Source organism: Stegastes partitus, unplaced genomic scaffold (assembly GCF_000690725.1).
Source record: "Stegastes partitus isolate 25-593 unplaced genomic scaffold, Stegastes_partitus-1.0.2 Scaffold139, whole genome shotgun sequence".
NCBI lineage: Eukaryota > Metazoa > Chordata > Actinopteri > Pomacentridae > Stegastes > Stegastes partitus.
In genome coordinates this window covers 120,727-236,952 of record NW_007577870.1, presented here as the reverse complement: position 1 = coordinate 236,952, position 116,226 = coordinate 120,727, and the positions used below count along the sequence as shown (strand labels likewise).

The 116,226-nt window shown below is 39.1% G+C and overlaps 3 protein-coding genes across 3 annotated transcripts; 1 reads left to right on the top strand and 2 right to left on the bottom strand.

The window, feature by feature from the left end:
• Positions 1-2,330: 2,330 nt before the first annotated feature.
• On the top strand, positions 2,331-8,524 carry emx1 (empty spiracles homeobox 1). Its single transcript, XM_008278956.1, has 3 exons — positions 2,331-2,708; positions 4,315-4,499; positions 7,513-8,524. The coding sequence occupies exons 1-3, from the start codon at positions 2,360-2,362 to the stop codon at positions 7,678-7,680; spliced, it is 702 nt and encodes a 233-aa protein (XP_008277178.1). The 5' UTR covers positions 2,331-2,359; the 3' UTR covers positions 7,681-8,524.
• A 1,673-nt stretch (positions 8,525-10,197) lies between these two features.
• Positions 10,198-37,295, bottom strand: sfxn5a (sideroflexin 5a). The gene is made up of 14 exons (XM_008278955.1): positions 37,133-37,295; positions 34,180-34,248; positions 31,854-31,931; positions 30,314-30,340; positions 25,923-25,977; positions 25,307-25,332; positions 25,110-25,163; positions 24,314-24,370; positions 24,149-24,214; positions 21,990-22,080; positions 18,646-18,761; positions 18,097-18,182; positions 14,281-14,398; positions 10,198-11,857 (listed from the first exon to the last, which is right to left on the bottom strand). The coding sequence occupies exons 1-14, from the start codon at positions 37,178-37,180 to the stop codon at positions 11,780-11,782; spliced, it is 969 nt and encodes a 322-aa protein (XP_008277177.1). The 5' UTR covers positions 37,181-37,295; the 3' UTR covers positions 10,198-11,779.
• Positions 37,296-39,315: 2,020 nt separating this feature from the next.
• Positions 39,316-80,047, bottom strand: rab11fip5a (RAB11 family interacting protein 5a (class I)). The gene is made up of 6 exons (XM_008278954.1): positions 79,390-80,047; positions 56,654-57,165; positions 54,102-54,666; positions 47,922-50,030; positions 44,803-44,947; positions 39,316-43,046 (listed from the first exon to the last, which is right to left on the bottom strand). The coding sequence occupies exons 1-6, from the start codon at positions 79,767-79,769 to the stop codon at positions 42,789-42,791; spliced, it is 3,969 nt and encodes a 1,322-aa protein (XP_008277176.1). The 5' UTR covers positions 79,770-80,047; the 3' UTR covers positions 39,316-42,788.
• Positions 80,048-116,226: the final 36,179 nt, after the last annotated feature.

Here is a 116,226-nt window from a genome sequence, read left to right as displayed (position 1 = left end):
TTTACTGGACAATACACATTAACTAACGCATCGCTCTCCACTAGTTGCACAAGAGTTGAAAGCCTCTAAAAAATAAAAGTTACCACAGAAACTACTCTTTAGCTGAAGATCACTTTGACTCTGAGAAACTCTGGGAGTTACAAAAAAACAAAAAACAACCCACGGGAGGTTTAGAACAAGCAGGAGGCTGCTTGGCTTTTGTTTTTGTTGAAGCGGAGCGATTTGATCATCTATTAACCAGCAGCGATCAGGGTCAGCGCGTAAAAAGGCCCGCAGGGTTTCATCATTAAACTCCACCGGCTCGCTCAGCCGCCAAGTTCCTGCTGCTGCAAAAGGACGGTTTAAATATAAAATCCGCCCTTTAAGATCCGTGCGTCCAGCGTGATATTATGGGATGTCGTATAAATAGCGCCACAGTCGAGGCACGAGCAGGTTGATGTGAGCGAGTCCTCAAGTGTTTTTGCGCACAGAGGCAGCAGGTGTCAGACATCCTGTGATGTCTTTAATATTTCTTGTAATCATTCATTTTGAAGCGACTGATTTATGACCTGATGATAAAACATGATTCTAAAGCCAGTGAGACGATTTTAACACAAGCAGCAGTTATTTCTCGGCAGTCCTTTCAATTTAGCAGCTAAGCATTTAATAAATAACTGAAATTATTCACATGTTCAACAGTTATTATTCAGGATGAAGGAACTCAGGAATCCCCCAGAACATAAACGTCCATGTGTGTCTGTGCGCGCTGTGTTGAAAACAAATGAAAAACGCAGAATGGTTTTTGGACAGCGACTCTTCCACAGAACCCGCTGCCGTCTTTAGGAGCCTTTAGCTCTAAACGCCTAATCAACAACTTGTTTTAGCTCATAATTTCCATCGGTAATGATTTTCTAATGCAACCTGCACGCAAACGAGCGCATTAGGAGCTTAATTATTAACTCGGTTAGCGCGCAAAGGAAGCGGAGCGCCGAGGGACCGTGCAGCTCAAACAGGATTTCTCCTGCAGGGCTGCAATAAAAGCGACCGTAGGGAGGACAAACTGAACGACATGTGCTTCAAAACCTCATAATTCCCGAGTTTTATTGACTCCAATTTCCAAAATGATGTGTGCGTAAACGCTGGAATTATTTATTTGAAAACAAATCAAGTTCTGTCTAGTGGAACTCGTGTTTTGTTTTTGTTTTTTGCTCCATTTGTGGAGGTAAAAACTAATTCTGTTGGATGTTTCGATGCATGCTGAAGTTGGTGAAATCCAACAGCAAAAGGTCTCCTACACTTTGCTATTTAACCTACTTTTCTTTACTAAAAACGCATAACAATGGCGCTACTTCTACTCATAATTGCAACAATAAGCTCCCAATAATCCAGTGTTTAAAAGTAAAAGTTCTAAATGATAAAAACATGTTTCCAATCAATGAGAGCTGCTCAGTCCAATCTGTAACATTGCACAAGTAAAATAAAATACTTTAAATGCAAAACAGTACATTTAAAATCAAAACCGTGCAGCTCAAACTGAGAGGCGACACTGTTTGGACTGCAGGTTTCACCAAGATGTAAATATGATTCAGCAGAAGCAAGAGATTTCTAAAATAAGTCTGAATTACATGTGTGTGTTTAACATGTCTCAGAAGATGTGGGCAGTGTAACTGGAAAACATGAGTTGGAATCAAAACGGAGAATGAGTTGACCTTTACGCACAGCTGTACCTCGCACTTATTAAGCTCGTGTCAGGTGTCCTTTGCAGCGTTTTATGGCTGCATAATGAGGTTGAAAGGAGCCTAAATGTCACAAAAACAGCCTCCACGAGTCACCTTCTTTACTTTTTTTTTTGACATTCGAGCTTCAAATATTGACGCTGAGAATTCCTGAGCCGCCTGAATCTACCGACAACTTTCTCACCCCTGCCGGCAGCCTGCTTTTTTCCCCAAAGAAAAACGAGATATTAAGGCTGAACGCGACACACAATGAGCCATTAATTGGAGCACACATGTTTTCTCAGCGTGCCTCTGTAACTAAGCCGCCTCGCTCTATGTGTGATCTGTGAAGCAGGTACTTGAGGAGAACCTATTGGCAGGTTGTGCTCCAATCAGCGCTCTCGGTGCGCAGCGGAAAAAGACTGAAGGGGGGGTTTGGCTCGGTTCGCACTTGTGCACAGAAACCCTCCGAGTGCGCACAGTATCAGGGCAATTTGCAGGCGCTGTTGAGTTTTGTAGCAGCATCTTCAGCTCGTTGTAGGCAAACCTACCCCCCGCCCTCCGCCGTCGTTTGGCCGCGATGCATCTCTGAGAGGAGCTTTTCCAGCGACAAAACACGCACAAGACTTGATTTTTTGGGGGGGAGTTTGTGGTTCTATCAAGAGATGATGTTTTCGTCTGCGGGCAAGCGCTGCTTCACGATAGAGTCTCTGGTGGCCAAAGAGAACCCGCTAACGGCCGAGGAGCCCATCCGCCCGACGGCTTTGAGCTACTCCAACCCGACGACAGATGCCTTAATGAACAGCTACCAGGCTCCCCCGGCCCGCTCCCTCTACCAGAGCCCGGAGCTGGTGTTCCCGGAGACGGTGAACCACCCGTCCCTCACCGTGGCTCCTCACCAGCTCGGAGGCTCCCACCTACAGCATCCGCACTTCTTCGGGACGCAGCACAGAGACCCGCTCAACTTCTACCCCTGGGTGTTACGGAACAGGTTTTTTGGACACAGATTCCAAGGTGCGTAAAGATGCGAAATACGGATGCGCACTATTAGTCCACATTATTCTGGATGCTCAGCAGGAAATTCAAGTAAATTAAACGGTTTAGTGCACAGAAAATTACGCATTTGCACACAAGTGGCTCAGTCTTTGCTTTTGACAGATACTGACTTTTAAACATGATCTGACCAAATTTCCTACTTGAACGATAAACTGGAAGCACAGACAGAATAAACTACTAGATTGTTTCCAGCAGGCTGCCGGGCTGCTCTCACATTTCCACTCTCATTCGCCCTGCAGCTACTCTCAGGGAGGAAAAAAAAAACCTCAGCAGGAGAAGATAAGCACTGATGTAGATTTTTTTCTCCCTCCACACAGTCAAACTGGCCCTAGGTGAGGCTGTGTATTTTCATTTAATTAAAAACAAAATCTTGCACGGAAATAAAACAGATAAAATCAACGATAATAAGAGAAACCAGAGTAAAATCAAAGGCAGATAGCGCAGCAGCAGAGGACTGAACACAGCCTGCAGTGATTTATTCACCTGACAAACCTCAGCTCCAACAAACACACCTCTAAACCTGGAACATAGATCCATGTTCAGGCCGTTTTTATTACATAAAAAAATAAAAAATAAAAAATCTGCACAGAAAATGTAATTTATTATAAAGACAGAATGACGCAAATTAGTAAATTGCCCTAAAATGTTCATTTTAATTACAATAAGCTGATTCATTAACACCCCACATGAAGCTATTGTGGATTTTGTTGTGGCGTGCAAGAGGACAAAACAAAATGATTTAATAATTAGCACATAATTAAAATATAAGAAACAAATAGAGAAAGAAAATAATTTTGTTCTATTCCAACATTATAGTGGTAAAATTCACAACGCAGTGTGCGCATGTGCAACTGCTTCCTCAAATATTTATACAAAAAAAAGTTATTTAATTTTTTAATTTCCACATTTGTTTTCAGTATCATCTCCTACATTTTTTAACCAAGTTTTGCAAAACTAAAAATACTTTTTTAATATATATTTTTATAGTAATAAAAATTAATAATAATGATGATGATGATGATGTGGTGCACAAAACGCACGCAACACCGAAACTTTCCGCCTAATTCTCTTAACTCTCAGGTGCATTCATGTAGCAACGATCTGCTCTTTAACCCGACTATTATAATACAGTATAATATAGAGAATGTGTCATATTTATTTAACTGGAAATGTCCATTTTGTGGAGAACCATTTTTTTTCGCGCATGTGCCGTTCAGTTAATTATTTGTCAAATTTAAATTAGTTTAAATGTCAACTTTCATCCATTATTCTTAGAATTAATTATTAGCTGGGTATTGATTCAAGCGTGTGCACAGTTTTCATCTCCAAAACGCCCTGGTGAAATAATGATGATAATAATAATACAAATTACAATTAAAATCATGCTTCTGCAAAAAGCAGATTAAATTCCAGTAGAAAACAGTGTTTGGGGGTAGTTTTACGCAGCCTTCATATTTGTTTTAATTTATTTTATTGCAATAATAATTATAATAAGAACCTCTTGTGGTTTTTCTTCCTTGTAACCTGCGGTATTAATGCTACCTTGTCGTTGCGGTGCGTTCAGGTAACGACGTGTCCCAGGACAGCCTGCTGCTCCACGGCCCCTTCGCCAGGAAACCCAAACGCATCCGGACGGCCTTCTCTCCGTCGCAGCTGCTCCGCCTGGAAAGAGCCTTCGAGAAGAACCACTATGTGGTCGGAGCCGAGAGGAAGCAGCTGGCCAACAGTCTGAGTCTATCTGAAACACAGGCGAGTGGAGGAGATTTTATCATCATAATCATAATAAAACAGAGTTTGTGGCTCCTTAATACAAAGATAAACAACAACAGCGATGCCAGTAATTAGAATAATAACAAAAAACATGATCATAAACTGTATTAAATCAAGAACTCAGAGGCAAGTGGTGGAGATGTGCTGCTTTGAACGATTTGATAATAATAATAATAATGCTGAGTTTATGGTGTTAACACAGAGATAAACAACAGCAATGCCAATAATCACAATTACCACACTCATAAACTATATTAAATCAAAGGTTAGTGGTGTAGATTAGCTGGTTTTAGTGATTTAACAATAATAAAGCAGAGTTTGTGGCTCCTTAATAAAGAGATAAACAACAACAGCGATGCCAGTAATTAGAATAATAACAAAAAACATAATAATAAACTACATTAAATCAAGAATTTAAAGGCTAGTGGTGGAGATTTGTTGGTTTTAGTCATATAACAATCATAATAATTCAGAGTTTCAGGTCCTAAATACAGAGATAAACAACAACAGAGATGCCAGTAATTAGAATAACACCAGTTACCATATTCATCAATTAGATTAAATTCAGAAATCACAGGGAAGTTGTAGATATTAATGATTTAATAATAATTATAATGCAGAGATCTGGGCTCCTAAATTAAGAGGCTACAGCAATGCTAATAAATACAACAACAACATAATATTAACCTGCATTAAATCAAGAACAATAACAGACTGCAAATATTCTTTTTATTTTTTGCTGCATGTTTAGAAATTCGGTTTAAATTATTGTAGGTTAGTTATTTACATTTATATTGCCTGCAATGTCAATTCTAAATTACCGGTGTGAATGTATGCATTAAATATTAATAATGACTCTCAGAGGTGTTAAATTCACACGAGCTCCCCAATAAAGACGAGTAAATATTATTGATGCTTAAGTTTAATGAGTCCACATCACTGTGGTGTCAATTAGGCCTAATGGGTGATATAAAGACACATGTCCTGAGTCAGTGATATGAAGAAATGCTGCTTGCAAGTTTGAGTTTGCTCACAATTGAATTATGCAAATTGTAAAGGCAGTGAATGTTAATGAGGGTAAAGTTTATCAGCAATGACAAGTTAAACGGGCGGTTTTGCGAAGAGTTATCGATTCCTGCAGAAACAGCGGCGTTATTTAAAAAGATCCTCCTCAGCAGGTGAGCTGGAGATCAAACCGTGAAGGAAAAGGTCAAAGTAAAAGGCTGCATTAACACTTCTACACCTTTCCTGTGGCTGGAAATGAGCCCACTCGCCTTTTTCTTTCACCCTCTGCTGTAGATAAATGAACAAAGCCATGCTGCCATCCAATCTTTAAGAGAGTTTGGGGTTTTGTTTTTGTACGATGCAGAATCAGAAAGTCAAGAAGGAAACTAATGTGAGGGCGAGCGCTGCTATTTAAAAAATGCATGTTGTCCACATATAGGTTAGTCAGGCGAGGCTCATGTTCCAAGGTCAGTGAGTGAGTCAGGAAGCCTCCTGATGGCTCCCAGGCATTAATGCCAAACTTCAAGAGGAGATTCTGTTTGCAGATACAGAGCAAAGGCAGGTATTATTAGTTTTACATGTGTTCAACAGAATACACACTGTGGTGAAGACTGCAGGCTGCAGGTGGTGATGATTCCCACATTCACACTTCTGATTATTCGTACAGTTAATTGAGCCTATAAATGTCAGAAATGTAGTTTATTAAAGTCCAAGGAGTTGGATGAAAGTCTAAACATAATTAACAGTGATATAAAAAAAAGAAAAGAAAAGGAGAGAAAGGAGCAAATGTTCACACCCAAGGAGCTGCAATGACACCGTGTTTGGAAGTTGTGCTTGTGACATGATTAGAATATGATTATGAAAATAGATGGTGATTAATTTTCAGATTGACGAATTATCTGACAATGGCTCAGTTTCCCAGACGTGGATTAAGAACTCACTGAATAAGGACTTCACCTGAATATGAGCTATAAGATGACATGTGTTGTAAACTGGTGCCATATAAATAACATTTTTAATAGTTTTTAAATGCAGCTTAGGGTTTTGTTTTGGCTTTCTTACAGATTTTTACTTGTTTTGTTAAATCACAGAGAAAAGGGATATTTATTTACACGTTAACCCTAAAAACAAAAAAGGCTACAGCTGGAAGAAATCTGGGTTTTTACAAGTCGCAATTTGTTCTTCTACAACATTTGAACGTAAAATAATTTTTACTACACTGAAATCAGAAAAAATAGTATTATTTCACAGATTTTTGCAATTATTTGACAGAAAAATTACATATATCAAGGACTGAACGATGGAAAATCTTTCCCACAAGTAAATACCACTGCTAACTTAATTAAAAAGTATATTTTAATAGCCACACTGTGCAATCAAAAGAAAAAAAAGTAAGTTGTTAACGGATATTTTTCATTATGTTAAAGAATTAAAACATATTAAGGGCTGAAAAATGATAATAATAATTTTTCCAAACTGTTATTTTACAGGTTTTCCTTGTTTTGTTAAGTTACACATAATATCCAGTAAAATCAATACAAGGAAAATATTGAATTTCATTATTAGAAATGATAGATTATTATATTATATACAGAAATGAGAAATATTATTATTAAATTTTGATTTTAAAAAGAAATTATTTCCACATTAAAAAAAATGTGACCATAAAATCACCCTGTATATAAATCAGCTAAAAAATATCAACATTTTACAGATATTTCCACAGTTTTTAAATGCTTTCCATCCTCTTTAAACATATTTTTGTGGGCCCTTTGCTTCCAGACTCTCATACATATATATTTACAGTGTAGTGGAGCATTAAAGCCACTTCAGCTCTAAATCACAGCTGCTGCATCGTTACCATTCATTACTGCTGGTTTCTGTTAACCTGTGTTTGACGAGTCCACACATCCTCCTGCTTGTGCTTTTACTCTGAGGTCATGTGCTAAATGTTTTTTGTGTCTTGTTGTGTTTTTTTCTCCTGCAGGTGAAGGTGTGGTTCCAGAACAGGAGGACCAAGTACAAGCGGCAGAAGCTGGAGGAGGAGGGACCAGAGAGCCAGCAGAAGAAGAAGGGAAACCACCACATCAACAGATGGCGCATCGCCACCAAGCAGGCCAGCTCCGAGGACATTGACGTGACCTCAGAGGACTAAAATAAAATTTAAAAAAAGAGAAAAAAAAAGAAAAAAAAACGCCGTCCGACCTCCGACAATGCTGCCCTGAACCCTGCGTCGACCTTCCGACGCATCAGAGGACCAATACTATTTATTATGTAATATTATTAAGTATAATTAGACACATTAGAGGAAGGCTCAAGGACTTCTGATCGCCACACGTCTCCTCACAACCGGAAATAAATAAACCATCTTATTTAATGGCATCCATCCTGAAGGTGTGTGGATGAAGGGATCATTCAAAGAGAAACGACCTCTATCAGTTTAACATTGTACATACAGGCCAGTGATAAAGGTTGTTTCTGAAACAGGCTATTTGTTTCATTAAAGCTGTTTGTTTTTTTATTTAATCACATGCTTAGGTCATTAACACCTCACCGCGCCACCTGTGCTCCAGGTTTCATTTGAAATTTCTCCTCAAGAAACGTGTCGACGCACACCTTGGTTTTTTTTTTTTTTTTTAAATCCACCCGAGCCAGAAGAAGAAGGCAGGAGATGAAGAATATTTTATTCCTGCTTTTTGTGGCTCCAGAGCCCATCCATCCATCCCAGCACTTTGTTCCACTTCCTAATGAAGATTTAAAAAAAGAGGCGATTCGCGTCCAGCTGTGCGCGACATCTGGGACAGGACGAGACGCTGCAGAGACCCCTGGCGTTGGGGCCGAGTTGAGCCGAGAACGCAGCTTTTGTTCCGCATTTGTCACGCGTGGATCTTGACGGGTGACATCTCCACTTGCAGATTTCATTGTGTGTAGTATAAAACGTATATACTTTTCGAGCAGAACATGTAAGTACAAGAAGATGTTTTAGAAATAAAAGCGGGGAAAAACATGTTACTTTCTGTGTGATTGAGCTGCAGGTTTCACTCCAGACTTCCTGAAGCTGGAGGTGCAAATAGGTGTTTGATAGGGAGGAGAGGCCTGCAGATGCACGGAGGAGGAGGAGGAGGAGTTTGCATTATTAGCTTATGTGAGTATTTTAACAGTATAACTATGACACATGACAGCTCAGGACATCTCACAGCACCTCAGGAGGTTCTTCTTGGGTTGGGAGCTGTTGCTGAAGACTGATGTGTCAGGAATGCTGCAGGACAGCTGCACAGGTGTCAGGTGTGCTACCTGTCGGCCGGCATTTCCTCCGAATTCCAGCAGAGAGGGAACACAGAAATAATTCCCAACCAGAAGGTGCAACCTCTGAAAGAAAAAAAAAAAAAAGAGGGAAAGTAGTTGTGCGGCGGCCCTTTCAGCGCCCGCCTCAGTAATCACCTGTGAAAAGAAACGGAAGGAATCTGTGCGTAATGACCCCGAGGCTCCAGAGGTGAAGCCCTGACGTCTGACCCCCATGTCTTGTTTTGTAAGAGGGGAGATGTGGGAGTCAAATACGCCGCAATAGCCTCACCTTTATACAAAAGGTACATCTGGAGGTGCAGAGGAGGGAGGGAGGGGCCGCGTGTCTTGTTTTGAGTTCCCAGGACATCCTATACTCACTGCAGGTGCAAACAGGCGGTAAAAAAAAGGGGGTTCAGCGTTTCCTGGTTGTCCAAATAAACAGCATCACATGTGAAGCAGCTCTCCAAGCTCCCCATGAGCTGCTCGATCGAGGTCAAAAGGTCATTAATCAGAGCTCTCAGGCCCGTCTGTTAGGAAAACAATTAAAAAGGAGAGAAACTCACACTGGTGTCTCCCTGAACGCTGCGTCTCCTGTCGCCTGAGTCAGCAGACAGTCCGGAGCAGGAATCCATCGTGAAAAACACACGAGTCTCTGCGGAGGAGCTGCCAGGAGGGAGGGGAAGGAGCCGACGGATCCCCGCCGCTGCTGCAGAGGTGTCAGAGAACTACCGCTTTAATCATGATTATTACTGGATTACTAGGCGGCTCAAAGCCTCCATTGTCGCAGCACAAATGACATGTTGGCTGCAAAAACTCCCTGTTGGGTGATAAATCATGCAGCGCAGTAAACAGGCTGAATTACAAATCACACCTTAAACCAATCTGCTCAATATGCACTGCTACTCAAATTAACACACACTTCTTAAACTTCACCTGCATGCTGACAGCTCAAATGCAACAACATTTATTTACCTAAAATGTGAAGCGATTTAGCATTTAGAAACCCCATTAGAAATAACAGACAAATGAGCTAAAATCATCTTAAAATTGCTGCTATTTATTTGTAAAAAAAAAAATCAAACTCACTGTGGATTAATATTGAAGTTGATGCAATGTACCATCATTTCAGGTCTCCAAGCAGAAGAAGCGGATGTGCTGCTAATATCTGATGTGAGCAGATAAAGCTGACCCGGGTGCATTTAGTGTCTGTGTGTTGTGTATTTGATTTGTCTCACCCTGCTTGCGCGCCACATCTCATACCCAGCATCCTCCGCTCATCCTGCATGCGGCGTCTTGTCGGATTGCGCCGCATCGCAGCCCTACTTGTGCCCGCGTTCCCTCGGCAACCGCGCAAACACCCACTAATCACACAGATCGAGACAAAAGATAGCGCCGTGAGGCAGAGCGTTTATATAAATCAAGCAGACGATACAAAGGCAGCAGTGGCAGAATTTACAAAGTACTCGCAATAAACAGGAGCGATCGTGTCAACAAAAATACTTCAAGGTGACATTTAGTTACAAAAAAAATCTTTAATTTTGTGCATTTACATAATTTTTGCTTGATCACAAAAATATTAGACAATGAAAATCATGTTTTTTGCGCAATTCTTTCTCTATATTGGGACTTTTATTGCAGTTAGAGAGTCAAAGAAAATGATGGGATATGAAATGACTTCATAATGCAGGGCTTTAAAATTCACTTTAGCTCACAGCAGAAGTCACCTGAGGACACCTGACAGTAAAATTAAGACCAGACAATTTCATACTACAGAGAGAAACTTCAGGAGGATTTGTTTTATTTAAGGGAACAAGTGTTGATTCAGAAGCTCTTTAACTCTACAACAGACAGCCAAGCAGTGCTTAAATCACTGGCTGTCTTCTGATCATTTGCACAAGTACATATTTAAGCAAACTGGCTTTTCTATTTAGGGTGAATTAATTCAGTTCGTTCTAAGAGCTGCAGTAGAACCTACTGGACTTCTAAGCTTCCCTTCATCTGAGGGTCTTCTGGTAGGAACTCAGGATCTCAACAAGTAAATAAGAAAAACTATAATACTGATGCACAAAATGTCTGATTTCTTCTCATCTTTGCTTCTGTCTAAAGCAATACTGTTAATTTTTTAAATCATATTTGACCTCCAAAAAAACTAAATCATTCTTTGACTGAACTGCTCACAGATCTTAAACTTATGGACTTGTAAAGAGATGCAGTTTCATAATGAGGGCTCAAAGTAAAAAGTTTTGGAAGCCCTTACATTTAAGTATAAACATTAAGAAAAAAAAAAATGTTGATTTCATTCACAGTGTTTTATACACAGAACAAGTACAATCAGCTACAACATGTCTGATTTCTTCTCCTCTTTGCTTCTGTCTAAAGCGACATTGTTGTTTAATCCCTCTAAAAAATCTAAAACCTTCTTTGATTGAACTGCTCACAGATCATAAAAGTGCAACCTATGAATTTAGGTTGCGAGGATTTTCACAATAAGGGCTCAAAAGCTTAAAGAGTTGGAATCTCTTGCACTTAACTCTAAACAATAACAACAACAAAAAATTGTACTTTGATTTCATTCACAGTATTTCACGCATACAATCAAGACAACGATGATCATAAAGTGAACGTCCTCCTTGTATTTAAATCCACCCATTTTGGTTTAAATCAATTTTAAGTTACTGCATGTTGATGTGAAAGAGGGAGGAAGAGAAGAATCTAAGTTTGTAGATCTAAGCGTCTTCCTGCTGAGTATTTCTGGCATCATCTCTGTCGTATTTGTTCATGCTGTAGCAGTGATAACACCTTGAGAAGTGTTGTGATGTATATGTTGATCACTGTTTTTTTTTCTTATGAATGTAAACGTATGTTCAGTCCTCACTGACTGCCGCAGCCAAATTTTACCACAATCCATCCTTCATCCGGCGGCTCTGAATCGCGATGAGCAGCGGGTTTGATCTCCAGGTCGGGATCTCTCACAGCCCTTTATTGTACGTCACGATCTTACAATCTGTTGCCATGGCGATCTCCGGCTCCAGCTGATTCACGCTGATCTGTGGGAAGCCAAAAAAGAGAAAAGGTCAATAGGTCAAATATTTGCCATGAGCTGTCAGATATAACGAGTGTACATATCCTGTGTGTATGCCGTACATGCAGCTACATGGACCGCCGCTTAAAGATCTGAAACGCCTTTGTGTGTAACTAAATAATTCTTAAAGCCTGTAAATGTTCTGTATTTACCGCTAATGTGCAAAAAGAGCCAATTTGGCAGATTAAAGTCTAATTTGAGGTTCGCATCTCCTAATATTTGAACCAGAGACAGATGGCTGCTGGAGTTGGAGGCAGAATCCTAATCAGACATCTCGGTAGGTGTGAAATGGGGAAGTAGGACAAATTGAGTAGGCGGGGGGTCCAGGGGAGCGGGGCATTCGTGTTGCTTTTTGGGGAGATCTTTTTTTTTTTTTTCTTCTTCTTCTCTTTTTCATCTGCTATCCTTGCGAAAGTGCAAAAAAGGGACTTGTGAGAGAAAAACAGGCCCCTCCTTGGAACTGGGAGGCAGCTTTTCACAGGACTGTTGGCGGCACATATGTCTGAAGTTTTTTGCCATATGGCTGTCTGAGCTATTTCCAGTGGTAATTAAATCCTAAATATTTTAAAGCCAGAGCTGCTTGGCTTGTGTCAGCAAGTCATTTGGCAGAGAGGAGACAAAGAGAGAGAGAGAGAGAGAGTGTAAAACAAAATCACACCACAGTCGTTTAATGAGCATGACAGATAGGAAGGCTACGAGGCTAAAGTTAGATCTCAGCCTGCTAGCCTGGATGGTGGCGGCGGCGAATAAAAGCAACGGAGGCGGATCACAACAGAGCAGGTTAAGTCTCAGAGGGCTACGCCTCATTAGGAGAGAGCTTCTGCACAGCTCAATGGGAAACACTGAGGAGGTCAGGAGACTTCGGTCACCAACATCAGTCACTGAAACTGAGCTCTGGCAGACCTGAGCTGAGCAGACATTTCAGTACGGACAGGGCTTAAAGAAGGAAAACAAAAAGATAACACACTTTGTACCACTATAAGTTATGACAATGACGAGCATTGGATTGGTTAAATCACTCTTTACCACTTCTATTCTGCTAACAAACAGCGTTTTGGTATCTGGCAGCTCATTTGAAGAAAAAATACCAACAGTGTGTTTGTTTGCAATCAAGAAAATGTCAGAACTTAGCATGAACACCGGCAGAAAGAACAACGAAAGAAGAATAAAAGTGCCGCCACAGAAACTCAAACTTCAACAACACAAAAATACTAGAAAAGTAGAAAATCCTATCTCGTATCAGCTTGACCAACTCTGATTTGTTTGAAACTTAATCATCATAAAGTACAGATATTTAAAATAGTAGCTTAAGCCTGACATATCAAATACTTTCTAAAATACATGTATATATAATTTGAAGAGCTCATTTGCAAAATCAGATAACTCCACTTTTGTAGATTATCAGAAAACTTGTTTTTTTGTTGTTTGCTTGAGATAATATCAATCAAACTGAAGTTGAGTGGATCTGACTCAGCAGAAATGACAAAAATAGAGATAAGTTTGATTGATGTTGTCTCAGGTAGATGATAGGAAAATGGGTTTTCTGAAGGTTTGTGAAGATGGAGTTTCCTGCTTTTGCAAATAAACTCTTCATTTTGTTAACATGTGCTCAAAAATGCAACTTTTAAGAGCAGCTCTACTTTTTGTTCCATGTCAGCTCACTCATAACCACAGATTACTTCATCTACTTGCCCAATATTTGGATAATTATAGATTCTGAATCAGTGATGCAGAACAACAGTGAAGAATTTAGGCTTTGATCTTTAAAAGTTCCTGAGATATTGTTTTTTAAACATAGATTGAAAATTGAATGCCCAAAAAACATGTTGACTTGTTGAGGTTGGTCGACAGTTTTTAAAAAGTATACATCTAGGAAAGTGCATGATATATCAAGGTAAAATTTACCAAATATCTGTATACACATCCATAGTTTGATTAAAAAAAACAAAACAAAAAAAACAACAACATTTCAGGCAAATCTGAGATGGTCATGCAGAAATTATTCTAAAAAAAGTTCTGATTTAAGATGGAGTGGGCCTGCTACTGTATGAGCAAAATACACAAAGAAGTTTTTAAAGTCCCAGTTTAATCTATCAATGCATCACTATCAGTCCATCATGGACTTTAACAAGGAGGCTGGAGTCTATCCCTGCTGATACTGGGAGAGATGTGGGACACAACCAGGAATGGGTAACGCAAAAAGACAGACAACTATGCACGCTTACGCTCACCACGACTGCCAATTTAGATTCACCCATTAACCTACATGCATGTTTGTGGACTGTGGGAGGAAGTTGGTGCATTTGGAAAAAAAACTCACAAAACCCAGAACCTTCTTGTCTTGAGGCAACAGCAGTAAACTGGGAGAATGTTTTTGTGATGAAGTACCTGCGACATCTGTGGGAAGAGGCTGATGGCGAGCGGCAGAGCCAGGCTGAAGGCAGCGAGACACACCAGGCTGTGGACCGGCAGGACGAGCCTCCGCTGTCTCTGCAGGAGAGGAAGTCTGGTGGGACACAAGAGAACAAAAAACAGTCAGTTCTCTACCATTACAGTAAATTAAGTTAGAGTAGGTGTTCATTAGGTGATGCATGTTCCACAAACTTACAGCACAGTGAGACTTTTACACACAGCACAGTTCAGTACAGTCAACACATGAACATTAAGGGGATTCTAATTTCCTCCATCAATCACTGAGGCAGAAAAACGTTGCAGAAAGTTTTTTAACATCAGAATTCAATCCAGTTGAGATGAGAAATACCTGGAAATGCATTCAAAGGATGACCTTCATTTTAGCCAAAATACAACAAAGTAAAACCACACATTCACAAAAACAACATTAAGAAATTATTTAAGCGTCTCTCTGCAGGGCGACGCTTTGTAGAGATTAAAAAAGAAAACATGATATCAGACATGTCAGCATACACAAGCATTAATGTCTTAACTGGACAGAAACACAGTACAAACATTCATGTGGATCAGTCGTAGGGTCGATCGGTACAGTTTATTTCAGGGCTGATTCCGATTATTACTGATCAAGAACATCGATGACTGAGGAACTGATGTACATTTGCAGTAAAAATGGAAAAAAAATGGTGTCAAAATTAAAATAAAACAAACTCGAACACAAAACTTTGTTGAAATGCCTTTATTTATTTGTGCTTTACATAAGTTGAATTAAAAGAGAACCTTTCAACATTTATCCTTTGGTGTTGATCGGAAAGTGACAAAAACAGAAAATAAATAAATAAGGATAGTGATAATGGAAAAATGATAAAAACTTGATTATAGGCCTGGCCAATAATTGATCAATCCCTCATAAGTGGGTGAAAAGGTCAAAGGTTTTAAGACTTTTCACTTGCAGACTCACTTTCATCAATCATATTTAGCTACAGACTTTTAATAAAGTGCCTTATTAATACCAAACTCTAATTAAAAAAGAACTACATATGAAGTGCTTTCACTGTTCAACAGGTTTTTGTACAAATTTAAAACCCATTCAGATTCATTCAAATTCCTTCTACAGTTTAATCGCTGCTTTCATTGTCCTTGCTGGAGATTTTGGCTTGTTTAATTAAACAACTCTTAAGTGTATAATCCCTCATAAATGTCTTGTAACAGTTTCCAAAAACACACAGCCATCAACACCAGAAGCTGTACTTTCTCCAAATAAACCAAACTTCTTAAAAGGACATCTCATTGATCCGTCTCCAGAAATATATTTTCCTGGTCTCGCTGCCCTCCGCAGGATAATCCCCTCTTCAGCGTGTGGGACAGCGAACTCAGCAGGAAGCTTGAGAAAGAGCCGCTCTGCCTCTCCTCCACCAGCGACGCCTCTCCCCCTAACGAGGAGAGCTAATGCCTAATGAGGGAGCTCATTAACACATATGGCTGCCATGGTTTAATTAGGCGACACACACACACACAAACGTGCAGATCTCAGAGAGCAGCATCACAAAGAGGAACGTCAATGGGAGAAAAAGTTGCGAGGTGTGTGAGATGCGAGCGACGAGGGAATGTAGGTTTGGGGATTTTAAAAGCCTCTGAATCAGGTGGAATATTTGACATTATCCAAATTCTTTTTAGTGCAGCTCTGGCTTCAATCAGATGCTCTGACTAATCTGGCTAGTGGCCATCATCTGGACGAGGTCTTACTCAGGTTCAGTTGTTGACATGAACTTGTGTCTCATGAACCTCCTGAATTGTTTTATGCCACTGATTGATAATAGAAAAAACACCATCATGATTTACTTGTAGTAGTGGCTGCAGCTCTTCTTGTTCCAATAATTCTTCTGACCACAAAACACACACGCCTGTGTTTACATGCAAATAAAGGTTTTGGAGGTGAAGATACAATCAAACATGGTGCCTTTTGTTTAACCGCTTTGTTGAGCTATTTTCTAGTCTTGTGAAACCTGCTGTACAGTATACACAGAGAAAACAGCTTCACACAAAGCTTTGTGTTGAAGATTTAAATTGTCAGACAAGTCAGCTGTGTTGCCTCATGTGGTGGCAATAATTTTAAATCACTGCTGACAGAGTAGCAGCGTTTGATCAACATCATCCTTTCTGTCGCCTAAATACTTCCATACACTTTTTTTATTGTGCAACCAAATCTTCCTGTTTCATGCTAATTTTGCTGTGCACATGTGGAGCATGATTGTGTCTTTTCCATACAGTTAGAAAGAAACTCAGTGTATCCAAGAACCCTGCGGTAGACGCTTCAGGTCCATCAAATCACTGACAAACGGACTGACGAACAGCTTCTACCCCAGAGCCACAAGAGAGCTGTCCAACACTCACAGTAGCTGTCTAGACCTGAGTACCTACGAACCAACTATGCATGTTGTGTTTATTTATTATGACAATGACAATAAAGAAAATCTATTCTGTTCCAACCCTTACATTTAAGTAGTTGAGATTTCTCCTGTCTATTAATCATGCAAGATGAGAACCATGTGAGTTTTCCTTTTGTATAAAGCAGTAAAACCAGTTGTTGCATGACGTGTTTGAGTTCATTTGTCTTACTTCCAATGCCAAAGCCATACATTGTGCAGCTCTACTTAAGATACACAATAAAACAAAATAAATCTCCAGACTACACTCTGCAAGCTCTCACAGCTACTGAAGCACACCAAGGACAGAACCTGCTGTCATGGCTTTAAATCTGCTCTCAGCAGTGTAATCCATCATCGAGGGGCCGCCCAGGGACCCGTCTCTCTCCCCTTGTTCTCGCTCCATTGAGAGCCAGTGAAGGCGAGCTGACATGGAGGATAGCTGAGCACTACTCACCTGCAACCGCAGTCATCTGCACAGTGTAACCCTCACACTCACTCCCTCCTCTTCCTCCGCGCTCAGTCATTCAGCCGCCAGGAATCCCAAACACACCTGGGCAGCGGTCGGGACAAGTGCTGTCAAGGGGTTTACGGAGACGGCCGCATTCCTCGGCGCACCGCAGGCGCAGTCACGCCGTTGATCACAAGGACGTCCGCATAAACACGTTGCATCATTAGGACATCGTTACAATCGTATCACACAACACACAATGTGAGCGGTGGAGAGGGTTCATCGGAGCGTGTGGGCTGATTAAACAGCGCTCATCACCAGTGACTCTGAACATCTGAAATACTCAGAAGATTTGGGGCAGTTTTAAAATTCATTATCATATAATTAGGAGACAGCTGCAGTTTCTTTTAATTACACCATAAACCTTCACCCCTATTATGACTGCCATCTCACTAACAGTTAACAATACAAACAACGATGAGTGAGTGAGTGAGTGAGTGAATGAACACTGCTTGTTTGGTTTCTCTTCCTACACAAAAAAAACTCCACTTGAAGTTTTCAAGTGATGCATTGAACGTGTCCAGCAGCATCAGAAACAGACAGAAGAGAAGGCTGACTTGAGCAGCGTGACAAAGAAAGAGTGCCACCTACAGAAACTCCATCAGCAGAAACTCGAGCGGATTTTTTTTTTTTTCAAGAGCGAGAAAGAAGACTGTTGCCCTGCTGAAAAAATAAGAGACGTCATCTTTTCCTTTTCTAAGAAGTTACTCGAGCACACTTTCATAAAAGGTGACACAACATCAAGAGAACCAAACATCTAAAATACAGCATTTCTACAGTTTTCAGCTTTGTTTCTGTTACTGGATGACTCATATACAGTAAATGCTGTTTCTGAGCAAAAAATGAAGAGTTTCTTACTTTTCCAGTGCAGCCATGATCAAGGGAGGAAGCACCAGGATTGGCATCGGCATGACCACTCTCGTCAGGGCCGTCTCCATAAGTGCCTGTCAAATAAATCAGAAAATGTTAAAAAAAGAAAAACATTTTCCTTGCCTCCATGTGGCAAAAACACTCAATTATTTCAATGATGTCTAAAGACTGATGTGTCAACTTAATCCACTATGTTGCATGTACAAACATCACAGTGTTAATTGCAGAGTTTTGTTTGCACAGAGGAAGAGATGAGACAATCAAGAATTTAAAAAAAGCAATTTTTTAAACCAGTTTTGTTGGTTGGAGTTTCATTTACTCAAACACAAGACATTTTTGTGCATCAAATGGTAAGGAAATGAGAGAAAAATGCAGAATTTCTTTCAAAAAGGTAACCGATTCATTGCCTTTAACGAACACTAAACGCTGTTCATCGTCACTCCCATGTCAAGCCAGAAAACAACCCCATTAATGATCCATTACACCTAAACAATATGGTAAATTTACATCAGCTACCACATTTGCAGGGTTACGTACATGCCTGGCAGCCACTTTGGAAGTCCCCACCACTCTGCCGTTGTCGTCGAGCACGCTGATGCCTTCTGAAAGCTCCGAGTGTCTCATGAGCACCACGTTGCAGACGTTTGCACTCGCTGTGAAGAGGTGAGAATATTTGTAAAGACGGAAGCAAAGAGCCTCACCGCCTGGAATATAACATCTGGTAGTATCTCACAAATCAGCAAATTGTCTTTTCGCCTTGTGGCTTAGGTGCAAGATCAGGCAGCAGCGCGGTGCTGCTGGAGCAGGAAGGCGCTGAGTTCCTTGCTCAAAGGCACTATGGTAGGTACTTGCAGAAATGACATTTTGCTGGAGTTTTATTTTCCGTGAGACAACAATTAAGAATAACACAATGTTAGCCAAGACAGGAGGGAGAGTTGGCAAAAATATGTATATATGTTTTTATAAGTAGCAGAATAAACAGTTTCCTCATAAAAAAATACTTTATGACTCAAAGCATACAAATCTACGATACAGATTATGTTTTTTTTAGCATCAACCACTTTGTTCAAGCTGGACTGAAATACTTTCTGACTTCGACAAATTGACATCTTAGTTTGTTTCCTTCAAAATGCCTCAAAAATTAGACAGATTTCTATAAAATTTGCTCCACGTTTCCCTCAGCATGAGCTGCTGGGCAAGTTGACTCTCTGCTTGTTGAGCTTTAACCCCTAAAATCTCCTCTCTTTGTATGAAAGTCACATATTTAGAAGTTTTTTTTTTACAAACTGATGGCAGCTGGCGCTCTCTAGCCTACTCTGCTTTAACACCATAAAACTACTCTGCAGGTTGTAGCACCTGAGTAATTAATCCATTCATGATCAAGCCAGAAACTGATTCTGAAGAAGAATAAAAATGCAGAAGGCTCCACCTTGCCAGCTGTCAGAATGGGTTCTTTAGGTTTGTTACGTAAGCAACCCCAGAGGTCTGAATCCATGTTTTCTGAGCTCGTCATCGGTACACTACAGTTTCAAGGTGGAAATGTTCAACCGTGGCATCCACTGCTTATTTCACTCATGATGTGTCCTTCCAGCATATAAATATAAATATATGAATATATATGAATATAAATATCAATATCCATAAATTATGCTGTAGAAATATCAGACAAATCAAAGATGGTTGAGCAAAAAGTGTTCTAAAAATCAGCGCTGCTGTGTCATTCATGTTGTAATTCACAAAACTGAAGCCCGTGTGTATGACTTACAATGTCGTCAAATGTATTCATACCCTCCTATTAAAGAAGGAAAAAAACAGGTGTCACTGAAATAAGTTGAAATTGACAAAAGTAATAATAAATAAATATTTTATGAAAATCATGACATTGATTTTGAATTTTGGTTGAACAGAAATATGAAAATAAACCCAACAAAAACCCAGAAAAACAAGCATGATGCGACCTGTACACTAACATTTAGTTGAACAACCCTTTGAGCCAATCACTGCAATCAGGTGTTTTCTGTAACTCTCAGTCAGACTTCTGCACCTGTTGACAGGGATTTGGATTTCACTGCTCACCAGCGAAGTGCTCTAATTTGTCCGGGACCGTTTTGTTTTTTAAATTATTGTTTTCAACCACAATCCAAAAGCAATGTCTTGTTTCACTAAATTCTAATTTAGCAAATTTTTATTTATTATTACTTTTTTCAGTTTCTAGTTATTTGAGTGACTATTGTGAATTTTGCCTTTTCTTTAATGGAAGGGGATGAATACATTTGAGGACGACTGTAGACACAAACAGCGAACTGACGACAAAGTCAAGACGGGCGGCACGTTGGAAAAAAGCGGTGTTGTTCCCCTGTGATGTATTCACGAAAGCCAAAATGAACACAAATGTATGTTAATACAGATGAACCTTTCTTCTTGACTCTAATAGGAATAAGAAAAACTCATTTTAGAGAGTTTAGTGGTGGCGCCTGGAGCCTTTTTAATTTAAGACAACAGCGTTCAGAGTTATCTCTACTGAGGGCCGCAGGGCTGCAGGTCGCTTTGTGAGGGGAATTCAATTGACTGAGCAAATAGCTCTTTTTACCTACGAGGGATTTTTTAAAATGCGGACCAATTAATAAAAAAGGACAGATAGTACCGTTTTGGCAAGGAATGACAAAAACTACAGCAAACAGATCAAATTCTCAAACACCTGCTTGTAATTACATTAATAAAAGGCATCGAGGTAATTATAAAATTTAATTGATAATTGTAATATCTGCACAGCTAAATGCTGAAATAGCTGGCCGTAATTTGTAATTATTTAAAACAATAACATTTGTGTTCATCTAATAACTGGCGGCACGTTCGCAGAAATGACATCCAAGATTTTTTTTTTTTACATAATTACTTCCTAAATATGACAAATAACGATAAATATTTTTCAAAAGACAACAAATTAGCTATACCCACACATTTCTGCCAGCGTGGCTTTCCCTCCAGTGAAGGTTTTCATAATCTAATTGAATGACAGGCCGCCGCTTGATTAGGTTATTACACATAAATCTAGCCTTAAGTAAGCAAACAAAATCAAACGGGTGAAAATTCAAACAGCATTTTGCTTTCGCTCGCTTCAATTAGACATTTTAATTACCTTTTATACGGGCCTTCCAAAACAACAACAGCAACAACAATGGAACAAACAGAAATCAGGTAAATGAGGCCTTGACATAGACGCCACTTTAGGGGTAATTATCCAATTTGTTTGCGGCAGCAGAGTTCTAACGAGCAGCCAATTACCAGGCAAAGGCTGCGCTGTAGAAACCTGTTGATTTAATTAGAAGAACCGCTACGGTAAGGAAGGGGGGAGGAGGCAAACAATTTAATTATGAGCCAGCAGCCCGAGGCATTCTGGGACACGGGTCTATACCCCTGGGTGTGATTGTGTTTGGGGGGGGAGAGAGAGAGTGGCACGAAAATCAGCTTTGTGGTTCGTCTAAAAGAAAAAAAAAAGAAAAAAAAAGAGAGAGAGAGCACTCGACACGTCTCTAACCCTGCAGAGAGAAAAGTGGACCGCAAGGAGCCGGATGAAACTAAATCACTCTGTTGTGCTTAGTTTAACATGATCATAGGAGAATATAAAAAGGCAGATTTATCATCATTAAAGAAAAGGAAAACTACAATATGTTTTTAAACATTGTAAGGGCTCAAAATGATGATGATCTTCTTTTCAATTAAACCAAAAAAATAACGAGGTTAACCCGAGTAAGTTGGTCCAAGACTTGAACAACTCTGTGGACTCAGATTTGAGCTAATTTAGCTTAAAAGACCATCATAATGAAGAACTAATCCCCGTCCGTCCCCATGAAGAGTTTCACTGATTTCACTGAGCTCACCCACTGCTGGGAAGGGGATGAACCTCTGCACCAAAAGCCTGGTGGTTGGGTTGAAGCGGTTTGCTTTCTGGATTAAAACATTCAGGCCAACCTGAAGGGAAAAAAAAAAAAAAACACAAGATGCACATGACATGATGAGAAAACAAGGTACACCTGATTATTTAGAATTGACAAGAGTTTTTGGTCTTTCAAACTAACAAAGTCAAACAAAAAGCTTGTAAACTTAGGTTAGTGGGCTACAAGGGACAACAACTCCTGCCACTCCTGAGCATAAACAGTTGAATAATGTAATTTGCTGTGTTGTAGCATACTAGAGGCTTGTAGTCGAACGCGCGCTCTGATAACACACCACCACGCCACTGCAGCCTCCAGCTCCCTCCAGCCCGGCGGGGGGTCGTCACCAGAGCCAGCGTTTAATTGGAGAGCTCCTGCCCCCCTCCCGGCCTGTCGTTCCGCCCTCCAGACACCCCGTGATTTTTTTTTTTCTCCCTGAGCTTTGCTGCCATTGTCAAGCCCGAGGGTATCAGCCGGATGAGCACCCAGCAGGACCAGTAATTGGCTCGGTTTGAGCTGCTTGTCCACGCTAAGGGCTGTGTCAGGCAGGTGTGTGAACGTGCATTATACTCTTTTGACATTTGAGTCTTTGATGGAAAAAAAAAAAAAGGTTCAAGTAATAAGCGTATTTTGAAAGGCTGCTACTGAATGGTTTAGGCTGATATTAAGCTTTGGAACATTTAGCCATTTTCCTGTCTAACCCAATAAATGGTAGGTTTATTTGTCCCAAACGGTTTGGTACACAGTGTTCAATTTGATGTGATTTCTTCTCACAAGTCCATTTATATTGACGTACAAATTATCCTCCAGGAACATTTTGGCAGTGCAACAGTTGCTGTTAGCATGCTAACGGGGTTAGCGTTGAAAGTAGGGCAGGCACTTTGGCAGTTCAATCTAACATAAAATCTGCAACTTCTCTGCTCACACTGCACAGGTCGATCCACCTGCCGCCATGGGAAACTCACATTGTTTTTTGTGCATAGAGAATTGCAATAAAGTTGGTTCAAACAAATAAAAAAAATAAAACAACAAAAGTCAGTGTTACTTTGTGCAATTTGGAAATTTGAAGTTGGTCTGCTGGCTTTAATGGTTAAGTTGAGTCTTAAAGTGTTGCCCTCGCCTTAATGGACTTTTTTTATCTTAATGAATTTATACTTCACAGTGAACTACCAAGACTCTTTTCTAATTGACAACAAGCAGCACTGGAGGACTTGAACAGCTACAACAAGAAGTTGTTTCATTTAAAAAAAAAAATGAAACTACAGAAAACATTACGCATTTTGTTGTTTTGAACCATGAATGGTGCGCCACTACACCCCAAAGAACACCTGAGGTTGCACCTAACATAAAAAAAGGCATCTGAAACAACAGTTAGAACTTTAAAGTCCCTCTCCGATCATTGATTCAGCACCTAAAACAAATCTCTATGTATCAAAAGTACATATTTAGGAGACTTTTTCTTGTGAAACTCGTCTTTTCCTGCCTTTCACCGACACTGCAACATCCCTCTGCACTATAAAATGGCAAGTTGTAAAATATGTTCAAACTAATTTTGAAGAAAAACAATAATTTAAAAAAAGTTTCACTGTGCAGGATTGGTTCTGCGGGTTTGTTACGTCTGAATCTGTGTTATTTAGACCATCAACGGTGCACTGCAGCTTCAAGGTTGAAATACTCAAGAATGGCTCTGACTACTTATTTTATGCATAATGCATCTTGTGGCATGAAATAAAAACTCTACGGACAGGAAACGCTCTTTAGACTCTGTACTGAAGCCCATTTATTGACATTTTGTATTGGCAAGCTTTAGCAGAGTGACTGGTGGAAACTTTATCTGATATTGTGTAACAGAAAAATGAAGCCTGCCAAAAAACCACACAATAGGAATTTCACTGACATTATGTAGTCTGCAAAATGAAGCAACAAAGCTCCAGTTTTATTTGCAGCAGACTAAAGTCTATTGAGATATCCTGCAGCTGCTGCTTCCACTTCAAAAGACTTAATAATTGACATAATAGATTAGTAGATGACGCAACTATTTCTAACTGATGATATCAAATCATCAGGCCTTTTATTGTCACAGTAGAAGAATGATGGAAACTCACAGCAATGGACACGGCGCTGGTCACCGCTCCGAGGTATCCCTGAACGAATTTGGAAACTGGAGCAGGCTAAAGTGAGAGCACAACAAAAAAAGAAGACAATAAAAGGCACTTCTGCTGAGCAACAACAAGCAGCTGTAAATACTCATTAACACACACACACAGTACCTTGGAGGCGTTGCGGTTGCAGTAGTTAACACATGCGTTGTGACTTTGGTTTAACCACTGTAAAAAAAAAAAAGAAAAAAAAAAGAGGAAAACGTGAAGCCTGATAGTAAATGTGCTGCTACACTTGTCTTCAATCTATCTGTCTGTGGTTGCATCCAGCATTTGAATTCATTGTTATGTCTTTGTCTGATTAAACGTGATCCCTTTGTGTATTTAGCATAAATAATACACGTCCATTCTAGACTCCTGAAGCAAACATCTTAGACAAAACACTCTAAACTCAAGGTCTGCTCACTAGCTCATTGTCTTCTGGACCAGATAAAAAAAGTTAAAAGCTCAGGAAAAAGGCATAAGTAAGCCTGGACTGTAGTTTTGTTTAATATTTCTAACACAGAAAAGAATCCATGATTTGAACAATGGCAGGCTTTGTCTCGCATCAGCAGTTTTTATATTAGTTTCAGATGTTTCATGACTCAAACTGTTTGAAAATTAATTCCGTTCAAAGTTTTCCACAGACAAAAATTGCAATTATGTCAACATATGAGGCATAGATGCATTTATAAACAAAATGTTGAATATAAAACTGTAAAGTGAATGCTATTATACTGTTGTCTAAATGCTCTGTTGTTGTCACTTTGGCTTTTCTTGTTTCTTATGTTCATATTTCTCAACGTGTCATTTCAGTGGTTTTAGAACGTCTCGCCACGACTGCCGGCAAATGATCACGTGCTTCGTGCATGTAAATTAAAATAACTGAAACTTCTATTATCCTAACTGAGTGCAGTTCAAGAAGTACCTGCCAGAAGATCGTTGACACCAGTGTTTGATTAGGGAGCAGAAGTCCAACAACCTGCAGAGAGAGATTAAAAAAATAAACTTTAACAGCCACGACACACTAATAAATACATTTCTATGTAATCTTGGCCCTCATTTTGGTTGAATACGATGAAAAGTTTTGACTTTTTTACTAAAAAGTGTATGAAAAAGTCTTACCACTGGTGTGCCAAATGGAATAAAACCTGTTAAAAAAAAAAAGTTAGTATTAACACTCTCACCATCTTTTGCTCATGAATGTTTACATTTAAGGTAATTTGCTGCCAGATTTACTTCTAATGTCTCATTTTCTAATTGTTCTACTATAATATTTCTGACTTTTTGTGGAGATTTTTCTCTAAATCACTTCACATTTATCCTGTTTCTGTGTTCGCCTGTAAAGGTTAAAGAGAGGATTGGATTTTTGCAGCCGGCACATATAAAACATGCTGGTCCTAACAGGTTAATGGCTGCCGTCCTTCCCTCCTCTCTTGTTCGTTCTCGCTCACACCTCTCTCCGACACTTCAAAGTCGCCTTACAAAAAAGGTGCTTTGAAACTGGACCAAAACACTAGAGTTCGCCTTCTTCAGAAACCCAGAGAAGTCCTCCGTCACCATAGGAGAGAGGTTTTAATCAGCGCCCAGCTGAGTGTGACCTTTTCGGGGCCTGAGACAACCTGAAGAGCCCCGTTGAGCCGTGACAGTTCCCAGGGTGAACGACGCCTCCATGTTGGACCACATAACAAGCCCCCAGATCCCACTTTCCCCCCGAGGTTTCCACACCGAGCCGCCGTACCTGACATCCGAAAGGGCATGAGGATCTTCTCCCCTGTGTCAGGGTGGATGATGGCCTGTAATAAGAGCATAATGACGGGAATCAGATGATAATGAGAACAGAATGATAGGGGTTAGTTCAGTTCACATGGAACAGGAAGCGAGTGGTGCTGTGAGATGAAAAACTAAAGGAAAGTTTACAAAAGTGGGATTATAGGAATTAATTTCACCTTAAATGTGATGAAACTACTAAGAACAAGGTGTCAGCTACACCAGAAACAGTCAGGCAGCAGCATGAAGCAACATATGATTATTACTGAACTTACTTTAAAGGTGTAATGTGCAATATTTTGAACATCAGTAAACCTATATCTGCTGTAATGGCGCTTTTAGCAAAGAATAAAGGCAGTTAAGTCAAGCTGGGACCCCCTCAGCTGGGAGTCCACACATTTTTAAAGGTAGTGTGAGCTCTGGTATCATCTAGTAGAGCTGAATGTTGAATGAAACTTTTTCAGGTCTTGAAATATGTGCACATCCCCCTTTGAGAATGTGTACTTTTAGTTGGAGTTGTGTTGAACGCATTGACATCTGTAACAAACAAAAAAACAAACAAACAAAAAAAAAACAACTGGACTTCTCTTTCAGGTTTTTCAAGATCCTAAACAAGAAATGTAGTTGCTTTTTACAAAAGCTCAGAGGTTTGCTTAGACCTGGATGACAGAGAATCTACACAAACATGCTCAGAGTGCCAATGCTAACATGCTAATGTTTAGCAAAAATAATGTTTACTCTGTTCAAAATCTGCAATATATGTTTGTTGTCCTCACTCTGATTTTATTGTTCTCATTTATTTCTTATACAGAGAGCTAGATTCACCAATTCTTTGTTTGCAAACTTGGCCAATAAAGTTGATTTTGATTTAATATGTTAGCTAACATTTGCTAGAAAAGCATTAAACACAGAGCACAGTTGAAGTTTGGCATCATACGGGCAGTTCAGGGATGACTAATTCATTCCTGTGAGATTTCACGACATAATTAAATGCCAAGAAACACAATCAACTGTAAAAGCAGTGATGAAGATCTGAGGAGCTGAATAATTTGGTATTCGTACTCATTCTACTCACTCCTCATACATTTTCTAGGTTCTTATGCACCATGTTACAGAATCAGGGAGAACTTTGATCAATCCCAAATTCATTGTGTAATACAGTCATAAAAAAATCATAAGTAAACAACTGCAGCAACAAAAACCTGAGTCCTGTGGCAGATGAAGCCCACAGAGCTCTGATCTTAGCACTACGGAGTCAATCTGAGAATCCATTAGAAGACAGAAACAACTGAAAGGGCGACAGTGTGTAAGCAAGTTTTCCTGTGCGTACACACCAAAGACAACAGACAGCGGTAGTTCCTCGTCATAAGATAAGACGGATGGAAATCTCTTCCCGTACTGCTTCAGTGGTGATGGGAACTGCTGATTAGAGAAGAATGGAAGGCATCTCACAGCTTATGGAGCTCATGGGCACTATAACGTCTAAATATGAGTGCCCCGTGGAGTATATCTTCACCTCAACCTGAAGCTACAAAGACTGTTTGCTACAGTTTTTTCAGTCTTTGACAGACAGCATAGAGCAGAAATCTTTAAAATAAAATACTAGACAACATGCAGGAGGATTGCTTAGTAACAACTGGAGTTCTGGCAGTAAAAAAAACCTGCAAATCCTGAGAGAGCACCAACTGTTGCATGTTCTTGCAGCAAAACAAACACGAACAGCAACCAGCAGCTCTCACTCTATGTATGCAGTGTAATCTGCACCGAGTTTGGTTGTGATGCTGGATTGAGCGACATGGGTCGTGTGGATTCTGTATTCCACACAGGCAAACTGCAAGAAATGCCAGTCTCCTTCTCATTTTGTCTATTCATCGGTATGTTTCCTTTGCGTGACACAAAAGTGATGTAAATAGTCGCTGATATCAGCTACAAATAACATGTTAAAAAGTGTGAAAATAACTGTAGGGCTGGGCCGTGTCATACCGTGTAATGTTAGGAGATGATGTGAAATTGAAATATCGTGACAAAATTTGAGTAAAACGTGCATATGCAGTGCTGTTGTTTTCGTCCAGTCTAATGCACATGGAGCAAGAAGCACGGCGGCGACCGAGGAGGAGGGCGAATGCCGTGCATCGACCGACACAGTAGGGCTGGACCTGCATATCGGAATATTTGGTCGTTGTGGTGGTGTATTATGAAGACTTAAAATCAGATCAGGATTAGAATAATTTCTTATCACAGATTACATCTACAGCAGACCCAGACTGGGACAAACCAGGTCCAAATTTGCCTTAACGGCCGTTATGTCTCTGCCTTCAAATGCCGTCATGTTACAGGGCCTGTATCAGGGTTCTTAAAGGACCAAACAGGACATCGATCCAAACCTGAAACATACCTTGGGTTCTGTAAACAGGTATCAAAGAAGGGCGGAAGAATTACCACCAAATAAAAATGGAATATTAATCCAGGTCCAGGCACTCAAGGTGGTTTTGTGAAGTAAAACACCTTTACCGGCTAGAGATGTTAAAAACACACAAATGTGTGTCGGCTTGTGCCTTTTTTCAGAGTGGAATAACACAAAGAAACAGACAGAGTAATTACATTTGCAATCACCACAGGTGTGCAGCAAAGAGTACCTGCCGCATTTTCTCTGTCTGGCACGCAAAATTCAACACAAGATATTTAAGAAAGTGTTAAAAGCACTCTCCCAGTCAAGGATGGTGCTGACAACATGCAAAATAGGAAACAAACATCTAGTCCAACACTAGTCAGTTCGACAAAACCACCAAGACAGAAGCACTCGAACAACAGCAATATCAACATATAGTTCCTTCAATCAGGAAACTGGGTTGAGCTCACGTAAGAGCCCTTCAAAGAAAAAAGGTTTGTAGAATATCCACCAAAGTAAGTATTAGTTAGTAGTAGTTACAGTTAGTCACTTAGCTAGTCACCCCTGATGAATGTGGTTTTATTGTGTCTTATTTCTTTATCATTAACATCGATGTCATGCAGATGTTAACTGCTGGAATAATCGCTGTGTGTCGCTGCTTCAAAATTCCCACATTAACCAGATAACGCCACGAGCTCCTAAACTGCTCTATTTTGTTCATTTTCTCTACTACACAATTTCTGCATCTAGTGTAAATGTAAGAATGTCTAATTAGGAAATAAATAAGGACAAACTGTCAGCTCCATGCCGATCCAATCACAACAGATGTAAAGTTTGTGGCGTACTGACCGTCTTGAACTTAAAACTAAGTATGTTCATTAAATGTTATTTTGCTATTACTATTCGTCCCAGACCTCTGACCCCATGAATTAAAAAGCAGATCTTTGGTTAACAAGGTCGAGAACCCCTGGTCGATACAGTACAGCCATGGTGCATATAATACCAAAGACAAACCAACATTTTTAACAGTTGGCAGCTGATTAAAGCCTCATTCTAACCTTTTGTATCCAGATACTGGATGTCTAGATTGTGTGTTCATCTGTTAGAGTACAGTTCACACTGGGTAAAAAATAAAAGTGTCTCAAATACATCAAGTGATGAAAACAAATAAACATCTTTCCTGAGTGAAATAGGCACAGAAAATAAGTGTTTTGTATTTTTGCCATGCTACATTTATAAACTCTAAATTAACTGTTCCTTCTTAGAAGAGTTCTTATACCGGTACACACCTAACGACACTTTTTGCAGTCAAGGACGTGTTTATGTTACTTCAATATACAGTCTGAGATTTAATAGGTTTAAAATGAGTTCAGACGTAAAACCACATTTTAAATAAAATGAGGATAAAAGAAGCATCCTTAAGGAGTTGATACATTTATGGAATTTCTCTGTAAGGGATCAATAAAGTAGTATTATTATTATTATTATTATTATTATTTCATAAAAGCTTATCAAGTACAGAACATAACTGCATAGCATTGACATTTCGCATAAAGACACTGATTAATTAAATAATAATCAATTCATTACAACAATTAAGTTTTATTGAGATGACTCGTGAATACCAGATTTATACAACTCTAGTGTTTCTTTGACCAACTGCACCTGCAGCTCAGCCATGTTTGGTGGCTGGCACTGGCAGCTAGTCATCACTGGAGGTGAAACCAGCTCGCCCGCTTCACTGTCTAACTTTAACGCGGTTACTTGACCATTAAAGTCTCTTTTTATTGTTGCATTTTCATGTTTTTGTCCACTCTGTCGCATGTTTGTCATGTAAACAGGGAAGTGTTGAGCTGAGCGGTGTCAGTTTTGTTTGCCATTTCACTGACGCCGTGTCACAACAATCAGACGATGAAGATAACGATCACGGTTTGTGTGTGTGACTAAGAGGAAGGGTCGATGAGAATTCTTACCTGCTTTATCTTCTGGGCTTGCCAAAGCTGTTAAAAAAAAAAAAAAAAAAAAATGAATAATAACTTTCATTTGTAAGGACTGAACAGTTACTCAAAACTAGCTACAGTTCAGCTGAATTGTAGACATGCGTAAAGAGAAACACATGAATGGTAAAAGTGACGGCATTCGTCTAAGGAACAGCTTCATTGTGGACATCTCAAATGTTCTTTTTGAAAAGGAAGATCTGAATTATCGATATCTGTGACACAGGAAATGTATGGCAAGCCCTTTTAACATTTAATAGCTTGTCTGGATATGTAATACAGACATCTCCAATTCAATTCTTCCCAGTCAAAATGAACATTTCAGATATCCACGACGACATTATTCCTATCCACTACTGTACTTTCATATCTCCACAACTTAATTCCTCCTCGAATGAATCATGTCTCTTTCCCCATTGATGTGTACAGGGTTTGTCATTAACAGATACCTTTAATTCAATTATGGATATCCACAATGTGAGATGTGGATATCTGCAGCTAAATTATGACTATCTGTAATTCCATTGTGAGATATCTACAATTTCATTCTGACTAGTCACAATTCCAAAATAAAGATACCTTCAACTCCTCTCCATCAAAGATATCTATAATGGCATTTGTGGATATCTTTAATTAGGTTTTACCTAGACAAAATGACCTTACAGATATCTTGAACTGGAATTATGTCTAGTCAGAATGAAACTGTAGATATCTCAAACTACATTTATGGATCGTCATGATTTAGTTGCAGACATCTATTACCAAGTTATAGATATCTTTAAATGGATTGTGGTTAAAGATATCTCAAATTTGAGATATCGCTAACAGTCAAAATGTTACTACAGATATCTTGAAACAGACTTTTGACTAGGAGAATTGATGTTGCAGATATCTGTAATTATGGCAGAAGTTGTGACAGGTGCTTCTTCTGCCATTTCTTCTGCTAAGAAACCGATAAAATTATGTTTCAATTCCATTTGTATAGCGCAGTTTACAACATATGACATCATATAACGCTGAACATAGTAAGGTATAGACCTTACAAATTTAAACAGAGAACCCAACAATCCAAAGCAGCCTTTGGAGTCCCTCTGAGCAAGCGGTTGGCAATGATGGGAAGGAACAGATATCTGCAAGTGGCGTTTAGGATGCGTGACGAGGTGAAGCACGGTTTTCTTGAGGTCATTGCAGATATCTGTAACTCAGTTTTGACCAGTCGACACTGAGTTACAGATATCTCTAACTGTCATTGTGACTGGTCAGAATGGAATTGCAGATATCTCCAACTGTATTTTTGAATAGTCAAAATTGAATTTTGACTAGTCATAACTGTATTGCTGATATCTATAGTGTTAATTCCAGAGAGTCAAATGCAGCTATTAAATGTTAAATGAGCTCGCGATAGAAATGGGTTGTCATACTGTTTTCACTGACACTCTTAAAAGAAAAACACTTTGCTCTGTCACCATAAAGACTTGATCCTAAATGAGTTTGTGTCTGCCTTAGTTTGCTTTACCTGAGCATCTGTCACTCCTGGAGGCAGAGTTCCTTGTTTGAAACGGTCGAGCAGCTCGACGCTCTCCTGCAGCCGTTTCTGATGTGACAGGAGATGAAAGTCAACAACATGTAAAACTCAGTCTGAGCAGTGATCCCTGGAGAGCTCCAGTCAGCTTAGATGTGATTTTTTTTTTTCTTTCCTCTTTCGCTACGTCAGCCGCACGGCTCAATGTGTGATAATTGTGCTTCACTGAAACTTTCATGCTGATTTTCAGTTGACAAATGAGTTTCCTAAAAGGTAATGAGCAGCTTTCTGTGGTGTGATCACTGTCTAATGCTGAGCAAAATACGAGGTCGCGTCGACCAATTTGTTCTAATGAGCGTGCCGTCTATGTGTGCGAGCGTGTGCGCCGGTGTGAGCTGTGCACTTATTACTGTGATCGTATGCAAATGCCCCTGTTCCGCTCTCATCACTGGGGGCAAGTCGAGGCTTCTCCTGGCCCAGCAAGGTGCAAGATATGTGTGTGTGAGCAAACACACTTCCCAGCCCTCACAGCTGCCCCATATGTCCACACCTCATCACATCCCAGGAGTTACTGCCGCTATTACTGTCACCAAAGAGCCCACTAACAGCTTCATTACCCACAGCAGCAGAGCTCTGATGGCTCCATGAACAGAATTACCACAACACAGCTAAGACCTGTGTGACGACGAGCAGAGCAGCGCGGCGTTTAGACAGAACAGCCGGTTAACCCAAAAGTCACACGTGTGTTTACAGTAACTGAGACTCCCTATTTATGTTCATAAATTAGACTTGTTAAATGAATAACAACACGGACATTTTAAGAATGCAAACTCAGTGCCTGAGATATCTGCTTCCTTTCCTCTCTTTTCTTTGGTAATTAAATGATTCATCTGCGTTGTTTCGTGTCCTGGCCTAGTCAGGAAGGTGTTGTCGTGACAGAAAAGGTTAAATGAAACTTTAAAAATGAGACACCCGCCTCACCGACATCAAGCTTGATGCCACCAAAACCCGACATCCTCGCTGCCATTAGCCATCGACAGCTACTCAGATTTTTACGTTTTCATGCTTCTCAAGTAACAGTTGCATTTCATTAAGAGCAGTTCTACCTGACGGGGGAAAAACAGGAGGGAAGCTGACTACAGACCCCTTAATCTGTGCAGGTATCAAAACAATGTTTGGAAAAAGTCAGAGGGCAACGGCTGATGTAACACATGGTCAGTACAATGTCCGGCAATTTTAGGGAAGGTTAATGGGTTCTTCCTTTGGCTCTGCTCCACCTCCAAACCATTTATGTGAAATCTGTCCTGGGAGTTTTTATATTACTTTGCTGACAGACAAAAAACAAGACTGAAAACATACCTTCCCTTAAGCTCCTGCCTTAGTGGAGGAAAGTTAAACTCATGAACAGTCACTGCCTCTCAAAATGTGAAAAACCTTGTTTTTTCTTTTGACTATATCCTACATACTGATTTTTATTTTTTATTTTTTTGGTTTTGGCTCATGCAAGTGCTTCATCAGTTTGACTCTGGTCTGGGTCTATGGACACTATCCTGGATCTAGTGCCTGCTACGTTTTATTTGGCACTTGTTCTCTCTTTCTTTGTGTACATGTGAAGCTCTATCCTTTCTCATGCCACGAGCTGGTTTTACAGTCGATCCACTTCATACACTTTTAAAGGGCTCAACAAATACATGAAATGTGATCAAAATCGTAATATGGCCAAGCATAATATTATATTTGAAGCACTGTGGTGTTACTGCTCTCTAAATTATATCCCCAGAAATGAGGAAAAATGCTCGTTTGGTAGCAAAAATCACATTATAATCTTTACAATTGGAAAGAAAAAAATTACCACTCCAACTAAAAACCACTATTCATCACGATATCTTTCAAAACAATCATTTTCTGCATATTGTTCAGTCCTACAGTTTAACATTCTGATTGCATTTGTGCAGCTCCGTAACACTAAAAGCTGCTTTATGTCACATTTCTTCTGTGTACGAAACGATTTGTAGATTTTAGTATTTCTGTAGTTCTGGTATTTTGTAGTTGGTGGTTGGTTGCATTGCTATTTCTGCCTATTCTGTTCTCCAGACACCAGCTGTACATCCATCCTGAAGTTTCTCCCATTTCTCTCCCTTATTGTCTTTTCATGATCTTTATTGTGGGTCAGCAGGCTGCAGATGTCACATGATATACAGACTGTAAAGTCCTCTGGGTATGACAGTATGAGACCAGGAGAGTTAATCTGGGTAGCATGAGTGAATAAGTAACTCTAGTCTCACACCTGACGATGTAATAAATTAATTAATTCCTGTACCTCTGTTACGAAGAGTGTGCTGGGGTCAATCACATCCAAGAAGTGCCTGAACCGACCAAAGAACGTTTTCTGAAAGAAGAAAACATTAAACACACATTAACTGAAGAAAAGTCCATTAAAACATGTGCTTTGTTTCCATGGCTATTTCTCACACTAAAGAAGAATGACTTTATATTCAAACATCATTAACAGCGAGACCTACAAATTAGATTTTTAGTTTTTCGATATGTAATAACTGGAATACTTAAGTGGGGATGAATAAATTAAGAAAATCTAACTTTCCACCAACTCTACAGGTGAAATAAGTCTCATTTTTGCTCAAATACAGGCAGTCAGATCACATTCTGGATTGTTTCTTTGAGCAGAGAAGAAGAGCGATTCCAGCTGTCACCCAGTAAACAGCAGTGTTACAGCCCGCCAGCTGTTTTAACACACCAGGTGGAGGCTCCTCATTAATGCCTCCGACAAACTGTTTCGTATCTGCATCTTTTAGGGAAACCGAACCCACTCACACCACTTGCAATTAATTCCTATAATGACTGTGCCAGAAATACCTTGCGATCATTTATTCATAACTGAGCATAAGGAATAATTTGGGAGCTACAGAAACACACCACGCAGCCTTGAGAGCCGCCCGTCCCTCCCTGACTCGAGCTTAATTACACTAACTGCTAATTTGGATGAAAATCTGGTATCTGACTCACTGCTAGGCCTTGTGACTTCCTGAGCATATGGAAGGTTGATAAAAACATGGTTAGAGGGAATAGCTTTTTAAAATCTGTTAAATTCAATTATTCACCAGTGCCAGACCAACTTGACTGGTGTGAGGCGACACTGGTGAACAGTGGAAGGCAGGGGGAGTAACCCTAACACTTACCCAAAGGCGAGAAGCAACTTCATTTGTGCTACAGTGTGTTTTGTGACCTGACTGATTCTTTAAAATGTGATATTGATCATAACTACCTCGTGTGCTGGAAGTTTTGTTCTCTTGTTTCAAATTCACTGTCTGGCATATAATTTGGGCTTTAATTAATTATCATATCCTGGCTGAACATATTGCCCATGTCTATGCCTTGAACACATCTAAGCACGACCACATTTTTAGCTTAAATCCACATTCACAGAGGCAAATTTAACCACAACAATTCCATGTTTTTTTAAAAAAAAAACTATATATGCAAACACTTCTCACTTTAAATATGCAAAAGCTGGTAATCTTGCAAAGGTATCCAACATATTTTTTGAAGGAGCGTATTTATTATTTCTGCATTGACCATCAGTGATTAGTGAAAGGGGTCATTAAAGGGAAGAAACAATATTCCATTTTAACATAATAATAGTAAAATATGTTATTTGTATAGCACCTTTTTAAACAAGAGTGGAACAGGCTTCAAAACAGGAGATAATAGCATTACCAGAATATAACAATAGGAAAAAGGTTACGCACATGATAAGCAATAAATACGACTTTTAAAATTTGAATGAAAAGAGGACAGTGATTTGGTGAGCCTCAGCTCTACAGATAGAAATCGGTCGGGGCAATAAAGCAATAGTGATGTGCCCAAGCAGTTGACACTTCATGAATTGCAAAAGGAAAAACTGCTGATACAGTGTTCGATAGTTAAGTGCATTAGATGCAAACCACCGTGAAAGCCCATATCAAAAGTTTGGTTGCTTGAACTCCAGCATGCTCCTTCATCCATATTTATTGTTACTGCTGACAGCCGTCCTCTGTCATATATTCCTCCTCCATTGAAGAAAAATTCAAATAAATAGATGGTTTCAATGGCTTTTGCCTGCGTGTAGTGTTTCTAATATTTATTCTGTTTTTGAAATTGATCTCACAAGTTGCTATCTTCTTTTGCCTGTTTTAGTATCTTATACTGTTTCATTTTGTTTAACTCGTTTAATTTCCTCGTTTTACATTGTGTTAACATTTATATTGGTATATTGTCTGTCTACATTTTTTTTTGCTGCCTATGTGTGAACATGGTCAGCACTTCAGTTAACTTAAGCTGTTTTAAAAGTGCTATATAGATAAAATTGATTGATAAATTTGTGGTTTTTGATTGTTATGCTAATTCTACTACCTGTCCACCTTGACAGACAAGCAAAAGTTGCTCAGTTCAAATAAACCTTTGTAGTACTGGTCTTTATATATATATATATATACCAATAAAAATTATCAAGAAGTATCTATAAAGATGATATATATATATATATGGTGATATATATATATATTTGTCTCTACAGCTAAGCCCTAGCTACAAATTGTTAGCTGCTAGCACAAACTAGCAATCAGATTAGCGAGCTACACCTGCGCACCTATCAACATTATTCATCACCCAATTAAACTTTTTTTTTTTCACGAGTGACAGTTGACGGCTTTTTTCTTTATAAATAAATAAATAAATAAATAAATAAGTAAGTAAATTGTACGGTTAGCAACATTTATTACCTGTAATATATCAGTTTCAGCGACAGTTTTATTGTATTTGGAGGAAGAAACGACCGTTGTGAGACTGTTCCTCTCGCGCTCCATTTAAACTCGAACTTTGTCTGCTAAACTTTAATTTTTCAAAATCACATTACTGTTCAGCAGGAAGCTTTCAAACGGAGAAAATGCCATTCATCAAACTTGCAACGTTAGTTTAGTTTTAAAAAAGTAAATACATTTTGTGTTTTTCTCGGGCATGCTGACGGACACAACTGCTGACCGAGGAGACATCTAATGCTAATATAATATGCTAATACGTTAGCGGGATGCAGCTTGTTTAGCGGGCAAACTACCTCCAAAAATAACCTTTTATTGCCTGTACTGGAGCTAAATATGCAAACATGCATGAGCAGATGCAGACAAGTATCGAGCTGATGTGTCTACAGCTGCCTGATGTTGACATGTGAAGTTGCAGTTGTTGTTTCTAGACTTTGGTTGAGTTAAAAATGGAAGTACCTGGTCGAAACGAGACGTGCCGGACTGGAAGGTCGGATATTCAGACATGCTGCTGCCGCTAACTTGCACATACACCCGTCTGCTCCTTCTCTGTGGTTATTAAACGCCTTTTTCCACAAACACTTGCTGCACCAGAAAAGCTGTGTGGTGGTCAACATTCAGCTGTCACCGGCCACGTTGCATTCTGGGTAATGTAGTTTTCCCGGCCCGCTGTTTCTCTGACAGGAAGTGGCTCGTTAAGAGTGACTACATTTCCCAGGAGGACGTGCTTTGTTTTTATTGTTTTAAAAGGGAAGTTAGCGGTGAAAGAGGTGCACTAGTTTGGAAAACAATACATCAAAATCAGACATTTATTTTTAACATAATGCTCTCGGTGGCTGCACTGGTAGAAGTTTGAGCTTATAGAGGATAACATAGCCCCCTAGTGGTGGCTTTAAAACAAAGTCAGGAGTAGTTTATAATAAAAATATGCAACAGTGCAGCAGAAATGACATCCTTGAATGTTAAATCAATATTAGATTTACTACACTTAGTAGATTTTTTTTTTGGGCAAACACTGATTGCATGTGTCTGTGTAACATAAAATAAGATTGAACTTTTTATTACATATAATACTGAAATTTTTTTTTTTTTTTTTGGGGGGGGGTTCTGCTGGTATATGCTCAAAAAACAAAATTAAGTGAGAATAAATGCACTGCCTAATAGAAAAGCAATATGATACATAAGTGCGATACATTACTAATATATTAAATAAATAAGATCAAATAAGACTAGAGTAGGAAAGCGAGAAGTAATACTGGCAACGGTTCTGGGGTACATTAATATTTTACATGATAATGAAATATTGCACCTGAAATTGTAATGTTGCACAGGATACTGATGTTGCACAAACTACTGAGAAAAGTGATATTGCAAATGAAATTGTTCAGATTCTATGTGATGTTTCAGCTGTTGTTTCTTTAGAAATGGGAGGAGTTATAGAGTTTATTGCTAGTTTCAATATATATTTATATATATATGTCCCTTTGGTCATATTTTTTCTATTTGTAAGATTAACATACGATTAAAACCTTTTAGTGCACATTGTGGGATGTTTAGAGGCAGATTCCAGTAGTTTTAGACTTAACTTAAGCATGTGACCATTAGTCCTGTCATTATATATGTGATTAACAAACAGTACAGCTTTGTACAAAAAAAAAAAAAGAAAGAAAAAAGAAATGTCTGTATATAAAGAATGCAGTGGAATATTAGTCCTGGGTTTGTGAAACAGCATTTTAAACCTTCATGGTGGAAAACAAAACTGACAGAAAACACAATTTAGGAATCAAACTCGGTATATAAAATGTTAAATTATTGTCAGTATTGTGGAGGCTGAACTCACTACCTCAGTGTGTCCTATAATGAAGTTTGTGCTACTTCTTTACCAAGAAGTTATATGAAGAAGAGGTTTATATTTTATTTAGCATGCTTAGCCATACACAAAGTGCTCACAAGCTCAGTATATGTTCTCCAGTCACAATATACCAGCTGGTTTGAACTTCCTCACTAAAGAACTGATGAAGACGAAGCAGAAAAGGTGTAATCACAGCATTAGTGAGGCCAGTCATCGTCAGCAACAGCTCTGTCTAACAAAGGAAAAGATTCACTCGATAAATACTGAGTTCAACACTATTGTCAAGTTAATTATATGGAACATAAAGGTTAAGACTCTACAGTATTGTTTATGATGGGAATTTACCCAAATACTTTAAATATTACAATTAAAACTCTACAAAATTATGTAAATTACAAAATTATCTACATCCTTCATATAGGTACCTAAATCCAATTATTGAGTAACAAGATATGTTTTTTTTTTTTTGTATAATTGAATGTATTTGTGATATTATCAGACAGAAATAATGGCTCCTTACATGTTTTTCAACAGAGCTATATGTGGGTTACAAAACATAACCCCCATATTTTATTAAATCTGTCCATGTCCTGCTTTATAGTGTAAAAATGCAGCAAATAACTTTAACAAGCAGAAGAAAAAAGAAGAACAAACACAAGTAGTTGGTTTAATGATGGCCTGAATGCTTTGTGGAAAAAAATAAGAAATGAAAGTTGGACGTTATCGGAAACCAACCTCGAATGCAAACAGGACATCTCGCTGCAAACAAAGAAAGAATCACCACCAAACATACGGTGAGCAAGAAACACAAAATATTCTTTATTAAATATACAAAATTTGTGAAACAGAATTGCATCACGGATTGTAAACGTTCCAATCTCACATACTACCTTTAAGCACATTCCACCAGCTACACAATCGAGGACAAAATACAATCAGTTTAAACTTAAATAAGAACTTTGTAAAATGGAAGACATGAACGAGGATGTTTATTTCTTGCACTGCGGAAAGTGCCGAGTCACATTTAAAATGTCTCTACAGTCATCTATGCACTTGATATTGCGATCGCACAGCAGAACCGAGATGACGAGATGTTTTTTAGATGTGTTTTTGTATGCTTTGAGCTCACTGGCTAATCATCGTTGTGGTGTCAAAAATAGGCCGAGTGCTTAAATCACAGAGCGATTAGAAAGTGCAGTACGGTGTAAAGTACATCTAACTATACCGAGATCAGACAGACGGGTACAGTAGAGTTTTCTTCTGACGATTAAGTAGTGCAAGAACATCCACAAATGCTGTTAAAAGTGGCATCATATCAGAATACTTTATGGTGTATCAATCTGCTCCATAGATTAAGTTTCAAGGCTTTGTGTTTTTTGTTTTTTTTTATTTAGATTTTTTTTTTTTTAAGTTTTTTATTTTTTTGGCATTTCACAGGAAATCACTGTAACTACTCAGTTTCTATTGGTATGCATACAATTTATTTTTGTGCAGTGACCTAAACAATATCATAACAAAGCTTTAGAAGAATAAAAAAAGAAGAAGAAAAAAAAAAACTTTCAGTGAACAGATGGCTTTTCTCTTTTTTGTTTTCAAGACCTGCCCCCCGAGCCCCGACAAGTAAAATGAAGTGCGAGATTCTCAATGAACGGAACAAAAATAAGGCAGCATTTGGCATTTCAATACGGCATATATGCTGTAAAATGCGGTATATATCCCTTTGTAACACCTGAAAGCAGTAGAAGCGATTATGCGTGCTCGTGTAGAAGCAGATGTGACACACGGACACTGAAAGGAGGGAAGTCGAGTACCAGCATGTCGCAGGCATCTTCTCAACGCCGTGGCGATAACGCACATGTGGGAAGGCAGAAGCATGAGATCAGAGAAGCTGTGATGGCTGATCTTGATACTGACTGGATACTGAGTGATACTGTCTTCACCTGATAACACCGTGACCCCTACGAGAATCAAGTTAGCTTATGTGGCTGAGCATTATGGGTAAATTTCAAGACATGCCCGTGGAACAGAAAGAAGAGGAGGAGGAGGAGGGAAAAAGGAAGGAACAAGCAAAAGATAAACAGCACTTATCGTGCGTTGAAAGTAAAACCATTCGCTTGCTGGCTAAGAACACTTTTGAACATTCAGAAGCTACAATCGGTTCCCAGTGTTGTGCACGTGACGAAGCTCAACTCTCACACAGCTCATTTGGTTTGTAGTTTCAAAAACTAGTCGGAGCACTCGGTCGTTAATCGTCAGGGAACGTTTGTGGGGTGTCAATCCAAAAAGAGCACGTATGTCATCTGGAAAAAGTAAAGAAGCACACCGGTGGTTCTGCACGTTTTACACATGAACTAGGTTTTGTGTGTACCTGACATGAATTCTGTTAATTTTCCAATTTCACTTAAAGTTCCTTACTCCCATTTCTCCAGAGATTTTGGATAATCTTTGGCGAAATGCCTCAACTTGCAGAGAATTAAAACTTTAAATCCTGTACAGGGAACACTTTATTGCCTTTGTTATGATATTGACTGATGTATATCACAGTCGTGGTAAGCGTGGCTTCACCAGATGTCGACTTTGGGGAAAATTTTTGCCATTTCCACACACCTGTATCCTCCTACTCCGCTATCTGCATGTCACCATTTTTAAAATTCTCTTTACTACAGGAAAAACACAAAAAAACTAAACAGCCACCTACAGCCTGAAAATGACCTGATTTGGATGATCAAATAACACAGCGCTGCTTGGTTTATTCAGTGAATTACCAATTTAAATGCATGCAAATGTGGCAAAACAATTCCCGTCGTCATTATTTTGCAGGGGCAACATTCATTGCATCCTGGGCTTAGATTGGCCCAAAACACTGGTAACTGGTGAGCGATTTTACAGGAAATTACAGGAAAAGCCTTCAAGCAGCAACCTACACCCTTAAAATGGTAAGTTTTAATGATCTGGGTTATCAAATAAGGCAGGAATTAGCCATTTTAATGACAGTGTTTGTGTCCCTGCATAAAAATGTTCCACCAAAACTACTCCCCTTGTTATTATTTTGCAGGGGCACCATCACTGCATCCCGGGCTTAGCTTTGCCCCAAACAGCTGCGGTTGGTTTAAAGAGGTACAGGTGTGTTTTTTCCCTCCATAGCAGAATGGTCATTCCATTCTCCATCGATGAAACAGCACTGTGGACCTTCGTCTGGCTATGTGAGACTAATTTGATGGCTCCTCTGTGTTTTAAATACCAAAGCCAACATAACAGAGCCAAAAAATTAGTCAGCTTATCAATTAGTGAGCTAATAGGAAATTAACTGTTTTGAGAATCTGTTATTTTCAAACAATGATGCCAAACTTTGACGTTTTCCAGCTTCTCAAATTTAAATATTTGTTGCTTTCCTTTGTCATGTACATTAAATTCAATATTTTGGGGGTTTGAACTTGTCGTTGGACAAAGAGGGAATCTGAAGATGTTACTTAAAGGAAACTGTGACATTTATCACTATTTTCTGACATTTTCTAGACTTAGCGATTCATCTCCATCCATCAGCAGCCTTCTCCTGAGGAGGGCTGTGGGCGGCTGGAGTTCATCCCAGCTGACACTTGGATGAAAAGCGCAGTACGTCCTGGACAGGTTGCCAGTCTATGAATAATCTATTAACCATAAAGTAATAACTGCATTGCTAAGACATAAAAAAGGCAACAGAATGATCACTGCCATGGATTCTTATCTTGAGCAGCCTCTTTCACTGAAACCTACAGTTGAGGGAAATCGTTCTAAACCCTGTAGTTCATGGACGAACACATGCAGAACCACCAGAGTGGGTCATCATCGTTCCTCTCACTACAAAGCTGTAGCGCTGGTGAACACCCGCCGTTGTGGACTGAAACCCGACAGTTTTCTCTCTTTTGTGACACGGTGACAGAAGTGACAGGTGAGGTGAAAAGGAGGAGTCAATGTTTCTACAATCAGGATCCCAAAAAATGGAAGCATCTGGGTCGTGAAACCCGCCACCTGGCTTTGTGAACCTGAAAACAACCTGAGGACGCGCTACATTCAAAACCCACTCGGAACCCGAACCTTTTCTCGACGTGTTTCAGTACAGTAAAGCATGCCGGCCGGAAAAAACGTCGCCTCGACATCTCTCAGTGCCTAAATATTTGTATCAAAAAGGACAGCATAGCAGTGAAAAGACTAAAGAGCTGTTGTGGAGGTTAAGAGTGAACAGATGCGGACTGAACTGCAAACCCTTGGAACCCCCCGACGTCGTCACTTGAACTTGGAGCGCACTTGCAGGAGGGTGGGCTTCTGCTCCATGATGCGCACCAGCAGCGTGTCAATGTAGTCCTCCAGATCTCTGACCTGCGGCTTCAGCCTCCTCAGCTCCACCTCCCGCTTGGCCAGCAACAGTTTCTGACGGTCATACTCGGCCTTCTGCCTCTCCAGCTCGGCCTCGCGCTGCACCAGCAGGGCCACCAGTTCGCTGTGGGTCAGGTGGTAGTACGAGCCCGCCCCCTCCGTCAGCGACTGGAGGTGAACAGAAGCAAAGGTAAATGAAAGGAATAACAACAATCTGATGTCCTTTTAGAGCATTTCTATTTGATGCAAGAGAACAGTAAACACACTGACTGATGAACTGGATATAAGCTGAATGAGGCTGCAATCAATTACAGTCATTTAGTCAACAACTAAATCTCATTACTCTTTCATTAATTACAGCATCATCTGCCTGAAATCAAACCTGACTGAAATACATTAACTTAAATTAAAAGCAGCACATTATGAAGGTATGTTTTTTTTGTTGTTTTGTTTTTTTTAAAGATCATAAAAATACTGTTGGTTGTTGCTCATATTAGCTTCTATTAGTAATTACATTTCACTTTTTAATTACCTCTTTACTTATTCTGTCATTGCTGCCCATTTGTTGTATGTTGTACAATAACGATGGTAACTTTACAACTTGACTATCCAACTGGTTACTTTTCGCCTTTCTTTGTCATTCTTTATTCTTATTCTTCTCCTTCTTCTTCCTATTATTGTTTCAGTCTGGAACAGGTAAATAATACATTTCACTGTACAGTCGTGACTCAATAATCCGACACTAAATGTAAAACCTTCTTAGCAGGGCTGTCGGATTGTCCAGACGGAGGTCGAGATACAAGGAGGGCTTGATGTTTGAGGGGTCATTTGTTGTTAATATTCATTGTTTATAGTTGTTATAATAACTAGTGTATTGTTAGAACACTACGCATCGCTGGATTTCACGCCTAATTGACAAGTGCGCTTGTGCACGTTCTGGCCACTTCCACTCGGTGCGCTCCAATGTGGTGGAAGTGTCCAGAACGCAAAGGCAGTACTTTGGCTGCTGATGCCAGTTTAGTTAGCGGTCACAGTTCTGCCTCCACCATCGGCGGTGGGTGAGTGGCAGATATGCTCCACCGCTACCATCCATGTTTACTTCCGTAAACACTGAGCACGCTCACTGCGTGTGACGTCGTCGTGTCCTCTTCTGCGCATGCGGGACACTTTTGGGTCGTATGAAGTTCACACAGCAGATCACATACAAGTCGTGTTTAATTGGAAATGTGAACGAACTCACAAAAAAATCTGAATTGAGCATCAAGTCCTGCAGTGTGAACGTAGCCAATCTGTGGGATTGTTTAGTCAGATAATACGCTGTTATCCTGATTGGTGATATAAGATGTCATGTCGGAATCAGAATCCAAGGCTGTCGCTATGTTAAGGCTGTTTTTTTATGGGTTCCATCTGTTTTTCCTAAAAACCTGTCGGAGGATTGTTATGGGTTGGATTATCGAGTCACGACTGTATACGTATAATTATGTTTGTGACCAATAAAGGCCTTGAATCGTTTACTCATGAGTTTATGTAAGATAAGACAAGATAAAACTTTACTAAGTCCTGGCACAAGAATTTCCTTCAGGATTAATCAAGTTTTATCTTATCTCTCATCTTGTCTTATATAAAGTCACAAAGTTATCATCATTACTATGTGCTTTCAGAACTCAAAAAGCAGCAGTAGTATGAACAAAAAGTGTAAAATCTAACACAAATTTAACACAAGTTGTGGTCATTAACCCATAAACTGCACACACACACACACACACACACACACACACACACACACACACTGCTGTTGTTGTTTGCCTCTGCAGGGCAGTATTGCAGTGTCATTCTTCTTCTCTGAGGTCTATTCTTGGGTGGAAACCAGCCTTTAGGAGCGCTGCCAGCCTTTGTAGTATTACACAGTACTATCAAAATGTACCTTCTTTCTCTCTGTCTCGTGCTCGCTGAGCTGGCTGCTCCTCCCCGGGTGGATGGTGGACTTGAGCTTCTCCAGGCCGGTGGCCAGCACTGACCGCTTCTCCTCCGTCTGCATGGCAGTGGTCAGGGGCTTCACTGGGTGGGGGCTGCACGGGACGACAACCACAGGTACACACAGCACACACTGTCAGGTGTTACACTTCACACAACACCTGTCCAGCTGTCTGGCTTCACACAGAGGACTCTCAGTGATATAAAATCTGTCATGTCATGCTGGAGGTCCCTGAGTTTTTTGACATTTCAGGCTAAAAACAAAAGCCAATTACATTTCAGTAAAGTACATTTTGGTCAATCCTGTCTGCATTTCAGATAAAGTGAAACTGATGGAGAGGAATTCAATTAACTTGATTTAGACTTTTGCTTCCTCTGTCCTTATTTAAAATAGAAAAAACGAGGGATGTGAGCGTAGCTAGAGGTAAAACTCAAGATTTTTTGTAGTTAATGTGGAATATGTATGTTTTAATATCTGATTTAAAAAAAAACTCAAAACACTAGCAATGTTTAAAAGTATATTTTTTAGATCTGATCAAGAATTGATATATAAGAGCAAAGCTGCTATTAGCCCATTTTTAAAACCATCTAAATTTGTACTAATACTTATTATTGTTGTTTATTTATATATATATATGTATGTAGGTGAACTTATAGATTTGTGCATAATTTTGTTGTGAGATGGTCCTCCCTTTGCCAAGTGGTATTGTCCTAATATGTTTCTGTTCCTAAAATTAAACCCAATAAAAAATAAATGATTTATTTTTTTTAAACTAAATCAAGACTCACTTTCAGAGATTTTTATGGATTTGTTACCACATTTCATTACCTTCTTGAGCAAACAGAGCCTGTTCAGGTCACACTGGAAGTCACTGCTTATATATAATATTTATATTTTAGTCAGGAGATCAAAACGGAGCAAGAAAAGCTGTGAGATATGGTCGAAAGCTCCTGAAAACGCTGGTGACATAAGCATGAACTCTAAACATTTTGTCACAGACTTCTGTGTCCAAGGTTAAGATTAATCTGTTTAAATACGCTGTAATAAATGATTGCTAAAAAGTTCTAACAGGTATTGTTCTATCTTTTATTCAAAATACAGCTAAAAACTGTAAAATGTGATGCTTTTTATTTTGAGTCAAAAACAAGAACCATCTTTAATAGCAAGCTGCTGTTAAACAGACGTTTGAACTGACAAAAATGTTCAAAACCTATTTAGAGTTTATTTAGACCTCTAAGAATATAATTGCTAACTTCACACTGACGCCCTGAGATTGTTTCCTGTTTTTACATGAAGTTAAAACATTTTCCTTGATTACTAAAATATATTTATAATCTTAATTTGTTCCACATTGCTGCTTTTAAATAAATGTTCCCAATCCATTATAATGCAACTTGCCTCGTCTTTTGTCCTTGTTTCACTGCATTTTTAAATGTTAAATCATAAAGAGTAAAAACACAGAGTTACTTATTGTGTTTGTCTGCAATTCAAGAAGAAAAGTATGGTAAATATGGTATACTATATGAAAGTCTAGTTGCAATATTAAACAATAAACCTCATTTTACTGCAGATTACTGTGATCAACTAGTTATTAACTGTTCAGTAAGTTACAACAGTAACACCATTAAAGTACAGTTAAATACTGGCAGCTGTAGTCACCAGTGTCTTAGTGTAAGTTTTGCAGTAAACTAGAAAGTTTAGTTTTAAAGTTACTGAATATCAGAGATTATTAGCATTTACATTTTACTTACAAAATGCATCACCTACAGTTAACCACCAAACAACAAGCATTTTTATTGCCTTCGGGGATCACTAGACGAATCTGATGAGTTTTAGCGTGATTAAAAAGGATAAGAAATACAGAGAAAATGTTACTGCAACAGAGGATGGCAAAAAAAAAATAAATAAAAAAAAATTTGTTACAATAATTTCCTTTTTTTTTAAATTTTAAGTTTACAAAATTAGCCTAAAATTCTTCAAAATCGCATTTTTCTGGCGAAATAGAGTTTTCCTTCCCTTCAGGTTTAACTGTGCTTCAAATGAAACAGGAATTGAAGGAGTCATAATGTCCACACTGAGATCTCAAAAGTGTATTTTACAGCGGTCACGTGTCAAAAAGGAAATTTCCATACTGAAAATCTTGCTTTGATTAGAGGCGCAACATTTAAAAAACCTGTTTTCCACACAGACTTGCTGAATGAGTGTCTCACTGTTTGATCAAATGACCTTTCATGCGAGTCAGTCAGCTAATAAACAGCCACAAAGCTGCTCTGTTGCGGCCAGACCTGAGACAAAAGCTCGACAATAACACAGGAAAGAGAATTTCCTGTGTCAGTGGCCTACATTTATGAGGAAATCTTACAAGGCTCGCTGCAGTCACGCATATCTTTCCTGTAGGTTGCAGGTTCAGATAAAGAAACTGTCCTGTGGACCTCCAGGACGACACCACACATTAAACATGTCTTCACTTCACGACCGAAGGAGGCTGTGCAGGTGTAAGAACCCTCATTAGAAGAAACACTGGTGAAAATTGAAATTGAAATGATCTTAACCCCCCAGGAGACCCTAGTGCATGCATTGGTGCAATCAAACATGTTTAAAATGTGTCATTACCCTGAGGTGAAAAGGAAATGCCCTCGGCGACAAAACAACACCTTTTCTGTCTCGTGGAAAAACCAGGTTTCTGGTTGAGATTTTGGCAAACGGTTGCGTGAGAGAGGGGGAGGTGTGTGTGTGTGTGTGTGTGTGTGTTTGCTGGGTGGGAGGATGTGTGTGTGGAGGGGATCGGGGGCAGAATAATAGCTGCTAATTGGCCCGAGGCTTTGTTTCCCACAGCCAGGACACACACAAGACACCTGCAGAAGAGTCCTGTTAGCACCAGTCGGCATCGTTTCCACAAAGTGTTGAAGGAAGAGAGGGTCACACCGCAGAGGAGAAACCCCCACAGAACAAAAAGCAGGCGGAAGCATGAGCGGCAGGAGGAGACCGAAGAGGCGACAGGACAGAAGATGTCTCAGGGGGGGAAAAAAAGTGCTTCCTTTTTCCTCACCGAGCACGTGCAACCTCACCTGTGCTGCTGATTGGCTGCCTGCTGCTGCTGCTGCTGCTGCTGCTGCTGCTGCTCGGCCTCCTGTGGCATTGGCCCGTCGGCCAGCGTTGGCGGCGGCGGCGACCTCGCAGAAGCAAAGGGAGGGAGGATAGAGAGCGCTACAGGGGAGCTTTCAGGAGTTAGAGAGGGAGCAGAGATCAGAGAGGAGGAGGAGGACTTTGGTATCGCACCCGGGTCGCTGCCGAAAGAGGGCAGGAGGAGTTGGTTAAAGACGGGCGCTAGTGTGCCCTCAGAGTGGGAGCGGTGCAGCGTAGGGCATTTAGGGTCACCTAACACGTCACGTTTGTTTTCCACACCGCCTTCGCTGAGCTTCTTTGGATCGAAGTCTTCTCCTATCGTGAAGCTCGGCTGAAGAGACGCCTCCTCGGTTCGGTTGGTTTCTCCGTTAAGTGATTCATTTGTGGAATCTACCAGGCCTGAAGTTTTAATCGGCTCACCGCAGAGCGTCGAGCTCGCAGAGTGAAGCGTCTCTTTCGGTTCTTTGGAGGCCGGTCGAGACTCGCAGGTTTGGTAACCCTGCGAGTCGGTGCTGACGTACAGGCTCTGGAGGAGGCTGCTGGAGCCCTGGTCAGACGTCAGAGTGATGTCTTGGCTAGAAGCGTTGGCGATGTCGCTGATGTTCAGGAAATCGCTAAAAAATGGTGAATCCTGCTGCTTGGCGCCAGGGGAGGAGGTTGTGGTGTATAACGGGGGTGGTGTAGAGGAGAGTTCATCATCTGCCACATCGGGGCTGGAATCCTCAGCAAAAGCCACATCTTCTCTACTTTCATCGGATTTCGGTCGTGTTTCGGAGAGTTTCGGCAAAAGATCAGGGTACGAAACATCAGAAGTGTTTAGCGTCTGAGTTTCTGCGGCTTCGGTTTCTGTCTCCTCAGGCGGCGGATGTGAAATCTCTGAGGATCGTGGTGCCGAAGACCCCTCAGAACCGCTTAGATCTGCCTTCTCAACAGTCTTCTGAGCATTATCAACTAAAGTCAGATCATTCGACCTGTCAGCGGCGTCGTCTTCGGGTCTTTCATTTTTCGCCACAGCTGACTCGCAGGATTTCTCAAAGCCCAGGATGTTGCTTTCAGCTTCCTCCGAGGAAGAGGATGCGGAGAATTTGTCAGAATGAGAGGAGAGACACGAGAGGAAGTCGTCTTCTGCTGAACTGCCGAGACCCGAGGAAGTGGGATCCGGAGAGCTGCTGCTGATCTGAGCAGACGAGGGGCTTTGATGCATGTTAGTGTCGGCTAAATCATTAGTGGCGTCTTGTTTAGTTTCGGTGCGAGCGAGAGAGTTAGTGGAAGTATTTAAAGCAGTTTCAATGCTTCTGTGCTCTGGGATTGTTTCGAGGAATTGTGGGAAAGCGTCAAGGTGATGCGCGCTCTTCACCTGGCTGGTCAATTTATGCGCTTCGAATAAATCACTCGTCCAATCCTGGTGGTGCGGCGCGTCGTTCACGTTGGAGTTTTGATTTATTACGGGCAGTAATGCTCCTTTATTATTGCAGCGTTCCAGCGGATGGTCACTGGCTGTGTTTTGCTGTGTTTTGCACTCTGTGGTGAGATCCTCGGGAGACTGCAGCCTGCCAGCTGCAAACGCTTCAAAGGATTCGTCCCACTCTGAATTCAGTCCCAGCTCCTCCACAGACATAAAAGGGTTGGACGACTTCTTGACTAGAGGTTTCTTGCCCTCCGTGGGAGCTGGAGGAAGGGGTCTTTCCCTGACTTTAGCCATCGCTTGGCTGTTTGCGGCAGTGACGGGGTCGCCTGCGGTCGGGTCGGGGTTCCTCGGAAAGAGCTGAGCTATGGGGGGCCGGGAGCTGGAAAGAAAGGGAAGAGGAGGCAGCGGAGGTTTGAGCTGCGGAGTGGTTAGCATGTCCTCGTAGAAAGGGTTGTGCTGCAGGAGAGAGAAGAAAGGGTTGCAGGGGGAGATGGGAGGCGGCGAGGGCTGTGAGGGGCAGAAGGGGTTAGTGTGGTGCAGAGAGGAGGCAGCCTCTACAGGGGGACCCGAGGGGAGGTGAGTGGGAGGAAGAGGAGGTGGGTGAGGGTCAGTGCTGGGCTCTAGTTTAGGTGAGACCACCAGGCTGTGAAAGGAAGGAACACAGTCCTCACGATTAGTCAGGATTGTCCACACAGATTAATTAAAGCCTGTAGAAGCATTTTCTGTCTCAGATCATACCTTGAACATACCTTTTGACGGACTGCTGTTTTTACATTATTACACATCGTTTACATGCTTGAAATGCTATTTTTATCAACCCTGGGCACATTTGTTGCTCACCATCTCTCTTAAATGTTGATTAATTGTCCTGAAACACTCTTAACGCTGCAGACTCTGAATTTTTGGACACTTATACACTGTAAAAAAAATATTTTAAATACAAATCTGGCAGCAAGGGTGCCAGAAAAAGTCTGTTAGGAGGCTTAACGTTCCTGTAAAAATAACTGCAAATATCTGTAAATAATGATAGTTTTTGCAGATTTAAAGGCAGTAAAACGGTATTTTTTTAAGGCTGATATATCAGGTACAGGATTTTCTCCATTTTTCTTTTTTATATTTATGTATTTATTTGTTTGTTTATTTAGACGGGACAGTGCGTATTAATGAACATACAATCTCAGGCTACAGTAAATACGCCGGATTTAGCGCAAGGCTACTTTCCATCCGGTGTCCCACACACATAAAAGAAAAACACATGTGGACACAAACGTATATAAGAGCAGAGAAAAAAAGAAAAGAGAAATTTCTGACAACCACACTTAAATTCCAGAACTCTGCTCTATTCGGGTCGGGCTTTCATGCAATATTTTTGCCTCTGTGTCACACCTGCTCAATTGGTAATAAAAGCTAAATAAAAATTATTTTCTTTTCATTTTTGTGACCAAGTATTGCATGTGAGAAAGTATTCTATATATTTTTTTCTTTGTATTATTGTGCCATGCAACTACATTCACTATTTGACTTCTGCATTATCAGCTTTTTGTTATTTTGTGCTCAAAGATGGGACTTTCTATGACGGCTTCAACTGTTTTTTTTTTAAATATTTCAACTCACCCTTAATCAGAGACTATTTGATCTATATGTCCAATATTTCAGATTCTGAATCATTGACATGATGAGAAATAACAGGAGAAATTTCAGGCTATCATCTTTAAGAGTTCCTGAGATATTATTGTTTAATCTGCCTCAAATTTCAGCGTAAGTAAAAACGTGCTGAAAGTGGGTCAAAGGGCAATTACTTAAACATGTTTTATCTGGGAAAGTATTTCAGACATAACGTTACATTTTTACAAATATCTTTATCAATATCTATATTTAATGCAATAAAAAAATTACACAAACCAGAGATGGCTGAGCAATGACTGGAAATGAAATGACTGGTACACAAAATCCAAACCCTCCATTTTACACGTCCGCACAGATTAACAAAACCTGGAGTTTTTAAAAATCTGTACTTTTTACAAATGTGCATCTCATTGTGGATGAGAGGCCTGACTGTTGAGAAACTATTCATGTGAGTGTGGACGAGGCCCTGGATTTACTGGAAAACACAACACGCATGTTTTCACGTCTTCCAAACCACCGTGCCTCTAAAACTTCGACGTCTGTGTGTTCATAGCCCACCGTATAATATTTTGCAAGAAAAGTTGATGCAGCTGAGCGTAGTGATTACTTTGTGCTACCGGCGCCAACTTGGCACTTTTCCCCCACGTTTCTAAAAGCATGTGGGTGTGTGTAGGCCGCGAGAACGTATAGTTACCGAGCTGGCACAAAGGCATTGTGTGTACTATGGTCCAGAATAGCTGACCTCGCTGCAATCAGCAGGTGCTTATCAGTCCAACGTTTTGTTTACACTCCGAGTATGAAAATATAATGACCCTGACTCCTTTCTTTTTCATATCTTGGTTGAGTAAATTGCCTAAAAACTAAAAATTAAAAGTTGTTGTTTAAGGGATTTTTTTTGGAGACCTGAATCTAAGATTAATTATACATCAGGCTGAGGAGTAATTCACCACCACAGGGAGCAGTGCAGGAGGAAGTACAGTGCAGCAGGTGACACCTCAAAAATAAATTACCCACTTAACCATGTGCTTGTGTTAGAAGTGGAAATAAAATTAGATGGAGCTTTCTTCTCTCCTGCCCACACACACACACACACACACACACACACACACAATACAAATACTCACACAAAGCAAACACACAACCTGGAAGAGAACAGTGGTGTTTCCTCAGCTCACGTCGTTATCCGTGCAATGAAATCGACATTATTGCTGAACCGTGTTACGACGCGCACGAGGCTTCGGGTTTGACGGAGCTGATTTCACACGAGCGGCTCCCCTCCTCCATCTGCATTGCAGATACCTGCTGTAACCAGAGACTGAGACCAGGAGGGACGCGAACAGAGCCGGAAGCAACTTCTGGATGTGATGCTGCTGCACAGGAGCTAAACAAATGTAATCCTCTTGTAAAATGGGTAAGTTCCAAGCGTTTACTCCCACTGTAGGCTAAGGATTCTGGTATTATGTAATGTAAACACTATCCTCCAAAGGAATTGTTCGAGTTTTATTGGAAATAAGCTCATCCTCCCTTAAAAACTTCAACAGTGCTCTCATGTCTGTTAATTATCTGAAGCCAGGAGGTGATTAGCTTTGTGGAAACAGTTAGCTTGGCTCTGTCCTGAATTCAAAAATATACCCACCCAACTTGTTTGTTTGATATGTATACAAACAGACACGTAAGAAGGCAATTTTTAGTTTTAGGGGAAATTAGGAGGTTGCCAGGTTTGGTAGCGCCTCCGTGCCTGCGCCAAAAACCTGTGCTCAGTGGCTTTATCTGGCAACCTGCTTTAGATATGAACAGAAGAACAGGGCAAACTGATGAACGGTTGTTATTTAAAAATAAGGCAAAGAAAAGAACAGCATGTAGCTCACTCTAAAAAAAAACAAACTGCCCTATTTACATTTCTAATACAACTACATTATCTCAAAAAGAGATTTAACTTTTTTTTTTTTTAGTGGGTTAGTCTGACATTTTCTCCAACAGGTGAAATCCTAAAGTGTCAATAATTTAAGACACAATTGCATTCTGCTCAAACTCTGCTACCAAAACCTACACTAGGGCTGCATAACATACTGTTTCAGTACCAGAGATGCAAACTGAGCATGTGCAATAGTCACATTGCAGGAAGTGCAAAGCAAAGTAAGAAAAAATAGCAGTCAAGTTTTTTTTTTTTTTTCTTTTTGCTGCTTGATACAAAAAGAAAACTGCAAAATTCTCATTTTCCGTCACTAATTTACAAACGAGAACATAACTTACTTTGATTTACGGGTTCTTAGATCCACTTATTTCTTGACTTCTTTATTTATTTATTTTTTTTGTACAAGAGATGGAGTTTGTTGACGTGTCGGCTCCACATATGTGCAGCAAAATGAGCAAGAACTGGAGAAAAATCAGCTGTGTGGAAATCGCAGCTACAGAACAGATCTGTCGGCTGTGTTTCCTGCACCACACGAGGCAACATGGGTGATTTGTTTGACTATTTAAATCTGCAGCACAAAGCTCTGTGTGACACGTACAAAGCCAGATCTGAAGCAAAGGACTGTTTTGGAGGTTTTTGTCAGTGTGAGAAAAGTTACAATCCTCTTTTTCAGCTTCTTTAACATCATTTTTTCTTGTCAATGCAGATACACTTCCCTAAATAATCATTGTTTTGATATTCAGAAAAGCCCAATTTTGCATTTGCATTTTTTTCCTAAAACAATTTTACTTTCAAAACTAAAAAATCTGCATAATTTTCTGACATTTTTGTGCTGAAGGGATATAAATACAGTCAGATTGTAATAATACTGTAGTAGTACTTTGTCTGCATTGATGTGTCTTAATATAAAAGATAAACTCTCATGCGGCCCCAACCTACACTTCAAAAACATTCTTTCATGCCATTATTTGTTCCAAAACAAAACAAAAGCGTGCGGGTCGGATGCAATTAGACGCCCGAGTCTGTGACTAATGATACGGGGAATCTAAACAGCGCCGATACCAACTCTCAGCAGGCTCCTGCACACGTTTGACCTTCCCCATTCAAATTGTATTCAAACGAAGCCGTCGGCGTGTGATTAGTCTCCCGCGTGATCAACGGTGTGCGTCTCACCTGAGTTTGCTGTGCGAGTCCTTTGATCCGAACCATCCCTTGTGTTTCTCCTCGGCGGCGGCGGGGGCCTGTTCAGACTCATCCTTGGACTGAGCTTTCCCCGCAGACTCACTCCTCCCGTGGGAGAGCAAGTTCCTCCTCTGCTTTTTCCCCTGAATCTCCAGCTCCACCGCGGAAGCCGCCTCTCCCGAACGCTCGTCTTCGTCTTCGGCCAGCATCGGGCCGCTTTTCTCCAGCGCCGCCGCTATGGCAGCTTTCTCCTCCTCGCCGGGTTTGTCGAAAGACCAGCGGCGCCCGTCTCCCGCCAGGCCTATGGGGAGGTCCGTGGAGGGCCGCGGGCTGAGGTTCTGCAGAGACATGGACAGAGGCAAAGACTTCTGCAACAGTCCCAAGCCTAAAGAACCCGCAGGTTTTCCTGAGCCTGGGTCCAGCGGCTGGACGTCGTATTCATGGCTTCCGTTAACGCAAACAGTGGGCTGAGGCACTGCGATGGTGATCTCACCGGCCTCATCACCGAACTCACATTTGAGAGACGACGACTTGGGCGACGTGTTGGCTGTGTGCTCTGCAAGAAAAAGAAAAAACGAAGCAAGAAGAGGACATGAAAAAGAAATCAAGAGGAAAACAGAGAGAAGTGAGCGGGAAAAAAACTAAACAGAAGCAATCAGGGGCTTCACTAAATTAAATTTGCAGGCAGTTTAATCAGGTGATAAAACCTCCGAATGGCTTTGACTGACAATGTTTTTCACGACAGGGACTGATCGGTGTCTCCGGCAGACACGGCCGTAAGAGCGAATGGAAATGGAGTAATTTAGCTCTCTGTGATTGCTCAATCTTTTCCAGAATAATGAGAACTGTTGCTCAGTGCTTGACAGTGCGACTTGGCTTTAATGCTGCTCTCCAGTCAGGTGATTTAACACCGTGGACGGCTCTCAGGGGGGCGAACGCCTCCATAAAGTCTGCACGGCTGTCAAGATACGGCTCATCCACGTGTAGCGTTTTCACCAACAGTTCAATGACTCTTTCAGGGCACGTTATCGGCTCGCTTTTCAACAGGTTTTACCTTCAAACAAAGAAAATCTGCTACAGTTTTACTGACAAGAGAGATACCACGGACAAAGTAAAAGTGTAATAATTGCTGCAGTATTTTGTTTGCATCAATGTGTCTTCATATTAACTGAATATTCAAAATCAAATGGTGCCACAGATGCATTTATGGACTTTTGTTTTGCTTTTCATTTGATTTTTTTTTACAATTTACAAAAACAGACTCATATAGTTTTCTCACAAAGTCTTCAAAAGTCTCCACGATGTCCCTCTGTGCCATTTGTGGTGCAATATTACCATCATTTGTTTAGTTTGTGAAGATTCTCAGTCATCCAGGTCGTGGTTATCCTCGTAGTTTAATCCTAACAACTGGCTTCACGACTAGTTCCCAACTCGTCAGTCAGAACTGATGAAGCCTCTTGGATGAGAGGTGGAATGTCTTCAAGCAAGTCCAGCTGCTACGATTAAACTACCAGAATTATTTGCTTAGATGCAAGAACTGTGGACAATATCTCAACATGATGTTAATTTTATATGAGAACAAAATTCGCACCAGTATTGAATTTAACATTGTGACATTAGGACTGTTTAGTTTTTTATTTTTATTGAATTAATGTGTCTTCATCTGTTTCTATAGAGGTGCAGGACTTTATGTTGCTGTAAAAATGAGCCTACAGTGAATGAAAATGTGACCATGTAGAAACTATTTGAGGTTCAGAGGGTTAAGATACAACAATTGAAGGAGAAACTGTGGAGCACACAGACACCTGAAGGTCTGAAAGTGCATCAGCTGATTTAAAATACTTTAAGGCATCACCTTGAACTCTACAGTCGTCCTCAGATGTATTTATACCCCCCATGAAAGAAGGGAAAAAACAGCTGTCACTGAAATGAGTTGAAATTGACAAAAGTCATAATAAATAAAAATTTAATGAAAATCATGACGTTGCTTTTGAATTATGGTTCAACAGAAATATAATAAATAAATAAAAAACAAGCAACCAACCATGATAGGACCCATAAACTAACATTTGTTTATATTTTGCTCATCAGCAAAGTGCTCTAATTTGTCCGGGACAGTTTTTTTGTTTTGTTTTTTTTTAATTATTCTTTCTAACTACAATTCAAAAGCAATGTCTTATTCCACTAGATTATAATTTGGCAAATTTTTATTTATTATTACTTTTTTCAGTTTCTAGTTATTTGAGTGACTGTTGTGAATTTTGCCTTTTCTTTAATAAAAGGGTCTGAATAAATGTGAGGACGACTGTATGAGTTTGCAATTTACATAATTTCACAACAATTTGAAATTATTTGGCCTAAAGATGAATTCATTCATCTGAAAACACTGACAGATTAACTGCTTTTGACGGTAATCTGCTGCTGTAAGAGATTACAGTTTTGTCCCACAAGAGGGAAACCTGAAGCTGTGTGTTTCTGCTGCGTAGGAAGCGACACCAGACGGCTGTGAAACCGAGAACTGTAGGTGTGTGAGCGGTTCTCACCTGGGCTGTTATCTGCAGTCAGGTTGCTGCTGTTGCTGGGGGAGTTGGAGAGGTCAGAGACCACCACGCTGATGCCGGCTGTGGGACTGAGGCTCCCTCCCCGGGACGACGACTCGCTGCTCTCCGAGCCTAAGGAAGTGCTGGAGCGAGTGTCGGACGATTTCCTCAACTTGCCCCTCAGGAAGAAGGTCCTCATCTTGCTCCGCCGGGCCTCGCCGCCCTCGTCGTCCTCGTAATCCTCCTCCCCGCCTCCGTCGCTGGGCAGTCTTTGGCGCAACCGGGACAGAGAGCCGTAGCCTCCGGGCAGGATGGCCGACGAGGAGTCCTCCTCGCTGGATCTCCTCTTCCCCCTCATGCGCTCCTTGAGCTTGCTGAAGGTGGAGCCGCCTTTGTCCTTCATGACCAGGTCGTACATGCTGGCGGTCAGGTTGTTTCGGGTGAACTGGACGGTGACTTGAATGTCTCCCCGCTCCTTCTCCTTCTTCCCTGTCTTAGAGTTGAGTCTGTACCACCTGCAAGAGACACAAGAGCATTTGCATGAGACACACTGTGCACCATTTAGTCGTAACATGTTGGTTATTCAATCATAGAATTCAGAGAATGTGCAGCTTTCCTCTGCTTGATATCATTGTAAATTTAAATCTGTGGGTTCTGAATCAAATCAAGCGGTTCTAAGTTGCGACTTCAGGCTCTGTGATGGACATTTATTTGACTTTTCTGACATTTCGCAGCCTCAGTGATTATCAACTTAATCAAACACAGCAACAGTTTGAGTGCTCAGTAGAACAAACATTAGTTTAATACCATTGGACGCGAAGTTATTTCTACTCCAACTGCAGCCACAAGATCATATTTAGAATAAAAATGAACAAATGCTGATGAACCCAAGCTTTCTAAACGCCCAAAAAAATACAAAACACAGACCAACTTTTACACACTGAATGAGAGAAATGATGTGAAATGTTCCACTAGAAGAAAAACAAAACTTATATACCCTTTATGAACTGTATAAAAAAACAACAACTTGGATTTAACAGAAAATAATAAAATAGGACTGTTTGCTGTAAACCATGCAGACTTTGGATGACAATCTGTTAGTTAAGAGGTACAATTCACTATTTATTTCTGTATTCTGCATCTTTTTAGATCTAAATAGGGCTTATTTATGTCACAGAAACGTTTTCTCATAGACTTTGTTTAGTGACAGACAGCTGGAGCAAAGAATCCGACCAAAAGATGAACATGTGCAGAAGAAAACGTCTCATTCTTTGATATAAAGTCAGACGTTCGGGGCCGGAGCACATAAAGCTGTTGGAATTTTGGTATTTTGTTCAAAAACATCCGATAGCTGAGCTCTCACGAGTGCTACTAAAACACAACGCATTCATTTCTCAAGTCTTGTCTCGTTTAAATCAATTAAACAACTAAGCAACAGCGTTTTACCCTCAACTACAATAAAAAAGCATCCTAAATGCACTCCCATTCACGCTTTTGACTGTCTTTTCTCAATTATGGCTGAGCTCTGTGAGGCAACATGAGAATCTGCAGCTTTTCTCTTTTTACAGATGAGCCTCTGTGGGTTCAGACTGACGCTCAAACAAATAAAGCTCTTTTTTAAATCAATGCACTTTTCAAATCTGATCACTTTTAGATCAATTAGAACAACTACGAAGCAGAGTTTTGCCCTCAGCTATGACAAAAAACAAGCACTTTGATTCACGCCTGTGTGAAATTCTCAGAACCAAAGCTTCAATATATATAGTTTTAAGTAGAAACGGGAATCATAAATGGAGGAAAACATTCGCATACAGTCCCACATTGCTGCTCTGTTATAACACAATGGAGTGACATTAATTGTTTAAATGTAATATTGGTTGAATAATAACTTGCGTGCATTAGAAATGTACTTTTTTTTTTTTTTTTTTGCAATTCAAATTGCACACATTTTGTAATAAATCATCAATTAGCGCAGCAACAAGTGTGCTCCTGCAGTAATGTGAATGACTGTATTGTTGTCATGAATGGGGCTAATCTGTCCTCACACAGGGTGAGAGTGTGTTGGAGTGTCCTACTAACACCTCACAGCTGTGTGTGGCCAGACATCCCACAATGCCTTGGGGACGCCCTGGTTTTTTTTTTTTTTCCACCACCAGACTCCGGTAAGCAAGAACAATGACGTGAAACAATGCTGATTTAACAGCAAGTGCCCTACATGCATATGACAGGAAAGAAATCTGCCCTAACCGACGGGCAAGTTCTTAGAAACGCTGTGCACAGGTTGGCCCCACCGTGACTCATGGGAAACTCTCATCTGGTTGGTCTAAAAAAAATACACACAAAAAAAAAGATATGACTGAGAAAAATTCCCCCGGTTAACATGTGTGTCTGCTGCCAACGGGAAGTCGTCAGCGTAGCGAGGAAGACAGAAAAATAGGCTTGAAACCAATATGTCATTTTAGATTTTTCACTTCCTGAGCTGTTGGGCTGCTGGGCTACTTTCACCTCACACCTCAACCACATCGCCTGCTTCACATGTGAGCATTGTGTGAAGAACACCTGCCCAAATTTCATATCAGTAGTTCACCCATTTCCTGACTGAGTTTTCTATTGTTCCACACGAGGCTAATATAAATATCCAGACTGCACATGTCAGGATGAGCTGGCTCCAATCGTAGCCAAAACCAGACAACTACACCACAGCCAGTGTCACTAAGTAATGTGAGAATTTGCGCACAAATCATTCCTGAAAATTCAAATTAAAAGGTTAAATAAGTGTATTTAACTAAATTAAGCGAAATTACATGTAATTACAATATGTGGTTGTGAAACTCAGGCAAATATAAATAAAAACAGGATGCTGAGAAGGCTAACTCAGATGCTTCTTCATCAGCAGCTTCAGTGTCGCGTTGTGTTGAGTCAACTGGAAAACCTAAAATGTCACGCTCTGAAAAACGCAAAGAACGTTACAACAACGGCCGTTTAAACATCAAAGCGGAGACATGAAAGCTCCCGACATGAAAGAAAACAAAGACTACAGCAAACACACTTATGCATATATGATCTGAGGAAAGGAACCCCGCACTTGAGCTATCTTAGAAACCAGACAGCTTTTTATTTCCCCCCACAATGACGACGCAGAAACACTGCGAGGCAGAAAATTCAACGCTACGGCGCAAGTAGTCGTTTAATAAAGGCTGTAGCTCGTATGTTCCTTGGATTCAGAGGTCAACTTGTGTTGTAGCGTCTATGAAACCAAACTAGAATTCTAATAATTAGTACAGCAAATTAATATTGTGTAGTAACAATATTTTTAGATTAATTCTAAAACAAATATTAAACGTTTTCCATGTATTCTCCTCTGTTTTATTATCAGGATGAACATCATTTGGGCAATAAAGCATGCTAATGTAAACGTCATGCTAATGCAATTGGCATGCTAGCATGCTATTATGAAATGTTCAGCAGTATAGTAGGGTTGGGTGAGCTCATTATCATGATATCAATATGCTATAATATTGTCAATGTATTCAAAATTCACTTCAATTAATCAAAATGTTTTTTAAAGCATGAGCTGTACATCAGACCCAGCTGTAATGCTTTTATTTACTTATTTAATATGGAATAACACAATAATGTTATATTGCTAGATGATTTTGTTAATATTTCTTACTCAATTTAAGTAGAGCATTAGCTAAACATTATAAGCTAAAGTTGCAAAATTAGCATTCAGCTAATGTTCCAAACTAGCGAAAGTTAGCTATACTGTTTTTTATTTTGAAAACAAAAAAATCTTAACTGATAACATAAGATTCTAAAACTACGATGATGAGGAATTCGTTCAAATTTACAACTAAATCACTGCCAAGGCTGAACATTAGCATGTCAAACACAAAGCATCAAACATTTAGCCTGTTAGCTCATGCTAATATACCAAACCAGCCATTGTTAGCTAACACACATGCTAACATTACAATGTTGCTGTGCTGCAATGCTTTTTTAATTTCTAAAAAACAGAAATTTAAAACAACATGATAATTAGTGCAATATGATTTTTGCTCAAATTTACAACTGAATCACTGCCAAGGCCGCAAATTAGCATTTGTTATCAAACGCACGGGCTAATATGATAATGTCAGCATGCAACACAACAAAGCATCAAACACTGAACTTATTAGCTAAACCTTTTATAAATCTGTGATGTAAAACTCCAGTTTTGATTGGTGTGTTATAAATGTTAAAAAACTGAAGCACCACATAAAAATTTAAGAGGTCATTAAGATTTATTTTGTGCCGGCAGCTGCTGAGAAAAATACGAAAATGATGATGTGATCTTTGGGCCGGTCTGCACCAAACAAGCATGTTCACTTCTGTTTGGAGACTATAATTTGCAGGCTGGGGCCCTGTAGTGCCAGAAGCCTTCATTTGCAGTGGTATTTTGTTTTTACCTTTATTTTACCTTTATCACATGAATTGCAGTTGCTGGGATTTGGACATTGCACTCGTTCATACTGCGATTTGATAATATTTTGATTAATACTTCAGCCCTTAGCTGCCAGTATGAATAAAATATCAAATTAACTTAAAAATGTGTGAACAAAAAAAACCCATTAAAACTATTTTTTTTAAACTGCGATCTGAGAGAAAAGTTTAATATGCTGGCGACTACAGAACAGGACAGGCTGCCTGATAAAATATAACAGCCCTCCAATCATATAAACCTCAACATTTTTCCAGGTCCCGCTTGGTTTAAACTATCAAGCTGTTTGATTACAGAGAGGAAAAGAGACAGGAAAGTTCCCTGCTCCAGCAAAAACACTGGCGTAATTGCAGGCTGCAAAAAAAAAAAAACACAAGTCATATAATTCACTGCACAGCCTCTTATGCAATCACCATCATCCTGCCGCTGACCTCAAGTTCAGCCCTGAAAACACGGTAACACCCAAGACGAACGAAAACAATTAGCAAACAAACTGCCTCCAGCGCTGCTCTGAGAATCACAGCTAACGAGCAGGTGGAGCCTGAAGAGGGAGGAATGCTTTTAATAGCTGCACAGGAACAACAAACACCTCACTTCAGTGCTCGACAATAGAAATGTGCCACAAGAGCATGTTGTTTTCACTTACTAATCCACATATCTGTGACATGCATAAAAAGACACATAGGAAGGCGTGACACTCCCCCCGAGGCGAGGACATACAGTCTACAAGCTGCCGTATAATGTTTTTGGATTTGCATGAAAATCAACTTGACATCGGGTGAATTATTCTAATCCAGATTTGGTATTAACATCAGAGCATTTAATTAAATCATATCCTGTCACCAGATTATCAAGCCACGTGTAAACTCCTCAGCTCCCAGCCTGTCTTTTCCGGGTTGTTTTTTTTTTTTTTATGTATGGAGGCATCCGAGCAACACAGATTTTTCTTTCTCCTGCCGCTAAAATTGTAAACCAGCGCTGCTACCTCAGATGCCTGCTAGGTGTGGACTCGAGTTTCACATCGATGCTCCAACAATAGTATCACGCCAGCCAACTCCCTGTAGCCGAGGTGGGGTTCACATTCCAAACACAGAAGCAGGGAGGAGACCTACAAGAGAAAATCCTTCCTACTACCATCATCACACCACCGGCCACGCAGGGATTCTCCTTACGCTTCAGTCATCAATTTACAAGAAGATTAAGGAGAAAAAATGAGCTGTATATTAGCCCAAGCTGTAATATTTGACTTACTTTATTACTTTTCCGAGCTTACACAAAATCATTCCATCAAAAATGAATAAAAATTGAATTTGATATAACATGATATTATTCTGTTGCTGCAATATGATTTTGATAAAATGTATTACACGCCTTAAGCCCTGCCTATGTCTAACTACATGTTGATTAACATGTTAACGAGCACACGGCTCACATCAATTCTTTAGCCTATTAGCTAAACACTATAAGCTGAGCTGTTCCAAACTAGCATTAAGCTAATGTTCAAAATTAACACTAGTTAGCTAAACAATGTTTCTTGTTTTGGAGAAACTGAAATGTGTAAAATGCCAAAACGATCAGAATACAATGCTATTATTATTATTTTTGTTTAGACTTACAATCTAATTACTGCAAAAGTCCCAAAATTTGCGAGTCAACAAACACACAGTGAGCATGTAACATTTAGCACAATAGCTAATTACTACGCCCTACTGTCCCAAATTAGCATTTTGCTAATGTTCAATATGTACACCAGTTAGCTAGGCTGTTTTCTCATTTTGGAGAAACAGAAATGCTTAGAATGCTAACATGGTAACAATATATTACTATTATTATTATGTAATTAAAATTTACAATCTAATTACTGCAAAAGTCCTAAAAATGAGCATGTTAACAAACACACAGTGAGCATCAAACATTTAGCACAACAGCTAATTACTACGTCCTACTGTTTCAAATTAGCTTTTTGCTAATGTTCAATATGTACACCAGTTAGCTAAGCTGTTTTCTCATTTTGGAGAAACAGAAATGCTTAGAATGCTAAGATGACAATATTATATTACTATTGATATCATTATTTTGTTCAAATTTACAACCTAGTTATTGAAAACACCTGACATTGTTTAAACAAGCACGCAGTGAGCATCAAACATCTTCCCTATTAGCTTAACATTATAAGCTAATGTTCCAACATTTAGCTAAAGTCCAAAATTACCACGTCTGCTGCACTGCTCCCTAAACCTTAAATTTTGCATGACAACATGATAAAATAGACGTAGTACGTTATAAATCTGTTAAAATCGACAACTACTAGCAAGGCCTAACATTAACATGCTACTAGGGCACAGTGAGCATCAAACATGTAGCCTTTTAGCTAGTTATTGCATCCTAACATATTGAATTAGCATTTGTTAGCATACAGGTATTGGGATGCTGTTCTGAAAACAAGAATTGAGAACGACAACATAATATCACATATGTTCTATATGATTTTGTTAAAATTACTTACTGATTACTACCACTGTTAAAAATCATTTTTACTCACATCAAGGACAAAAAACTTGTGATTTATTTGCATTTCTGTTGTTAGATCTTAGCTTTTACTCGACTACGGCCGACTGGATTTACGATGCAGCTGTGCATACAAAAATACAGAGACAGAAAAAAAAATGCTACTGCTGACTAAAAATATCCACAAAAGCTATTCTTGCGAGACACAAACCATCTTCTGCTTTTGAAGACGATGCAAAGAAGTTCAAGTCCTTCCTCTGTACGTGCACCTGTGCTCGTGGGTCATGTGACGCGTGACTAAGCCTGACAATAACAAATGTGAACGCAAGTAAACAGACAAGAGGCCTAAATACAGAAACTGCAACACAGACAAAAGCAGCAGCCCACATTTGGGAGCCCACGTACTCAGGCAGAGCACAGCTTGTTACCGAAGAGGACCCAGTTTCCCAAAAGCATCGTCCCACACACAAACCCAACAGTTCAGCGAGGCCACAGCGAGGCTGATCCGCTAAAGCACTTTTGGGTTACAAGCATCCGATGCACCGCAGCAATCTTTACAACCCAAATGTTCTGCCTGTTCGTTGGAATTTGTGGGAGTCTGCGCTCGTTTTTATTGTCATAAACAATCCCATTCCAGAGCTGCAGAGCATAACTGCATATCTGCTTCCCCATCTTGCCAAAACAGGAAATCACAACACTCCACCCCATCCCAGCGTGACACCATCACCTCATCTCCCCCTCAGCCCGACCCACCCAGGAGCAGGCCTTCTCCGTCTTATTGCAGACTGCAGCTCACAAAGTGTACGTCAATCCCTAGAAACCGCCCTGCGAGGCAGAGCAGAGCTGAAATTACTACACAAGTAGGCTATCAACCTATTTTATCCTGTAGGTCTCTGGTGGGACTCCGAGCCTCGGCGGCATCAGGACCAGACAGAAGACTGAAATGGAACTGGTGCCAACGGCGCAGGAGCTGTGTGAATATAGCAGCTCACTTTATTCAGCAAACGTGTTGGTATTTAAGCCTGTATCACTCTGAGCTACACTTCTGTTTTTATCTACCAGAGGAGGCCCGGGGTCTCCAGGGGCTCAGGGAGCTTCTTGCACTGAAACTTCAGAAAACACAAGCACCTGAAGATAAACTCTGGAACACATGTTGTTTGAGAAGCGGCTTCAGAAGGCTGCGCTCATGCTAACATGCTCACAATGACATGGCAGCGTTTCAGCAGATACAATGCTTTCTGCATTTGCTATCGTAGCTTAGCATGGTTAGCATGCTAACACTTGCTACCAGACACGAGGAACCCATGAGGCTGATGGGAATCCTGGTGATTTAAAGGGATTTGGTCACAATCTAAAACGTTGGAAAAACTGAACTGCAGTAGAATAGAATAGAATGGAATAGAACTTTATGATCCCCTTGGTGGAAACCTCAGGGGGATCAATAAAGTAATGCACCAGACAACATTTTCTGTTAGCAATTCTCCCTTTTGAGTAATTTTTAAAGCGGTTTGACTATTTTTCTAAGAAAAAAAGGGAACTTTTTCTGATTCTAGCTTCTCACATTTGAATATTTTCTGTTTTCTTTTTGCGCCTACGACAAGATGTGTTTGATATACGCGAGTTGTGGACAAAAACAAGACATCCCAGAACATCTGATTGTCATTTCTCACCATTTTCTGACGAAACAACTGATCAGTCAAAGCAGAAAACAGTGCACAGACTAGTCAACTAAGTAAATATTCATTAGCTGCAGCCCGTCTTATCTGGTTCTGGTGTTGTTTAGTCTCCTAACCAACACTGACATTGAATTTTCCCATTTTATTTAATTTATCATTCATCGATTTCCTTCATCATCCATTAAGCCTGAGATTGTTGTTGTTGATGCAATTATTCGGTTGTTGTTTTTCATGAACGTAGGTTTGCAGGTATCCATCTATAAGGGCTGAACAACTGATAGAGATATTCTCCAAACTGCAATATCCAAAGAGCAGGACCTGTAACCTTTGGTTAATATAAAACATGTGACAAACAGGGAATATAAATGAAGCATTGTGGCTACAGCGTACAAATCATTTTCTCTACACATAATAAACTCCTGAGATGTATATTAAGTCACTTCCATCACAACAGGAGTGGAAACATGCACATCGCTGAGCTTCACTTTCAGTTAAAACACTTTTCTACTTTGCAGTAACAGTAGATTTTTGAGAATTTTCTTTGTTTTGGGGGGTTTCTTTGACTGGATCACATGCAAATGTTTGACTTTTGGTGAATTTTTGATGGTAGAATAATGTAATTTTCATTAAATATCTCAATTTCAAGCTAAATTTGTTTATTTTTTCCCCACATGATTCTTCTGAGGACCATCTGGTAGGTAAAAATCAGATTACTCTCTCTGTGTTTACAGTTATATGTATTTTTTTAAGTGGAAAAGAAATGAAAAGCTGCCATTCCTACATAAATTGTGACAAAATCGCAATAACTGTCAAAATAATGACAATATGACTGTTTAACCTTTTGTATTTATGCATTAAAATGACAGCTTAATTACCAATTCTGCACAGAAGGCTCTGTCAGGTAAACTAAAAGTCAACAGAAAAGCCACCAACGCGGGGTCCACCTAAAGCCAAAAGCTGCAGGACTTAAAACGCTGGACAATGATTCGCCAAAGATGAACAACAACGACTGCAGACTCTCTCGCTGAAGAAAATCCAAGAGATGCCGCTTCATTTGAGAAACCAAGAGGACGTTTCCCATAACAGCAGTTTTCAAGGCCAGCAGACCCTTTCAGAGGCATTCTGGGTAACGCCGGTAATGTGACCTGGATTCCTGCCTCGTCAGCAGAAAGCAGAAGACAAGGCCGCGAGACCGAGACCACATTCCACATCTGGATGCGATGAGCTCTAACCTCACCACCGACTTCCCTCGTCAGACTTTCTCACAGCAGAGCTTGAAAACCGCCCATCAGATCGGAGATAAATAAACGTGGAAACTGCGGCTTGTTGTGGAGTGAGTACAAAAACTAGATACTACAGTCCTGGTAAAGAGCTACTTATGAAACCTGTTGTTCAGGTTTGTATGGAGCTTTGAAAAAGATCATCGTGGACATCATGTAAACAAACAGAGAAAAAACACTGGAGACACACTGCTTATGTCGCAAAGGCAAAAAAAGTGACAGACTGAAGATTAGGCTTAAAAAAAACGTCTTTCTCGTGATCACAGAATAAATATGTCAAAGAGACACCTGTAGCTGTAGTTCAGACTGCAGACTAACGATAGGATGTTCAAAATCCACTGAAACTGCGTGCAAAGGTTAAAAAGCAAAAACAATGAGATTACGGTGCACAAACTCAAGCGTCCTTTTAGCCTGTTTGTCTGCAGGGGCGGCTCCAAATAATACATCGTAATCAGCTTTCAAATGACTTCTGAGCCGGTGTCGTACGAGCAAGGCCATCTTGTGAGAAGTTCAAGGACAGTTTCCGCATTACAAACTCAAATTCTTGCTAACTTTGTGTCCATATACGTAGAAATAACGGTCGAGTTGTCTGCCCGTTGGAGATTAATGTACAACAAGCAACAAGCTGAATAAGTGAGATTCCTGCAGGAAGCTAGATCAAATATTTAATGACTGAATCATGACAAGCAAGATAAAACGACAAAAGTCAGGACTGGAATGCTTGTTGAGCCATTCATTCATGTACATCTTAATAAACAAATACCTCCTGTGCTGATACTGAGTGAAGAGCAGGCAATCAAGCTAACATTCTACAAATATGATGTATTTGATTCCCTACAGAATCACTCCCATGATTTTATCCCCTAAAAGTCCCAGTTTCATCCCATTAGCATCATTTATTAGCATCATAAAACCTTCAGGGATCGGGAGGGACTCATACATGGTTATATGTGTGTTGTTATTGTGATTTAAAGTCCATCCATCCATTATCTGTACACCGCTTCATCCTCACTGGGGTGGTGGGGGGCTGGAGTCTATCCCAGCTGACTCAGGGTGAAGGCAGATTCACCTGGACAGGTCACCAGTCTATCACAGGGCTACACTTAGAGACAGACAACCAAGCACACTCACATTCACACCTACGGACAATTTAGAATCACCAATTAACCTCAACATGTTTTTGGACTGTGGGAGGAAGCCGGAGAACCCGCAAATGCAAACTCCATGCAGAAAGATCCCGGGTGTCCTCACTGGGACGCAAACCAGCGATCTTCTTGCTGAGGCAACGATGCTAACCACCGCTCCACCTTGCCACCCTGGCAAATGAGCCGCTGGCTGGACTCGAACCGCGGTCGCTGCGTCATGGATTATAGCCCTGTACAAGGGTCGCCGTCTTATCCAGTTGAACTACTGGGGCGCCCCTGATTTACAGTCAATTATATTAATTAAAAGTTATTTATTTTTGCTCTTTATTGAAAAAAAAACAACAAGAACGCATATTTCTCATTAAGTTTCATCATGAATGAAACTAAGAAATTGTGGAGATTATTCTAAATTCTGATTCTGTGATCTGGCAACAACTACGTAATCATCAATACTGATTAATTATTTCACAATTTAATTTTGGGGGGGGGCCAGAAGTCGAGTCCAAAACTCCCAATATCTACAATCTACAGGAATATAAAAGCCCAAATAAGCATGATGTGATTTAAAGTCCAATTAATTAAAAGGTCCCACTAAGCTTCATCATGTATGAAACTGAGAAACAAGGGGTCTGTAGATTGTTATCATTTACATGTATAAAACATACCATTAAAAATATGGGTATGAATGCACTTTTCACAGCAGGGTAACAACTATTTATTTGTCATCATTGGTGAATCATTTCCCAGACTCCTATAGCTGACATCTTAAAATAGATTTATTTAGGCCAGAATAGGAGTCTAAAACTCCCAATATTTACAATTTACAGGAATTTAAAAACCCAAATAAGCAGGCTGATATGTGAGTGCACCAGAAACTGAAGGGATTTAGGCTTATGAGTGGGCTGTTAATGTGACTTAAAGTCAATTAAATGAATTAAAGGCCCCACTAAGTTTTATCATGTATGAAAGTGAGAAAGAAGGGCAGTGGAGATGAAAAGCAAACATTAAAAACTACAGGATACCATCCGTATCCTCAGCTTCTGTTGATGCAACTCGAGCAATAATGATCTTTTTTTTCAGAGGCTGTGGGATGAATCCAGGACAAACAGCTGGGTCTTTTAAGGTCTAAGCAGCACCTTACAGTCTTGTACTTGCTCACTGTTACAGATGCTCGCTGCTTAGTTTTCTAGTTAAATGCGCTCCGAGTACAAAAAGAGCAAAAACAACAGTGTTTAGGCTCCTGTGTCACAGTGACCTAGATTCAGAAACAAATCTACCTCTCTGGATTTCTACAATAAAGCCAGATGGACAGATGAGAGATCTGTGACGCAACAGCAGCACAGCCTCTACATGACTCAGGAGCACAGCCATGAGTTAAATGCGGCCTGCTGCTGCACATCCTGTGTTCTATACGATGCTTAATCTGATGCATCTCCACAGAGGACGGTTTCAAAAAGCCTTTATGCCATCCAGCACGGGCCTGTCGGAACACACTGTTACGTAACCTATAAGGTCCATTAGACTATATTCTCTCCAGGCTGCAGCTACTGAAAGTCTGCTGGCTCTTAGCAGAGGATTTTTCTGGATGTACATCTCACACACACACACACACACACACACACACAGTGTTTCTGCTTCACTCAGCAGATGGAGGTTCACTTCTCAGGCCTGAAACAACATCACAGGTTTGCCTCCTACAGATACAAAACAGGACAGGGCACGAGAAACAGCAAAACGACAGAACCCAATCCACACCTCGACCTGCTCAGTAAAGACTCCCGTACCTGCAGCAAGTTCAAAAAAAAAAAAAAGCTGAAATTTAAGATTATCCTCTCGGGAAGAAACCTGATTATGAAGGAAAACTGTGCTTGACGTTCAGCAATAAAAGCACTGCAAAGTTAATTCAGAGTTATTAACGCGGGCTGCCTGCTACGTCGGCTGATCTGGAGGTGTTGACGTAGCTTCCTCTTCGCAGGGGAATTCACCCAACGCCCACCTTTCCAGTAATCTGCTTCACACCAACATCACAACCACCCGTTTGAGGGCTTCGTTAAATAAAGAAGTTGCTGATTACGATAGCATGTAATGGGACGAGTTGATGGTTGTGTGACTTCCCTCAATGCTAACGTGGGAAGAATACTCGAGAAAACCACTCATCTATTGGGGATTTTATATGCAAAATAATCCAGATTGCTAATTTGGTCCGACAACCCCAATGCTTTCACAGGAACATAACAACCCACGTAAGCAGTAAAATCCTACTTCTATTATTATCCAATAATCAAAACTGTCTGTGATCCAAATACTGCAGGATTAGCCAGAGGGTTCAAGTTTTGACGATGAAACGTAATCAAAACAGTTCAAAGCTAAGCCCAAATGCTAAACTCTGCACAGTGTGTCGCTTCAGCACTGAAATGTGCACATGTGCAATACTCACACTGAAGAAAGTGCAATGTCATGGATGGGAGATTATTTCAAACACATCATGTTTCGACTGTTTTTGATGCTTGATAAGAAAAACTCAGACAGTTCTTCTCTTTCACGACTAACTATTTATCGTCTGATAAATGATCATTTAAAGGTTCGTGGAGTTTTATGCCTACTTTTTAATTTCTTTTTTCTAATGACATGGAGTTTGTTGACATACAGGCTCCACATATACACCAGAAAAACCAGCGAGCAGAAGAAGAAAAAACTGAGAAATCAGTTGTTCAGCTACAGAAAGAATGATGTTGACCAAAAACATGTACTTGCGGTTGTTGCCACTACACAACACAAATATCACAACATCAAGTCCTTTCAAGGACTGTGCCCTGCAACAAATTGAATACCCTTTTAAATATGTGAACCAACACACCAGCAACCATTACATTTTGATAGCAAACTATCTGCTTTGGTGCTGGTTAGCTAATGCTAGCACATAGCACAAGATGAAGCTAGGTAGCGACCTAAGCTAACCTTGGTTAGTTAATTGAAAATGTTTTCTAGCTTATTCAGAAGAATTTAAAACGAATGTGTGGACTTGGTGGCCACATTCGTTACAACAAGCTACAAAACAGGAGGCTAACACTAACATGTTGTTAGCATTAGCCTCCTGTTTTGTAGAAAAGTCAGCGCTCTCACCAGCTGATGATAACACAGATGATGTGGTGACATGGTTTTGCATGTTTTGCATTGAATAGCTATCGATCTGTTTTATTGTTTTACTGTTCATTATTCATTTGTGTATCATGAATCTGTTTTACATTAGTTTTTTGACTTTGTACGGCTGCTACCTTGACCAGATCGCCCTTGTAAAAGAGATTTCTACTCTGAGTGGGACTTCCTGGTTAAATAAAGGTAATTAATAAATAAATTGTGAAGTCAAGTCACTGATATTTATACTGCACATTTAAAACAACAAATGTTGACCTGAAGTGTTTTCCAATAGAGAAAAAGGATACTTTAATGCTAATTAGCTATCGCTAGCAGATATTGCTAGCTGTACCTAGCTAGCCACCAAAGCTAACACTTATGAGTTGGGAGAAACCAGCTGACATTTCAAATGTTCCTCGCTCGTTTGTTTTAGAAAAATTAGAAACAAATGTGTGCACTTGACGGCTACATACATTAAAATGAGCTGAAAAACAACAGGCTAAAGTTAACAACAGGCTAAAATTCAACATTCTCACCAAGCTGAAGATAATTCGGAGGATGTGGTCACAGAGTTTAGCCGTGTCAAGTCAAGTCACTGTTATTTAAATAGCACAACTACAACAAATGTTTCCAAGAGAAAAATAAGATACCAATTAGCTATTGCTAGCAGATATTACTAGCTGTAGCTACGTAAGTTATCCTACTAATTTCAATTTTTCTAACAAATATTGTGATTTGTAATATATATATATATATATTTTTTTTTTTTTTTTTCTTTTTTAAAAATTTACAAACACGCGCTCTATATTCTAGTGCACAGACAAGAACTTCAGGCTATAAATCGCTTCAAATATGTGTTTATAATTTCTTTAAAGTAGCATCACAGATAGAACAATTATCAAGCTATGATTGTTTTAAACTAAATAAATAAGATAAATTAACTAATTACAGTAAGAAAATAATAGGAGCTTTCTGTAAACATTCTCGAATGCTGAAGCCGGTCATTCATAGCTCAGGAGCAGCATCTGCAGACAAAGTAAATAAGGAAATAATAATAAAAAATAAATGCAAGGGCAGAACGATCTGTATAAACTGTATAATACATGTCCTAAATTGCAGCCTTTGTGACGTGCTAATTGCATTTTAAATTGATTCATTGTTCAGCGACAGTTTGGACCTGAGAAATGCAAAAATCCCTTTTCAGGAAGCTTTTGGCGACGGTGGAGGAAGAGCAGCCTCGTAAAGCAGCATTAGAGACAATTACTCCTGGTATTATTAGAGAGAAAATGCGGTTGGAGACCTTTAGTTATGTTCTTTTGCTTTTCAGTGTGTTTCTACTTGTGTTTGATATCTTGAATTCTTTCAGGATCAGAACTAACCGAAAGCAGTGCAACTCAGGTACCGACGTTGGTGTTTTCAGAGTTTAAAACTGTAGAGAAGAGAAGAGAGAGCAGCTTTTTAAAATACCCTCTACAGCAAAAACAATGCAGCTGGTTGAATTCTGTGCTCCTTGGCCCTGAAATAGTCTGTGAGACGTGCTAAAGGTTGCAGATAAACACATGGTTTAATTAATTCCTGACACTTTTTTCCCGTGTTTTTGATTATGAAAAGGCTAATAAAAGACCTTCTCAGTAAGAAAAAAGAGGTCAAGTCCGACTCGTGTGCAGAATTAACTCCGACGTAACGCCGTCCAAATTTAAAACTCATTCCTCATTTCCAGCGACTGTGACTGGAACATGCTGATTCAGAAGTACGCTGTGTGGAAAAATGATGAATCCTGGAGAGAATAAAACAAGTGTGAAGTGCAGAAGAAAAGGAGGGGAGTGAAGCAGATGAACCTGGAGCTGTAGATCACTGTGAAGCCTCCAGCTCCTCTAAAGGCCTTTATAAATATTAGAATTAGGAAAGTGAAAGAGTCTTGGCAGAGCTTCGGGCCACACACACCTCAGTCCTTAACCTCTGCAGAAAGAATCCCAGGCCTTCGATCATTCAGAAACCCTAGTGAGGACATTTTCCTGTGATCTGACATGAAATATTGCACAGTAATCCATATAAACAGTGAATTTAACTTTGTTTTTATTGAGTTACGGAGCTTCCTTCCACCTCCTCACCTGAGCAGCTTATTGATTGCGCTTATTCTTTTCTTTTTTTTTCTTTATTATCACACTTTACTGCCACCATTCGTCTCTTCTTCTTCTTCTAGGTTTTATCGCCATGCAAATGAAGCTCAACTTAAATGAATAACGAACCTGAAGAACCCATTATTAGTCTGTCATGATGCCCGCAAGATATCACAAATCACACGGGTTTAGCTTCAGGTGGCTGCTGGGACCAGCCTAAAACCCACATGTCCTACTAAAGAGAAATCATGCTGTCAGGATAAAACGCTTTGTGCTCATGTTTCATGTAAAAAGGTGACATAATTGTTCATGTTTCCTTGGACGTGCTGACAATTTGAAGCGTTTTCACATATGAAAACAATACTTACAAGGTTTTGAGGAGGTATAGATGAGGAAAATGGTGTTTCACAATAAAACCTAATGCTGGTGAGAGCAAAGAGTGTAAAATGTACTTGCCCTATTTTCTTGGATAGTCGAAGAGCAGGATGGCTAAAGAGGTTATTTAAGGTAATTCTGATTATATGTTTATTCTGAAGAACTATGGGTTAGATTAATAATGTTGGATTTATTATTCTGTGAATGATTTAATGTATATTGTACTGAATGACAAGTTTCTCTACTTTAATTTACTTAATTGTAAAGTTAACGAGATGAGCTGTTATGTTTGTTGTTTTTCAGTTGTTGTGTGTAGAATAGCCGATGCTCATGCTGCTGCTAATGAGGATCCTAATAAACGAAACGAAAAAGCAAAATAAGTGCCGTGTCACCTCGACAATCTACCCTATCTGATCGTTATTTCATTTCAAAAATTGGAATTGCATCAAAATTACGCACATATTAAATGATCAAATTATCGATACAAAGCCCACTCGAGGTCCAATAACATAATTCTGTGAAGTAGAAATGTTTAGTAGAAGGTTAAGGATGAACTGTCAAACTCAAATCAATGGAAATTCAGTTTATTGGACGGTACATCTATGTGTTCTGTTGGTAATTAGAGTTTGAATGGAATGAGTAATACAGAATTCTATGTATCAGAAATGGTCTGTAGAAACTGTTTATTATCAGTCGTATTCTTTGCCATATATTACCTGATATAAAAGCAGAGTCTTCAGGTAGTTAACTAGTAGAACAAGATTGTTTTTTGAGGCATTTTCAGGTCTTTTACTCTTTTATATTAGCGATGCAACGAGACAAGAAATGTGGGGAAGGAGAGCAGAGGAATGACTCGCAGCAAACCGTCTCCTAATGGGAATAAAACCAGGCACCAGACGCCCCAATTAACGGTTAATTTTACACCATATTAGAGAAAAAGTTGAGCAAAGTTCTCGTGCAGGTGTTGGTTTAGAGTCAACTTTAAACCCAGATGTGTTTGAGACTTTAGTAATTTAAAGTTTTGGGGCGAAACAAATAAATATGCAGCAAACTAAAGCATTAAAACAGCGCGATTTACCTTTAAACAGGAGAAACAGAACATCTATCAGCTTACAAAGTGAACAGTCGATACGCTCAGAGGGCTTTGTTGCAACAGAAGTAAATAATCTACTGGAGCACGTTTTAAATGGATGTTTAAAGGAAAGATGAAATTACTGAGTCAGTGCCCAAAGTTTCTTCTGGACTTGCTCTCCAAGTCTTTAAGCATTAGCTGAGGTTTAATTATGAGGCATCGAGACTATAGAGGTTATGTTTGGACCAGAACTCACTGACTGGGGTGTTTGTTTTTTACGTAATGTTAAAAATTGAGGCGACTGAAATGATGGTTTTGACAGTATAGCGGCTGTACTGCTTTTCGTGCTGATTTTTTGTTATGATATTACCGTCTGTCGATCTTATTTTAAGGTTTTAAGGGATGTTGACGAATTAAATTGTGAAAATGCGAGCTAGGGATGCAGACGTTTCTGTCGTTAAAAGGTAAGACAATCAGATTCTACATTTTTCTTATTTTAACAGATCAAATTCTACATTTTTGTTTTATTTAACAGGTCAAGTTCTATATATTTTTCTTATTTTTAGCAGGTTATATTCTCTATATTTGTCTTAATTTTGACAGTTCAAACTCTATATATATTTTTCCTATTTTAAGTTTACATTATTCATATATTTGACAGTTCAAATTCAACATTTTTCTGATTTTTAACAAGTCAGATTCTACATTTTTTTCTTATTTTTAACACGTTAGAGTTTATATATTTGTCTAATTTTTGACGAGTCAGATTTTATATATTTTTCCTATTTTAACAGGTCAAATTATACATTTGTTTCTTATTTTTAAACAGGCTCGATTCTATATTCTTTTCTTATTTTTAACAGTTCAACTTCTACATATTTTTCTTTTAATTAACAGGTCGAATTGTTTTTTTTCTTTTATATTGTGAAATACATTTGTTTTATTTTTCTAAATTCTGTATTTTTATTATCTTTATTAAGTCAGATTCTATATATTTTCTTGTTCCCATAGTCACCAGCAAATTACACTAATCACCCCTTGATATTACAACATCTACAGACGGGCGACAGATTAAAAGTAAACCCAGAATAAAGTGTGTTATGAGCTTTTTGGGTCACTACATACCACCAGAATGGCTTCTATGCAGCTTTTCCTCTAGTTTCTGGAACTCTACTGGAGGAATGAACACAAGTCTTCCTAAAAATATTCCTTTTTTTTTGTGTTTTGATGATGACAGCGACGAGCTCTGTCCAACCTCCCAAACCTCCCATAGGTGCTCAGCTGGGCTGAGATGTGGTAACAGCCACAGCGTGAGATTTACATAATGTTCCTGCCCTGCTGATGGAGGTACTGTCGTCCTGGAGATATAAATGTTCCATCAGAGGATAAAGGCGATCACTCAGAACCACTTTGTATTGATCTGCAGTGACTTTTCCCTCTTAGGGGGACAAGTGGACCCGAACCAGGCCAGAAAAATGCCTCCGACAGCAGGTCTCCTCAGCGGAGGGTCAAAGGCTCGGGTTTTTCCTTTAATCCGTGACCCGTCTGTATTCTGATCGATATTTTAGAGATTTACATCTTCGCTGGGACAGATGAGGCGACACACAGAGCAGAGAAGAAGGAGGAGATGGAAAAACTACAGAAAATCAACACGGACGTCTTAAACTTTGCATCAAGACGCCTTTAAAAGCAGGTTCAGCTTCTCCAGGATCATGTAACTCTTGATGCGTCATGTTTGTAAAGGCTAAGGAGTGCCGTGGACTGTTTGAAGTGCTGCTATTGACCAGCCCAGATTCACCAAATACCACACGGAGACACTGAATGTACCAGAGCAGCCGAACTGCTGACACATCACCGTCACAGGCGGCCTCTAACCTTCAAGCGACCAACCGGGCCGACGGGAGGAGAGCGGTTCCCCTTTCGTCTCATGTTCACGGGTCTATGTGAGTGGAAGCGTGGCCCGGTCCACTGCTAGTCGCTTTTATTAAACCGCTTTGTGCCAGTTCTGATTAGTACTGGACAGATTTTGTTCCTTCTCAAAGCATCAGGGTTCTTCTGTTCGAACGCTTCTGATCCGCTTTCAACCTTTTTAATCATAAACGGTGCATATTTAAAATGGTATCTGTGCCGTTGTAGCTTGATATTAAATACTATCCGAGATATTCTTTTTAAAATCTGCCCTTCGACCCACTTTCAGCAGATTTTTTGATTTGTTTGAACAACAGTTTTCACTGCCGGTTCTCATCATGACTCAGATCTACTGATCTCTGGTTATGGGGGAGTGGAAATATGAAATTTAAATTTGATGCCATCATGGAAAGTCCCATCTTTGAGCTCATATTAACACAAAAAAATGACAATGCAGAAGTCAGCTGGTGATATTTTCTGAACCACAAATAGTAGCTCGGAACAATAACACAAAATAAAACACATAGAACAGTTCAGAAACAGTCCTAGAAGCAGCAGAGTCCAGTTTAGACCATAATGCATTGCTGCTAACAGTGCAAAACACAATATTTGTGTTTATTCACTGTCATTTTTAGCCTACATGTGAATGTAGGAGCTGCTTTACAGGAGGTGTTGGAAGGCATGATGGGAAGAAATCACACAAAGTATTGTTTGTAGGGTTGATATTAGGAAAAGGTTTGTGCACTAAAGCATTCTTGATGAGGAGCAAAATGTCATTTAAGATCAAAATCCATACATACGGTATATTTGTCTGCTTTTTAATGGGTCAGATTTTCTATGTTCCTCTTATATTTTGTGTGTCAGATTCTACATTTTTCTCATTCTAAAAAGGCAAATTTTATATTTTTTTATGATTTTTAACAGGTCAAAATCTACATTTTTTTTATTTTTAATAAGGTGTATTTTATATATTTCTCTGATTTTTAATAGGTCAAAATGTATATATTTTTCTTATATAAGCGTGTTAAATTCTACATTTTTCTTATTTTAAAACGGCAGACTTTATCATTTTTTCTCATTTTTAACTGGTCAACATCTACATTTTTCTAATTTTTAATAGACCATTTTTAAAAAAATATATTTTCCTTATATTAGCATGTCAAATTCTACATTTTTCTTATTTTAAAAAGGCCAATTTTACACATTTTTTTTTTACATGACAGAGTCTATGTTTTCCCATTTCTAATTGGTCAAATTGTATTTATATTTTTCTTATTTGTGACAAGTCAAATTCTACATTTTTAACAAGTTTAAGTCTACATTTTTCTTGTTTTTAACAGATTTAATTCTACATTTTTCTAATTTAACAATCCTAGGAGCTCCTGCACTTCTCTTTCAGGGTTTCTGAACTTGTTCAGTTCGTCAAGCTCACCTCCTGGATGAGAAAAGTCCAGCTGCTCTTACGAAAAGGCGACTAATCCACACCCATGATCATCAGTAAGAGGGCAGAACTTCCTCCACGGACTTGTTTACCATCAAACTTCTGTATTGCGGTGGGTCGGCTTCAGTAAAACAACATGTTATGCTAAAAATACCTTGAAGCTTTGGGGGATCATGAAACTGCTGGTTAATCCCTGGATTTGGGACAGCCATTAATCCGTCCTGCTCTACGTCAGGCCTCGGCTATGGGCAAATAACATTTTAGGAGCACCTGATGTAAACAGAGACGGAGGTGAGGGTTTGTGGAAAAAGCGCATCTGTACATATGGTTTCTGTGGTTGAATGTCGCCCTGGTTTTATCACATTTTGCTGTTTATCTTAAACAGAGCTCCCAAAAGAAGAGGTATTGGATCTCAGTGGGACATTCATGGCAAAATAAAGGACAAATAAACAATAAAAAGTGCGTTTTTCCAGTATCTTATACATCTGTTTATCTACAGTTCACAGGAAAATACTGCTCTTTTTGCATTATTGCATTATTTTTACAAGTCTGCAGATGCAGATGAAGCTTTTTACGTATATGTTTCCTATTTTTTATCATATTTTGCCGTTGATCTTAACCAGGACTCCCTAATAGAAGAGATATTGGATCTAAATGGGACATTCATGGCAAAATAAAGGATAAATAAACAATAAACCTGTTCTGTCATGACGTTTCATAGAAAAATGTTGCTCTTTTTGCATAATTACATAAGTTTGCAGACGCAGATGAAGCTTTTTAAATGCATGTTTCCTATTTTTTAATCATATTTTGCTGCCTGTCTTAACCAGAACTCCCTAATAAAGGACAAATAAACAAAAAAATGCATTTTTTACAATATTTTATACATGTGCTTCACTACATATCCTTGCTAAATATTGCTCTTTTCACACAACTACATTAGTTTCACAAGTCTGCAGATGCAGATGAAGCTTTTTACGTGTATGTTTCCTTTTTTTTTATCATATTTTGCTGTTGATCGTAACCAGACCTCCCTAACAGAAGCGATATTGGATGTAAATGGGACATTCATGGCAAAATAAAGGACAAAATAAACAATAAAACTGTATTTTCACTACATTTCACCAGAAAATTTTTCTCTTTTTGCATAACTGCATTAGTTTTACAAGTTTGCAGACGCAGATGAAGCTCTTTACGTGTACATTTTTGCACAGCAGGTCGAGCTACTTGCACATTTCTGTTGCTTTTTAACCCCTTCTGCATGCATTTGTTTATCACAGTCAGGTTTTCAGGACACACCAGTGTTTCCTGGAGGGGTTGACAGGTTTGCAAAAGTTGTTTAGCCTCAGTGTTGATGGAGAAGATGTGGCTGGAGTTAGTTTGGAGGAGGGAGGGTGTGTCTGCAGGGCCCTGATGCAGCAGCAGCAGCAGCAGCAGCTCGGATCTGACAGCTGGCTTTATGTCTCACAACAAAAAAACTGTGCAGGAAGAAGAAACACCCTGATCTGTGCAGAAAGCATACGAGGCACACGCAGCTTCCTCCCCCTGCTGCATGCTCCAAACACACACACACACACACACACACACGCTTGAACTTACTCGTTTTTCACGCATCTGCTCTCATGAAACACTTTATCCAGCTGGACCACAGCCTGCCCCAGGAACACGTCCAGCCCGATGAGCGCCCGGTGCATCACGGTGAGGACGAGCTCGTTGCTGCCGGCCGGGTACCCGCTCCTGCCGCCGCTCCTCTCCAGCACGCCGGGCTGCAGCTCGAAGGAGCACTCCTCCCTCCACTCGGGCTCGGTGGTCTTCTCCACCACGCACGTCGAGTACTTCTCCTTGCCCAGCTGGATGATGGTGTACACGTCGCTGGTGCCGTGCTTGCCCTTGCCCCGTAAGCCTCTTCCTCTCAGCACCGTCACCTGGACGTGCGTCGGTAGCCATCTCTGGTCCTCCTCCACGGTTAGCGAGGACATGTCCACCCTCCCTCCCTCCCTCGCTCCACCAGCCCTCCGCTCTCCAGACGCACCGAGGACGAGGCAACAGCGGCGGGGGGGGGGGAAGAGAGAGAGGTGGTGCCGGTGTCCGCCCGCTCCCTCCCTGCTCCGGCTTGAGGGGGGGAAACAGTCACATCAGCTCCGGGGTCAGCGGGCGACGATGCCGCATTATGGCCGGTGCTTGCTCGCCCCCCCTGGCTGCCTCTGTGCGTGTCCGTCGGCGGTTGAGCTCTGCGGCAGCGTCCGTCCTCCTGCCTCCTCTCTCCCCGCCGTCCGGGCCTGTCTGCGGGCAGCGACGTCACGCCTCCATCGTCGTCGCTCCGCAGGACGAGGAAGTTGAGCAACACATGGCTGCCCGTGAACGCGCCTGTGCAGAGAGCAGGGCGGGATGGTCCCTCCGTCGGCGTGTTGTTCCGCCGCCGGAGCAGCGTTCACACCGAGCCGTGCTCAGAGCTGCTGCTGCTGCTGCTGCTGCTGCTGCAGGCCTCCGAGCTGCAACACTGAAAGACTGCACAGGAGAGGCAGCATGCAGCGAGAGAAACACAAGAGCCCCCAGGACACGGTGCACATGTTCACAGCAACACAGGGAGGATACAGGAGCAGCTCCTTTACTGTCACTGTGTGCAGCTTTTTTGAAATGTGCACATATGAAAAACCTGATAGAGAAATGGTATGTGCAAGGGAAGAGTTCACTTTATTTGAATATAAAAACATGTCAAACCAACACGGAGGTTAAATGAGGTCAAAAACACAGTAACTCCCAACAATCAGACATTTTTAAAGGTAAAGTAAGAAATGTGCACATATGAAACATAAAAATCTAATAAAGAGGAATAGTATGAGCAAGTGAAGAGTTCATTTGCTAAACCAGATAACTCCATCTTCACCAACCTTCAGAAAACCCACTTTTCCATCGTCTACCTGAGACAGCATCAATCAGACTTCAGTCATCTCTATTGTTGTCATTTCTACTGAGTCAGATCCACTCACCTTGATTGATATCATCTTAAGCAAACGACAAAAAAAATAAAAATAAAATCTACAAAAATGGAGTTATCTGTTTCTGCAAATGAGCTCTTCAAGTGTGATCTATGAAAACAGCGATGAAGCTTATTGTTGACGTTAAAAATATAACTGATGGTGCACATTGCTGAACATATGCAGAAGTGCATTGACTTAAAGTAGCCCAGAAAAGTCATGACATGAACTTTTACAGTTTCTTAGACAATGAGTTTTCTTTTTTTTTTCTTAAACTTAAAGATATTCGGTTTACTTGACTATAAAAACACACCTTTGTCAAACCAACATGGAGGTTAAATGAGGTTTTTGGTCTTTAATGCAAATACATAGCTTGAAAACTGGCTTAAGCCACAAACCACAGATCAGAAAAGCTGCATATTCATTTTTCTGTCAGACCGATTGACTGATTGTTGCAGCTTTAATCTTGATGAAGGTGTAAAACCTGACATGAAAGAGGGATCTAGTCTAAAGATTTAACGTGTTTTGCGCAAACCAGAGGGCAAAAATGGACCACAAGATCATACTAAATATGTTTTCATCTTGCATATAACGGTGTTTTGTTGATGCACTTCCAATAACTAAAGGCTGTTTAGGCCTTTTGGTCATATAGTCCAGTTACTTTAATGCTGAGACAAAGTACAACAATGAAACTAGCTTGAAAACTGCCTTAAACTGTAACGCAAAGACGAAAACAGTTGCATGTACACTTTCTGTCACAAACTGCTGCAGCTTTAATCTAATGACAGCGTAAACCTGAGTTCAAAGAGTGATTTTGCACTTTTTGTGCAAACAAGAGGGCACAAAGTTGACAACCAGATCATAACAGATGTGCTTTTATCCTGTACATAGAGTTGTTTTGTTCAAGCACCTCCAGCAACTAAAGGCTGTTTATGCCTGTTTATCACAGAGACTCAAAGATACTCCAGTTATTTATTGTTAGAAGACAGAACAGCAGTACAGTTTCACATTTCAGGATCTTGAACCAACTTGAAAACTAAATTAACCCACAAAGTGAAGATTAAACTAGCTGCACGTTAATGTTCTGTCACAAATTGTTGCAGCTCTTATCTGATGAAGGCATAAACTCGGACATGACAGAAGAGTTTAAGTGAAATATGTTCAAAGATTTTGTGCTTTTTCTACAAACTAGAACTCACAACTTGCTCATAAAGGTGTTTTGTTCATGTACCTCCAATAACTGAGTCTAAAACTCAAAGCTTTGCCATTTGTTTTCATTTTAAGACTGAAAACAGCAATAAATGTTCTAGGTTCAGAGACAGGAGCAAACCTGAAAACTGAATTAAACTGCAAAATGATGAAGGTGCAAAACCTGAGATGAAAAGAGGATCTAAGTTGCATAAGAGTTTATTCTTTTTGTGCAAACTAGAGGATATAATTGACCACCACATCATAACAGACGTGCTTTTGTCTTGCACGCTTTCATAAAACTAAACCAAGGCCGAATTCTCACTCTGAATACCCTGAACGCTCGCAGCTCATCTTTCTGACTGTGTCGACTCTCGGCAGCATCGCACAGCCTCCGTCAGTGGGTGGAGGTTGCTCTGTTGTCATGGAGACGGATCTGTTGTCGGGCATGCTCAGTAGCCGTTTCATCCACGCAGCAGTTTTTGGATTTCTTCTTCTTCTTCTTCTTCCTCCACACTGATGTGAACATTTGATCTCGACAAAACGAGTACAGCTCAAGGTCCACTTACTGGCTTTAAGGATCTTGAGATGTTGAGGTCAGAGGTCTTTAGATTTTAACATGATACTTGCACCATTTTCAAGGTATTTCATAAAAATTATTGAAAACTGTAAGACTGTGCTCCTTCTTTGCAGCCAGTGATGTGTTTTTTTGTCATTCTTTTGATTATTCGTAGTTATTTTTTTGTTTTCTTTAAAAAGAAAATACAGTTTGGCCTCAGATGTTCTGGCTTTCACGTAGTTTTTTGCAGGTCAGGCAGGTATTCGTTCAGCTCGGCTTCACAGTGTCCTGCTACATTTCACTCTGACAGTCTGCACGTCAGTGTTTCACATATTTAGAAACAGGTGCAGGTTCTGGCTCACAACATAACACACAGCACATGCTGCAAGATCAGACTTTAGTCAAAAATATGTCCTTGAACTGTCCTATAAATAAAACCGCTACCCCAGGTAGAAGCTTTAGCAGAACCTGCACAGCGCTGTGAAGTATGTTTACTCAAGTTCTGTATTTAAGTACAATTTTGAGGTACATTACGTGAGCTTTTCCATTTTATGCTGCTTTATACGTCGACTCCACCACATTTCAGAACAAAATATTCTACCTTCAGCTCCACTACGGTTATTTTTCAGCTTTTAAGATAAAGATTTTAAACATAATGTGTATAATTTACATCGTAAACGATTAAACTAATGGTGCAAAAATCTGTGAGAATTCAGGCTCATTTCAAACACTGATGACTTTTGAACAGCTCCTTTAAATAGTGATTTTTGGCTTTATTTCAATAAAACAGTCCAATATCTCAAGAAAAACTGGACACAGATCGGCATATTAGAGCTTTTTTTTCTATTAATCATGTTTGGAGCCCTCAGATTTATCTGCTGTCTCTATATAAAACTGTGTAAAGTAATCAAAACCTGCAGCAGCGACAGCAGTAACATGCTGCTGGCACACTGCTGCTGCATTATTAATAATCTAATCATGTCATATATAATAATATATCAGTCAGAGGAACCAAACCAGGACTTTTACATGAGTACTTTAACAGCATAGCTTGATTCATTTTGTCTATTTTGATTTTTGGTATAAGGTTCTTTTTTTTAATCAGACAATGAGTATTTTTTCGATAGGAGCTGTTATTTTACCTTGACATGCTTGGACTGTCACTTCAGTCTTCCTCAGAAACGCCATCTGACGTCTGTGGTGACGCGTCTTTATCAGTTTCTGAGGAAGACCGAAGTGACAGTCGAAACATGTCAAGGTAAAAACAGCTCCTATCTAAAAAAATACTCATTGTCTGGCAAAAAAAGGAATCTTATACTTTAACTGCATGTTGCTGCAAATACTTATCAGTCTTTACTTACGTAAGATTTTTCATGCAGGACTTTTACTTGTAATGGAGTATTTTTTATATATACTTTTATTTAAGTGAAGTATCTGAATGCTTGTTCCACTGCTGGAGCTGCATTGACAGATGGACACCAGAAGGTTTCCAGACTGTAACGAATGAACGTGAAGCGGCATTTTAAGAGCTGCTCGGTGATGTTTTTGTGCTGCTTAGTGATGGACAAAAACATTCAATAAACATGTTCGCTTGGCCTCTTCAGTCTCAGAGTAAATATTAACAGTGTTCACAGCAAAACGGAGCAACTGGAGGAAGTGTGCAGCTTTTCTGCCAAAATAAAACAAAATATAAGGGAAGATTAAACAAAATAAGAGTTAAAATTACAAAAATTGTATCAATATAGAATGAAGGATTTGTTTATATAAAATAGCCATTTGAACACACTTTGTGTCTTTTACAAAGCCTAGAAGTAACCCAGAATACAACTGACTGAACTTTTTATAAACCGACTTTTCATAGAGAAATATGCAAAATATGCAAATGAATTCAAGCTGTGCAATTATAGCACTTTGAAACTGTGCCTTAAGTCTCTTTCTATAAGTTTTAATGCTTTAATGCTCAATTTAGTGTTTATTTGTTAGATAGTAGCTGATGATAAGAACTCAGGGACGATTTCACAAACTTAGAAATGGATTCAGAAACAGCAGGTGCATCGACATCAGGTTAACATCTTCTTTCTAATAATTTTCAAAATCTTGTGCATATCTTTTTTTGTGCAAAGTGTGCAAGGCTGCAGGAGGGATTGTAAGCTCCGGGGGTGGTGGGGGTCTGGTGAATGGTCCATCTCAGCAAATATTTAATCCTCTCGCTGTTTATGCTCACAGACAATCCACTCTTATGTAATACACATTTCCTGTTGTTATATGCAGAGTTATTTTTTTTTATAGTCGCTAACATTCTGAGCAAGTTAAATACAATAAATGTAGTGTTGTTTGTTTGTTTGTTTTTAAATATTGTTTATTTGAATGCGTAATGAATCTTGGGGGGGAAACTCAAATAGAACTCAACAGATCTGTGGGCTTCTAGCTGGGTTCAATACATGCTGGAGGGGATCCTAAACTGTTAAACAAATCACATTCAGGCCACACGGCGTCTAAATATCCCTCTGTACTGTTAGTTTGGGAGCAGTTATAGACAAATATAACTTGTTCTGTTTGCATATATATTGCACAATGACTAAATGAAGCTTTGCAGGAAATTTGCTCTTTTGCCAAATAAAGATCCCAGTCTTGTGCACTCAGTTGTACTCAGTGCTAATTAGCAGTTGCTAGCAAGCTAATAATGTTAAATTAAAGTTATGCCTGCAAAACGTTAGCATGTTAGCCTGCTGATGTTAACACTGCCGACATATAACATGACAGAGCAGCTTCCATGACTTAGGGGGACTCTCAGACTTGTTTTTGGATATGATTATTCATAAAAAGCCAATTCAGGGTGCTTCATGCAACTTATGATAACATACAATCAAAGAGGATCCCAACTAATCTCTTTAAGTGACACTGGAAAGAGCAAAACTGCCCTTTAGGTAAACGAAACCTCCTGCAGAACCAGGCCCATGGAGGTCAGACATCTGCCTCAACTGGTTTGGGTGAGGTGAAGGGAAAGAAAAACAATAAAGCTTGTGGAGGGGTGGTGAGGCGCCGAGAAGCCTGTAGAGAGGATAAAATACAAACTTAACGGAGAGGAAGGATACAGAGTTAGTGACATGCAACGCTGACTCATAAATGACTGGAAAGTATAACAGAGGAGAGTAGCGGCGAGGTGCTCGGTGCATCATGGAAAGTCCCTCAGCAGTGTAGATCTACAGCAGCATAACTGAGGGCTAAGGCTATAACGATAGGCTTCATGAAAGAGAAACGTTTTTAGCCTCATCTTAAAAGCATAGAAGGTGTCTGCCTCCTGACAACAGAGGAACCTGATAACTGGAGGTTCTGCCTCCTTTTCTGCTTCTGGAAACTCTGGGAACCACAAACAACCTGCAGTCTGAGATTAAAGGCCTCTGTTAGGATGATATAATACAATAAGTTCTTTAAGATAAGATGGAGTTTGGTCATTAAGAGTTTTATATGTGAGAAGAAGGATTTTAAATTCTATCCTGGATTTTACAGGGAGCCAACGAAGAGAAGCTAATATGAGAGAAATAACATCTTTCTTTCTGGTTCCTGTCCGAACTCTGGCTGCAGCATGTTGTAGAGAGAGAATAATGAGACATCCTGATAGCAGGGAATCACAGTAGTCCAACCTAAAAGGTACAAATGCATGGAATAGTTCTTCAGCATTGCTCTGATTTTGACAGCATTGTGCAGGTAAAAGACGGTTGGATGATTATGAGTGAGTTAAAGGTGATAAAGGTCAAAAACAACGCCAAGCTTCCTCACAGTGGTTTAATTAGGCCACAAAATGCCATCAAGAGCAACTTTGTGGTTAGATAGTGTGTTTCTGTGGTGCTTCGGGGCCAAACACAAGCTTGAAATTTGACGAACTAATTAGTTTCATAACATAAATATAATTGGGTGTCATCTGCATAGTAAGGTACCTCCATGAAGCACAGTGAAAGCTAGTTCTTGTCACATCATTGTGTGCATGAAGTGTTGGCGTTTTCAAGAAATTGTATGACGATGAATGATGTGACAGTTGGCAGGACTTTCCCAGTCGTCAAAGAGATGCTGAAACTGTGGCACATCCTGTTTGTGGTTTCATTAGTAGATGTTTCCATCACCTGCTGTAGAAAACATTTAGAAAACATATATATATATTTTTAAAATCTCCTTTGATTGTAAAGTCAACTTTGCCATCTTCATGTTGGTTATTGGAAATTATCTGTCTCTGATAATTAATTCCTCAGTCAGAGCTGCCTTATGTCTGCTGCATGTTTTAATTACTCGCATCCTTGTGGTCATTTGTGTCATTTATCAAGCTGTTTGCAGTCTACAACTCTCTACTTCTGCCAATTAAGTATTTTTAAATTCTGGTTTCTTTTGTCTCGTGCATACTCGTAGTCCTCTCATCCGTCCCCCATGTTTTGTTTTTGTCACCACTGAGACCCTGTTTGCCTCCGACCAGCTGTCACTGTGAAGAAGAATCTGCTCCCGGCTGACTCTCCTGCTTCAGTCTGAGTGAACTGACCCGACCTGCAGCCGAGAAACGTTTCGTTCAATCAGCGTATGTGAGGTCGCGTCAGCGTGAGAGTGACTGATGTGAGGACCGGGCCGTCGATGCTGCTGCTGCTGCTGGTGATGAAGTGCTGAACGCCGCACAGCTTGTATGTGACATATATAAAGAGGGAAGATGTTGCCACAGCTTGAGCTGAGCAAAGTGCACAGCCTCTGCTTTGTGCCAGTTTATTTACTGATAAACGAGTTAAATGGGGTCATTAATTTAGATTAAGTGTAATTAATTGGCTGTTTTGCGCGTAGTAATGGCATTTAAACCGCTCGTACGCTTGATCTGAATGTACACGATCACACAGAGAGACCAGACTGTTAAAGAAATAAAAATAAATCAGATACAAGTGAAAATCTGGCAGCAAGGGTACCAGAAAAAAGTTTAAAAAAAATAAAAATTGGTGCAATACTTTAACGCGTAAGGCATCTAAATATTGTCTAAGTAAAAAAATATGACAAAACTCTACATAAAATGAACACCTCGTCTTAAAATTTGCATAATTTATTGTTGCTCATTCAGAAGTAGAAGTCTATATTTCAGTTACCTATCAGTGTCTGATATGGAGATGTAAAAGAATCACATTAAATACTAGTGAGAATCTTTCAGTGAGGGTCCCAGGAAATCCTGTTAAAAAAAATTATGGAATACAGTTTTGTTTTGTTTGTTTGTTATTTAAACTGTGAAAACATAAAAATAATGTGTAAAAAAATAATATTTTTATCTGATTTAAATATACAGTAAAACTTTATAAATTCATGACCACACATTGCAAAAGAACTCCTTTTGGGATTTTTGATTAGACGCTATGTACAGTTTTTTTGTTTTGTTTTTGTTTTCTTCTTTAATTTCATATTGTTGTTGTGTAGAAGAGCAAGAAGTAACAAAAAGAAGCACAACAAGACAGAGCAATGCAGTGTAATAAAAAACAAAACATAAAAGACTGGAAGATAAATCTTCGCGCATAATAATAGAAATACTGCTAACAGCCAGTTAGCTTAGCCTAGCCTAGCCTTGCTTAGCTCAGCTCAGCTCAGCCTAGCTTAGCATAGCATAGCTTAGTCTAGCCTAGCCTAGCTTGGTTTAGCGCAACTCAGCTCAGCCCAGCCTAGCCTAGCCTAGACTAGCCTAGCCTAGCCTTGCTTAGCTTAGTTCACCTCAACTCAGCTCAGCCTGGCCTAGATTAGCCTAGCATAGCCTAGCCTTGCTTAGCTCAGCTCAACTCAGCTCAGCCTAGTCTAGCTTAGCTTAGCCTAGCCTAGCTTACCTTAGCATAGCCTAGCTTAGCTTAGCTTAGCAAAAATGAAATAAACAAGAGAAACAAAGCCAGGCTCTGTTTGATGCTAACACATCCATCTGCCAGCACCTCGTTCAAGTTATTTGTAATATCTTGTTTGATTAATCCAAACAAAAACCACGATGAAAGTTTTAAGGGAAGATGGAAGAAGTACTCAGTTCTTAGTAACAGTGCAACAAAAATACTCAGTTACAAGTAATAATCCTGCATCTATCTAAGTTTAATCAGCAAAACACTCTCAAAGACTTGATCCTATGGAAGTTATTTACCCTGTTCACACATCATGAGCAACACAATCAGTCAACACTGTGGCTAACTTTTAAACTACAACGTACTGATGACAGTCTCAAAAACACAGATTCAGGTTCCAGACTTTCATCCGTAACAAACCTAAAAAACAATCCTGTCAGCTTGTATTATTCCTCATCAGAATTGGTTTCTGATTTAAAGGCAATTACTGCATTTTTACAACTCCACAGTGTGTTGTGTAGAGTGTTTGAGCAGAGGTGAGCTGGTGTGCTCGAGCTGCAGCGAGCGGTGGGCGGGTGGGTGTTTTAAAAGGTGCGACTTTATAGATCTACACTTTCTTGATGAAGCAAAACTGGAGAGTTGCATCTGACACATTTAATGGGATTATTTTTTATGGAAATAACTTCAAAATATGTAGCTTTGATGCTCAGCGATGAGTTTTTAGGAGTTTAAATGGACTTTTAAGTATAAAAGTATTCACTACATTGACTATAATCTGGCATTACATTACTATTATTGATGCATTAACATACAAGCAGCATTTACTGTAAATATTGGACCTGACTGGGGTGATTTTGTTTGTTTTTCACTGTAATGTGGTTTCATTTAGTGTAAAATAATTCACTGTATTTTACATAATTCCTGTTTACGAGGTGCTAATCTGCAGTGGAGTAAAAGGTAGAGTTTTCCTCTAAAATGTAGAAGCACAGCACAAAGAAATAGAAAAACGTTGCTCAGAACTCCACATTAGTGCGTCATTAGAGTACATTTACTGAGTTACTTTGCATTTGTTGGCGCTTTTAGCAGGAAGCCGGAACAAAACAACTTCTTAAAATAAGAAAATCAAAATTAATTTACTCATATGTTACTCCAAAACAGCAAACATTTCCCTGATGTCCAGCTTTTGCCTTTTTAAAGATTCTCATATATGGATTTTGAACAAATTGGATCACAACAATGTGCCGTTAACTTTTAGAATAAACTGGAAAACAAACAGAAAATTCCCCCGATGATATTTTTTAATGTGTTTTACAGTTTCCGATGCTCAGAAACACGTCAGTATCCGATAATATCGAGATTTCTGACGCCCAGCGTTTGTTTTCCCGCCGCCCGCATGTGACATATCACTTTATTTGCCAATTCGGATTGACGGGAAAACACTTCTTTTCCCTCTTTAAGGGGATTTTCTTGGCGGTATTTTGACAGAAGCACTTGAGATTTTCCACTCAGGTAAAGGCCGAGTAAACAGAGCGAAGAGGGCGGCAACGTGGGCCTCTTAAATCATCTTTGAAGTGGAAGAAGAGGCTGAAAATGTGTCTTTTATGACATCTTCTACCCTGTCCTACACTCTCCATCCTTTATTTTAACCTCTTTCTGGCTTGTTTCCAGCTTTAACGAGATGGAAAATAGTTTTTTCAGACTCATATCAACACTGTTATGACTTGTTTGGCTGTTAGAATTCAATTTGTCCCTCGTGGTCACTTTATTTCAGATACCAGGATTGTGTGAAAAATGTTTTATATGGAGTTAATAGTGGCAGCAGTAATGAGGTTTGGGGATAAATTTGTTTTTATGGAATCAGAAATGCACGTTTTAAAGCAAGACAAAAAGAAATAAAAGCACATTTTGCACTTCAAATAAGTAAAACATGGAGTGAAGCGATTTTTTTTAAACAAGATGCTGCAGGAAGATTTAGCCAAGATGAAGTTTTGGCTGCGGATGTGATTTATGCAGGAGCTGGTTTGTTTGGTAGAAGTCCAGAGCAGGCGTTAAACAGCATCAGCAAATACATCTGAAGGTTTTTCTGCAGAACATGACACACGTTAAAGAGGCATGTAAAGTGTTGTGATGTTCTAACGAAAGGAAGAAGACTGACAGGCAGAAACGTCTGACCTCTGTGACCTCATGACGTCTTTGTTCTGTGCTCATGCAAATGAAAACGCAGTGGAACAGCTGACACGCTTTGCATGAGCTGTGAGTCATCAATGAGGGTTTCCACATTTTTTAAATTATGCATCTGTTGAAGTTTGCATTTTGAGTCTGGAAAAGATCAGGTACTCTGTTCAGAACCATCCATCCATCTATTACCTATACACCACTTAATCCTCACTAGGGTCATGGGGGGCTGGAGTCTATCCCAGCTGACTCAGGGTGAAGGCAGGTTCACCTGGACAGGTCACCAGTCTATCACAGGGCTACACTTAGAGACAGACAACCAAGCACACTCACATTCACACCTACGGACAATTTAGAATCACTAATTAACCTCAACATGTTTCTGGACTGTGGGAGGAAGCTGGAGAACCCGGAGAGAACCCACGCTGCACGGGGAGAACATGGAGACTCCACGCGAACCAGCGACCTTCTTGCTGTGAGGCAACAGTGCTAACCACTATCCACCTTGCAGCCCCTGTTCAGAACCAGGGAGGGAAATTTGACAAAGTATGGGGACCCTTTGTAAGATACCTTTCAAATCCCCACTGCGTCTACTTACATCCATCCTTAATTTAGTTACTGCAGTTCCAGACTAGGGAAGGGGGAATACAGATAAGGAAAGAGAAAAGAGCTCGACATCCAGCCTTGTACATCTCTTGCTGCTTTGACGACTTGTTACCAGCGTCACTCTCTGATTATGTTGGTTTTTGCCGGGGATGTTTTGCAGATTGCTTTTATTTTTTACTGTCTGTCTGTTTTTGGTCGGTTTGTCTTTTTCACTTTTGGGCTTTTGGGTTGTCACTGTACAAAATAGAATCTGTGCTCACCGCTACTTTTTACTTTATACTGCTGAAGGAAATCTTTGTTAAGTCTCTTGTTTGAAAATTCAATAAAAAGATCACTGATTAAAATATGACCATCAAAAAACAGAAAATAATCAATAATACGAAACTCTGGTGGCATTTTTCTGCATTTTGAGAACCTTTACTTTTGATAATTTAAGTGTATTTTGCTGATAAAGCTTAAGTAGCTAAACTAAGCGACATTCTGAATTGTTTTCATGTAAAAACTGTGCTTCTTTTGCTTGAGTAAAGCAGCTCCTCCACCTCAGGCAGCCGTGAGCTTCACACAGGACTTGAAGCCTGCAGCGCCCTCTGTTGGGCAACAAACATTCTCCGCTTCAAGAACAAAACTTCAGGCAACCATGAGCTCATGAATCCTGGAAACAAACCTCAGTCCGCAGACGTTAAACGCCTCAAAATGAAGCTGGAAACAGATTAACAGATTCAGACTGTCAGACTGTCTGAAGCTTTCTGGTTGAGTTTAACGTGTTTTACATCCTGCAGCCAGTTTATCTCATTAAAGCGTCCTCCTGAGAACAGTCACTGCCACAGACGTGATCCATAATGTGTCGCATATATAAATAAAAAGGTGCCAAACATTCCCGAACAGGTAATTTATGTTATAATTTAGAAAGTTTGCTCTTTTGTGCACGTTTAAAGACGTCAAGTCAACACACCGCTGCCTTTATGGACTAATTAATTTGTCTGTTAAGTCGTTTTTCTCTCAAATCTGTCCTTATTATTGCAGCTTTACTTGCATGTTTGACCTTTATGGTGCAGAATGACGTTGATGAGGATGAATTAGTCAACTTCAAAGTGTTTTTATTTTTTTAAAAAGTCTTAAAACATGTGTAGATGGAAGCTCCAATAATTGTATATGTCTATAAAATGTAAAAGACAAAATGGTATTAAATGGTCCATAATTACTAAAACTATTATATTCATAAAACAGACTTAAAGTAGCAAAAAGAAATCATAAATTACTTATACAGTTGTTTATCTTTTTTATTTTGGTCGATTTGAAAGTAAAGTCATTAAATTGCACTTAAAGATGCAAATAAAAAATATGTGTAATTTCATAAGAACTGGACAAACTTCAACTTGTTAATGTTTTATAATATATTGAAATAAAGAAGTACAAATACAGTAAAAATGTGGCAGCGAGGGTGCTAGAAATAATGTTGTTTTTAAAAAAAATGATATACTGCAATGAATAAAAACTGTGAAAAATGAGGAAATAATGGAGATAATGTACAATATCTGTAAAATAATTCTATATTTTAGCTGATTTAAATACAGTTAAACAGCATAATTTTCAGGGTTAACTATGAATTAACACATTTCTTCTGTGATTTTTTTTATTAGATATTATTTGTATTTGAACAAAACAAGGAAAATCTGATTTTTAAATTTTTTTAAAAAAGTTAAAACTTTTTTTTTTTCTTTTTTTTTGTATTTTCTAGCCCTTAATGTACACAGCTTCTTTTTTCATCCCAAATATCAGTAAATATCTTTAAATAATATTTTGTGCAATTTAATGCTTAAACGCTGTGAAAGAAGAAAATAACATTTATAAAAACACTGATTTTAATTTTTGATGCAGACTATTCACAGTTCTGGCCTGTGTGTTTTTCTTAAGGTCAACATGTAGATTAATAGTTTTTTTTTTTTGTTTTTCTAAATCTTTTTTGTAATTTGACAAAACTAAGAAAAATGTAAAACTACAGTAAATTGTTTAGAAAAAAAAAGACAGTCAAAAGCTGCTCAGAGCTGATAAACATCAAGTAAAATGAGTCACAGCTGCTAAACTGTGCTTCTGAACATGTTGCTTTCTGGGTTATTTCTTGTTCTAACAGATTAATTATTTCTTCATGCAGTTCGGACCAAAACGATGTTTGAATGCAGCCTGACACCTCTCAACGTCCCCTCATGAGCCCAGAGACCGAACCAGTCCAGGGCCTCCAACAGGCTCTAAATGAGGGGCTGAAATGTTTAGCAATATTTTCTTACAAACTAATCTGTCTAATTAAGATATTATCCTTGGCAATCATAACGACGGCGCAGAGATTTCTACAGAAAGCCCCTGGAGGAGATCAGCCCTGAGCTTCAGGGGCCTCATCAAAGAGAGATTCCTCGTCTATTCCTGGAGCCGAGCTGCCAATCATCCCCTCATCAGGCCGCAGATTCATATCGGAGCCTGACACCGACAGCTGTTACGTAACCGCAGTAATCCACATGACGGTGCTGTGATTGAACACACACACTCTCACACACACTCACACACACTCTGCTGTAGACAATGAGGGCCAGCAGCTGCCACACACTCGGTCTCAGATAGACGAGGCCTGCCATGGATCCAGTTCAAGCACCAGAGTGCAAATGGCCTACTTAGAGTTTAAAGTGAGTAATTAGAAACCTAATCAGGGCTCACTTTCTCACCCTGATGAACGTAATGAAATGCTGAGCTCCCGTCCTCGTACGTGACTCTCAGAGAGCCGGACTGGAGCAGCTGTGGCTGCCAGTAAACGCAACATCAGTCACCGGTTCATTAATAAACCCAACGAGACGCATTAAAAGGAAGGACGATGATGATGATGATGATGATTTTTATGATGATTGGTTTTGCTGTCATTAATACTGCTACTACTACTACTACTAATAATAATAATAATAATAATAACAATGATGATAATAATTTTGTGTAGGATCTTTTAAAAACCAAGTTAAAAAATGTTCTACATTAAAACAAATGTCAAATTAGACAAATAATGCAAACAAATGATCACAAACATGCAATATAACCAAAAGAAAAGAGTTTTTGGATAAATACTAGTGTCTTCATAGTATCATACACTGTCAAAGCTTTTTAATTTTAGTTTTTTTTTGTATTTATGAAATACAATGAAATACACAAAACCCTCAAACTTCTTCTGTTTTTTTTAAACAGATTTTTTTCTCGTAATTTTTTATTGTTTTTTTTTTTGTATTTTTGAAATACTGAAAAAAATACTAGCATAATTACAAAAATAGACAGTGACTTTACATATCTTATGTAAAATATTGGTTAAAGACCCCTAACTGTAAATATGTTTTTATAACAATGAAACTGTACTGTTAAAGTACATTTTCAAATTTATCATATTTTTAGGAATATTTAAAAAAAAAACAAAAAAACTAGTTTCATGTTTTTTTCTGTATTTTTGAAAGACACAAAAAATATAAATTATATTACAATTATTAGAATTTCCATTGTTTTTACAAAATCCTTCATTAGACATTAAAAAGATGAGAGAGAAAAGAGAGAGAGAAAACATTATGTACATAATCTAATTTGAAAGGATAAAAAGTGTCTTTTCATTTTGGAAATGTACTGTATTTTTATAAGGTAGATATTTGTAATTAGTTTAATACACCAAAACATTTTTTTTTTAAATTTTTATTTTGTGCTGTGTATGCTAAATATTGATTATTTTATTACTGAATGCAACAGAAGAAGTGCACAAGTGCTTTAACAAGAACATATTTTTTTACATTAATCCAGTATTGACCAGTTTTTCTTTTAGGTATTATTAATTGCTCATTGTGATTTTACTGATTATTATCTGCAACTGAACAAAACAGGGAAAATCTGTAAAATAACAGGAAATTGTCTTTAAAAAATACAGCTAAAAACGGTTAAATTGAGCCAAAAATATACCATGATGGTCCCTTTAAAACAAGAATACAATGAAAACACTCATCTGTAATTGATTAATTTGCTGTTGGTGCAGCTCCATTAAAACATAATGAGCATTTGACATGTTTTGTTTTTGGATCTCTGAATAGAAAACACGTCTCCTGCCAGAAACGCAGCATCACAAGGCCTTTTTGTTGTTTCTGATCTGTGTCCGCTCTTTATTGGATCCCATCTTGTGTCTGTTTGGGCTGTGAGCGAGCAGCAGCTGTTATCTGTCGCTGGGTTTTATGTGAATCCAAACATTTAGGCTGCGAGGAGGGATCAGGTATCTGCTGCGCTTCGTAATGAGTTTTTATCTGGACTCAACAGGAGGTCGTGGATTCATGGAGCAACAAGAGCAGAGGACTCGTAAAGAAAACTGAATTACCCTCAAACTCTTCTCAATAAATGATCAGTTGGAGCATTTCTTACTTTTAATCATAATAATGTCTGTCAAATATGTACAGAGTTGATGTAAGAGATGTTTCTGCAGGACTGGGATTGTGGTTAACTAACACAACAGTCCCAAAGGACATGAAGGCCAAAGGGCTGCAGACTCACAACCTGCCCAACAATCAGATGCTGCGTTCAGGCGCTCCACAGAAAATCTGACACTACAGAGAAGTGAGGTTAGAGCACATCGTCTGTGCAATAATGTCAAAATAAAGCATCATTTTCTTGCAGTCTAAAGCACAAACATGCACATTTAGGAGCTTTAGGTTGGTTAAAGTTTGTGAAAGATGACAGACTTCTGCAGGTACACAGTACAGAGGCAACAAGGTAGGTTGGTGATTAAAAGAAAAACTAATTTTTACATTATTTTCTTTAAACTGTGCCTAGATTTACATGTTGTGACTCGTGCAAATGTCTTCTCAATGTTGTCAAATGTTGGCTTATTTGGGGAAACACACTAAACCTGTAGACTCTCGAGGTTTTTCTATATGCAGCACTAATTTCTAATTTAAAAAGGCCAGTTTTAGACCTTTTTTGCATGTTTTTTTATGGAGTACAGGTGCAGTGATTAAAAGAAAGAAGAAAAATCATTAACACAAAATACTACAAGATAGAATAAATACATTTTTGATCTATATAGTCTATGTGTTATTGAGTAATGTAATCAAATCTATTGTTTGAAGTTGTCTAATATATATGATTCCAGTATTCCTGTTTATTTTTTTTCTATAAATAGACAGAAAGTAAGCAACAAGTTGTCGTGATGTGGTTTTGGACATGAATAGCTGTAGCAGGAGTGAAATCAGATTTAAAACTGAAAAAATAAGGCTATCAGATAAACGTTTTTGTGCTCTGATAACTTTATAAACCTTCAATTAAACTAATATTTTTGTTAAAATAACTGTTCAATCATTAAATAAACCTAAAAGCAACAACTCTCATCATATCAATCAAGTAATTTTCTCTATATTCATTAAAACAGAGGTGCGGGCATGCTGACCAAAAGCGTGTAGTAGAGGAATGTGATTTTTTCCGAGCGCTCCTGGACGCAGCGCCGCTCCCTCCCGCTGCCTCGGACCGTGAACGCAACACGTGAGCTGCGGTGAACAGCTGGCGGAGCGGCGTGTTTTTCTTTGCGGGCCTCAGTAATGCGGTGTTGGTTTACCGGCTCCGGGACGTGGACTCTTGTCTTTGTGTCGCTTAACCGGAGACTTAGTCCGATTTATATTTTAATTATCCGCTAAACTGCGGCTGGAGGCCACGTGGGAAAAAACCGAGAGCTGACCTCCGCAGCTGTCAATCAAGCGCTAAAGAGGAGCAGGAGGAGGTGGGAGGGGAGGCATGAAGGAGGCAGGGAGGAGGCAGGAAGGAGGCATGGAGGAGGCAGAAAGGAGGCATGAAGGAGGCATGAAGGAGGCATGAAGGAGGCAGAAAGGAGGCATGAAGGAGCTATGAAGGAGGCATGAAGGAGGCAGGAAACACTCAATATTCACCTCTATGACTGTATACAGGCATTAAATATATTAATCCATCAGTGTTTGGTCTTTAAAAGTCATGAATCTGCTGCAAACTTCTTATTTTACAGAAACACTGAGTTTAAAACATGAAGGTTTCTGATGCAAACACGTTCAAATCAGTTCAAAAGGGAGAAAAAAAAAAACAGTTGAATGTAAATAAGTTTGTATTTGACGCCATCTGTTGGTGGTTAAAATGAATCCACACTGAAACACATGAGAGTGAATGTTCTCATTGTGACAATTTATTAGGATATTTGATTATTTTTCTTACTTTACGTTAATAATTCTTCATTTTTTGTTCTTATTTTACTGAAAGAAGAATATTTTTCATATATATTAGCATATTTTTTAAATATGTGCATATTTTTGATTAATTTAATTTCAGCAGTAAATTAAATGTCTGACTATATTTAATATAAATACACAAATATGTGATAATATAAGTCTTGCCAAGCTTCAGTTTGTTTCTTTAATTGTGATAAAACATTTCTAAATAGTCACACATTGATTTACTGCTGAAATAAATGAATTAAAAACATATTTTAAAATAATAATAATTTTTTTAAAAATACTGGTAATTAAAAATAATGTGTCTTTAATTGTGATTAATTAAAAAAAAAATATATATATATAGTTACACATATAATTTACTACTGAAATGTAGTTATTTTTAAACATACATATTTAAGATTTAAAATATTGGCACCATATTAGTATATATAAAAATACATGCATAAAGCAGTATGTGGATAAGTCTAGCATGGAGTTCACTTAATATCTTTAGACTATATTAAATAATAATAATAAATAGTAATAATAATTTAGTTACACATTTAATTTACTGCTGAAATAAAATAATTGGCAGCCGAGCAATTTAAAAAAAAAATCAAATTGAGTTAATTTTCTGTTTTTTTAAAAAAAAATATCTTACAACATGTTCATGTAGCTACAGATGTCAACAGCTGTTTGTATGTTTTAACTAAAATCAAGCTGCTGTGTGACCATATCATAAAGTTTTCTTCCCAATAGTTGTACTTTTAACGTGCCAACAAACACTATTTTTCTTATTTATTGTTCCAGCCACACATGACATCGGCTGTAACAGAGACTCATAAATAAAACACTGCACTTCAGCGACTGTTTTCTCTCCTTCTTTTACTGACACTTAACACATTTCTGCCTCCGACAATCCTCTCAGATCAGAATGAGGGGAAACAAAGAGGAGCAGAAATGGAAATGTGCCTCCAGAGGAAGCCCTCTCCTGCTGTCTGCTCGTCTGTGCTGAATATTAAGTGTCGGCCCGATGATTTGTCCTTGTGTTTGTCCTCCTCTGATACTTCCTCTCTGGGCGTCACATCCCCCATGAAGAGGCTAATCTGCTCCCAGCGGGGCTCCGACCAATGAAGAGCTCAGAGGAAAACACTCAGACGTACGAGCTTTTGTCCCCGAGTCAGTGCAGGACAGCCACCCTTCTATATTTATATGTATATGTATGTATATGTGTGTACATGTACGTCAGCAGTGGGCGACCACAGCTCCTGCATCTTATATATGCAGGAGTTCAGGATGTGCAGGCTTTTTATATGAAGGTATGTTAGGAGAGGAAATACTGCATTATAGAGGTGTGACTTGATATACGGCTTCAACATGTGCCCAAAAAATAACAGCAATGCTCATAAAACTGCTCATATCCATAGGAAACGCACACAACTTAATATTTACATGCAAGAAATATGTATATTAGAATGTAAAAGGGTGCTAGTTTTTGATTTTGGTTCATTTTCCCTTTAAGATTTTGGTTATTTATGTATTTATTATCATATTTGTTGTATTCGTAAGTATGTTTTTTGTATATTTTGTTGAGTTTGGTCTTCATCTGCGACTTTGCTGATGTTTTTCAAACATTTGTTATCATGTGTACAGTTCAGTTTTGTCCGTACACGGTACAATTTCATTTAAATTATTTTTTTAGTTCATTTGGTTGTACATTAGTTGTTTTTATATTATATTTTTCTATATATTTTGTATGTGTGTGCAACGTTGCAACTCTGACACTGCAATTTTCCATCCATGTCGCTGACAACGAATCACAAAGTAGCTTCACCGTAAGTATTTTTAGCTTATTTTGTCCAATTTTAGGAATGTTTTCTCTCAAAAATAAGAAAATGTGACGCAAACACTGAATGCAACAGGTTAGTAATTGTTCTGTCAGCAAAAGGAAACCTGAGAAACATACTAAATCAACCAAGTAGCAGCAGTGAAATCTGTATTTTGCATGTATAGAAAAGTCATATTTATGTTTATTTAGCCTAATATTAGCCAAATGTAGCTTCCTATGAGTGTGTGTCACCTCTACTTGATTTCAGTTTGTCTTTTAGTCTTACAGAAATGGGACAAGTGATGCTTTCAAATGCACAAAATTGAGAGTTTGGGCACAAAACAGAGCCTCAGTATTCTATTATACACTAAAAATAAGCTGTGACTCACATTTAATCCAACCAAGGTTCTCTAGCATTTCCTATCAGGTCACTAGTAGGTAAACAAAGCACATATATCGGCCATTCTTTGCTCTATTTTGCCCAATTTTAGACAAATGCAGCTTCCTATGAGTGTTTGGGTTCATTGTGCTGACTTTACGATCATGCAGTTTGTCTTTTTGTCTCACAAAAATAAGAAAAGGGAAGCAAAATACAGTATAAAGGCCATATTTTTTTTAGATGGTTTGGTCCAATTTTAGGCCTTTTTTTCTCTCCAAATTAAGAAAAGGGAAGCTAAAACCCAAACGCAAGAAGTTAATATTTGTTCTGTAAGCAAAAGGAAATGTTGTGGTGAAATCTGTATGCACGTATACATTATAAAGGCCATATTTTAGCTTATTTGGTCCAGTTTGAGGCATCTTTTCCCTTAAAAAATAAGAAAAGGGAAGCTTAAACTGAATGCAACAAGTTAGTATTTGTTCAGTATGCAAATGGAAACCTGGGAAATGTAGTAAATCTACCAAGTAGCAGTAAAATCTGTATTTTGCGCATATAAAAAGACCATATTTGAGTTTGTTTTGCCTAATTTTAGCCAAATGTAGCTTCTTGTGAGTGTGTGTCACCTTTATTCGTTTTGAGTTTGTCTTTTAGTCTTGCAGAAATTGGAAAAGTGACGCTTTTAAATGCACAAGATTGAGAATTTGGGCACAAAACAAAGCTTCCATATTGTATTTTATGCTAAAAATAAACATACAGATCCAACCAAGGCCTTCTAACTTTTGCTATCAGGTCACTAAGAGGTGAACAAAGAAGAAACGGGGGTTTTAAAAACAGCTTTCTAAACAGAAGCAGAAAGAAAGAGCGTAGCAGAGACAGAGAGCGGCGATGCATCAGCCTCCCTGCAGACTTTAAGAGACCGGACTAATACAGTGGAACAATAAAAAGGGAGCAGATCTAAAGTGGAGCTAGTTTTCCCCCCGTTTGATGTCCGCGGGGAACGCAGAAATCATGTAAGCCCCCTGTAATTTACTGTGTGGGGTTGCCTGGGTAGAGTTAATTCCCATGAGGACCTTCTCCCAGTGTTTTTATAAAGTCGGGATTTGTTCAGCCGCTCTCGTTGACCCCCTGCAGGTCGGCGGGGCAGAAGAGCAGCGTGACCCTCCTCGGGACTTAACATGAGGGTTAGCATGGAGGAGATAAATGTCCAGAGAGGGGAGACGATTTCAGGAAACGCTATGAGGAGCGTTTTAAGGAACAATCTGGGATAAATTAATTGTATTTCATGGCCCAAAAGTAATCCCCCGTGGAGCCATGAAACATGTATGAAAGCTTCGGATGAGTTGTGTCAGTCAACGTGTCCAAAAAGGCAAAGCAAAGAGCGCCACCTACAGAGGTTTATGTAGAAGGAGCGTGCAGGAACAGATACGACGCTCCTCTCTGACACTAAACACTGGATGTATAAGGCTTTTTACAGGCTCATTTTAAATCTAGAAGCAAATAAGTAGAAGTTTTGTGATTTCAGGAACCTTTTAGTCCCTTTAACACACATTTTCCTGATTAATTTGTATTAACAATACCTAAACTCACACTCTCCTTCTGAAACGTTCATAAACTGTCCTCAAAAAAGCAAAAAATAAAACAAAACCTGGAAGATTTTAGAGTATTTTCTCATGCTGTATTGTTCATTTGAAGTATTTTAGCAAAGCTTTCTCATGTTTTGTCTTTACAGCACAGCTTACAGTGCAGATATTGTACTTAACCAACCACTAGGTCATAATGTGAAACTGCAGTGAAAAATGCACTGATTCTGAATTAGCTTAACAGAATTGTATTCTTGCCTATATTACTGTATTGAAATGATATATGGTGGCCTCTCCTGTGTATTTATATTAATCTGAGGTAAAAATGTGCAAATTGTTGCCTTTTAAACCTGCAAATAAATGTATTGGCTTCTTGAAGGCAGCAGAAACACGTTGTGAAGAAAACATAGCATCATTATCTTTTAAAGAGCCTATATCATTTACCTCTACATTCTTAGAATTTTATTTTAAAGGTTTCCTAGAATATGTTTACATGCCTTTATGTAAAAAAAAAAAAAAAAAACAACAACACATTTTGCTTCTCATACGATGCATTACCTTCTATATGAAATGTGCTGTTTCAGCTCCTGTCTCTTTAATTATTTTAATGTGCACAAAAATCTAAAACACACTCAAAGAAAGGGATAAAAATAATAAGAATAATTAAATTTAAAAAAAAAAAAAGCATAATATGAGCTTATATTGTGAACCTGTCAGCCAACAGTTGTGTATTTACTCATCCAGCTGCAGCATCCTTCATTTGTAGTCCAGCATTTCTTCTCTTTTAGCTCCGTTTTTGGTCTCCACCAGCTCCACAGGTAAATATCTGACTATATTGCGTCTGCTTGCTGCTGGGCAGATGGTGCACGGTGAGTTTTTAGACCAAAACAAGAGACTGAAGTGGCCAAAAAAAAAAAAACATGCCATGAGTGCAATAAAAGTGAAGCAAACCATTAATTTTCTAATTAAGACTGCAGAACTAATAATAATTAAATTATAGCTCCGTAATGGTGAGGATTCAGGTGAGCCAGTCCCTTAATGTTACTGTTTCCAAGCAAGAAAAAAGGCAAAAATAGCTTCACAAACTGGAATATTTTTAGTTTATCTTCATCTTCTATCACAGGAAACCCAAGATCGTTTTGGAGCAAAACAAGACATTTGAAGATGCACACTGGAACTCTTGGAAGTGTTTTTTTCAATCATTTTCACTGTCATTATAGAAAAACACCTGAAACTACACCTAAAACAGGCTATATTGGGCACAATGAGGCTCTTGTCAAGATCTAAGTCACATAAATCAGCTCTGTTCCTGGAAATAAAAACAGTAAAAAACCCACATTTATGTTTCCTCCTGCCCTCGTATTCATCCTCATGAAGCCCCCACGACAGAATCTACCTTCCTCCGCCCCACCATTGGCCTTCGAGGGCATCCAGACGTGCCCGAGGAGTCACGGCGCTTCTTAAGCGTCACGGTCAACTCCCGACTGCTGCAGGAGAAAAGGAAGGTCAGGATTACCGGAGGCTGTTTGCTCTCAGTAACCTTCAACCTGCCCTCCACGCTGACACACTGACCGCTGCTATTGATGCACGACGACACCCCAAAACAATGTCAGATCCTCTCTTTACATCCCCCCCGTGAGCACATGATGATCTGAGGGGAGTTTATTTGTGACATTAGCATCAGCAAACAGGCAGCATTTGGTCACATTAATCCTCATCTGTTGCACTTTTGCACAATAAAGACGAGTAAAGACGAGCAGTTCCAAGAGGCTGCATCAGAAATTAACGATGTACTGCAAATTATCTGATGAGCACTTGTCGTATTTGATGAAACTGTTGTATCTGTAACAATATTTTGGGATTATGTGGTGAGAAACTCTTGAAAAGTTCTAATTTTTCTCATCTATCTGGATTCTTTTCTTGATTCACCAGCTGCAGTTTGAAAACCTTTGACTTGCTTCAATGTGTTGTGCCTGTATGAGCCACTTATGATCCTGAAGGTTAATTATTATTTATTCGTTGTGCACACGTTGGGTGTTGCTGCGCTTGTTGTCATAAATCAGGTTTGCAAAAGGCAATTTCTTTTGACTGCCGTTATGCTAAACTTTAATGCTAAGTTGGGTGGTTTGTTGTGATGGAAAACTCAAAAATCGACCTATTGCACAGTGGAAATACTACAAAAGAGTATTTAGACTATTTATCAAATGCAACACACAGCAAATGGGCAAAAATACAGTAAGTGAACACATCACAGAGGTTCCTTCTGGAGCTTAAAATGAAATATTTGCAGTCTTGTACAGTTATTTAGCACATTTTAGCTGTAAACTATGAGAAAATATAGAAACTACTAGCAACTCAACTATTTAATTTGATCTACTTACCATTACGTTTACAGAATCTACTACCTCATGCACCTTCTTTCCTTTATGCACCTCTAATTAATTTACCAAACCTACACATGCTTTCATACAGCTTCACCTTGTATTTGAGGTCAAAAATGGACTCAAAATCCATTTCAAACCTGCAAAAAATGAATATTTTGGCTACTTGAAGACTTACGTGCAATGGCAATAAATTTATTCTATTCTATTGTATTCTTTGGTCCCAACTACAGGTCCACTGATATGTTTTGCTCTGGGTCAGTATAGATGCAGAGTCCAACTGGCTGCCTTTTTCAACCCTCACAAAAACATTTTCTTTTAGCTCAAAGAAGGCAGCTTAGGTGTGACCAAGACCAAATGAAGCCCTAAATAATTACATAAAATCAACACTGTACAAAAATCGAACACAAGGAATACATATTTACATGAGAACAGTTTCCTATAATTTAATTAAAGAACATAAATGCTCAATATAATTGCACAAATTAACTCTTAAGGACGCAACTGGGCCTCAATAGGAAGAGGTGAGGACCGTTATTTTAATTAGCAGAGCATTTAATGATGTTACATTTTAATTAAGCTACAAATAAAATAGATTTAACCTTACAGCACAATACAGTAGAGATATAGCATTCTGCATAATGAGTATTTTTAGCTGCGGTACTATATTTTGATGCTGATACTCTTTAAATGCATCTAAATGTGTGACTTTTGCCTGTAACTGAGTATTACTACACTGTTGGTACTTGGTACCAAATCGGAGTACTTTTACTACAGTCATAACTTCTCCTGATAAGGCCGTCGGGTAAAACAGAGGCCGTATGAAATTTTCATTTCTCCCTTATTTCTAGATTAATTATAAAGCAGATCTCATTATTTATAGCTGTCTCGTCTCTTCTGGCTTTTATGTGAAGTTAATTCTCAAAAGCTGGTTCATTTCTGTGCTTTATAATTAACACTGCAGTCTCCTGTTTAGAATATTGTTCAGGCCTCGGTTCTGCTGCTGCGTTTTGAACAGAACCAGTCTGTTCTGAATCCAATTTGTCAACACAAATCTTTACAATTTAAATGGTGTTAGCTATTTGAAGATACCAGTCCCACAACAACAGTCATTCTTTACTTTGTAATAAGAGAGCAAATACAGTAAAATGGTAGTTTCCTCCTTTCTCAGTCTTCTTAAGTAAAATAGATGGTGAATGTCAAGGTGTGGTGAAAGGTCTGTCCACAAGATATAGAGCCTTACCGTGAAGCATGGTGGTAGCAGCAGCATTACGGGAAGCATGGTGAAAGTATCATGATGTGAAGCATGGTGGTGGCAGCATCATGATGTGAAGCATGGTGGTGGCAGCATCATGATGTGAAGCATGGTGGTGGCAGCATCATGATGTGAAGCATGGTGGTGGCATCATCATGATGTGAAGCATGGTGGTGGCATCATCATGATGTGGGGATGTTTCTCAGCAGCAGGCCCTGGAAGGCTTGTAAAGGCAGAAAGTAAAAATAACGCAGCAAAGTACTGATAAATCCTGGAGAACAGCCTGATGCAGTCTGCAAGAGAACTGTGAAAAATATGGATGTTTTTCCCAAACATGAGTCGATTAATTCTTATTTTCCATTCACTGGTAAATAACACAATGCTGTAAAAAAATATCTGTAAACACCTGTCGATGGAATACTCCTTTAATTCTTTATTGTAAGTGACTTAAATACAGTAAAACTGTAATTTTATGGTCACATATGGTAAAAAATTATTTTTTTATTTTTTTTTAAAGTACTATTTGTAAATTGTAAATTTAACAGATTGGATTTTCTCTACAGTCAACATGTAAATTCAGACTTTTTTTTTTCTTTAATTTAATTTACAGTGTGAAAATCTTTTTCTAAAAAGTGTTAAAAAATGATTAACCATGTTCTATCCCTCATATAGACCTACATATTTTTCCTCCAAATAACAGTAAATATCTTTAAATAGTGATATTTGATAGCTGATTTAAATACAGTTAAAAGTGTAATTCTACAGTCAAATTTCACAAAATAATGAATTATGTTCCCCAAAATTAATTCTTTCTTTTGATGATTTCAGTCGTTATAATCTGTAATTTAATGAAACCGGGAACATCTGTAAAATACACAAAACTGTTTAAGAAGATTACAGACAAAAACTAAAAGAAACTGAAGAATGTGTGACTATGTGTGTAACAAGCACATTATTTATTTTTCCATTTATCTGGAATTAACTACAGCAGCAATAAAAAGCCATTTAACAGTTTAATTGTTCACTAAAATTATCTGATTTAATGGATTCCAGTTGGTTTATAATCCCAGGCCTGCTGAGAGCTTCATTGTCTTTTAATAGCTGCACTTGTGGCTCATTTTGTGTTTATTTTTGTTCGGTGTGCGGCAACGACTGTCATTTTGAGCGAGATCATTTTCCTTTTGTTGCTGCCATAATGTCATTATTAGAAAATGCATAAACAAGGTTTCAAGCGAATTTGTGATTTGTTGACAAAGTGAAATGTAACATGTGAGCTTACAAGGACGTAATAGGCTGAGCAGGATGCAGTCGAGGGTCTTAATGCTGCAGAAATGACAACAGAAGTGATGTGTGGGGACTGAGCAGACATAAACAGCACCAATCTGCTCATGAGATGGACGCTAATCTGAATTTCAGCAGTGGCCAGTGTCAAAGCCAAAGGCGTTTGTCCGTTTGCATTCATTGACAGGATCTCGCTGGTTATTTGTCAACACGACTCGTATAGCTTTGGTAATCTCCTCCTCCTCGCCTATAGACTGATTGATAATTGATCCCTGTTCAAACAGGCTCTCCGAGGGCCACAGTTGCCTTTGAATGCCAAACGAGTCATTCTCGCCCGTCCTCTCGCGGCGGCCTAATCCGATAAACGAATGGGAATGAGTGTCGTCCTCTGCTGATGCCAACCTTTCGCTCCGCCATTTGTCTCAGATTGTTTACTGATGAGGGCCTCACAATGATCGGGGTCGCTCGCTGAGGGTCGCCGCTTTTGTCAGAAGAAGAATTCGAGGCCCGAGTGGAAGAAACGCAACGACACAAACAGTAACAGCTGCAGCTTAAAGTTCAGTCATTTGGTTTCATGACCCTTCCACATGTATGGAAACACAGATCTCTGAGGCCTTTTAGTATAAATCTCACAAGGCTTAGAATATGAAGAAAAGTTTTAAATTTGGCTTCGCTGTGGTCTGTTATGTCTGTGAAGATTCTCAGTCATCCAGGTCATGGTTATTCTTGTAGTTTAATCGTAGCAACTGGACTTGCTTGAGTTCCTTGAAGACGTTTCACTTCAGTTTCGGTTTCAGTTGGGGGTTTGTTGCTTCTCCCCCTCGTTACTGAGCTGTTAATGGCTCCTTAAGGATATAAGTATCTGGAACTCCCAACTAGTCATTCCAAACTGATGAAGCCTCTTGGATGAGAGGTGGAACGTCTTCAAGGAACTCAAGCAAGTCCAGTTGTTACGATTAAACTACGAGAACAGTGGTCTGTTAGTTCACCACTGTCTTAAAATCAGAAATATCTCTTGAAATTAAATTTATTTGCAGACATTCATGATCCACTGCAAATAAAATACAACAAGTTCGGAGATCACTTAAGTTAATCTTTAGTGTCACCAAGAGGTTCAGGAGGTTTTTAGTAAAATGTCTTGACATGCATTGGGTTGAATTGCACCAAAATTAGGTTGAAACGGTCATTTTCTCCCTAAAAGTAGTCCTGAAAACACTGGGAATAAATCAACTCCCTATGAAGCACATCTAGAATAAATGTTTTTTTGTCAAACAGACTCCCATCAACCTAATAGCAACCACAGCATCATCTATTGGTTTGTCGACTACTGTTTTGAATCCTTGAATTTGATGCTGTCATGATCGTTTAAAACTGGACATAACAAGCAAGGAGAGGATGTGACTGAGAACCTGGTGATACTACACATTGCAATATGGTACAGAACTGTCCAAAGTCAGGACGCACTAAGACATACCCTGTTTTATCATCTATTTTCTTCTAAATTGGACCGTAATTAACAAAATTCTTGCCGTCCTAAGGGAGACCTAAAACTAGCAATTGAGACTATAACAGAATTAGGAAAATGTTTACTGAGGTAGCAAATGAAGTGAGAAGTAAGATTATTTTTACTATAGATTTATATATAACCTAACTTCTTTTTGCAACCAGAGAAGTTGACCACCTCAATGGAAACAGGTTGAAAGGGCTGATTATTCCTGTCACGCCACTTCGCATTCGACCTGCCTATTGGGCCATTTTGTACTGCCGAAACTTGGAGGACATTTTGGCCAGAAGCTTTCTTCCAACCATGACTTCCTCCTATTAAACCACTTTCAGGTTCTGTCTGTGGAGACTCTCACTCTTCCAGATCATGGTAAGCAGGTTCCTTATGATGTTACACCTTTTGTCAAGAGGCTTCTTTTTAACTGAGGCTCCTAAAAGGTGGCTGGAATTCACCAAAAGGCATGTGGGTGACTCTAAGTCAACTGGAAGAAGACTCTTTGGAATAAAATTGATCTTTTTGGTCATCAGACTAGACACGATGTGCGGCGGACACCAAACACTGACCATGCTTCACAAACACATCTTCCTCACTGTGAAGCACGGTGGTGGCAGCATCATGATGTAGGGAAGCGCTATGAGATGACTTGTTGTTGTAAATATGCGCTATACAAATAAAATTGAATTGAATTGAATTGAATGTTTCTCAGCAGCAGGCCCTGGAAGGCTTGTAAAGGTAGAGGGAAATATAGATATAGAAATGGTTTGAAGATGAAGTTGAATGTTCTGGGGGCCAAATCAGAGCCCAGACCTTCTTCCGACTAAGAATTTGTGGCGGGACTTTAAAAAGGGTTGTTTACTCCTGATCCCTGTGCAGCCTGACAGAGTTGGAGGAGTTTTGCAAAGAAGAATGAGGTAAAACTGCAGCGTCCAGATGTTCAGGCTGATGGAGACCAACACAGGATCAATGCTGTATCTGCAGCCAGAGGTCCATCTACTACATACTGATTTGAAGAGGTGATTATTTACACAATTATTGATTTACAGTTGAGTATTTTCAATTAAATGACATTACTTTGTAGAAATCTGTTTTCACTTTGACACGAGAGAGTCTTTCTTTGGGTTAATTCTTGTCCAAAAAGCCAAATTAAGTCGACCATGATTCAAAATTGAATGGCAACAAAAGAGGAACACTTCCCAGGGTGATAAATGCCTTTTTTTAATTACTGTAATATGTCAGTTTTGCATTCACAGCCAAGAAAATGAATAAAAGACAGATTTAAAGGTCAAAAAAACGTCAATTCGATCCACTCTGTGAGAGCCACGGGAGAAAATCAAATAAGGTTACACAGGAAAACGCTGTTATATCTAATATTACATGTATATTTACGCAGTGCAGAGGACTTATGGTAATGTTTTCCGTGTGCCTGTGTTAAACTTCTCCTTCTACCTTCGCAGTGAAGAGGATAGGTCAGCCGGTGATCGGCTCAGGCCCTGAGCAACACAATTTTATTTGTACGGCATGACACAGGGAATGACATTTAACTTGTTATTATTTCCTGGAAAAGATTAATGATAAATTGTCCATTATTTTTCCTTAAAAGTGAAAGATAAGACCACAGTCATTTGCCCTAAAGCCAGAGTGGCAGCACTATGCAAAATGACAGCCAATTATCGGGGCCTAGTTTGGGATAATGACTTTACAATGAATCTTTTGATTGAAATGTAACTGGGTTGGCCCTGGGCAAAGTGCAAAAAAAAAAAAGAATAGAAAAGTTACAGAAACAATGAGCACTACACGACTGAGTCTGCAGGTCTCCCGGCCTCTCTCTCTCTCGCCACTCCTCTTTAGAAACAGCTATAGGAGAAAGGCAGAGATATGCATATATTGATGAAAAAATTATTAAGTCGCAGAGCGCTTGCAGCAAACATAAATTAGCATATTCAGGGTAAATATGCAGACTATTTACGATAATAAGACCGGATTATTCAATTCAATGAATGTTAAATAGATGAGGAAATGGTATGTGTCTTATCTAGTCAAAGCTTCTATTCATTTTAATCGCTTCCCAATTGAACTCTTCATTTTATTCTCTCTGAGTTATTGTTCCCATTCCAGCCGGCGATGGCACCTATGGGTCCTGGGAGATTTCCCGCCGGTCACGTGGTTTAAGTGGCGTTCGCCTTATTCTCGGCGGAAATGGAGAAAGTCGACGTCACCCCGAGGCCAGCATCATGATAAGCCCCTTTTCATTATGCACAGGGGCCGATGCAGAACAAGATAAGCGAGGCCTTGTGTGCATAAAGGCGAGAACATACAAGTCATCTAGATTAAATGAAATAAAAAAGAGCACAGGTCCATAAACAAAAACACATTTGGTTTCTTATTGTGCGCATTAAAACTTTCACTTGAAGCAGTTTGAATGTGTTTGTGTGTTAATGTAATAGTGTTCCTGACATACACACAAACTGCTGCTGCTGCTGCTGCAGGCTGCTATTCAGCTCCACCGGGTTCATAAAACATCATAAGATGACACATTTAGACTAATTATTAATCAGCCTGCATGTGGAACGGATTGAAAACAACCATTTTCAGGTCTTTATGGGGTTTCATGGGTTTTTTTGTGCCAAATTAAAGTGTATTATGTAAAAACAGAGACTCCTCACAGGCTGACTGAGTCTATACTGTTGGGAGTAAAGTCCTTGAAAAGACCAAAAAGTAAAATGACTATTTGTAAAATAAAACGGATACAAATACGGACTGGTTTTTCAAATTCAACGTTTAAATTAATGTTTTTTTTTTTCTGTGATTTTGTTTTTTAGATATTATCTGTAATTCAGCAAAACTTTGAAATTCTGTAAAACAACAGTTTTTAAACAAATTTATTGACTAAACCAAGTATTTAAAAATCCTTACTATACATGTTTTTCTTTTAAATCATGGCAAATATCTGTAAAATAATTGTAGTTTTTACTGATTTCTGATGGGGACGTTTCTTACAGTTTTGACCTGTTTTCTTGGGGTTAACATGTAATTTTTTTTCCTTCTTCTCTGATTTTATCAGTTGTTATCAGATATTTTTTTTACAGCAAATAATGTGTCGCAAAAAATAACCCCATCCTTAAAAATGTTACTTTTCTTTTAAATAGCAGCAAATATCTGTTTTTTATTCGTTTTTTTTTAAATAAATGCCAACTTGTTCTTTTATAAAGTTTGATGGTTTGATGGTAAATTTTTCCTGTGTGTAAATCAGTATAAATATTATTATTTTACCGATATTTGCCGTTAACTAAAAGAAAGATGATCTACAATTAAGGGTTTTTCAGAAATTTCTCAACTGCTATTTTACAGATTTTTCCTGTTTTGTTAAATTACAGATAAGTTGTAAAATCACTGGAGAAAAACTGTACTAATTTCCATCTATAAATCCATGTTTTTACATATAGTACTTTGTTTCTTAACAGTGTATAAATTATATAGTTTTACTGTATTTAAATCTACAAAAATATCATTATTCTACAGATATTTGCCCTCATTTTAACAGTGTTTTGACTATTCCACCACTGTGTTTTTACTGGATTTTTTCATCGGTTTGTCAGGAAAGTGCACCAAAGAATCAGGCCCAGAGTGGAGAACAGCTGCAGGTGGAGCTGATGGGAGAATTGGAGCAGGTGGAGGTTTAGTGAACCAACTGAAAGACTTCTGGTCGGGAAAGGAGGATCACATGACAGACAAAAACACAAGTTTGTCTTTTTTTGATAATTAGAAAACTTGTCCTTATACTGTCCTTTTTAACTTATTTAGTCAACTCAGTCTCACAAAAATGATGCTCCTATATACAACTAAACTGCGTTCTCATTTAGGTTTTGGTGATGCATGCCTAAATGTACTTCCTGAATAATCAGAACATGGAGGAAAAGTCCCTCCACATCTCGTGCATGATTGGCTGGCTGACAGGGAGCAACAAAATAAATGACAAAGGTACATTCATAAGGAATACATCACATACAAAATCCAGAGTGCAGTTAAGTTGCACATGGAGGTTATTTTTAGGAGACAGATTCACCACAGACTGTGTGGACTTTAAAGAGTCATTAATCTCTAGTTGTTTGGTCACAGCATGAAAATCAACTAACAGAGCGTTGGAGAGATCTAAACTCTCAGTAGGCAGTAAAGCAGGCGTGAGTGTAGATTAACTGAATGAACCAACATGCAGGTAAAATCACAACCGCGGCAAAGACAAGTGGACACGATGCTCACCGTGACGGATGATGCTTCAAACGTCTGTCAGCTGATTGTGTACAGTCCATTAGTGGCTGTGAGACTGTCCATCCTTACATTCATGCAAATTAAAAAATCTTCACGTCTTCATTTAGCTTGTGGCCATTGTTTTCTTTTTCTTTTTATTTAATTTTTGAAGCCCTGTAGTTCATTTATTCTTACTTTCCACCATAAAAATTATTTTTAAAAATCATTTCAATTAAGCAAAAATTCCTCAACTGTGAGAAACTTCTGAACACAACATGCCTCCATGACTTCAACGTCAGGTCAGAGAGAGGTTTGAAAAACTTGGAAAGAAAAAAAAAAGCTGTCTAATTAAAACAGCCAACTGGAGTCAACAACAGCCTCGTAATAATGATTCAGCAGCGCCGATGTAACTGAAGTGAAACATCTCAACAGCAGCGCGAGCAAATCGTTCACATTTAAATCACAGAGATAAGACTCTCCACAAGCTTTCAAAGGTGATATCAAGTTCCACCTTAATTGTCTTTTTTCAGTAATAAATGGTTGAGCTGCAGAGACTTTAAGGGTGGAATGATTAAATATAAACTTCTGCATGTTTGCTGTTGCATCTGAATTTAAAGCACATTTCCCATCTGAAAAAGGACAAATCACTAAAAATGAAGATATTTCGGTGCAAATCTGATATTTGGAACATCATTGTCAACCACATACAGGTTGTGGCTGTAAATGATAAATGAGAAAGGTATTTTATTTCCATGGATTTAAAGTTTTAAGGAACTTTATCTGATGCTTTAATCAAACTAGCATGTGTGGCGTTTGCTGGTTTACGGGATTTAATGATGAAACAGCAAAACGATGAAGCTTTTAAAATGACAAAAGGAAAAGAAAATAGTCAAAGATTCATCAAATTACTTGGAAATAATACTGAAAACATAATGCAAGGAAGAAAATTAGTGGATGAGTGTGAATACAAAGCCTTTGGAGTCCGATCAGTTTATCTTTAACTGGTCTTTACTGGCTCATTTTATATTCAAACTCCTGCTTTTTCTCTCCTTTTTCACATTAACTCTTAATCATGTATATTTTCTGTACTCAATATCGCTCCATTTTGTAATTAATCAAAGGAGCAACCCTGTAAAGTCTTTTTTAAAACAGAAGGTCCAACATTTTGCTCAGATTTGTTCCTGTCATCAACAGCTCTGAGAACTCGTGCACCAAAATCTCCATCTAGTGGCTTAAAGGCTCAAATGTTTCTCTGATCATTTATACAAACTGTCATCTGCTGCCATCTATTGTTTATAGCAGGTCTGGATGATTGAATGAGAAGGAAAAAATGCAGTTTTCTTAAAATAAACACTAAAATGAAGAGCATCGACATGTAAAAACTTCAAATTTGAGAGCTACTTTTAAAAATTCGGTATTATTAGAGCACTAATAATAATAATGAATTTAAAAATGGGTTGTTGTTGGTTTTTTTATCCAACAAAAAAAAGCCTAAACCTTCAAAGTAATTCCTGTAAGATGCCAAATCATAAAATTTGTCCAGTATTAGGAACAAAGAATCCTGTTTACCTTCATGTCCGGCTCCACCGTTGAGGAGAAAACTGTCGTTCCCTCGTCTGTCACACGGTGTCACTCTTCTATCAGGGTTTCTTCTGGTCACATGTTTGTTGTTGTCACTGACATGAAGCATCCAGACAGCAGACAGTCAGAAATAATAATAATAAAATAAAAAAAAAGATGTTCCAGCTTCTCCCAAAGGTGTCGAGTGATTCTGACGTCAAGACGAGTGCAAAGTGGGAGAAAAACGTCTACATGGGAGTGAAATAGGAGCTAAAAACACAAACCGTTCACACAAAGTCTCAATTGGAAGCACATGAAATATCATTTTACTATTTAGGATTCCTATTTGTCATAATAGGGAATCAGAGGCATGTAGCCCAGCTCCTCTTATTGGAGATTAACAATAGTAAATCTGTGTGAGCAAGATTTTGAATTCCAAAGCTTCACAAAAAGAAAATGCTCAGATACTTTAAGTGCAAGAAAATTAACGGAGTAATAATAACGTAATAGCAGCAATAAGGTTTGTCTCTATCGCACCGTGGAAAATTGGAGTTAGAAGTTGCTTTGCGAGCAAGAATAAAACATAAATTTATAAATGAAACGTTAAAAAATGCATCAAAACATCAGTAAAAGCTTAATAAAATATTATACGGATCAGGCGATCTTTTAAAAGCTTTACTTTCATGAAAAGCACTGTCTCGATATTCTTTTTTATCTTATTTTTATTGAATTACGCATCTTTAAAGTGACGTAAACAGCAGCCTCTGCATACACAGTGTTAAATAGGTAAACAAATGCATGAAAACACTTAAAAAAGAGGCTAAAAATGAGGGGGAAAAGTCTAAATTAACTAAAATTTGCTATTAGCCTGACAAACTGTGCCAAGACATTCATATACATACATGCAAAAGTATAAAGTATTGGGAAAATAGTCTTTTTACTGTTTATATACTCGTTATGTTGCCATGAAGTTCCCACTGAGATGCAATACCTCATCTGATAGGGAGTCCTGGTTAACATTAACAACAAAATACGATAAAAGCTGAGATACATCACAACAAGAAACATATATACAGACACAAATCACACAGGGATCGAGGGATAAGGACAGAAAAACATGATATTACTCACTAAAATTTGAATTTAAAACGTCTCTAAACATGTCGAGCAAGTGTTTCTTGCAGCTCATTTCAAGCTTTCAGCGCATCATCTGTGATTATCTGGAGCTACCGCAGGAATAAGTCAGCAAACTGGAGCAGAATATACAGTTTCAAGCACAAATGCCACATTAAAATGCAATTCTTTGCCGAGTAAATGTATTATTCCGCCTCTGGTTGTTGTGATTTGACAGCAGACAGCAGGACGTCACAGCAGGTAACGCTCAGCATTAAAAACAATGCATGTTTTTAAAGCAGGTAATCGCCGTGAAGCACCGAATCCACACATTCCTGCAAACACTGTGTTAAAATGACATGTTTTAATGTACCTATGATTAAAAGAAAAAGAAAAAAAAAGAGAGAAGCCTCCACCTGATGGCCCCCTCCCACGCACACCATAAAAAAGGCCTGACATTAATTATTTGCTATTTTGCAGGCGGGAGTCTTGCCCTTTTGCTAAAGGGAGCCATTTAGCCCTTTGCATGATGCCTGATTTCAAATGAACGACACAACGATGAAGATAATGATGTTTCCTGCAGCTCGTCGCGGAGCTCGAGCAGGTAAATTAAGAAGCCGCTAAAGAGGTGAAATGCATCTCTGACGCAGGAAGACGAGCGGGTTTGCAAGTCAAGTGATTCCCGGCCAACAGGTTGTCGTGGTAACTGGCCGTTTTGCCACCTATAGGAGCGACTGGATGTCAGCAGCTCATCGTTTGATGCTTCCGGGGGGATGGAAGGAGGAGGGAGGAGTCAGGTCAGATCTAAAAAGGGTCCCAACATTAGCAACAAATTGCTAATTGTCCCTCCACTTCTGAGCGATAACATCAATAACCGTCACCAAGGCGACTCTTGATCTTTCTGAATGACTGCGTTTGTTTTTCTTTTTGTACTGTAAAAGCTTTTCTGCATCAAGGGATTCAGGAGAGACATTCGTCATGGCAAAGGGCTGCTTTATAGGACGGGCATCCCCGTGGTGGAAAAACTACTTCGTCTTTGTTTCTCCTCTGGAATATCTCCAAAGGGAACATTACCGCAGTTCATTTAGACTCTTGTTCATGTGCTCCCCCCCCCCCTCCAACTCCTCTCTATCATTCCCCTTTTACTGTTATTCTGTCCTGCTCTGTAAAAAGCCTCGAGGGCGAATGTGAGGGTTCACACAATAAGGATTCAGTCTAGGCCTGAGTGGTGGATGCGGAGATTAAAAGAGGAAGGAAAAAAGAAAACCTCAGCTGGTCTGGGGTTGTTTCCCCAGAAGAAGAAGCTCCACAATTGCAGACGATACACGTAGGCGCACACAATATTTTTAAAAAAAAGGAGTCTTTCATCTTTGCAAGACCCCGCTGAGATGTTTTATTCCAAGACGAGACCATTTGAAATCGACTGCTGTCCTCAAATAACACACAGTACAAAGTTACCGCACAGTTTAGAGGGATAACAGCGTGATTGAACAGAAGGATAACCCCTTATAAGACCTTCCTCAAGTAATGATTTCTTCTCTCAAATGAACAAATAGGCTTGTTTGATGTACGCTTATAAAAAAAAGACTCTTTCATGTCAAAGGGAAAACAGACTTCTACAAAGTAATGCCAGTTCATTAAAAAAAGAAAAGAGAAAATGTAAAATAAGTGGCTATGTAAGAATTCACCCCCTTCAGCTCCGTATTTAGCAAATGCACCTTTGGCCGCAATTACAGCATTGAT

Bases quoted from the DNA above. Each gene is read 5' to 3' on its own strand.
- sfxn5a (XM_008278955.1), bottom strand. From the start codon at position 37,180: ATGTCTGAATATCCGACCTTCCAGTCCGGCACGTCTCGTTTCGACCAG. The intron at 25,333-25,922 runs GTACGGCGGCTC...TTTTTTTAACAG, and splicing joins CATGCCCTTTCGGATGTCAG to GTTTTATTCCATTTGGCACA. The intron at 18,183-18,645 runs GTACGTAACCCT...TTTATTTGACAG, and splicing joins CCAAAGTGGCTGCCAGGCAT to GCACTTATGGAGACGGCCCT.
- emx1 (XM_008278956.1), top strand. From the start codon at position 2,360: ATGATGTTTTCGTCTGCGGGCAAGCGCTGCTTCACGATAGAGTCTCTG. The intron at 2,709-4,314 runs GTGCGTAAAGAT...CGGTGCGTTCAG, and splicing joins TTTTGGACACAGATTCCAAG to GTAACGACGTGTCCCAGGAC. The intron at 4,500-7,512 runs GCGAGTGGAGGA...TTTCTCCTGCAG, and splicing joins TGAGTCTATCTGAAACACAG to GTGAAGGTGTGGTTCCAGAA.
- rab11fip5a (XM_008278954.1), bottom strand. From the start codon at position 79,769: ATGTCCTCGCTAACCGTGGAGGAGGACCAGAGATGGCTACCGACGCAC. The intron at 44,948-47,921 runs GTGAGGTTGCAC...CGTCCCGTGCAG, and splicing joins GCAGCCAATCAGCAGCACAG to CCCCCACCCAGTGAAGCCCC. The intron at 43,047-44,802 runs GTACATTTTGAT...GTTCACCTCCAG, and splicing joins ACGAGACAGAGAGAAAGAAG to TCGCTGACGGAGGGGGCGGG.